The sequence below is a fragment of the Capricornis sumatraensis genome, chromosome 4 (genome assembly GCF_032405125.1).
Source record: "Capricornis sumatraensis isolate serow.1 chromosome 4, serow.2, whole genome shotgun sequence".
Classification (NCBI taxonomy): Eukaryota; Metazoa; Chordata; class Mammalia; order Artiodactyla; family Bovidae; genus Capricornis; species Capricornis sumatraensis.
This window is the reverse complement of record NC_091072.1, coordinates 18156235-18277087: the sequence shown is the minus strand read 5'-3', so window position 1 is coordinate 18277087 and position 120853 is coordinate 18156235. Positions and strand designations below refer to the sequence as shown.

At 37.3% G+C, this 120853-nt stretch overlaps 1 protein-coding gene across 1 annotated transcript; it reads left to right on the top strand.

Annotated features, from left to right (window-relative positions):
- Nucleotides 1–17667: 17667 nt before the first annotated feature.
- Nucleotides 17668–113278, top strand: WRN (WRN RecQ like helicase). The gene is given in 33 exon segments (XM_068971373.1): nt 17668–17757; nt 18414–18526; nt 22872–23017; nt 23548–23696; nt 24458–24607; nt 26625–26694; nt 33303–33417; nt 35464–35884; nt 37921–38032; nt 40399–40629; nt 42915–42990; nt 44752–44819; nt 45095–45203; nt 45788–45856; nt 50296–50378; nt 55159–55265; nt 61075–61262; nt 66614–66788; nt 71451–71632; nt 76658–76759; nt 77040–77132; nt 84757–84898; nt 89838–90008; nt 90087–90181; nt 91257–91329; nt 92115–92191; nt 98425–98500; nt 98732–98844; nt 101992–102106; nt 103028–103159; nt 105755–105917; nt 109315–109529; nt 112679–113278. Coding segments are annotated over 33 exon segments (4341 nt in total). The 3' UTR covers nt 112799–113278.
- Nucleotides 113279–120853: the final 7575 nt, after the last annotated feature.

The window sequence follows — 120853 nt, the reverse complement described above, 5'->3', positions numbered from 1 at the left end:
TTGGGGGCAGGAGGAGAAGGGGACAACAGGATGAGATGGCTGGATGGCATCACGGACTCGATGGACGTGAGTGTGAGTGAACTCCGGGAGTTGGTGATGGACAGGGAGGCCTGGCGTGCTGCGATTCATGGGGTCACAAAGTCGGACACAACTGAGCGACTGAACTGAACTGAATGCCGTTTTTCTAGATTCCACATATATGCGTTAATATATGATATTTGTTTTTCTCTTTCTGACTTACTTCACTCTTTGTTAGTGTTAGTTGCACAGTCGTGTCCGACTCTTTGTGACCCCACGGACTGTGGCCTGCCAGGCCCCTCTGTCCATGGGATTCTCCAGGCAAGAATACTGGAGTGGGTAGCCATTCCCTTCTCCAAGGGATCTTCCTTACCCAGGGATCAAACCCAGGTCTCCTGCATTGCAGGAGGATTCTTCATCCTCTTTGCCCTCTGGGTAATTTTTGAGTAAAGAGCTGAAGGAAGTGAGAGAGCTAGTTTTGTGGCTCTCTGAGGTAAACGAAAGTGCAAAGGCCCTGAGGGAGCCTGCTTGGTGTATTTGACGAGCAGAACTCTATATAACTGGTTAATTAAACAACAACTTTCCATTGCCCTTCTGTCCAGCCCCAGGTAACCTCTCATATGCTCACTGTCTATGAATTTGCTTATTCTAGATAGTATATACAAGTGGAATCATATTTGTTTTTTTGCATCTGACTTATTTCACTTGTCATAATGTTCTCAAGGTTCATCCACGTCGTACCATGTATTAGAACTTAATTTCTTTTTATGGCTGAATGTGTTTCCGTTGTGTGTACATACTATATTTTGTTTATCCATTCATCTGTTGACAGACAGTTGGGTTTTCCCCCCTTTTGGTTATTGTGAATAATGGTGTGCTGAACATTGGCTTATAAGGATCTACCTGAGTCCCTGTGTCCAGTTCCTGTTTCTTTTGGGTCTGTACCTAGGAGTGGACTTGCTGGATCATATGATAATTATGTGTTTAGCTTTTTGAGGAACTGTTTTCTTTAGTGGCAGAACCATTTTACCTATGAATTTTTTTTTTTTTTTTTTGGCTCTGCTTGGTGACTCGCAAGATTTTAGTTCCCTGACCAGGGATTCAGTCTGGGCCACAGCAGTTAAAGAGATGAGCCCTAATCACTGCTACCAGGGAACTCTCAATTCCATATGAATTTGAGGATTACCTTTTCCATTTCTGCAAAAAAAGGCCTTTGGAATTTTGATAGAGATTGTGTTGAATCTGTAGATAGAAAGTCTTTCTTTCCATGAACACAGGTGGCATTCCATTTGTTGTGGTGGAACTTGTCTTCTTTGTGAATGAAATGTCTTCTTTAATTGGCAGCAATGTTTTATAGGTTTTGATGTACATGTTTTTCATTTCACCTCCTGGGTATTTTATTTTTTTAGATGCTATTGTAAACAAGATTGCTTTTTAAGTTTCCTCTTAGATTGCTCATTGCTGTTGTCTAGAAATTCAGCTGATTTTTGTGTCTTGATCATGTACCCTGTATCTTTGCTGAATTTGCTTATTAGATTTAGTAGGTTTCTTTGGGATTTTTTTTTTATAGACACAGTCATGTCATCTGTGAATAGAGTTTTACTTCTTTCCAATTTATTGCCTTTTATTTCTTATTTATATCTAATTTCTGGGGCTAGAAATTTCAGTACTCTGTTCAATAGCATTGGTGGAAGGAGTATCTTTGTCTTGAACTTGGTTTTAGGGGAAAAGATCTTCAGTCTTTTACTGTTGAGTATGATGTTAACTGCGTTTCTCATAAGTGCCATTTATTGTGTGGAGGAAATTCCCTTCTCTCCCTAGTTTTCTGACTTTATATCATGAAAGAGTATTTGATTTTGTCAAATGCCCATGTCAGTTGAGATGGTCAGGTGTATTTCCTTCATTCTGTAAAAGTTACATATTACATTGATTGATTCTCTTATATTGAGCCATCTTTACATTCCTGGGATAAATCTCACTTGGTTATGGTATATAATTCTTTAAATTGAAACATTTTTTAACAGAATCACTCTGACTTCTGTTTTGAGAAGACAGTGGAGGTGACGGAAGTAAGAGGTAATGTGGCTTGAACCAGGGTTTTTCTGTGCAGGTGGTCAAAGATAAGAAATGCCTCCTTTATCTTATGTCAAGTTTCTATATTTACATGGCTCTGTTTCTGAACATGATATATTTTGTTCCATTGATTTATATCTATTTTTATACCAAGTCCACACTATTTTAATTTCTGTTTTTGTGTACTGCTTATGTTTAATAGAGGAATTCCCTGGGGCTTCCTTTGTGGCTCAGCTGGTAAAGAATCCGCCTGCAATGTGGGAGACCTGGATTTGATACCTGGGTTGAGAAGGTCCCCTGGAGAAGGGAAAGGCTCCCCACACCAGTATTCTGGCCTGGAGAATTCCATGGACTATACAGCCCATGGGGTTGCAAAGAACTGGACAGGACTGAGTGACTTTCCCTTTCCCTGGTGGCTCAGACTGGAAAGAGTCTGCCTGCAATGTGGGAGACCCAGGTTCGATCCCTGGGTTGGGAAGATCCCCTGGAGAAGGAAATGGCAACCCACTCCAGTATTCTTGCCTGGAAAATCCCATGGATGGAGGAGCCTGATGGGCTACAGTCCACAGGGTCTCAAAGAGTTGGAGACGACTGAGCGACTTCACTTTAGGAGTTCTCAAACTTTTTTTTTTATGTTTAATAGAGTGAATTTTTCTTTATTGGTCTTATTTTCTCAAAAAAAACACATTTTTTTGAACGCTCTTGACTATTTTCTTCTCTTAGTGACTTTAATATAAGCTTGTGTGGTTTGATGAAAAATCCTGCTGACACCTTTTCTTGCTGTTGCTTCTGGAGTGTATTGATTTAATTAAAGTTTTGAGTGTTAACTGTCCAGGAACTCGGTATGTCTTCTCTAGACCTTTTTTGATGTTTTACTAAGCTTGCCTAGTTGTCTTTAAAATGGGTCTTAGATAGTTTACTTTAAGTTTATTCCTTGGCAGATTGTCATTTTTGCTGTTATTGAGTTTAGATATAAATTATACTTTTTAATTGATTCTTGCTCATATATAGATAAGTCCCTTCATTTGGATATGCCTATCTTGAATCTGGTCATCTCTGGAGTATTTCAGTCTTTTAATCAAATCGATAAAGTTTTATAAAATCAAATTACCTCAAAGTGGTACTGGGGGACAAGTATTTCAGAGACTTTAGCTCTTTGATAGGAGTTAAGCTTACCTCTTGTGAAAACTGGTTAGTAATAGCAGTCAGGTGCTTACCCCTGCCTCTCGCCTTAAAATGATCATCATCAGCATTATCATCAACACCATCATTCTTCTGCACTACTTCCCTTAGGGATCATATAGGTTTACCCTGTATCCTCCTTCACCTGCAGAGCAGTCAGCTTCTTCTAAAGGTGATTTGCTTTCTTTTTTGATAAATGTTTTATATATGGGAGGATTAAAAAAGAGAATGATTTTGGAATAATTTCTTCACTGGGAAATAAGTGATTAGAATAATTTCACATTATCTCCCGATAAGTGGAACCAGTGACCTTCCCTTCCTTCCCTTCAAGCCTTTGCTTCTTTCAAACTCCAGTGTCTTGTCTGAATTTTATGATCTTCCACCTTTAGTCTGATAGGCTAGCTTTTTGGGGCAGGGCAGAGATTCACCCACTCTTTACGTCTCTCTGAGGCCAAGAAGGTAGAGGTGTGAAATCTCCCTAGTGTATTGTAGGAATAGTAGAAGCCATTAGGAAAAATATCAAAGGTTTGTTGCGTCGTCTTATTTTGATCTGTAGCGTGAGACATCACCTGTGGGCACATGATCTGCTTTAGCTATTCATTTTTGAAGTGAGGGCACCGGAGTGCAGGGGAAAGATCACTGGACTAGAAGATAACTTTTGCCTTCTGTACCATCCCAGAATTGCTTGTTTTTCCTTTTACTCATTTTATATAAACTTTCCCTGTGTGAAGAAGTTAATCTGAAGTTCTTGGCATTGGATAAACTTATGGTTGCTTTCAGAATTTTATATTAATTTTCCAATTTCTTTTTTACTCTGTCTCTATTTTTACCTTTTGTTCTTCCTTCCACACTTAAATTGGTCTTATTGTAAAATACTGCATTTTTCTTTCTATCTGAAAATCCTGCATTTCAGCCCAATGCAGAGCTGTGCATCCTAAAGTTCAATATCACCCCCATTTATTTAAGTTCTAATTTTCTGTTAATTGCTTTTTAATGTTATTTTAACTCTTATTTTGATTTAAAGAAGATATGAAGCTCTGTTTATGAAATTTTGAAACTTTTGGTACTGTATACTTTGTGTGGCTAATATATATGTGTGTTTGTCTGGGGCTGGTATTTTTGTCCTTATATTTTATTTTTATTTAAGATAAGGGTTTAAAGAAAAGAATTTGCCACATACTCTTATTTTCAATTATGTTTGTGTGTTAGTTACAACCCAAGCACAGAAAACTTGATTCAAACAGGCTTAACAAATCAGGAAACTTATTTTTAAAATGAACCTTGAAGGCTAGGGGAGGACTGACTTGAAGACTAGTTTAGTGCATTGACTGTAGCTTCATTTCTCATCTTTTCCATCGCCTGTGTGTTGGCTGCATCCTCCCGCTAATTTCCATCACCGTGGCAAATTGGCTGTTGAAGGTCCAGGCTTCCCATTCTCAAACAAGACATCTCTGTGGTACTTTCATATAAGAAAAAAAAAAAAATTATTCTCAGAAGCCCCATAAACATCTCTTGTATCTCATTGGTCTCTCGTAGGTTGCAGTTTTTATTCTTAACCCAAAGCTAGGAGAATGCCTTGGGTTCAGGCCTGAGTTTCTGAATCATTGTAACTAGGGGAATGGGATTTATTTTAGATCAGTTGGATTTTCCATGGGAGCTGGCAGTTGGGGGCAGCTTCCTTGAAGCACATTGGCTTTGCAAATAACTGGTCATTATCTGAATTAAATTTACAGCACTGTGCAAAAGGTGCAGGGTGGAATGGATGCTGGGTAGCCAACCGTCAATGTCCTTTTGATAATGAGTCTTATAAAATTTCATCTCAGCCCATATGAAGTGACAGGGAAAAATAAAAAGAAAAAATAGGCAGCCTAAGAAAGTTTTAAATTGACTTACCTGAAAACTTTCTCTGCAGTTTCCCAGTTTATAGTGGCTGATTTTAGCTGACTGGCTATAGCTACTTACAGAACAGAGGAAATTCATTAAAAATAATGAATTATTCAGTTGGATAGTGAAATTCAGTTATAAAGCACTTGGCTGTGCCATGGACTCAGTTCAGGTCAAGTCATGTTCCTGGTTTATGGGCAGTGCGGCTTCTCACAATGACACAGCATTATTCTTTTTCCCCTGTTGCTAGCATTTTAATGACATTTTATTGTATTTATTTGGTTTTATTTATACTTTATTTCAATTGACTTTATTAACACAAATTTTAACTTACACTTTAAAAATATAAATTATATATTACATAGTGTTTGACAGTTATGAATATTTAGTAGATACCTATAAAGAAATAGGTCTCTCAAAAGAAAAAATTAAAATTGCTGTGATTTACTGTAGCTGAAGGAAATACTAATGGTGGTTTTATTTACATTTGTAGTTTGTTTGCCTGGATTATTTGGAGGGAAATTAAGATTCAATCGATTAATGAAAGCCTCTTTGATTAGGGAATTTAATGAGGGCTTTTTCATGGATTCCATGGTTCTTTTTCCTTTGCCCCTTCCTATTCTTATTAGTGCACTGAAAAGTAGAAAAGAATTCTCAAAAACAATACAGAAAGATACCTTATAAGTTATATCCTCTCTGGTAATTATAGATCGTGCATGCTTGTGTAGAAATATGTGTGTACATGTGTCTCTATGGGGACTTCCCAGGTGGCTCAGTGGTAAAGAATGTGCCTGCCAATGCAGGAGACGCAGGTTCATTCCCGGGATCGGCAAGATTCCCTGGAGAAGGAAATGGCAACCAACTTCTGTATTCTTGCCTGGGAAACTCCATAGACAGAGGAGCCTGGCAGGCTACAGTCCTTGGGGTTGCAAAAGAGTTGGACACGACTAAAACAACAGTGTGTCTCTATATGTATCTGTGTGTCTATATATATATATATATAATTTATTATTGTTAGTCTCTGTCATGTCTGACTCAAAGTGTCTAACCAAAATTTGGACATTGATAACCAGAGCGAATTGCTGAATCATTTAAGCTGCTTTGGTTTTATATTATATATAACAAGGATGACTGTACTTGTATATAAATCTTTCTGGAGAATGCTGGTTATTTTTGTAAGATTAATTTTTAAAAATGTAACTGTAGGTAAAATGGTGTGAGAAGTAGAGAAGTATTCTGAGCAGAAATCTTAGTATTGTGTGAAGAAATTTCCTTGGCCTGCCTTCATGAAGATGGCTTATTTTTCATTTACCCTAGGCTCTATTTAGACATTCATTTTCACACTAGACCATCAAACTAGTCCTTTTAATGATTTGACTATTGAAGCATTTGATTGATGCTGATAGTTAATGGCCTGGAAGAACTGAGCTCGTGCCCCCTCTGGGTTCATTGTTTTCAGTCCCAGTTTTACAGATGAGAAGGTAAATGACGGGCTCTGTGGGTGCTGCTCGAGTCATTGTGGAATCCATAGGGTGAAGTAATGCACCAGGCCTGTGTGAGTTGGCAAAGACTCAGAAATGGGGAGAAAAGGAGACTTGCTCCAGTCTTCGGATAACTTCCCTCCTACTCTACCCTGATTAAGTACGTGTCCCAGACTACAACCCTCTCTCCTGTTTTGGCATATTCCTACTGCTTCTCAACTACTCATTCTGTAGTGTACCTCCAAAAATGTACCCAAGTATTTCACTCAAAGAATGTTTCATAAAGGGATACTGACTCTTAACATTGCGAGAGATACTCACACCAGCTCTGGTATTGATTTGTCTACAGCCGAGGTTAGAATTAAGAGGCCTACAGGAAACTGGGTCTTGGAAATTGGTATCAAATGGGAGATTGAGTAGCACATCCATTTCTTTTGGAAAATTGGAAGGTCTGGCAAAACTGGGAGCATACTGACCATTGGCAAGAGTTAGCTGAAGCAAGGTTAGTGCCTTCCAGTTTGTGCTGCAGCATAATGATATGGGTTATGGGTAATGCACGATTTTGATGGTTGCATATTTTTTATAATTTTCAAACATAGAAGCTTTTTATAAGGCAAACATTCAAAGATTTGCAATAGGTTCAATTATGTTTGAGCATTCTTTATGTAGATCGCTTTGTAAACTACTTGAGATCTATAACGTGTATAGTTATGCACAGTAAACTTGGTTGAAAAGGGCTGTGTTGTGGCTGTATCCTTCTGTCTTAACTGTTAAATAATTTCCTATCTGTTAATCACTTTAATTGGGTATGTGTATGTTATTTACTCATTGGGAAAGTTATATGTGTTCTTTGAATTTTCTTTCCTAATTCTCATAGTTTTACTGGAAACATAGAAAAGAGCATTAGTTATTATTACTATTATTAATTGATTGAACATATGCAACTCAATTGATTCAATAAAATATGTCTTTGTATCTTCAGAAACTCATTTAAAAATATATTTGATTACCCTGAAGTATTTTTTGTTTACTTTAAAATTTTTTAATTATTAAAATAAATGAAAATAAGTATTTCAGTACACTTAGTTTTTGTTTAATCTCCTTAATTAAAAAAAATTGTTTTTTTGGATAGGACTTGTTTAGAAATGTTCATAAGAATACAGACAGGCTAAACAACAGAAAACTTTTCCTGAGGAATTAAAGACCTGTAGTATTTTAAGTACTTTTTATGCAAATAGATTTAATTTCCTTAGTTACTTACTTTCCCAGTTTTGATGTGTAAGACTGATTAAAGCTGGAATGTCATCCAGTTTATGAGTTGAACATAATAGTAAATATTTATTAATCAATAACTAAGTAGTAAAGGATTATCTCAGAATTGGATTTGGTATTCCCAGAATTCTTCACTTTTCAGCCTAAATCAAATGGAGTAGGGGTGTCAGGCAGAATATTCTGATACCTTTTCATAAAGCATATATTTTACTAAACAAAAGATCTGAACGTTTGAAAGTGTCTATGAGCAAAAAATAAGAACAAATTTAAGAGACTGATAAAAGAAATAATCAGATTGAACTCAAGAAGCTAGTTACAGGATTGAACAGTTAATAGAGCCCAGATTACCTCACTAGTTTGCTAAATCTGCTTTTTTCCCCCCTGCCTATATGGAATACTATGTTTGGGACCAGTGAGGCAAAGGAAGTAGAAAAGTTGCCATTTTTCAGTTATCTTTTAGAAGATATGTTGAAGGTTTATGCTGAAGACAACATTAGAAGAAGATTAATGACAAAAGTGTTCATTGCAGTTATGAATTCGTAAATACTGGCAGTGGTCTTCAGCAGGCTTTATAGAATCTTTGAAAAATGCCTGGAAGGACATTATTTGCTTGGCACAGAAGTTCCAGAACCAACTGGAGATGAAAAATGAAGTGAAAAATGAATATTTTGAAACATATGAGAAATTATAGAAACTGGAAATGTGGGGCTGGTAACAATAGGAACATAGAAAGGGTTTATGTTAAGTTCAACGTAAAAAACCTGATATTCCTAGTTATATGTTGTTTTATTCACAGAGAATCTCTTGTATATTAAAATTTACCTGTAGTTCTGAATTCTGCATTAAATGATGTCATAAGAACGGTGAATCTACTGAAATCCAAGTGGCTACAATGCCATCCTTTCAGCTTTAGGTGAAGAAATCTGATTAGCTATTTCATTACTGAAATAGGTTGACAGTCCAAAGGAAGATTTATAAGCTAATGGGAAAAATTTCAAATTATTCTGTGTGAATGACTCTTACTTTGCAGATTTTTTGAAGTCTAATTACTGGCTTCAAAAAATGGTATCCTTAACTGACATTTTGAGCACTTGAATTAACTTAATCATCACTATAGTGATCATGTGGAAAATATATTAATGTGTACTGACAAAATTTATGGATTCAGAGTAGAAATTAAGGTTTGGCGGAGTGAAGTTAAAATAACTTTTAGAAGTGATTGTTTAATTGGTGTTATTTGAATCTTAAAGAAGGATTAATATTATTAGAGAAAAGCCAGTGTGTGCCTGATAGAACTTTAGCATTGAAATTCTTGATATAGAAACATTCATTTGTATTTGAAGCTGATTTAACATCATCAGAAGAAATTAACATATTTCTCAGTAGAGAAACAGGAGAAGCATTAAAGACTTCCACCAGGCTTGAAGTTCAGTTTAAGGAGATCGAATTGTTGGAGTGCTGGTTAACAGTGAAAAAGGAGATTTCAGTATGTCAGAGCAAAGCTTCCCCTTTTGTCATTTGCTGCTGCCATTGGTGCTAACAAAGCTTGTTTATGATGGTTGCTCTACAGAGTATTAAGAATATGTTGTTTAAAGATCTAAATCAAGAATTTTGTGTAACCATGCTAAACATAAAACCTAATATACAGCAGTTATTTCTTCTAAATAATTTCAAGCTTGTTATTTTAAAAGTTTGAAAATTTTAATTTTATAAAGAAGGTAGAAGTTTCACAGTATATTCACATTCCCAGATCCCATTCCCAGCATGCCATGAAAAGTTTCATTTTCTGAATGTGCCATGAACTTGAAAATGTTGTCCACTTCTGATGTAGAACTTCATTTATAAATGAATCAGACAACTGAGAGTCATCATGTATTTGAATAAAATCAACAGATATCACATCACTTAGCTGAATAGTTGACCCTTGATAAAAAAAGAATTTTCACACAAAAAATAACTTAGAGTCCTTGTAGAAATGGATTCAGTGGATTCAATAGAAAATGTATTAAAGAACTGGAAATGGTGTAAAAGGAATATTGGAGGTTAGGAGAGGAATTAAAACATTGTTTCCTAATTAAAGTACTCGTTAGAATTACTGTGGTAAAACCAATGTGGCTGAAAATTAAATTGGTATTGAATGTACTGAAGAACCAATTGGACTTAGGAAGCCTACTTGATATTTCCCGTCTTACAGGACTTAGAGGAGTTGCGCTGGTGGGTTCTATGTGCTGGTGAGCTAGAGCTTGAGATTACAGCTCTGGATACCTGTGAACCAAGGTATCCAGACTATATTAAGAAGACTTCATATAGTCTCTTGGTGCTCATTTTGCAGCTTTCTGATGGACCCTAAGAGCTGAGACTGCTGATGGTAAATAGAGTTACACGGGTAAAGTAAAATAACATTTTACCCAAGGAATTCAGCATGAGGAACATCCAGAATAGGAAACTCCTGTTGAAACAGGTCTTTGAAATAATTAAATCATAACTTTTAATAAAGAAAGAAATTACAAGCACATTTGGGGAGACTCAACTAGAGTGCAAAGGAACTTTCTGAAATTAATAGTCCAAATCTTAACATTGTAAAAGTTTAGTAATGCAAATTGTCAAAGGACTTTGAAATGAAAGGGAGAATATTGAGAAGGAAATTAGCATCTTGGAGATCAAGTAGAAGAGATGTCTTGTAACACTGAACAAAGTTAAGGACGTCATCATCAGGTAAAAAAAAATAGACATTAACAGAAGAAATTCAGGCACGTTTTCACTGGAATTGAATAAGTGGTATAGAAGGAAAAAAAAGAATAGGTTATAGCAATTAATAACTAAACCAGTAATAGGAGTGTATTAGTTTGTTATAGCTGCCGTGATTAAGTACCACAAACTGGAAGACTCAACAGAAATTTAATATTCTGCAGTTTTGGAAGCTAGAAGTTCAAAATCACGTTGTTGGCAGAGTTGTTTTTTTTTTTTTTCTCCCTGAGGGCTGTGAGGGAAAGGTTTGCTTCTGGCCTGCCTTTGTGGCTTGTAGATGACTTTTTCCCTACACAATGTGTTTTTTCACATCGTCTTCTATGTATGTATGTCTTGTCTCTGTGTCCAGATTTGCCCTTTTTTATAAAGACATCACTCATTTTGGATTAAGGACGGCTCTAATAACTTTATTTAAATTTGGTTACCTCTGTAATGACCCTGTTTCCAAACAAAGTGGCATTCTGAGGTACTTGGAGATTAGGACCCCAACCTGTCTTATACTGGAGAGGCATACAGTTCAGTCATACATACAAATCATGTCCGACTCTTTGCGACCCCATGAATCGCAGCACGCCAGGCCTCCCTGTCCATCACCAACTCCCGGAGTTCACTCAGACTCACGTCCATCGAGTCAGTGATGCCATCCAGCCATCTCATCCTCTGTTGTCCCCTTCTCCTCCTGCCCCCAATCCCTCCCAGCATCAGAGTCTTTTACAATGAGTCAACTCTTCTCATGAGGTGGCCAGAGTACTGGAGTTCAGCTTTAGCATCATTCCTTCCAAAGAAATCCCAGGGCTGATCTCCTTCAGAATGGACTGGTTGGATCTCCTTGCAGTCCAAGGGACTCTCAAGAGTCTTCTCCAACACCACAGTTCAAAAGCATCAATTCTTCGGCACTCAGCCTTCTTCACAGTCCAACTCTCACATCCATACATGACCACAGGAAAAACCATAGCCTTGACTAGACAGACCTTAGTCGGCAAAGTAATGTTCTGCTTTTGAATATGTTCATCCTATAACAAGAGGCAAATTTTCTTAAGACTTGGAATCCTTTCCACGGACTCTCTGATCCCAGGAAGAATAGAGTGGAGCGCTTTAAAATATAAAAATCCTGTAAAGTGTCTAAGGCTCCCAGATGGGAAAAATGTTACTCATAATTGAAGAAAGCAGCAGAAAAGCAATGGACTTCTTACTTGTGATGTTAAATGGCAGAAGACTGTAAGAGAACATCTACAAACTGCTGAGAGACTGTTAGATGCTCCGTCAACACATCATTCTCTTATCTATCTGAAAAAAAGGTTTTTATATATGCAAGGGATCAGCGCTTATCCCCTACATATTCTACCTGAGGAAAGCAATTGAAAAGAACCTCTGAGCAAACAACTGAATTCAGAACAGAGATCCAGGATAGGGCAGGATGAATTGAAAAGGAAACCATAGTAAGCAATATAAACACTTACATATCCTGGTGGCTCAGAGGTTAAAGTGTCTGCCTGCAATGCGGGAGACCTGGGTTCGATCCCTGGATCGGGAAGATCCCCTGGAGAAGGAAATGGCAACCCACCCCAGTATTCTTGCTTGGAGAATCTCATGGATGGAGGAGCCTGGTGCGCTACAGTCCACAGGGTTGCAAAGAGTTGGACCTGACTGAGCAACTTCAGTTCAGTTCAAACATTAAAATGGATGATGAAATTTGTAACAAAAATGTTCAGAAAACAGTAAGGATTCTTGAAATAGAAAAGTAGTACTAGAAAGCCAACAGGCTGTAGTAGCCAAAACTGTATCAGCAAAAGACAGTGGTTAAGGGTGGGGAAGTCAAAACATTCTAAGAGTTTTCCCTTACTGGATGGAGAGACAGTGTAAATGTCAGGTCTTGATGGGGAAGGGATATAGTTTTATTATTTTGCCCAGAGAGTGGAGTAATAGTAGGATGTGTAAAAAGTGAAGTTTTAACACTGACAATGGTAAAAAAGAATATGAATGGTAACTTCACCCAGTTGGGAAAAATGGACCAAGAGTAAGAGGAAACCGAAGAGAGGAAGATAAATGTTAATCAAAAATGAAAGGGAAAGCACAAGTTCTTATACTAACTGTGAATGAGATGAATCTCTTATTGAAAGACAGCATGTTCAAGTTGGCGCTATTAAAAGCCAGAACCAGAAAAGTAAACCACAACAAAAATCCCAGGTGTATGTTGTTTAAAGCCAACCTTTAAAAAAGTGATAAAGGTGAAAAGTGGTAGATAGTGGTGGATAGATAGGTGAGATTATTCTAGAAAAATCCAAACCAAAGCAAATCAAAATACATTATTGATTTTAAAGAGGAACTTGGGATCCTTTAATGGCTCAAATAAGAAATGATAAGATTTGATTTTGGAAAAAGATGTGTGAACATTGTTCATACTCAACAAGGTAACAGCTCAATATATAGTTTAAAAATTCTATTATTCAATGACTTAGATCCTTTCCAAGAATAAGCTTTATCTGATCAATGATTAAAAGCCGCATGTATGCAGAAGAATTTCTCTACTGTGAATTATTCTCCAACTTTCCTTTTCTGTGTGCTTTTTATCTGGCCCAAGATATAAGTATGAATAAGTTTGATAAAAATGTTAGGTTTGTAAACACGTTTATTTTCAAATTCTTAACCTGGAGGCATCTAGACAGAATTTTCTGTGCAAAAAAGAGTATGTACATCTAAAGATTAGACATTTTAAATTAAAATGATCTCAGTCATATAGCTGGCTATAGGGAAGAGTTACTGAGGTTTATTTCTGTTCTGGCAGTATGAATAATTACTTACAGAATTACAAGATTTTATAGCTGTTTTAATAGAGTTGTTTATTATTTGCAGAAAACAATTTTCTGGCAGTACTGCAAATGATCTACTCTGTATATAGCAAAACTTGTTTTCCAGTTTAATAAAAATGTTTTTAAGATTACGAATAGACTATTTTCCTATGTGTGTTGTGTGTATATACACATACTTTGGGATTAGCTTTCGACTTTCCTGTTAAGGGCTTTGGTTTTGTGGCAGATCAGTTCGGTTCAATCACTCAGTTGTTTCCGACTCTTTGTGTCCCCATGGACTGCAGCATGCCAGGCTTCCCTGTCCATCACCAACTCCTGGAGCCTACTCAAACTCATGTCCATTGAGTCAGTGATGCCATCCAACTGTCTCATCCTCTGTCATCCCCTTCTCCCACCTTCAATCTTTCCCAGCATCAGGGTCTTTTCCGATGAGTCAGCTCTTTGCATCCGGTGGCCAAAGTATTGGAGTTTCAGCTTCAGCATCAGTCCTTCCAATAAGTATTCCGGACTGACTTCCTTTAAGATTGACTGGTTGGATCTCCTTGCAGTCCAAGGGACTCTCAAGAGTCTTCTCCAACACCACAGTTCAAAAGCATCAATTCTTCAGTGCTGAGCTTTCTTTATAGTCCAACTCTCACCTCCATACATGACCACTGGAAAAACTGTAGCTTTGACTCGACGGACTTTTGATGGCAAAGTAATGTCTCTGGTTTTTAATATGCTGTCTAGGTTGGTCATAACATTTCTTCCAAGGAGCAAGTGTCTTTTAACTTCATGGCTGCAGTCGCCATCTGCAGTGATTTTGGAGTCCTCCCCCCCCAAATAAAGTCTGTCACTGTTTCCATTGTTTTCCCCTTTATTTGCCATGAAGTGATGAGACCAGATGCCATGGCTTAATTTTTTGAATATTGGGTTTAAAGCCAGCCTTTTCACACTCCTTTCATTTTTATCAAGAGGCTCTTTAGTTCTTCTTCGCTTTCTGCCATGAGGGTGGTGTCATCTGCATATCTGAGATTATTGATATTTCTCCCTGCAATCTTGATTCCATCTTGTGCTTGATCCAGCCTGGCATTTCGCATGATGTACTCTGCATATAAGTTAAATGAGCAGGGTGACAATATACAGTGTTGATGTGCTCCTTTCCCAATTTGGAACCATTCTGTTCTGTGTCCAGTTCTAACTGTTGCTTCTACACTTGCATACAGATTTCTCAGGAGGCAGGTAAGGTGGGCTGGTATTCCCATCTCTTGAAGAATTTTCCAGTTTGTTGTGATCCACACAGTCAAAGGGTTTGACGTAGTCAATAAAGCAGAAGTAGATGTTTTTCTGGAACTCTTTTTCTTTTTCAGTGATACAATGGATGTTGGCAATTTGATCTCAGGTTCCTCTGCCTTTTCTAAATCCAGCTGGAACATCTTGAAGTTCTCGGTTCACATACTGTTGAAGCTTCACTTGAAGAATTTTGAGCATTATTTTACTAGCATGTGAGATGAGTGCAATTGTGCGGTAGTTTGAACATTCTTTGGCATTGCCTTTCTTTGGGGTTGGAATGTAAACTGAACTTTTACAGTCCTGTGGCCCCTGCTGAGTTTTCCAAATTTGCTGGCATATTGAGTACAGCACTTTCACAGCATCATCTTTTAGGATTTGAAATAAATATAAGCTTATTAATAACCATTAACATTTATAAATTGCCTTGCAATGTGTCAGTCTGTCAGTTCACCTCACTCACTCAGTCGTGTCCGACCCTTTGTGACCCCATGGACTGCAGCACTCCAGGCCTCCCTGTCCATCACCAACTCCCGGAGTTTACTCAAACTCATGCCTATTGAGTCAGTGATGCCATCCAACCATCTCATCCTCTGTCGTCCCCTTCTCCCACCTTCAATCTTTCCCAGCATCGGGGTCTTTTCCAGTGAGTCAGTTCTTTGCAACAGGTAGCCAGAGTATTGGAGTTTCAGCTTCAGCATCAGTCCTTCCAATGAGTATTTAGGACTGATTTCCTTTAGGATTGACTGGTTGGAGCTCCTTGCAGTCCAAGGGACTCTCAAGAGTCTTCTTCCACACCACAGTTAAAAAGCATCAATTCTTCAGTGCTGAGCTTTCTTTATAGACCAACTCTCACAGCCATACATGACCACTGGAAAAACTGTAGCTTTGACTCGATGGACTTTTGATGGCAAAGTAATGTCTCTGGTTTTTAATATGCTGTCTAGGTTGGTCATAACTTTTCTTTCAAGGAGCAAGCCTCTTTTCATTTCATGGCTGCAGTCACCATCTGCAGTGATTTTGGAGCTCCAAAAAATAGTCTGTCACTGTTTCCATCGTTTTAGCATCTATTTGCCGTGAAGTGATTAGACCGGATGCCATGATCTTAGTTTTTTGAATGTTGAGCTTTAAGCCAACTTTTTGACTCTCCTCTTTCACTTTCATCAGGAGGCTCTTTATTTCTTCTTCACTCTCTGCCATAAGAGTGGTGTCATCTGCATATCTGAGGTTATTGATATTTCTCCCGTCAATCTTGATTCCAGCTTGTGTTTCATCCAGTATGTATTTTATCTTACGACATATAATACAGGTGGTAGTGCTAACATTCGAGTTGTTAGTTGATTGACTGAATCATAGGTCTTCCCCAATGCCAGACTTCACTAATGACTCAAAGAGTACAGGCAAGCATGAAGTGCAGATGGAATATTATTTTTTTTTTTGTTTTTTGGAGGATCCCCAAACTCTCACACACAGATTCCAAAAATGTCCTTTTCTTCTGCATTAGTACATGTTATGGTTTTGGATTAGCAGAATAGTTTTGAGCAGTTTAAAAAAAATTGCACAAAGGAAGTTGTCTTCATTTTGGAACTCTTCTGTTTTATATTAGCTTAATTGTACAGCTTGCTGACTACCTCCCATTTTCCAGACATGAATTAATAAATCCATCATTCCAAGCTTATTTGTGAGAAGCAATCTAGATAGGTTAGTTATAGCTGGCTAACAACATTTTCTAGATAGATGCTCTTTGGTATTTTTTGGCTGGTAGATACCATTGATAGGTGAGCCCTGGTGGCTGAGTGATTGAGGTCTTTCATTCCCACTTCCTCAGTAGAGTGAGTGAGTTACCTTCTACTACTGTTAACTGTTTCCTTCTCAAGGTAGAAGAGTGAGTTTGTTCTGTATGACAGATTTGTTTGCCAAAGTAATCTTTAAAATTTTTCTTTCATACATTATTAGTGTTATCAGTTTTGGGGGTTTATGCTTGGGAAAATGAGAACTTAATGGATACTTGCTGGATGCTGTTTAATTTCAGCGTTTATAATATCAGTAGGGATGACAAGTTAACCCATAATCATAAATAGTTGCTTTGATTATTTTATGTTAATATCATCTTTCATCATAAGAATCTTCAGGTATATATTAAAATCTGCTGTGCATTTACTAGAAATTTGAGATGTCAGGAAGTAAGGTTGGGGTTTGAAGAGCTTTATTAAGAACTTAAGGCCACTTCAGTTTATTGTGTAAAGTGACATGAGGAGATGGCTCTGTTTTACCTTTAACAGAGTATGTCATAGTGTTTCTAGTCTTTGTATTTCTGTAACCATTCTTGAAGTGCAGTTTACGTTGAGGAGAGCCCTCAAAGCTCATAACAGATTTTTTAAAAAATACTCCCAACGAAACTAGAGAGACTAGTTCACTTGATAGGTCAAGAGTGTAATAAAAACCCTTAATATAGAAAAGCTTTTCTGTCTTTTCAGGTAGATTTGTGAACAATTTAACAGTTTTGTGAGTTTACTTAGATCTTAGGAAATATGATAAGAAAATTCAAGTTATCAGAAATGTATAGAAATTTATATACCCAGAGATTCTCATTGTGAATGAGATACAGATTATTTTTTGAAGTGCTCAAAGTCAGAGAATAATAGACTTTTGAAACTGCTAGAAGCTTAGAATTTAGAACTCTATTAAACTGCCTCATTTTTTTTTTTAAAGAAGAAATACTAAATGAATGGCTTGTCGAGCTAGCATGTTGTTCTTTTGCGATTCTGGTTCTTACATCCTGTATTTGGGTCCAGATGCCATAGCTTACTTTAAATGTGTGTGTTTGGCTCCTCAGTCATGTTGATTGGTCTGTCTGGATTTTCTTACAATGACTGAATTTATTCACAGAATAATTGTTCTTTGGGTTTTGCAACTAGGACCTTTTAAAGATGAGTGAACAAACATTGGAAAGAGGACAGCAGCGGAAACTTCCTGAATGGATGTCTATGCAGAAGAGCTATACAGTAAAAGAAAAAAAGGTATGCAGTTCATCAGTAATTCTTTCAGATGGAAAATTTAATGTATATTTGACTGTAAACTGAGTTCATTCTCACACTTATAAACTTCAAGCCATTATTTACTTTTAGAGTTGTTGTGAATGAACCAGAATCTAGTCATTGAATGGATGAGTGGGATTAAATTTTAATTGGATTTACAGTATAAGAATTCTTATTCTGTTTTCTCTTTTTATCTAGTTCACATGGCTGGCCTTGCCAGTTTGTTCCATTTCAGATTGTAATTTAGACAGTATTTATTTTTGTGAATTTTTTTTATGGTCAAGTGAATTTTAAGCCCTGATAGATTTAAGCTTCACCAACCAACCAGTCTTCAGCATTTTAAGGCAACATTATTGCATCTAGAATACTAATCTAATGGCAGAAAAGCATTAACAAAATAAATGCTTTTATGAAAATAGGGTAGAAGTTTGCAAGTAAATTTGTTAGAAAAATAATTTTACAGTAGATAGCTTCATCTTTGTTAAATTGTCCATATGACTCATTAGTCTATGAAGCTTTAGTTGATAAAACTTAGAGCTATAATTTGCCATATTTCAGTGAATTTTATTATTTCAATGAACATTTATTACTTAATGTGACTTTTATTTGTGCCTTTTTGGAATTTTGTTTAACTCAAGGCATCTGTTCAGAAGAGTGTTTTGGAAGATCACCTGCCCTTCTTAGAATTCACTGGATCCATTGTGTACAGTTATGAAGCTAATGATTGTTCTTTGCTCTCAGAAGATATTAGGTAAAGATTTAAATTTCCAACTTTCATTTGAATTTGGACCCTTAGACTATAAGCCTTATAGTAGTATTTGTAAGTGTACTGAGTTTTATAGAGGAGGTGTGTTTAGTACATAGTTATACATGTAAAACATCACTAATTCTACTTTTTAAATAAAAACTTAAAATTTCTGAATTAAATATGTAATGCCCCTGTTTGTTCATTCATAAACCTTTGTATTACTTTAGCTAATTTTTAATCTTTTCAATACTTAAGATATTATATATAGAATACTGAACACACCAGTTTAGGAAAAACATGCAAAAGTTATTCAACCTCTAAAACGTCCCTTTCTATTTCTTTAAAAATACCAAATTGTAATATTGAATAGTGACTGTGACCATCTCTGTTGCATTTAATTAGCAACAATTATAGCAAATGATCCTTTAAGAGAACTTTAAAAATGATTATTCATATTTTTTAGTTTGCCAAATTAGTTTTCCGTAATAATCCAGTCTAAGGCTCTTCAAGCATTTTTCAAGGAGAAGTAGTAGGAGATCCATTCAAATCTTTGATGTTACTGTACTTGTCCTTTTTTTTTTTTTTTAAATTACTGTTTACACATTGGACCTTCCTGGTGTCTCAGATGGTAAAGAATCTACCCGTAATGTGGGAGACCTGGGTTCAATCCCTGGGTTGGAAAGATCCCCTGGAGAAGGGAATGGCTTCCCACTCCAGTATTCTTGCCTGGAGAAGCCCCATGGACAGTGGAGCCTGGTGGACTACAATCCATGGGGTTGCAGAGTCAGACATGACTGAGTTTAGGACTTGAGTGATAGCACACATTGGCTTGAAAGAAGCAGAAGTAAGTTAAGCTGTTTATTAATGGTCTCCTGGTAGATATATTATAGAAAGAGCTGTCAGTTGAGCTCACTTCCACTGTAGTTCATTGGCTTTTTTTGGGTCTCTTCAAATAGAACTGTTTGTCTTACAGAGAAAAGAAAATCTGTTGTTTATGTATTAACTCTACCATCTTACCTTTAACAATGTGACAATATGTCCTATCTGAAGGTAATAAGCCTAAGTGTCTTGAAGGGTGTAGTTCTGATGAATTGTGTTTTATGGAAGGTAAGCAAGTAGTTTGGGTTTGGTTTTTTTTTTTTTTTGGTCACCTCATTTCAGGTTTTCAGCAATTTGATTATGATGTGCCTTTGTGTAGTGTGGTTTGTGTTTGTCTTGCTTGGGTGTACAGTGAGCTTTTTGGATCTGTAGATTTATAGTTTCATCATGTTTGAATAATTTCTTCAAATGTGTTTTCTCTCACATCCTGTTTTTCTCTTCTGCCACTCTGTATGTGTGTAGGTTACATTGCTTAATTCAGCAACTGTGTTGTTGGTCATGAGGCTCTTTGTCTTGAAAATTTTTGATTCTTTTTATTCTCAGTGCTTGGGCTCTGTCTGTAAGTTCCCTTGTTTTTTTATTCTGTAGTATCTGATCAGCTATTATGCCATCCTGTGAATTTAAAATCTTGTATTTTTCATGTCTGGAAGCTCTATTTGTTTCTTTTTAAAAATACCTTCTGTTTTGGCTCTTACCATATTCGTATTCATAAAAAGCAGAGACATTACTTTGCCAGCAAAGGTCCATCTAGTCCAGGCTATGATTTTTCCAGTAGTCATGTGTGGAGGTGAGAGTTGGACTATAAAGAAAGCTGAGCACTGAAGAATTGATGCTTTTGAACTGTGGTGTTGGGGAGAAGACTCTTGAGAGTCCTTTGGACTGCAAAGAGATCCAACCAGTCCTTCCTAAAGGAGATCAGTCCTGAGTGTTCATTGGAAGGACTGATGTTGAAGCTGAAACTCCAATACTTTGGCCACCTGATGCGAAGAGCTGATTCACTGGAAAAAACCCTGATGCTGGGAAAGAATGAGTGCAGGAGAAGAAGAGGACAGAGGATGAGGTGGTTGGATGGCATCACCGACTCAATGGACATGAGTTTGGGTAAACTCCGGGAGTTGGTGATGGACAGGGAGGCCTGGTGTGCTGTGGTCCATGGGGTCGCAAAGAGTTGGACACGACTGAGCAACTGAACTGAACTGATATTCATATTTTCTTTTAAATCTTTGAACATATTCAGCATATTTATAATAGCTGTGTTAATATACTCTTCTGTTAATTCCATTATACTAATTATTTTTCTATTAAATGACTGTTATCCTGCTTATAAGTCATGTTTTCCTGTTTCTTTTCTCATGACTGACAATTTTTGATTAGATGTTATGATCTTACCTGGTTGAATGTTAGATTTTGTTGTCTTCCTTCAAAGAAAGGAGCTTTGCTGTGTTGGGCAGTAAAGTCACCTGAAAATCAGTTTTACACTTTGAGGCTTAGTTTTAACTTTTTTTGGCCAGATGTCAGTAGCCTTTATTCTGGGCATGATTTGGTCAGTAATGGGTGTGACCTTTCTGGAGTCTTTGCTGACTGCACCAGGTGATCAAAACGAATCTCTCTACTCCAGTTTTGCAGAACTCAATGCCTCTTACCTCTGTGTAAGCCGTAGGAGTTGTCCAGATTGCAGTTCCCTGGTTTTTCTTTGTCCAGCCTCATAGTTTCTCTCTGTGCTTGCATGTCCTTTCCTGCCTAGCTCCCTCCTCCCCAGGACTCTGCCCACACCTTCCAGCTGCTTCCCCTCTCTGGCTCTGAACTCTGTCCTCCCAATTCAGTGCTCTGCTTTGGACTCTCCTTCCTCTTCTGTTGTCCAGAATGTTCCAGGCGGAAACCTGGGGCAGCTTTTGGGCTTACTCTTGATTTCCTCCCCTCAGAGAGCACAGTCCTGTAGTGCCTGTTGTCCAGTGTCTGGAAACTCTTATTTGTGCATTTTGTTTAATCTTCTCTATTTGTTCATGGGAGAAAGTTATGACTGATCAGTGTTATTTCATCTTAGCCCAAAACAGAGATTGAGTTTTTTAAAATTTATGAAATAGGTTTTTCACTTTTAAAAACTATGAAGCAGGCAAATATAAGCAATAATTTAACACTCACCCATAGTCTTCCACTAACTTTGTCAAACTTTAATCTTCCTTTTCTTCAAATCTTTATTAAGAGAAAACAATAAAATATAGCTGAAGCCTCGTGTGTGCTCTTTCTGATTCTCTTTTGCAGTCCTCTGAGCTAACGTCTATTGTGAGTTCAGTGTTTAGTATTCCCTCACATATTTTCTATAATTTTCATAATTTAGTGTCCCCCTCAATATCATATACTATTACTTGCCCATTAAGAAACTTTAAAAATAATGCTATCAAACTCTGTGTATTCTTCCACTTGTCTTTTTCACTCAACATTTTATATTCTTGTGAATTTTTCTTTTTGGTTTGGTATGTGAAGTTCTATTTAAACTTTTATATAGTATTACATTGTCTCAGTATATCATAATTTATTCACTCTCTTGTTGATGGAAATGTAGTGCTTCCATTTTTGCTAGTCAGAATAGTATTGCAATGAACATTCTTAAATATTTCTAATTATGCACATGTAAGTTTCATATATTTATGAGAAAATCTTGTCAGGTCATACAGTTCATACATCTTTAGCTAGATATCGTCAGAGTTTTTTCCAAGAGGATTATCAGTTTAAAAATTCACCAGTATGTTAGTGGTCCCACTGGCAGTTTTCTTTATCAGCATTCAGTATTGTGGAGCTTTAATTTTTGTTAGTCAGATAGATGTGAAATTGTAAAGGTTCAATTTACACTTCTCTGACTTCAGAGGAGATCTTGTATCTTCATATATATATTTGAATGTATTAGCCATTTGGATTTCCTTTGGGGAATTATGTGCTCAGTCGGTCAGTCATGTCTGACTCTCTATGACCCCATGGACAGTAGCCACCAGGCTACTCTGTCTATGGAATTTTCCAGGCCAGAATAGTGGAGCAGGTTGCTGTTTGCTACTCCAGGGGATGATCTTCCCAACCCAGGGATTGAACCCCCATCTCTCGCATTTCCTACATTGGCAGTCAGATTCTTTTCCGCTGGACCACCTGGGAAACCCTCCTTTGGGGAATTACCTGTTCATATTCCCCCCCCCCTTTTGAAAACTGGATTATTAATCTTTTTGTATTGACTTTTCAAGGAATTTTTTAGTATTGGGTTGGTGAAAAAGTTCATTTGGGTTTTTCTGTAACATCTTGTGGAAAAACCAGAATGAACTGTTTGGCTAACCCAATATTTTCTGACTATTCATTATCAGTTGTATGTATTACAATATTCTCTGCAGTCTGTGGCATGTATTTTAACATGTTGAATGATGTCTTCAATGATGCAGAAATTAGAATTTTAATTAAATAATTTATTTTATTTGCCGCCCTTTAGCATGAGTCTCTCTGATGGAGATGTGGTAGGATTTGACATCGAGTGGCCACCAGTGTACAAGAAAGGGACACTGGGCAGAGTGGCCCTCATTCAGCTGTGTGTGTCAGAGAGCAAGTGCTACTTGTTTCATATTTCTTCTATGTTAGGTTGGTATCTCTTGTATCTGTTTCATTTTTATATGGTAGATAATTGTATTATGTCAACTTTGTCCACATGAAATTAAGCTCTTGAATTAATGGGTGCCTCTCTCATCACCTTATATTTAAGTATTTATATTTTAATTTATATTTTATATTTATATTTTATTCACTCATATCCCTGTTTTATTTAATTTTCATGTCATATCTGTCAGTCAATGATATTATTATTCCTGTTTCACAGGGTAGAGGACTGAAGTGTAGAGGGGCTAAATGTTAGTGATAATACAGTTATTAGCATGTAAATTAGCTGTTTTTCTTATCATTTATCTATCAGTCAGGACTTCTTGCTTTAGGTGAAAAAAAAAAGCTCTCAAAAACAGTCAAGGTAAGTGTTGGTTTCTGAATTTAAGCTTAAACACAAATTTAAATATAAACAGAATGTGTATGAAGTAGAACATAAATCTGTCATGTTTGATAGAACCTATGGAAATAAATATTATATATTATTATATAAATATTAATATAAAAAATTATAGTTTTCCCTCAGGGACTAAAAATGTTGCTTGAAAATGAAGCAATTAAAAAGGCAGGTGTGGGAATTGAACAAGATCAGTGGAAACTTCTACGTGACTTTGATGTCAAGTTGAAGAGTATTGTGGAGCTGACAGATGTTGCCAATGAAAAGGTAGATATAATACATATATTATTTTCAGAATAAAAACAAAATAAATTTGTGTTTTACAGAATGTCGCTTCTGAGTGTTAGATTTTTTTTTTTGAGAGAATATTTTAAGCTACGTAATGTTTTTATAAAAAAAGAAGTCCCTAATGTATGTCTCATAATGAAAACTTTCAGTTCTAATCAGTTGCCGTAGCGGATAGTTTCTTTAAGCAGGCACCCTCTCCCATATTTGGTACTGTGTTATTTTGTTTTATATATTTGTGAATTTAATTATTATATTTAAAGTTTCTCTCTTTAACCCATCTGTATCAATATCCCCCTTGTTTTTTTTTTTGACATGAACATAATGCAGCTCTTGTGGTATGATCCTCTTAGTGGAAGTTTGACCATCATTTCCATGGCCCATATTTCACATATTTTGTTAATGTAGTCATTTAAGTTACATTCTCACATTAGCCAAGTGTTCATTTGGCTGAGAAGTAGGAAAATCACCAACTTATTCAACTTTTGTGCGTGAATGATACTTTGACAGTCCAAGAATTTTAATACCTACCTTGAGGAAATGATAGAATTACATTCTTGTAAGGTAGACTGCGAATGAGGTTTTTAGTGACTGGAAATCTACTAAGGACTATCTCTGCCTTATATTTTGGTGTAACATTTTCAACTTTATGTGTGACATGGTCGTTTGGTATCAGTTAGAAATATCTAAGAATAAAAGGAAAGAAAGAGCTTTTGCTGAGATGATTTTTCCATTATTTTTAGCTGAAATGTATAGAGACCTGGAGCCTCAATGGTTTGGTTAAATACCTCTTTGATAAACAGCTTCTGAAAGACCGGTCTATCCGCTGTAGCAACTGGAGTAAGTTTCCCCTCACTGAGGACCAGAAAGTGTATGCAGCCACTGATGCTTATGTATGTACCAAAGATCTTTTTCAAAAATTAATTTTTATTAGAATATAGTTGCTTTACAATGTTGTGTTAGTTTCTACTGTATAGCAAATGAATCAGCCATACATATACACATATCCCCTCTTTTTTGGATTTCCCTCCCATTTAGGTCATCACAGAGCACTGAGTAGAGTTTCCGGTGCTATACAGTAGGCTCTCATTAGTCATCTGTTTTATACATAGTAACCATGAAATTAAAAGATGTGTGCTCTGTGGAAGAAAAGCTATGACGAACCTAGAAAGTGTATTAAAATGCAGAGATATCACTTTGCCAACAAAGGTTCATGTAGTCAAGGCTATGGTTTTTCCAAAATAGTCATGTATGGATGTGAGAGTTGGACCATAAAGAAGGCTGAGCACTGAAGAATTGATGCTTTTGAACTGTGGTGCTGGAGAAGACTCTTGAGAGTCTCTTGGATAGTGAGGAGATGAACCCAGTCAGTCCTAAAGGAAATCAATCCTGAATATTTATTGGAAGGACTGATGCTGAAGCTGAAGCTCTAGTACATTGGCAACCTGATGCAAACAGCCGACTTGCTGGAAAAGGCCCTGATGCTGGGAAAGATTGAGGGTAGGAGGAGAAGGGGACGACAGTCGGCAAGATGGTTGGATGGCATCACTGACTCAATGGACATGAGTTTGAACAAACTCTGGAAGATAGGGAAGCCTGGCATGCTGTAGTCCACGGGGTCACAAACAGTCAGACACGACTTAGCAACTGAGCAACAACAAATCAATACTGTATATGTGTCAGTCCAAATCGTTCCAATTCATCCCATCCCCCTCCTAAGATCTTTAGACTACAATCTATTTTCTAAACTTTATAATAAATTACTTTATAGAATTTTTATTGTGTAAACTAAAATGTTTTAAGTCAGTTGGGCATTAAAAATGCTTAGGTAGAAATTTAGTGAAACTGTTAATTCTAAATATTATTAGTAAGTATCAATAGATTGTAATGCTAGTTATTTTTATCATCATGAAGCAAAAATAAGGTCCAATTTTTATGTGAAAAAAAATGAGTTCTTTGAAAACATGAGAGGACAGTAAGCTCAGACTGAACAAGCACAAATGGTGTTGATGATGTATTTGATATAAGCCACTTCAGAATAAAAATAACTACAATGCAGTTTCTGTATCGAAACTGGCCTTATTTCTTATGTTTATATTTAAAATGTGGTAAAAATTTAGAAAATTGGCTCCATAATTAGCTCACCACTGCTGTTAGTCAGATGACTTTTATAGTTACCTATTTGTACATAGTGAAATTAGGGCTTATCTATCTATCTATACATACATATGTATATATAGCACTCTTTTCTTTTTCCAAAAAGTCTTATTTTATGTCCTAATAGACTTTTTCCCCCCCAGCTTGTACTTTTATCTGTAGATTAGGATCTTGTTTCTTTTCTTTGTATCTTTTTTTAGAAATGGGAGCTTATTTTATTTATAACCAGAAGAAAATTCATCTGTGTGGGGAAATAAAAAGATAATTTTCCTTTATGTTTTGTTTAAAATAGAAACCTTGTTGAGAACTAATCCAAGTCCTGTAGCATTTTTTAGTCATGAGAAATCTCTATGACTTGATTGTTCCTATTTACAGCAGCTAGCTGGAGGACTGTCTATATACTGACTAACAGCTAATAATGAGATGATGGCAAATGGATATCTGTAGCATACAGTTTTCTCTTACTTGATTATATTTTGTTAGATTCCATTTATAAGGTGTTTGATTTTAATACTTGGTCATAATATTGGCTGTTAAAATGGGAAAGTTTTTATTTTAAAGGTGTGCCACTTTCTCCATTCTCACGATGGGTGTGGTGAATAAATGAAGACAGATCTGTGTTCAACTTAAAGGGTTGCATTCAGCTTCTTGGGTGCTTTGGGAATCATTGTTTTTGATTTTTGTAAAGGTGAGGCATCGGATTTTATTCTGGTGATTTTAGCCTACTGTTTTCACCTTTCTGTTTTCCTACAGGCTGGTTTCATCATTTATCAAAAATTAGCAAATTTGAGGGATCCTGTACAAATATTTGTCAAGAGTAAAGGTATGTGATGGTCTGAAAATAAAAGGTAAAATTTGAATTTGCTCATTTGTGAGTTAAGCTCCAAAAGCACAAATTTTCACACATGTGTATTTAGCATTATTACCGTGTGTTGGTTGTCTGAGAATTAGGATGAGGTCTACTTGGCCAAAGCTTAGTGTTTCAAGCTTGTTACTGTGTCAAAGCAGGACTTACTACTTATCCTTTGTGGCATTGCTGTTCACTAGGGTTCTAGAGTTGGAGCTTGGAGAACATCAGTGATACAAACAGCCGCCTCGCAGCCTGGAGATTATACATCTTTGCTATAAATATTTGGACTCCGTGGGTGGCACAGTTGGTAAAGATCTGCCTGCCCATGCAGGAGATGGGTTATTCGATCCCTTGGTTGAGAAGATACCCTCGAGAGACGGCAGTGGCAGAAGGAAATGGCAACACACTCTAGAATTCTTGTCTGGAAGATTCCATGGACAGAGGAGTCTGGTGGGCTACAGTCTGTGGGGTCACAGAGAATCAGACGTGACTGAGTGACTGAGCACAGAGTACCCTGGTTTAAATTTCTAAGTTTTCCCCAGGATGCGATAATTCTGCTGTTTTTCTACTAAAAGAATGGCCACTTGCAGCTTTCAAGTTCAGCTCTCAGATCTCTTGCTAGGTCAGTGATGGCAGATCTGCGTATAGTGTCACGTAGGCCGGTGGTGGAATCCCAGCCATGTGACCTGGAATTTACTTGTTTCCTGTGTTTGGGAAGTGAGTGATGGTGTAATACCTGTTTCATAGAGTAGCTGTTGAACTCATGATATACTGAGCACCCATACTGGTCTCTGTATAGTTGTTATTCTTGTAGCTTCCTTTTAGAGATTTTAAATAATTGTGTTTGTTAAGGTGTTAGTTAAGGTGATTTTGCCAAATTTTTTAAAATATGGCATGACCTCCTTATAAAAAATTATATAATATCCTTTATAGCTGTTATTGAGAAGGAATCCATACCCTCTGTGGGTGATCCTCCTTTACACGTTAAGGGAGATTTCTTATACTTTGTCTCATTGGAAGGCCACATCTGTTGAGTGCCTGCTGGCTCTCTGTTGGCAATCATATGGTGGCTGGAAATTACCTTGATAACTGAGGCAGATGATATGTTTTTGAAGCTGGTGTGGAGAACAATATATAAGAGCTTATTTAACTCAGAATTCAACAGAGGGCTTCGTGATTTTTTGATTTTGTGGTTTACAAAATTCCTTGTAGGTTATACTTGCTATTTTGTCTCTGATGAAAGTGCTTCTGAGGGCTGTAAGATATTTCTCAAGTAAAGTAGCATATGTTTTATAAGTTTTTATGCAAGTCCTGATACCTGTCATTGCAATATTGCATTCTTTGACCCTCACTTTTATTCTCTGTTATGTTATTTGTTTAAGTGTGTTGTGACATCTGAAGGGAAATAACTTGACTAGGATTCCAGTGAATTGTAACTAACATTACCATTCCTTTTTTTTCTACCTCCTTTCATCCCTCCTTCTCTCTTTCCTTTCTTCCTCCCTCCCTTCCTCCCTCCCTCCTTCTCTTCTTGTTACTAAACCAGCAGTGTCAACCTCACCTTTCTCAAATATAGATGTATATATAGATGACGTTTTCAAATGATATTTTCAAAGCTTTTGGTTTTTATTACATTTGTTTTTTTTTCTTTTACTAAAAAATAAAAGAAGATTAGAACGTAGTATTATTCAGCCCACTATAAATGGAGAGCCAGCAGTGAACAAGACAGGCATGATCTGTCTTCTGAGGGGGGAAACCTACAGCTTTATGGGGGATATAGGTGAATATCAGAAAAACAGGGCACTGTAGGAAGATGAGGCTTATGATGTGGGGGGAGAAAGGTGTTATGGCCAGCATATAGAGGCACCCAGTGAATATTTGGAGGTGTTAGAGAATGTTTTCTGGAAAAAGTGCTGTTTATGGCAAGATCTTAAATATGAGCAGGAGTTAGTTGGTGGAAGAGTAGAGGAAGAGTGTCAAAAGGCACAGGCAATGGCAGGTGCCCAGTTCCAGAAGGAAGAGGTGTCTACAGGCAGTTGAAAGCGGTTTGGTATAGTCAGCTGTTGAACATGACAGGGTAAGGGATAGAGAAGAGGCAGGGGTTTTCATTTCCTCCTAAGAGCTGTTGAGAGTTTTAAACAAGAATGACATACGTTACATTAAAAAAAGTAGAACTTGGGCTGTTGAGCAGAATATTGATTCTGGAGGGCAAGGGTCACAGTGTGAGATCTGTTGGGGTGATGTGCCCACAATCCAAGTGAAAGGTGATGGTGACCTGGCTTGGCTGGTTGCATTGTGAGAGGAGAGAAGTGGATAATGCAAAGTACATTTAACAGAGCAGTAGAATCCACAAGATTTAATGTGACGGTGTGAGCCATGTGCACGGATCAGTCCTGTGTTGTCAGTGTGAGCAGCAGGGATGAGAGACATTGAGGGTAAGGAGCCAGATTTGGGGTCAAGGGGCTGTACAGTTGATTCTAGACATGTTAATGGAAGGAAGCCTGCAAGATAGCAAAGTGGAGGTGGTGGCCAGTAGGCTCTTAGATATACAGCCTGTTAACTCAGGGGATGATTGGAGTTAAAGAATTAGGGATTCTAGGTAAAGAACTGGGGCTAAGAGTCTCAAGGAACTCTTAGTATTCCATGTTTGCGTGGGGAGGGGACCCTAGAGGAGTTGCTGTGGGCTTGGAGGGAAATGAGGAGGTAGACATGCGACAGGTCAAGTGAAGGACACGTGTTACAGAGGAGGGCGTTACCCACTGTTTAAATTTTCTTGCAAGTTTGAGAAACTGAGGACTTAGAGTTAGTTCTTGGGTTTGGCAATGTGGCAGTCGTTGGTAACCTTTTACTACAGCCGCTTTGGTAGACTGGGTGATAAAAGACTGTTTTGAGGGGACAGTGGTCATTGGGACACAAAAACAGGGTTGCAGGCTTGGGTACCGTGCAGGTCCCATAACCGGAGCCAGAATAGAGTAGTGGAAGGCGTGGGTGTAAATCGCATTAGCGTGAATAGAGGCCTGAGATCTAAGGAAAGTGAGAAAGCACCTGTAAACATTTTTTTTTTTTTTGGTGAAGAAGCTTGGTTCAGAAAGGGACTATTTATTCATTTATTCATCTAACAGAATTGTTGGGGGTTTACTAGGCATCAGGCACTGTACCTCTTGCTGAGGAAAGTGCACTGAACCAAACCGACCAAACCGCGACTTTGTTTATCTGAGTGATGGAATGAGCCACACGGATGCCCGAAGGGAGAACATAGAAGGCGTGAGGGGAAGAGAGAGCAAAGCTGTGAGGGACAGTGAGTGTAACCGAGATGAAATGAACAAGGGTGAGAGGAGTCGGAAATGAGGCCAGAAAGGTAGCTTGGGCCAGATCATTTGGGGCTTATAGGCTGTGAATCTGACTTCATATTTTATTAATTAAATACAAGGATGAGTGATGGGAAATACTTAGGATTTGGAGTAGCAGCATGATGTGATTAAATATTTATCTCAAAAGGATTTTTCTGGCTGCTACAGGAGGGTAAGTATTAAGGCAGGGAAATCGATTTGGAGGCTATTGTAATAATCCAAGCAAGAGCTGATTGGATTGAGCTGGTGGCAGCAGAGGGGGTGAGAAGCGGTAGATATGTATATATTTGCTGATGAATTCTCTGTGGGGAGTGAGATGTAGAGGTGTTTTGGTTGGATCCACTGAGTGAATGCAAGGGTCAGTCACAGTGAAAGATAATGAGAAGAGCAGGTTTGGGTAAGAAAAATCTGGATTCCAGTTTTGGTCACTTCCCAGATGGCTCAGCAGTAAAAGAAACCCGCAATGCAGGAGATGCCGGTTCGACCCCTGGGTCGGGAAGATCCCCTGGAGGGGAAAATGGCAACCAGATCTCATGGACAGAGGAGCCTGACGGGCTATGGTCCATGAGGTCGCAAAGAGTTGGACATGACTGAGAGACTGAGAACACATGCATGCTAAGTTTTAGATGTTTATTGTCATCCAAGGAGATATCTTACGTGGGAATGTAATTCTGGAGTTTGGAGGGAAGACAGGTTGGAGCTGTAACTTTGAGGGTTGTCAGTATACAGATAGTAGTTAAGCTTAAGAAGATAAAATAGAAGATAAAATAGGAAGTAAGTGGAATAAAGAATAGATGAGGCCCACATATTGACGTCAAGGGCACACCAGCCTCTATAGGTCAGGAAGACATGGAGTGTATAGTGAAGAGGCCTGTGAAGGGGCAGTGATAAAGGAGGAAGAATAGCAGGGGTGGTGTTCAGAAGCCAGCCAATGTTGTGAGCTGGAGCAAGTTATCAACTATTTTAAATGCCTCTGAGAGTTTGAGATGTTGTTGTTCAGTCACTCAAGTTGTGTCCAACTCTTTTCAACCCCATGGACTTCAGCATGCCAGGCTTCCCTGTCCTTCACTATCTCCTGGAGTTTGCTCAAACTCAAGTCCATTGAGAAGGTGATGCTATCCAACCATCTCATCCTCTGTCATCCCCTTCTCTTGCCCTCAGTCTTTCCCGTCATCAGGGTCTTTTCCAGTGAGTCGGCTGTTCACATCAGGAGGCTAAAGTATTGGAGCTTCAGCTTCAGCATCAGTCCTTCCAGTGAATATTCCAATGAAAGAGTGAGATGAACAACTTGGATGAACAGATTTGGCTATGTGAAGGCCATTGGTAGCCTTTCCACAAACAGCTTTTGGAAAAAGCTCAGTGGCAGGCAGTCAGCTTAGGAGAAATTGGCACTAGAAAGTTGAAGACAGTGAGTGTGGACAGCTCTTTCTTTCAAGGAATTTTGCTGTAAATGGGAGTTGTGATATGAATTAGCAATTAGCAGATTGGTGGCAGGAAGATAAGATAGTTCTCTTTTTGTTTCTGTTTCCTTAGTGAAGTAGGAGATGAAGTTGTTCTCTGATTAAGGAGGGACAAGTGTTGGAAGTGTTGGAAGCATGAAGAGAAAGAAAGAAGTATGGTATAGTCCTCTTGAGAGTCAGAGAGTGGGAAATGTAGAATAATAATGAGCAGTCATTACTGAGGGTTCATGGGGTGTGTGCATGAATTGAAAGCAAAATATCACCCTTATAATTGTGTTTTATTTTCGACTGTAGTCAACTGCTTGGGTATAGGCATCCAGTATGTGCCATGGAAGAAGGAAGGAACAAAAGAGTTGAGTCCACAGGAGAGAAGGATTAATATGGGTAAGGGAGGAGAGTAAGGCATGGGGGTATGGGGAGCGGTGAGAAGAGTAATGGGTAAGGAAAAGGCAGGAGGTCAGTGGGCTTGGTTCTGAAAGTGTGCAAGAATGCTTGTATTGCAGAAGTCATGCTGGTGTTCAGAGGATGGCATGCTTGCAGTTGGCGTTTGGAAGTGACGACTTTATTGACAATTTTAAGATCAAGGGTATGGTTATGGGCTTCCCTGGTAGCTCAGATGAGATATAAAGAATCCACCTGCAATGTAGGAGACCCTGGTTTGATTCCTGGGTCGGAAGATCCTCTGGAGGAGGGCAGGACAACCCACTCCAGTATTCTTGAGCTTCCTTGGTGGCTCAGATGGTAAAGCATTTGCCTGCAATGCAGGAGACCTGGGTTCGATCCCTGGGTTGGGAAGATCCCCTGGAGGAGGGCGTGGCAACCCACTCCAGTTTTCTTGCCTGGAGAGACCCTATGGGCAGAGGAGCTCGGCCGTCTACAGTCCATGGGGTTGCAAAGAGTCAGACACAACTGAGCGACTAAGCACAGCACATGGTTATGGGAAGGGTGGCTGAGATCAGTTGAGGAAAAGATGGCTGGAAATGGAGGGATTGAGGAACTGAAAAGGCCACATTCTTAGGCAGAGAGTTTCTGTGAATGTTGAAATCACTAAGAGTTATCATAGAAATAGAGGGAAGAAAGAGACAGTGAACCAAGTGCTAAAATCTTCAGTGATGTGATTTTGAGATCACAAGATAACTGCAACTAGTTGGAATAGCTGATGACGTAATCCAATGTCCAGTGCTTCAGAGGAGCTGGACTTGTTGAAGGATACAAGAAGTGGTGATGAAGAGTAGAAATTGTAAGCAGGGGAGGGGTTTGGGAAAGGTGGGCAAGTTGGGTGGTGTTGGTGGAGACACTATCAGACAGAATGAAGCTGAAAGTTCGGAAGGTGATCACTTATGAATGAGAAAGGCTTGCATTTTATTTTGTGATGACTGGTAATGAGGACAGTGAGGAGTGTCTGTCGGGTAAGGTTATGTTTACCAAGCTGTTTTAGTAAGTAGTGTCCCATATGATGTTCTGTTGGTTTCTGATGTTGAAACAGTGCAGGTGAGATCACAGTCTCATTTCTACCTTCACCTTCTGCCAAGGTTGAGAACCACTGGGTTGTAATATGTATGAATGTAGATCAGTTAGAGTTTAGTCTAAAATTTTAAAGCACAGAAATTTGGAAGGGAAATAAAGTGATTGAGGTGATTTGGGGATAGGTTAAGGAAGTCTTTTTGTTGCAGTTCATTTAAAGAAACAATGAAAATTTAAGCCCTAATAGTGTTTAAATAAATATCTCTGCTTTGTAATTTGAAAATTAGTACTGATTCTTTTATTCCAGAGGAGGAAATACTACCTAGTGATGTGAAGAAACAATTGACTTCGATCTCCAAGGAGATGATGGATTTGGCTGAGTCTCTTCCTGATACTTTCGGAAAACTGGAAAATCCACAGAGGTTAAATGTTTCTGTTTTTTTTTTTTTTTTATATAAAATCAATTCTGTTTGTTCTTATTGCATTTTTCTAAATACAGTAAAGAAGTTCATTAGGGTGGACTCAAATTTGCTTGAATACATGCACACAGACTGATGTATAAATTTAAGAAATATCTTCTAATTGTGAAATTGTGCACAAAAGTTGGAGGCTTCTCTGCTTTGTAGGATGCTTTACGAAGCAAAGCCAAATAAAACTCTTAAGTTCACTTGAACAAAACGTTGAAGATTCACAGTGTTCTTTTTCTTTCTGTTTATGGGCATTTTTCATTTAATTATCTTTATAGTTTGGTTACTTGAAATCAGTAAATAGCAACTTTTAAACCTATAGCCTCATTTTTCTCTTTATTAAGTGATTATTATATGAGAATTCTGCCTAATCAGTAGACGATCAAAACAAGAGGCATGTAGATTTTAAAGAATGTTTTATATAGCTGAAGCATTGAAAAAAAGTGAAAGTGTTAGTTGCTCAGTCATGTCCACATGGACTGTAGCCCACCATGCTCTGTCCATGGAATTCTCCAGGCAAGAATACTGAAGTGGGTTGCCATTCCCTGCTCTAGGGAGTCTTCCTGACCCAGGGATTGAACCCAGGTCTCCTGCATTTCAGGCAGATTCTTTACGGTCTGAGCCAAGCAGTAGATAACTTTTGATATTTGAATTAACAGGTATTGGACTACTGGTTGTTGTTTAGTTACTCAGTTGTGTCCGACTCTTTTGTGACTCCGTGGACTGTAGCTCCCAGTAGCTGCTTCTTGGAATCTGGCTTTGCTCTGTCCTTAATGGATGAATGACTCCCTTATAAAACCTCTAAAAACAGGAGTACTCTTGAACAGTGATTGAGTATAACATGGTAATACAATTTTGAGGCTAAAATCCTTTGTAGAAGTGTGAAGCAGTTAATTGAAATAGAATTCTGACTGAAAAAATGTAATGTTAATGTATTCTTTTTTGGATGAGGTTTGTGATATATTTTGATAGATTTCAAAGTATGAGATAGAAATTCAGCTCTTTTTCAAAGTCATTTTCCTCCTGGCAATTTGTTTTAGTAGTTGCTATGTAACTTTGAGAATATCTGAAAGAAATAACTGTCAAATGGGGAAAGGTACTAATAAAGCTATTTCATATTCATTTTTACATTTTTCTCTCCATGAAAGAAGAAAATACCATTTATATGAAAAATCACTATTCACATTTCAGGTTTTTTTCTAGGAATTAAAATAACTATTGAGTATAAATTATATGTGCTTAATACTTTGCTTTATAATATCAAAACTAAGTAGGTTTTCTTACATTTTGAGAATGGGCAACATTGGATTCATTTTTTAAGAAATTGGAATATAATTGTTTTACAATGTTGTATTAGTTTCTGCTATACAACAACATGAGTCAGCTGTATGTATACATCTATCTCTTCCCTCTTGAGCTTCTCTCCCACGTCCCTGGATGCATTTTTAATAAAGGTAGATCTTATGAACTTTTAGTGGGTCAATACAAGAACTAGTTAAGATCTTTTATTTCAGATTCTTTGTAACAAGTCTATGCTCCACTTATTTAGATATATCTCTGAACTGGGGGAGAACAAGAGATCTGTGAATAGCTAAAATACATGCCATAAGCATGAATTCACATCCACTTAACTGAAGTTCCAGTGGAGTGCATGAGGCCACATTCAGGGCATATTTGCTTTGCATTTATGACACAGTTTGACAAGCTTGGATGTATGCTTAACATGAAAATCAAGAATGGATAAGGAGTGACACCATAAACAATTAGTTTGGGGCCAAACACTTCTGACACTTAGTAAGCATGCAAGTTAGGTGTTGAGTGTAGAAGTACCTTGCTGTACTAGCGAGGAGCCCAGAAACTATAAGCATGAAGGGCATGAAGAGCGAGTGTAATCCAGTGTGTCCTTTAAGTGAAGGTCTTCTTATTAAAAAGCATTAAAACTTGTCCTTAGAGTTAACACAATTAAAGTTGAATTCACCTTTCTTAAATATTTTTTTTTAGGGTTTCCCTGCTATTGAAGGATATTTCAGAAAATCTGTATTCACTGAGGATGATGATGTTTGGCTCTACTGAGAAGGAACTGAGACCCAGCAGTGATTTTCACTTGTTACCACTGGAGGAGCCAACTGCTGGAGAAGCACAAGAGAAACAAATTAGAGCACATAACATTTTTCCTGAAGTTCAAGATGAGGCATGGGATGCCACACCTGATGATTTAATTGAACATGATGGAGAACAGGCACTTGGAAATCAAATGAAACAAGAAGATGGATTGGAAGATGCACTGGAAGGCAATAACTTGAAAGAGAATACAGAAAGAAATTGTTTCATGTCATTAGATATTACAGAAGAGGAACTCCAACTTTTGGAACAACAGGCTCAGGAAAAGGATCTTATTGATGTTACTTGCACATCTCCTGAGGTACTGACTACAGTAAAGAGCAAACAGTTTTCATTCATGAAGGTGGTTGGCTGATTTTTGCTATAGATGGGCAGATAGTAAATATTTTAAGCTTTGCAGACCGCCTGGTTTCTGCCCAGTTTTGCCAGTTTGGTTTGAAAGCAGCTGTAGACCAGCAGCCTGTCTGTATTTTAATAAAACTTTATTTACAAAAGCAAAAAAGTGGGCTAGGTTTGGCTTGTGAGTTGTTGTTTGCTACTCCTGACTTAGTATGATCAACAGTGTTTTATAGTGGAAAGATTTTTAGTGTCAGTACACATTTGTTATCATTTGCTAAGCATATAATATTTGTCCTGCTTTTTTACCTAGTATATACCTCTTCTTTTTGTAGATCCCTGTATACCTACTAGAGTTTACTTTTCCAAATGTGATTCTTAAGGGTAGTTTGGTTTCCTCATATGGGTTTTCTTTACTTGATATTCTGAGAGGGTTTCTAATAAACTCATATTTTTACTTGACACTCACCTATACTGTCATCTAGAGTCAGAAACCTCATTTTGGTCTTGATAGATTATTGTTAAACATTGTATATTTTTTCTCAACTTCATGTTTAGATTTCTAATCATGTTCTGATTTGATTAACTTATGAGATTATGTTTTTCTGTTTGCTAATAACTTAGGCATATTTTTTGAAATAGTGAAGTTGTTATTAGCAGAATTATGGTGTTTGTTTAAGATAAAAGAGACATATAGCGGTAAACTTTTTATCTCATTTGTTTTTCATTAATTAAAAAATTATCTGTATTGCCCATATTTGGCAGAATTGTATACATTTTAAAAATAATAACTGCATTTTAAGGTTTTAAAATTAGATTTGAAAGTCATTTAATAGGATTATTTCCTCAATTTTCTAAGGACAGATTCTCAGTATTTCTTTATATTTGGTAACTATACTAGTAATCACTTCTATCATTATACAAATGGATTTTAGCATTGTTTTCAAACTATTTTCATACCAACCATTTGTAAAGTGGACTCCACTTTTGGGAAATATCTTTTGCTAATTCTGTAGTACCTTCTGATTTTCTAGAAATTTCATATTATATATTCGCTTTAAATTGATAGGTTTCATATAATAATATAGAATTATCAGGATTTCATGATCTGACTCACATCTTTTACCCCATTTATTGCCATTTTTTATTGTGTAATAATTATTAGCATTTAAAAAATTCATGAGACCCCCATTTAAAAAATAAAAGTATATGACTTATTTTAAGATCTTTTTTAAAGGTTAATTTTTGTGGTTAATGAAGTCTGTACTTCCTTTTCCTATTTCCAGTTTAAATTTTAGACTTTTTTGGGGTCTTTCTGTATTTCTTTGGTGGGTTTCTTTCATACAGGTTACTATCATTGGACATTTGCTTTGAAAGGATTGCCAGATTATTGTAGTTTTGTCATATCTCCACATTGGCAATAGCTAATTAAATAACTTATCTGACACTATTTTTCACATACCTATAGGTGCTATTTGTAAAATATCAATTTATTTAAAGGTATTATTAATCATTGTAACTTTTTGTGATCTTTAAAAAATCAGTGTCTATAAGAGAACAAGTATAGTTCCTGGCTTTGTACAGAATTTCTCAATGTTGCGAAGAGGTTCCTGTATTCAAAAAGTTTGGGAACCACAGTTTGGGCTTTTTTTAAACTATAAATGAATTTGTCATTTGTATTCTCATTTAGAGAGTGTATACTATTGCAAGCTTGTTTATCTATCTTGTTTATTAGGTAAACAGGTTAGGTAGTTTTTTTATTTGCTTCTTTGTTTCTATATATTTATTCCTCCTTCTCTTTTTTTTCCTTCCTCCCATCCTCTTTCCCTTCCTTTCTATCTACTTGTCACATAAACATATAAATATATATTATAAATTTATTAGTGAAGAATAGGAGATGGTCTAAAGATATTTAATGTAAAAGAACTTTATTTTTAGAAAAGAGGGTATTGAGTCAATTATTTTGGAAACTAATGTTTGACAAACTTTTATTTTTTAAAGCATTCATCTTCCAAGGATAATGAAGAGGATCTATCTTACATAATTGAGAGTGATGAAGATTTAGAAATGGAGATGCTTAAGGTATGTTTGCCATTACGGAAAATTACTTCTAGTTCTTTACAATGGACATTAATTAAGTAAAATATTGCCTGATTCTAAATTGGTCCTACCACAGTGAGATTGCTGTCACTTATGTAGCATTAGATTTTGTTTTCCTTTTCATATTTCTTTATGTCTTTGTATGGCCTATGCATAATTTATTAGCAGTAGTGATGTAGAAGTTGTTAGGCAGTTAGTGTAGGAACTCTGAGACCTCCACCTGTTTTAATAAGTATCCCACTCCATTAAACTAAGCCTATCTCCTTTGTCCTGAATTCCTGGCTCTTAGAGGAATGTGTCCTTGGTCTGATAAATTATCATCACTCAGACCCAGGAAGGGTAGTAATTAACTTGTGTTCCATATGCCTGAGGGAAAAACAACTGGTGATCATTAATCTTTAGTGCATACATCTGGTCCATTGTAAAATGGCTGGGAGTCATGAAAAATGGTTGCGGATGGTAACTTAATGTCTAAGAAAACTAAGAATCCAAGGATCAAAAGAAGCCATAAAGATGTCAAGTCAAACGTTGTGGTCTTTAAGCTGATTGGTTAGAAACAACATATGTTAAAAGTAAGAACCAATCAAAAGTGTACAAATCATTACGAGTAAGGATATAAACTGCTGTTAAGTCCCACCTTTGTGGGAACTTTACCCCCTCTTAGTGTCTGTCCTGAGAGATTTGTACTTTTCTTTCTGAAATAAATCCTGTTTGCTTGCTACTGTGAGTGTTCTGAGTGTTCACAAAGTTCATTCTTTGGCTCTGTGAATAAGAACTCGGATTCTCATTTCCGTAGTATACTAATTAGGTCACTTTCTTTTAATCTTTTCCTGGAATGTGGGTAGTGGTTCAGCTCTCCAGTATTAAAACAGGTTTCTCTTTCCTCCCATCCATGTGTGTCCACTTTTATTTGGAAGTTCTGTTTTTATACATTCCATCTTCTTTACTTTGGTTTTATTTGCTGTGGATGTTTTCTTTTATACATAATTTTCTAATGTTTTAAGTGATTCAGTTTCCCCCATTACCAAGTTGAAAATAGTATTTTATAATTTATGTATATTCTACTTCACCTGACCTCCAGTTTCTTCATCAAATCTTATGAATCAAGGATGGACAATTAGAAAGAAAAGCCTAAACTTAGCTAAATTAAGGGAATATGAAGAAAAACATGGAAGTTCACCATTATGCATACTTTTTAGTTCTCATCTTTAGGTCGATGTGATTTTTCTTTTTATGAAATGAGATTTAAGTTCCTGATTCTTTGAATTTTGAGGCAGTGTACTGGGTAGTGATAGGAATGTGGATTCTGAATGTGAATGTGGGTTTAAAGGCTTAACTTCTCCCTTAATTAGCTGTGTGACTTTGGGCATGTTTCTTAGCTTTTTGATACTCCATTAACAGTTGTATTTATTATTAAGGTGTTACTTGTGAAGGGTTTAACTAAAGAGCCTGGCGCTTCCTAAGTGTAATAAATATTAGCTAACAGTAATAAAAGGATATAAATACTAAATCATATGCCTTTATTGATGAACCATTTCTCTGAAGAGTCTTATTAAAGTAGTGCATTTATAGGATACTTGTGGACTTCTACAAATTTATGTTATATATTGAACCTCTTAGAAGGCAACTTGGGTGCACAGGTAAAAGTACTTTTTTTTAACAAGTATATTTGTTGACTGGAATAAAAAAATATGAAAGACAATATCTTTTTTTCCCTTTTGAAGGCCTGAAATGAATACTTTTTAAAAAACCTTTTAAGTCAGACTTACTGAATAGAAGTTGTAATATAAAAAGAAAATGACAACTGTGGTTTAATAATTCTTCCTGTTATTTCTCATTACGAAATTTTTACAGATGAAACAATTCTGAAATACCTACAGATTCATTAAGCAGATAATCTTCATTTAGGGGAGGAAATCAGATACCAAGCTGACATGAAAGCATTTGTTTTGCATTTGTAATATTCCTTTCCTAAAATTATTTCAGTGTTTTTGTTGTTGCTTTGACAACTCCAGAGACACATTTATTGTTGACTTATAGTTTAAACCTTATGCTTCCTCAAAAATAATGTCGCTGACACATGATACAGAGAAACTCATTACAAGAATCACATTAAAGCCCACAGTTACCACTTGGGAATTGGAAGCATTGAAGTATGATAAAGAAAAAAATGTTTTAAATAATCTAAATGCAAAATTTATGAAAACTTCCCCTAGGGCCAGTTCATCGTATGCTATTAATGAACCCTGTTTGTGCTGGCAGTATTCCATCTTTGGCCTTATGCCTGAGAAACCATTCTTGAGCACATATTTAAGCGGGAGCACACATGTTCTTTTGTGGTATTGCTTGCGCATCTGCCAGCTTTGAACAAAATTGTAGGCTCTGTTAATAATACTCCTTTTGTGTTTGCTGAAAAAGATACAGCACTCTCAATGCTTTTGCTCTGAAAAATTCTTCTAAATGTTCAGTCTTTAGAAAACCTCAAAAGTGGCATGGTAGATCCAAATCATTCAAAATGCATAGAAATGGAAAAAAATCTGGATCTTCCTTCCGAAGAAGATGATGAAGATGAGAACGAAGCTATTGAAGAGGAAAAAGAAGTTGAGGAAGGTAAGCACTGTCGTGTGTTTGAACTGACTCGTCTCTGATACCTATCACTGATTTTAATTTAGGTTTTAATTTTAAACATTTTGGACATCAAGGATTCTGTGGCATGTAGTTAATTAGGCCCTGAAAACTTGTCATTAAATCCTACAGTGCTTTGGTCTTCATAAAGGACAGTCATACTACTTAGAAAAGTAAGTGATAAGAGTGTTGTGTCATTTGGTGAACATGGCAACGTGAAACTTTTCATCCTGAATTTTATACTTTGTCAAAAATGATAAAAAATGATTTAATAAGAAGCAGGGGCTTGCCCACTGGCTCAGCGGTAAAGAATGTACCTGCGATGATGCAGACAGAGGAGACATGGGTTCAATCCTTGGGTCAGGAAGATCCGCTGGAGGAGGAAATGGCAACCCACTCCATTACCCCAGTAATCTTGCCTGGAAAATCCCATGGACAGAGGAACCTGGTGGACTACAGTCCATAGGGTTGCCAAGAGTCAAACATGACTGAGCACAGTACAGAAATAAGAAATAATAAATTAATTACTTATATTAAACATTATTATAAATGGCATTGATAAATATCTGTTCTTCAGGTGCTTATTACTTAAAATAAGTGGCAAAGTGTCAAATAGCAAAATGGACTAATTTTCATCTTGTATGTGCAAACTCTAGTAAAGAATCTGCTAAAAGAATCTTCTATCATTTAAGTATAAGTGATGATACTCATTATGGCAAGCTGTAGGCATCTCCTCAGAGAGTAGAATGCTCTCTGGAGCTAGATTTCTTCAATGTTGTAATATGGAAAATTTAAAATACATTTCATAGATGGAAAGTATATGAAAATGTTAAAGTTTTTTCCCTTTGTTTTCTTGTATTAAAAATGGACAAATATTCATTTGTTTAGAGGTGGGTTTTCTTGACTCTTTGCTGTTCTCTTTCTTGGCAACTCATGAATCCTTCAACTTGAGGGAAAAATGAAAATCAATGGGGTGAAGTTAACATAACTCCATTCTGCTTTGCAACTGGAATTTTGATCAGAGATTTTTGGTAGAATGGTAATTAAAATGAAGGCTTTACCTATGGATTTTATTTGTGACAGTAATTAATTCCTGCTTACTGTTGACTGAAAATTGGTTACATTATAAAATTTGGATTGCTATTTTGTTGGCCATGGTTGGCTCTAAATGTTAGTTTTTAGAAGTATAACAAATTCCAAAACATTGTATTTATATGAAGCTGGCAAAAGTGTGAATCGTAGCAAAGTTCTTATCCTTAGTATTAAGAAATTAATCAAACAGTTTATCTGGAGTTGTGCCTGGTACCCAAAGGAAAAATAAGTGTCAGTTCAGTTCAGTACAGTCAGTCAGTCATGTCCGACTCTTTGCGACCCCATGAATCGCAGCACGCCAGTCCTCCCTGCCCATCACCAGCTCCCGGAATTTACCCAAACTCATGTGCCTCGAGTTGGTGATGCCATCTAGCCATCTCATCCTCTGTCGTCCCCTGCTCCTCCTGCCCCTAATCCCTTCCAGCATCAGTCTTTTCCAGGGAGTCAGCTCTTCGGATCAGGTGGCCAAGGTATTGGAGTTTCAGCTTTAGCATCATTCCTTCCAGTGAACAGCCAGGACTGATCTCCTTTAGGATGGACTGGTTGCATCTCCTTGCAGTCCAAGGGACTCTCAAGAGTCTTCTCCAACACCACAGTTCAAAAGCATCAATTCTTCAGTGCTCAGCTTTCTTCATAGTCCAACTCTCACATCCATACATGACTACTGGAAAAACCATAGCCTTGACTAGATGGACCTTTGTTGGCAAAATAATGTCTCTGCTTTTGAATATGCTATCTAGGTTGGTCATAACTTTTCTTCCAAGGAGTAAGCGTCTTTTAATTTCAAGGCTGCAGTCACCATATTCAGTGATTTTGGAGCCCAGAAAAATTAAGTCAGCCACTGTTTCCACTATTTCCCATGAAGTGATGTGACCAGATGCCATGATCTTCGTTTTCTGAACGTTGAACTTTAAGCCAACTTTTTCACTCTCCTCTTTCACTTCCATCAAGAGGCTCTTTAGTTCTTCTTCACTTTCTGCCATTGAGCAAACTCTGGGATATGGTGAAGGACAGGAAAGTCTGGAATGCTGCAGTCCTTGAGGTCGCAAAGAGTCAGACATGACTGAGTGACTGAACAACAACACAGTAACTATATTCTTTAAAAGAAGTCAATAAAATAAAACTTTCTCTCACTTTGTGTACCTTTATTTTAACATAAATGCCCATTTTATTTTAAGACTATCTGTTACCAAGACCTACTGAAAAGCAAATTAACTGCCTCAAGACCTACTTTGGCCATTCTAGTTTTAAGCCGTGAGTATAGTCTCAGTTAATTAAATTACTTATTTACTGTTTTTTTTTTTACAAACTTAGAAAGACAAATAATCCATCCATTGAACAGTAAAAGTACAACTTCGTTATAGTTTATACATGGTACACTGTAATTTTTCTAAGTGCAGAATTATTTTGAAGTAAATTTATATAAAATTCATATCTGCATATTGTTTTTATAAGTGAGGAAAATGGTTTTCCTTAAGATAGAGTTCTGAGTTTAAATACATTAATAAATTCATCTTAAGTTAATCCTGAGTTTTATTTTATTACAAAAGTATCTGTGTGCCTGTTTTGTGCATCTTACTGTCTAATGCATATTGATGTAATAGAAATTCATAAGACAGTAGTTTGAGAAACAGTGATAATCATATCTGTTTTTACATGCTGCTGCTGCTGTTTTTACATAGTCAAATGTATTTACATCCAAGGGAGCACAGTTATAAGTTTTAAAATGAGAGGAATACAAATGAGATGAAGAACAAGTGAATTTGAATAAAACTGTTGGTAATAGTTTTATTACTATAAAAATCTATACTGTTTTTTTTCCTTTCTGATCTTAAAACATTTTCTTTAGAAAATCTATACTGTTTTTTTTCCTTTCTGATCTTAAAACATTTTCTGTTTTTTTTCCTTTCTGATCTTAAAACATTTTCTTTAGATTAAACTGTGTGCTACACATAGTACACATCAATGTACCTATCTATGAATTTTCACAAACCAGACACCCTGTGTATCCAGCTTTCCGAAAAGAAAGATCAGATCATTATCAGCATACCAGAAGATCACCTTTCTAGTTGTTTTTCCCTCAAAATTTTATTAAAAGAAATTTCAAAGATACTATAGTTTTTTTTTTTTTTTTTTTTTACAATGGATACTTGTATATCTGTTAATTCACTATTAGGATTTTAATATACTTGCTTTATCACATATTGATTATCTGTCTATCCACTTTTTAATCTATTCAATTTTATTAATAGAATGCATCTCAAAGTAAATTGTAGTCATCTTTACACTCCACCCTAACTTCTTCAGCATGTAAATCATTAACATAGTTAAATATTTATTTTACTTTTTAGCTAAAATTTGCATGTAAGGAAATGGTTAAACTTAAGTGTTTAACATTGGCAAGTCTTAAGTGTACACGCACACCCACATGTAACCTAAACTCTTTAAAAAATGTTACGTTACAATCACTCCAAAAGGTTCCCTCATTTCCCTTCTTACTCAGTCCTTGCACCTAGAGCATTTCTCTTATTATTTAAATGAGTGATTCTGTTGGATATCTAGATTGAAGCTTGGAATTTATTTTATAGATATTTAATAAAATTTAATGCAAATATAAATGGAAATACTAGTTGTTCAGTCACCTTGAATGGAAAGTTGGTCAAGCAGGAGTTCTGTTTTAAAGCTCCAGAATTCATGTATTTTTACTGAAACTTGGAAATGTAAAAGGAATTCTGGAGGAAATGAAAAAATAAAATGGCTTTATCACATATCAATTATCTGTCTATCCATTTTTTAATCCATTCAATTTTTATTAATAAAGTGCATCGGCATAAATTGTAGACATCCTTACATTCCCTTCTAATTACTTCAGCAGGTAAATCATTAACTGTAGTTAAATGTTTATTTATTTTACTTTTAAGTTGAAATTTACATGTAAGGAAATGGTTAGACTTAACTTGTCTCTTCCATTTCGTATTAGTAAAACAGTGCAGCCTTTTGCTTTTCATCCTCCAGGGTTCAGTGGAAAGTGATTCATTCTGTACTGGAAGAAAGAAAAGATAATGTTGTTGTCATGGCAACTGGTAAGTTGTACTTAAGCAAATAACTTATTCTTTAAAAAATAAAGCTTCAAGATTTTGAAATACTTAATCTTTCCGTAAGGTATGTATGTATACAGATGGTGTAAATTGTAGAAGAGAATGAGTTGAGGGTAGATGCTTGAATTTTGCACGAATTAACTCTTAGGAAGGTAGCACATTAGTAGTGACTGTTCATCTCATGCAAGTACAGTGTAAGAAGAAATCAGAGTACCAACGATCTAATTTTATTTCTCTGAGTGTATTATTTTTATTTTAAGGGTATGGAAAGAGTCTGTGCTTCCAGTATCCACCTGTTTATGTAGGTGGGATTGGCCTTGTCATCTCTCCCCTTATTTCTTTGATGGAAGACCAAGTGCTTCAGCTTGAGTGAGTAAGGCTTTCAGAGCCACATTGCCACCCTCTTTTTTTTTTAACTCCTGTGAAGGAAATACTTGATTTATCATGTATGTTAAAATCTAGTTCCTATTAACACATTTCTATAAATGTTGCTTTGTTTTTACTTGTAATATATGACACTTTAGTGGAACAGCTTATCTTCTTTCTTGAGTTCTCTGTAATTTAGGGCTACCAGATGACCCCCCACCCCCAAATTTTTTTAAAAAGCAAATTTTATGCTGGTTAACACTACATATCACAAAATTCTTCTCTCTGTTGGTTACCCTTCTTCTTTAGCTTGGTATGAAGTATATACATAGAGGTGTAGTTCTCATTTATGAAAACCATTTAAATTCCTTCAACTTGTGCTTGCAGTCTTTTTGGAAAATCCACCTTAACAACCAGTCTTCTAATATAGCCATTGAAGGAGTTTATTTACCATGTTAGTGAGTTACAAAAAGAGATTGCAAAGAAGAGAAATGTACATCATAACTTTTTGTTTCTTCTCATTTAAAAATGAAGTTGATATTTGTAGTGTGCACATGCTTCCAGGATATTTGTTTTTCTTCTTACAGAATATCCAGTATTCCAGCTTGTTTTCTTGGATCAGCACAGTCAAAAAATGTTGTAGAGGATATTAAATTGTAAGTTATTTATATGATTCCTGATCATGTTGTCAAGTGTCTGTGGTGTTTTTCTCAGTGGAAAAACCTGACTGAACTTATTAGCCTACCCAATATATTGAGATTCATCCATGTTGTTACATGTACCAATAGTTCATTCTTTTTTATTAGATTACATTATGTGGATATGCCATAATTTGTTTATCTGTTCACCTGTTGATAGACATTTGGATTGTTTCCAGTTTGGCGATTTTACACATAAAGATGCTGTGAGCATTTGCATGTGGTGTTGTGTTTAGTCCTGCGACCCTGTGGACTGCAGCCTACAATGTTCCTCTGTCCATGGGATTCTCCAGGCAAGAATACTGGAGTGGGTTGCTATGCCCTACTCCAGGAGATCTTCCTGACACAGGGATCAAACCAAGGTCTCCTGCATTGCAGGAGGATTCTTTACCCACTGAGCTCCAAGGGAAGGCCTGTGCTGAATTACATAGTTATTCTCTGTTAAGTTTTTGAGAAACTGTCAGAATTTTTGAGTGGTTGTACCATTTTACATTCCTACTAGCAGTGTCTTAGAATTCTAATTTCTCCTCATCTCGGCCATCACTTGGTATGGCCAAGGTTTTAATTTTAGCCATTTTAATACGTCAGTGTTTGTTTAAAATTTTTTTAATTTAGTTTCATCTATGCTGGGTCTCTGCTGCTCTGCGGGCTTTTCTCTAGTTGCAGAAGAGGGGCTACTCTTTAGTGGCAGTGTGTTGGGTTCTCATTGCAGTAGCTTCTCTTGTTGCTGAGCACAGGCTTTATGGTGCGGGGGCTTCAGTAGTTGTGGCACGTGGGCTCAGTCATTGCTGCTGCCAGGCTCTAGAGCACAGGCTCAGTGGTTTCAGCACGTGGCATGTGGAATCCCCCAGTACCAGGTATTGAACCTGTGTTTCCAGCATTGACAGGCAAATTCTTCACCACTGAGCCACCAGGGAAGCCCCTCAATGTGTTTTTCATTTGGATTTCCCTATGAGTACGTTCGGAGAAAGCAATGGCACCCCACTCCAGTACTCTTGCCTGGAAAATCCCATGGATGGAGGAGCCTGGTAGGCTGTAGTCCATAGGGTCGCTAACAGTTGGACACGACTGAGCGGCTTCACTTTCACTTTTTACTTTCATGGATTGGAGAAGGCAATGGCAACCCACTCCAGTGTTCTTGCCTGGAGAATCCCAGGGACGGGGGAGCCTGGTGGGCTGCCGTCTATGGGGTCGCACAGAGTCGGACACGACTGAAGCGACTTAGTAGTAGTAGTAGTATGAGTACGTTAAGGCTGTTTATTGTCACCCTGCTTATTTAACTTATATGCAGAGTACATCATGTGAAATGCCAGGCTGGGTGAAGCACAAGCTGGAATCAAGATTGCCAGGAGAAATATCAATAACCTCAGATATGCAGATGACACCACTCTTATGGCAGAAAGTGAAGAAGAACTAAAGAGCCTCTTGATGAAAGTGAAAGAGGAGAGTGAAAAAGTTGGCTTAAAGCTCAGCATTCAGAAAACGAAGATCATGGGATCTGGTCCCATCACTTCATGGCAAATAGATGGCAAATAGATGGGGAAACAGTGGAAACTGAGAGACTTTATTTTGGGGGGCTCCAAAATCACTTTAGCTGATGACTGCAGCCATGAAATTAAAAGACACTTGCTCCTTGGAAGTAAAGGTATGAACAACCTAGACAGCATATTAAAAAGCAGAGACGTTACTTTGCCATCAAAGGTCTGTCTAGTCAAAGCTATGGTTTTTCCAGTAGTTACGTATGGTTGTGAGAGTTGGACCATAAAGAAAGCTGAGTGCTGGAGAATTGATGCTTTTGAACTGTGGTGTTGGAGAAGACTCTTGAGAGTCCCTTGGATTGCAAGGAGATCCAATCAGTCAATCCTAAAGGAAATCAGTCCTGGATATACATTGGAAGGACTGATGCTGAAGCTCCAACACTTTGGCCACCTGATGTGAAGAACTGACTGATTGGGAAAGACTCTGATGCTGGGAAAGATTGAAGCAGAGGAGAAGGGGACGACAGAGGATGAGATGGTTCGATCGTACCACCTACTCAATGGACATGAGTTTGAGCAAGCTCCGGAAGTTGGTGATGGACTGGCGTGCTGCAGTCTGTGGGATCACAAAGAGTCGGACGTGACTGAACTGAACTGAAAGACTAATTATGTTGAGCATCTCTTTATATACTTATTAGCTTATTAGCCATCTGTTTATGTTTTTTTTTTAATCTGTGTATCTTTGATGAAGTGCTTATATCCATCTTTTGCTTATTTTTTTCTCTTTTGAATTTTGATAGTTTATATTATACATTCTGAATATAAATCCTTCACTTGCTATGTGGTTACCAAACATTTTCTCTTAGTTTATGACTCCATTTTTCATTCTCCTAAGAGATTTGTGTGTGTGCGTTTGTGTGTGTTAAGTTTTATTTGTGGCAAAATGAGGACTGCAGCATGGGAGGCAGCATCTCAGATAGTTCTGAGAAACTGCTCCAAAGAGGCAGTGGAAGGAAGATCAACATACAAGATTTTGGTGAAGGCGGACCATTCTCCTAACAGTTAGTTTGGAAAGTATCAGGTTTTCATTTGTATAACGTCCAGTTTGTCCGTTTGTTTTTTTATGGATTTTGCTTTTGCTGTTGCTTTTGGTGCCTCACTCAAGGTCACAGAGATTTTCCTTTATATTTTCTTCAAAAAATGTTATAGTTTTATGTTTTACGTGTAGATCTATGACCCATTTTGTGTAAACCTTGTATGTTATATCAGGTATTGACTGCAGTTCCTTTTTTGTTTAATCTAGGCACATCCATTTCTTCCAGCTCCATTTGTTGGAAGGATTATCTTTTTCCACTGTGTTGCTTTTGCACCTTTGTAAAAACTAAATTGACTAAATATACATGGGTTTATTGTTACAGTGTTTAGTTTCTATTTTGTCACTCTGTCTGTCTGTCTTGATTGGTGTCTTGATTACTATAGCTTTATAATAAGTTTTGAAATCAGGTAGTACAGGTCTTCCACTTTTGTTTTCTTGTTCTTTCAAAGTAGGGGTTGTTTTTTTTTTTTTTTTCCAGTTTTTTGGGATCTATTCTAGCTCCTTTGTATTTCAATATCACCTTTTTCACTAAATTGCCAATTGGGATTTGATTAGGTTTACTTTGAATCTAGATATCTAAAGAGTCAGCTGTCTTTATAGTTCTTATCACTGTTTTACCCTGAAGAACTGATGCACATTGAAGTTAAATACTTGCCTAAGATTACTTAGCTTGTAAGAAGTAGAACTGAGATTCAAACCGAGATAGTTCTGGCATCAGAACTAATTATACAGTTCCCTGTGTTAATTAGACTTCTGGGTTAGTTTTTAATGATATGAAAAGCATAACTTTTTTTCTTAGTTGTTTTCTACCCATTCCTAGTGAAAGCACCATGCCTAGCACACAGTAGATTAAATATTTTGAAGTGGTTTCATAAAGAATATTATTTCATTTTGTTTAATTTGATTTATGTCTTCATTTGGTAGAATGGAAAAGAGACTCTACCTATTTTGCCCTAGCCCTAACCTTCATTGCAAACATTGTCTTAATTAGGATTCGGTCTGCACAGAATAGAAATCAATCAAACTAGTTTAAATGAATATGGAATTTTATAGTAAGGATACAGGAATGGCTTGTGGATCCCTATGAAAAGAAATTAGCCAGTCCTCAGGAAGAGACTGGAATCAGTATTGAAAATACAATAGGGCATTTTTTTTTTTAATCTAAATTCTCTGTGTGTCTTCCTCTTGCTTTCTCTCAGAAGGTAAGCATTCTGTGCTATTCTAGTCACCAAATAGATTGCAGGTATTTTTCATTTACATGTTACAGATCTTGCTGCTTGGAGACTGACTGGTTGTTACTTGGTTAGACCCCCAAATTTTAGGACGGAGACTGACTAACTTGACCTTAGTATGCTTTGCATCACTGGCCCAAGAAGATGTGGGCAATAGAGCAGAATATACAGGAGAAACGTGGGTGCTGCGGGTTTAATTGTGGAGATGGGATCAATTGTGTAGGGTAATGGGGTTGTCATTCTCCAAGGAAGGTGGCATGTAGGTGGATTGCTAACATATAGAAGGTTTACTGTAGGCTTGATTAGTTAACTCAAGCGCTGTGATTTGGGGGCTAGACTGTTGGAAATCAGAATCTGGCTTCTAATGGCATCTTATACTGAGTACTTTCTGACTGGTGTTGCCATGTTTGTTTTGATGAATTGAAATGAAATCAGAGAACAAATATATGTGTATATGTCCACACATATAATATGCATTTTGTTTTTATTAAGTGGTGTAATACATTATTTTAAAAAATTATACTGTGTTATGGTTTTCAGTTATATTCACTGGGTGATTGTTTTTACGTTTCCTGTTTCTTTGTTTTACAGAGGCAAATACCGGATTGTATACCTAACTCCAGAATTCTGTTCAGGTAACTTGAACCTGCTTCAGCAGCTTGAGGCTAATATTGGTAAGTGGGATGATAGAATCTTTATAAGTACTTGTTAAAGTGAGATATTCTTTAAACTTGTGGATGGATCCAGGAAATCTCTGCCTCTCCTATCCTGTCCCACAATTCCTTTTGCCCTAGAAATTAAGCTCCTGGATTATAATTGCCTGTTTGTATACTGTTTTCTTCTACTGGACTATAAACTTTTTAGGGGAAAATGCTCTTCTTATTTATTTATATTTTCTTAAATGGCTCCCCACTCCAGTACTCTTGCCTGGAAAATCCCATGGACGGAGGAGCCTGGTGGGCTCCAGTCCATGGGGTCACAAAGAGTTGGACACAACTGAGCGACTTCACTTTCACTTTTCATTCTCATGCACTGGAGAAGGAAATGGCAACCCACTCCAGTGTTCTTACCTGGAGAATCCCAGGGACAGAGGAGCCTGGTAGGCTGCTGTCTCTGGGGTCGCACAGAGTCAGACACGACTGACGCAACTTAGCACTAGCAGTAGCAGTATGTTGCTGGCACATAGTAGGCATTTAAATATGTTATTGAATAAATGTTGAATCTTGGATTCTATGATATTATAATTTCCTTTTTTTGGTATTCTGAATCTTAATCATTGTAGTGGTTCTCTGCTCTTACTGTTCAGGAGAATCACCTTTCAAACTTTAGAAAATTTCCCATCCTCCAACCTTGAAAATTATGATTTAATGCACCTGCTATGAGGTTGTGGCAGCTATACTCTTCTCACTGGTGATTCTGATGTGTGATTTTCAGGTTGGAGACCACAGTACCTTTGACTGTTTGTTGTCAATGAGTACGATTAATTTTAAAAATTACATAATATGTCTTAGCCTATTTCTTAGAAAATGTAAATAAAAAATTAGTCAAAAGCTGGTATCGTCTTTGATGTGTATGCTAAAAACATTTTGTCTTGTTTTTTCCCTTCTTGGTGGTCAGGCTCAGCTATCTAACAGCTACAATCACAGATTCTATTGCAGTTGTTCATGTTTCAAACATTAAGTTAAACCAGACAATCTTTGCTTTCTAATGTAATATGATCACACTTTATATGTTAAGATAATTCCTAGCACGTAAAGTTTTTTTAAACATTGTGGCGTCTCATTTAATGGTTACTTGCAGATAACTCTGGGAAAGCATTTAACAGTTATTCTAATAATATAATGAAAACAAGTATTTATTTTTTAATATGTGTTGCTGCTGCTAAGTCACTTCAGTCGTGTCCGACTCTGTGCAGCCCCATAGACGGCAGCCCACCAGGCTCCCCCGGCCCTGGGATTCTCTGGGCAAGAACACTGCCATTTCCTTCTCCAGTGCATGAAAGTGAAAAGTGAAAGTGAAGTCGCTCAGTCGTGTCCGACCCTCAGCGACCCCATGGACTGCAGCCTACCAGGCTCCTCCGTCCATGGGATTCTCCAGGCAAGAGTACTGGAGTGGGGTGTCATTGCCTTCTCCTTTAATATGTGTTAAGTATCAACAAAAGAATGAGGGTAGAAATTAGCATTTGATAAATATATTATCAAAACTGTTAAACTCCCTTATTGGCATGTTATATTTTTACCATTAAAACAAATTTAGTGTGTATCCTATTAGGTTGTATAAAGTTCTTATGAATATTTCAGTTCAGATTAAAATCAACAACTCTAGGTATATAAACTCCATGGTTTTATTGCAAAAGTTAGGGTCTTTGTACCTAGTGATCTGGATATGTTTTGTTCCATTTTAACATTTGCTTTGTTTCTGTGATGGATTTAATCCAATATTTACTTAGAGCCTCTTGATAGGTTGTTCTAATTCTCTATTTTAATTTTTTGTAAAGGAGTAAATTATGAACACTGCAATTATTAGAGCTGAGTATCTGCATAAGATGGATGAAAATGCTCTTTTTGGGTGGCTGTCAATGTTGAACAAAATACGATAAATTCTCTCAAGTATTTTTATTTAACTTTCATTTTTTAATGCTTGCTGCAGTGAATATACTCAGAATTTCATTGGTACAGTAGTTTTGACATTTAGCTATTCTGATTTATGATTTTTATGAAATGTTATTATTTAAGTAGTGGGGGTTTTTTAACAAAAGCAGCAAGCAGAATTTTATATAGAGACACCTTAAAGGCAAATGTACCTGTAATTGTCTTGTAAATTTGGGAATAAGGCTTTAATGACTGGTGTGCCAAAATGAAATATATCCTGGACCTGGGCAGACACTTGGACTTGCACATTTAATGGGAAAGTTGGCAGAAGCTTGCATCAGCTGGTTGTGAGGGACAAAGTTTAGCTCCATTAAAAAATAGTAGTTGTCGTTGTTTTAGTTGCTCAGTTCTGTCTGAGTCTTTCCCTATCCCTGCCTACCAGACTAATCTGTCCATGGGATCTCGCAGGCAAGAATGCTGGAGCGGGCTGCCATTTCCTCCTCCAGGGGATCTTCCTGACCCAGGCAGCGAACCTGCATCTTCCTCGTCTCCTCCATTGCAGGTGGATTCTTTACCGCTGAGCCACTGGGGAAGTGCCAAAGCTAGTTAATCAAACCTGTGATTTTAAGGAGGGTTTTAAAATGAAGGAGCTGTCATTCTTTTTTTAACCTATTTAATTTAAAATCTGGGTCATATAGTTTCGAAAGCCAAATAAGTATAGTGGTAGTATTGAATTTTTCCCACTCATCAGTTAATAGAATTTTGATGTGACTCAACCTGGATTTGCTCAGATTTAGCAGGGTTTTCTTTTTTTCTTTCCTTTTTCTTCTCCAACCCTGTTGTAATTGGTAATCTCAATGAATTGCAGTTATATGCATGTTTCTCTGTCTCTTCCTTTAGAAATGTGAGCTCCTCAAGATCATGAATTGCATTTTACTATTTTATTCCTAGGAAAGTGTCTGGAACATAGTATGCATTTCCCCAGGTGATGCTAGTGTTAAAGAACTTGCCTGCCAATATAGGAGACAGAAGAGACACAGGTTTGATTCCTGGGCTGGGAAGATCCCCTGGAGAAGGAAATGACAATGCACTCCAGTGTTCTTGTCTGAAGAACCCCATGGACAGAGAAACCTGGTGGGCTACAGTCCATGGGGTTGCAGAGAGTTGACTGAGCGACTAGCACAATAACTATAATAATAATATACATATTTTTAAATTGAGCAGTCTTTTAATGCCAGCCCCTATCTTAGCATTTTATGTGAATGATCTTAATCTTCAGAGTAACTAAAAAAATGTTAGCTACTTTTATTATCTACCTTAGGAGAAGCTGACACTTGAAAGCTTAGGTAACATGCTTAAAGTAATATAAATGGTAAGCCAAGTTATGCATCTAGGTAGTCTGACTTATGTTTTTAAATAGGCCCCAGTGGCAAAACTTCCCCTAGGCCAGGAAGATCCCCTGGAAGAGGGAATCACAATTTACTCCAGTGTTCTTGCCTGGGGGCTTCCCTGGTGGCTCAGAGGTTAAAGCATCTGCCTGCAATGCGGGAGACCAGGGTTCAATCCCTGGGTTGGGAAGATCCCCTGGAGAAGGAAATGGCAACCCACTTCAGTACTCTTGCCTGGAGAATCCCATGGAGGGAGGAGCCTGGTGGGCTACAGTCCATGGGGTTGCAAAGAGTTGGACACAACTGAGCAGCTAACACACAGTGGCAAAACATAAATATCCAGATAAACATTAAATTGCGATCATCCCCGTTGAGAGGAAAAATTATTTTTTTCTTAAATATTAATTTGGTGAAAGTGAAGTCGCTCAGTCGTGTCCAAGCGATTAATTTGGTAATCAAGGGCAAAAGCTCTGCTGTCATTACTTTGAAATATCTGAAGACATTTTCATGGATGGTTATATAGTAAAGCCCTTTTCTGAGAGACATTACTATACATTATTGATTCTGATTCAGTGTGGGGGTGGGGGGGGGCTGAGCAAAGGGGTTGCTAGGTGAAGAAGGAACAATTTGCCTTCCTTCTTACCTACTTTGTACAAAATGAGATATAGTTCTTCCCTTCCCTTTTTATATTAGAAACTGTGGATGTCATCCTGTCTTTCAGAACTGGCATTTCAGAGGAATTCTGTAGTGATCATTCATAGACAGTGATGAATGTAATCTCAGTAGAAATATGCTGACTTTTTCTCTTTGGATAGCTAATCCATGAGATAAAATTAAAAGTATTATGAATGAGAATTAGAACAGCTCTTCTTTTTAAGGTATTATCATTGCAGATGAGTGATAGCTTTGAGGACAGAGTAGTAGTAATTAATTTCTCTGAGAAATAATGATGAAAATCAAAATTGAATACATATATTATTTGAAAAATAGATATTAAATATTTCTTTCTTTTATCCATCTGCCTTTTATCCATATATCTCCCTTTGCTTGTTCTCAGTAATAATTTTTGGCGTACGTGCTAAGTCACTTCAGTCGTGTCTGACTCTTCGTGACCCCATGGACTGTAGCCCTTGAGCCCCCTTTGACCATGGGATTCTCCAGGAAAGAATGCTGGGGTGCGTTGCCATTTCCTCCTGAAGGGGATCTTCCTGACCCAGGGATCAAACCTCCGTTTCTTAGGTCTCTTGCATTGGTCTATTTGTTCTTTACCACTGGCACCACCTGGGAAGCCCAGTTTTTGGCGTTATCTGCTATTATTTATGCTTATATTTTTATATGACTCAATACTTTGAATTATTTTTCTCCTTTCTGTTATATTTACATATTCAAAGTGAAATTGGTGGTAAAACTTTAGATGAGTTTATTACTTTTTTGAGCTTTATCTTCTCCATCTACATATTTTTCTGTTTTGATAGGTATCACACTTATTGCTGTGGATGAGGCTCACTGTATTTCTGAGTGGGGACATGATTTTAGAAGTTCATTCAGGGCTTTGCATTCCCTAAAGGCAGTACTCCCACAGGTAAGCTTTGCCAAGTACAGTGTCTTGAAATGACTTGCTTAGCAAGGGAGGATCCAGGATTGGGGAATGGCCAAAAATCTGAAAATGTTTTTATGAAAGGGCAAATCATTGATTTTTAAGCAGGGGAAAGATTTTTTTACAGCATCGTGTATCTTTTACTTCTCTCAAGTCTTTGCTGAAAGAGTACTTTCTCATTTAGGCCTCCTGTCCACTGTAGTCAGATTTTCAAATTAACCCCCTTCCCACAACTCTCAGCATTCCTCATATTCCTTTGCTGTCTTTTAAATAACACTTACTTAGCAGTGTTAACGTACTTTAATATATTTTGTCTGTTGCCTGTGGGTCCCTACCAGAATATTCTTTGTGAGGAGGGATTTTTGCTGGTTTAGTTGATAAAATCTACAACAGTGCCTGTCACATAGTGAGTGTTCCATAAATAATTGGGTAAATGAATAAGTGAATTCAGATGAGAAAGCTGAGACCCTGAGAAGTAACTTTACCGCACAGGCAGTGAGTGGTAGAGCTGGGCATTGCTGCACAGTGGGATACTATATGGCTTCCAGAGTAAATGACTTGAAAGAAGTTTAAAACAGTTTCTGCCCTGAAGTAGCACAGAGTCCAGTCAAGGAGTTTAGATTCAGAATTAGCCATAAAAGTGGAAGTAGTAGTACCAAATGAAGTGCATGGAACAGTATGAATAATAGAGAAAGATTAGTAGTGTTAATAGTACCCATAATATTAATAAAAAAAGAAGATTGATATGGTGAAGTCCAGTAGGCTCAGATTCCTTGAGGACTGCTTTTCATTAATGTAGAAAGCTTTAAAGTAAGCTTTAAAGTAAGCTTTTGGAAATTAGGAAGATTGCTGTCTGTAATCCTTTCCTGGCCCTTTGATTCTAGAGGGATTGTGTTAGAGGAGTTTTAAGTGTTTTATGCAGTTCGGAAATGCTTCTCGATACTGAATTAGTCTTTTATTGTGTCAGGCTGTGGACGCCATTGGATTCTTTTCATTTCTTGGGATGATTCACTGAGCCCAGGATGTTTGACAGGCAGTGGCTGAGAAACTTTTTCCCTGGTGTTTTCATGAAATCTCTTTGTTAGCTGGTGGTGAGAAATGCCCCCTGGTGGCTGTAGGGCTCTCATTTTCCTCAGTGTTCTCAGTGCTTTTTTTTCTTGAATCGCAGTTACAGCTGACTGTCACCAGTGCTTCACACTGAACTATTTTAATAAGTTCAAAAATAGCAAAAAAAAATCACTGACTTATTCCCATTTGGAGAGAATCTGACAGAATGACTCTCCAAAGAACAACTTTGTTGTTGAAAGCTTTGTTGTTGTTATTTGCTCAGCTGTGTGTGACTCTTTGCGACTCCATGAACCGTAGCCCACCAGGCTCCTCTGTCCATGGAATTTTCCAGGCAACAATACTGAAGTGGGTAGCCATTTCCTTCTCCAGGGGATCTTCCCTACACAAGGATCAAACCTGGGTCTCCTGCAATGCAGGTGGATTCTTTACTGCTGAGTCACCAGGGAAGCCCTGGAAAGCTTTACATCAACCTTAAAGTTCTATAAAATTCAAGTAAGAGGAACTGTAAGAAATGAGACATTTTGGATCCCAGCCCTTTTACAAAGATCAGCACATTGTAGACAGTAACTATTTGGAGTAAGTGAGTGAATGAATGAATGAAGCATATTATGGAGTATATAGATTAACTGCACCACCCAATGGAGAAGGCAGTGGCACCCCACTCCAGTACCCTTGCCTGGAAACTGCCATGGACGAGGAGCCTGGTAAGGCTGCAGTCCATGGGGTCGCTAAGTGTTGGACACGACTGAGCGACTTCACTTGCACTTTTCACTTTCATGTATTGGAGAAGGAAATGGCAACCCACTCCAGTGTTCTTGCCTGGAGAATCCCAGGGACAGTGGAGCCTGGTGGGCTGCCGTCTATGGGGTCGCATAGAGTCGGACACGACTGAAGCGACTTAGCAGCAGCAGCAGGAGCAGCACCACCCAAATTCAGAGGCAAATGGAATAGTAACAGTTCTTGGAATTTGTAGTGGTAGCACCATTGAAGTATATGTCTAAGGCATTCCTAGGTTTATAGTCACAAGATTAATTTACATTTTATTGCTTTTTTCACCAAAACTTTGTACTTATTACCAAAGAAACCAAGATTTGCCAATTTAAAGAACAAGTTTCATGAGTTGTGAACTTGATAAAACTGAGTGACAAGGTAATTTATCAACCATACTAGTTTGCTTTTAAAAATTAAAAGGTTGAAGCTATTAAGAACTATGCTGTAATATAAAGAACAGACTTTGGACTCTGGGAGAAGGCAAAGGTGAGATGATTTGAGAGAATAGCATTGAAACATGTATATTACCATATGTGAAACAGATCACTAGTCCAAGTTCGATGCTTGAAACAGGGCACTCAAAGCTGGTGTACTGGAATGACCCAGAGGGATGGGATGGGGAGGGAGGTTCAGGATGGTGGACACATGTACACCCATGGCTGATTCATGTCAATGTATGGCGAAAACCACTACAATGTTGTTAAGTAATTAGCCTCCAATTAAAAAAAAAGAACTAAGCTGTGATGACCAGATAAACTGAGAGCTTCCTAGTAAACCAGGATGTATGGACACACTGTTCTCCTAGCCAACCTGAGTGTTATTTCTAAGCTTTACCCTAGTTTACATCTTTTAAATATCATAAAGCACCAGACTTTCTAAGCAGAAATATTCTGTTCATTTCTGAAGTGAGAGTAAACATTGTTCCTTTAAATTTAATGCATTCCATTACTTTACTGTGTTTTCTAAGTTACGGAAGCAACATTCTTAACTGTGACTTTCTAGGATATCTGCAAAGGAATGAATCATTTATAGTGATTTTCTCTGTTAGCTAGTCACAAGAATAAGGAGTTCCTCGTGGCAAAGTGGGAATTTTTAAGTTAGAAGAGAGGTTAACATCCAGTAGCCCTCTCCATCTCATATTTTGATGAAAAAACAGAGGCCGAGAGAAGTTAGCTCTTGCCAAAGTGAATGGCAAATCTGAGAGAAGTGGCTGTGTCTCTGGAGTTCTTGTGTAGAATTCTTTTCAGATGTTGCCTTAATAATATCAGTAATAGCTGACACTTCTCACGTGCTTTCTGTGTACTGTGCCATTATATTCGGCATAGTAGACCTTTTATCCCATTTGCTCTTCACGGTGACTTTCTGAGGTTGTTGCTGTTATTGTAGCCATCTTATAGATGAGGAAACCAAAGTTTAGAATATGAAGTAAATAACTCATGGGAATTCCCAGGCAATTCAGCGGTTAAGACTCTGCACTTCCACTTCGAGGGGCATGGGTTCGATTGTTGTACATTGCAGCCAATATATCTAAAATAAGCAGCTCAGAATCTCACGTCTCGTTAGTGGCGAAAGCTGGCTTTGAACTGAGGCAGCTGTTTGTAAGCCAGATTTTTATACTACTGTGCTGCTGTTTTGCCTGATTTTTCTACTAACGTCTTCAAAATGTGTCAGGTTCATGCTTATTTCCTTTTTTTCACAAAGGCATTGGTTTTCTACTCTTACATGATACTGCATAGAAACAAACGAGGCCCTCTTTTCTTATAGTTGCCATCCTGAAAACGTCTGTCTTTATATGTTCAGTTCAGTTCAGTTCAGTCGCTCAGTTGTGTCCGACTCTTTGCGACCCCGTGAATCGCAGCACGCCAGGACTCCCTGTCCATCACCAGCTCCCGGAGTTCACTCAGACTCACGTCCATCGAGTCAGTGATGCCATCCAGCCATCTCATCCTCTCTCGTCCCCTTCTCCTCCTGCCCCCAATCCCTCCCAGCATCAGAGTCTTTTCCAATGAGTCAACTCTTTGCATGAGGTGGCCAAAGTACTGGAGTTTCAGCTTTAGCATCATTCCTTCCAAAGAAATCCCAGGGCTGATCTCCTCCAGAATGGACTGGTTCGATCTCCTTGCAGTCCAAGGGACTCTCAAGAGTCTTCCCCAACACCACAGTTCAAAAGCATCAATTCTTCGACGCTCAGCCTTCTTCACAGTCCAACTCTCACATCCATACATGACCACTGGAAAAACCATAGCCTTGACTAGATGGACCTTTGTTGGCAAGTAACGTCTCTGCTTTTGAATCTGCTGTCTAGGTTGGTCATAACTTTTCTTCCAAGGAGTAAGCGTCTTTTAATTTCATGGCTGCAGTCACCATCTGTGCTGATTTTGGAGCCCTCCAAAATAAAGTCTGACACTGTTCCCACTGTTTCCCCATCTATTTCCCATGAAGTGATGGGACCGGATGCCATGATCTTCGTTTTCTTAATGTTGAGCTTTAAGCCAACTTTTTCTCTCTCCTCTTTCACTTTCATCAAGAGGCTCTTTAGTTCCTCTTCACTTTCTGCCATAAGGGTGGTGTCATCTGCATATCTGAGGTTATTGATATTTCTCCCAGCAATCTTGATTCCAGCTTGTGTTTCTTCCAGTCCAGAGTTTCTCATGATGTACTCTGCATAGAAGTTAAGTAAGCAGGGTGACAATATACAGCCTTGACATACTCCTTTTCCTATTTGGAACCAGTCTGTTGTTCCGTGTCCAGTTCTAACTGTTGCTTCCTGACCTGCATACAGATTTCTCAAGAGGCAGGTTAGGTGGTCTGGTATTCCCATCTCTCTCAGAATTTTCCACAGTTTATTGTGATCCACACAGAATTTATGGATAGAGAATATCAAAATGTCAGTTAACTGGTCACATTGATTTTGGTGTCATTTTTTTTTCTATTTAAAAACTGCTCCCAGACTTAATTGATTTTTCTTTGCATGAACTTTGAGATAGTTTTTAGTTCAGTAAAGCTATATTGATTATAAAAATAGTTTACAGTTTTTAATAAATTGTATCTTTTTTCAAATTCTGTATTTGATTTTTTACAGATTACACTTAAATTTTCACTTATGTACAGTAATTGCTTCAACTGATTTGCAGGGCAAATGTGTTGCATCTGAAGAGCTGTGTTATGAGCATATTATTTACCATATTTTATAATAAGCCAAAATGTATTCAGAAAGTTGTAATTTTGGATATCAAGCAGCTAATTATATAGGAACAATTTTTCTGATTATGAGATGATTGCATAGTTGATTAATACTCCCAATGATAATAGTGATAAAAAAATTAAATCTAGAAGTCTACTGTACTGAAAATAGAACATGACTTGGTTGCTCAAAGAATCAGTTAATACTAGATGTCTTATTTTCTGCACTTTTCTTTTATATTGAATGCTACAATTAACCATGTAAAACTGTTGATAGGTTCTCCAGGTAATTGAGAGCTGTTATTTTAGATCTGAAAAGCCATATACCAATGTATTTAATATAGGAGTAAAAAAAGGGCCATGGTTGGGCTTTGTATGGCTAAATTTTCAGTGAGTGCAGGGTTTATAATTTGTGAATTATAGATTATCAAAGATAAGACATAACTTACCCCTCATTCGTTCCAGCACTGTTATAAATGTATAAATAATAAATGGAGAGGTAGATAGCTAATAAGTGAATTTAACTTAAGACAGGAATTGCATTTAGAAATCTTGTGAGTTTAGTGTTTGAATGATTTCTTAGAAGGCTGAGAAACAAGTAAGAAGAAAGTGTTTTTCTTCTTCTTTGAAAGAATAATTTTAATGTTTCATTTTTATCACTGTTCTCTACTCTTCCTGTAATTGTCTTCCAGTGTCTTTCTAAGAAGGCAGTAGAAATGTTGGGAATTAACGACCTCTCTCCTTTGTTAAAAATCGCTTTTACTTATTTCAGGTTCCAATTGTTGCAGTGACTGCTACGGCAGGTTCTTCGATCCGAGAAGACATTGTACGTTGCTTAAAACTGAAGGATCCTCAGATAACCTGTACTGGTTTTGATCGACCAAACTTGTATTTAGAAGTTGGACGAAAAACAGGAAGCATCCTGGAGGATCTGAAGCAGTTTCTCGTCTGTAAGTCAAGGTGAGTCAAGGCCTGGAATGCTGCGGTCCATGGGGTCACAAAGAGTCAGACGCGACTGAGCGTGTGACTGAAGTGACCCCAGGATGAAAAAGCTAATCCCACCACTGAGATATCTCATAGGTGGGACTTCCAGTCACCCAGGATCAGGGAGAATGTGTCCTCCCACGCAAGTGGCAAATGGCAAAACACAGTCAGAGTGTGCATGCCCTCTCTTTAACTGATTCAGCAGAGTGCAAACAAAGACTGGGCCAGTTTTCTGAAAACCCTAGTAGGTTTACTGAAGGATTTCAGGCCCTAACCCTGGCATTTGATTTAGCCTGGAAGGACGTCCAACTAATACTACCTGCGAGGAGAAGCAGAGGGTTTGGACAGCAGCCTCGGGGCACACTGAGCAGCTTGCTGGGGCCCAGACTAGCGCTTATGATACTGTGGGGATGCAGAATCCTGCTTGGGATAATAATTTCCTGGTGGGCATGAGGGCCAGGAACCACATGATTCAGGAATACATTAGAAAACCAGTCAGCTATGAAAGGGTCAAGGAAGTGACCCAAGAGAAAGAAGAAAATCCAGCCCTCTTTTGGGGACAACTTGTGGAGGCTTATAGAATGTTTACTAACATAGACACCTCCACTCCTGAGGGTCAGTCCCTACTGGGACTATGTTTTATCCTTCAGTTTGCCTCTATGACATTAGGCGAAAACTTCAAATGTTACAATCAGGGCCACAAACACTGATGCCCCACCTGCTAGAGGTGGCTTTTGGGGTAAAAAAAATCAAGCTGAGGATAAGGAAAGAATAAGCTCAGCTGATAACAGTTGCTGTCGGACATGCTTTGCAACTTCAGGGCCACCGAGAGGGGACAGCAGGTGCCAACATCAGTCCAGAGGTAAGACAAACAAGGGGGAATGCTTCAAAGGCAAGTCAACTGACCACTGGGCCCATGAATGCTGGAAGGAGCCTCCCAGCCCATGCCTAGTCTGTAGACAGACTGATCATTGGAGATGGGACTACTCTTGGTCCTGAAGAGGAAGAGGGACTCCTGCTTCTGAGATGACCATGCTAGGCTCCTGAGGTGTCCCAGCAGCTTCCCCCACACCCACCCTGAGATGTCTATGTCCATCAAGGAGCCCCGGGTCATCTCTGATGTGGCAGAAAGAAGATCGATTTTTAAATTGATACAGAAGCCACTGTCTGTGGCCTGACTTCTTACTCTGGACCTTTTTTCTCTAAAAGCTGCACAGTGACAGGTGTCAGTGAAAAGCCTCACACCTGTTACTTCACTAGAATCACACTTGCCAGTTTGAACAGTGTTTGGTCTCATCATTTCACATGGTAGCAAAGAAATGCTTAAAATTCTCCAAGTGAGGCTTCAACTAAACATGAACAGAGAACTTCTAGATGTTCAAACTGGATTTAGAAAAGGCAGAGAAACCAGAGATCAAATTGCCAGCATCTGTTGGATCATAGAAAAAGCAGGAAAGTTCCAGCAAAACATGTACTTCTGCTTTAAAGACTATGCCAAAGCTTTTGACTGTGTGGATCACAACAAACGGTGGAAAATTCTTCAAGAGATAGGAATACCAGACCACCTGACCTGCCTCCTGAAAAATCTGTATGCAGGTCAGGAACCAACAGTTAGAACCAGACATGAAACAACTGACTGGTTCCAAATTGGGAAAGGAGTACATCAAGGCTGTATATTATCACCCTGCTTAATTAACTTATATGCAGAGTACATCATGAGAAATGCCAGACTGGATGAAGCACAAGCTGGAATCAAGATTGCTGGGAGAAATATCAATAACCTCAGATATGCAGATGACACAACCCTTATGGCAGAAAGTGAAGAGGAACTAAAGAGCCTCTTGATGAAAATGAAAGAGGAGAGTGAAAAAGTTGGCTTAAAGCTCAATATTCAGAAAACGAAGATCATGGGATCTGGTCCCATCACTTCATGGCAAATAAATGGGGAAACAATGGAAACAGTGTGAGACTTTATTTTCTTGGGCTCCAAAATCACTTCTGATGGTGACTGCAGTCATGAAATCAAAAGTCACTTGCTCCTTGGAAGAAAAGCCATGAATAACCTAGACAGCATATTAAAAAGCAGAGACATTACTTTACCATCAAAGGTCTGTATAGTCAAAGCTATGGTTTTTCCAGTAGTCATGTATGGACATGAGAGTTGGATCATAAAGAAGGCTGAGCGTCAAAGAATTGATGCTTTTGAACTGTGGTGTTGGCGAAGACTCTTGAGAGTCCCTTGGAGTGATCAAGGAGATCCAACCAGTCCATCCTAAAGGAAATCAGTCTTTAATACTCATTGGAAGGACTGATGCTGAAGCCGAAGCTCCAATACGTTGGCCACCTGATGCGAAGAGCTAACTCATTAGAAAAGACCCTGATGCTGGGAAAGATTGAAGGCAGGAGAAGAAGGGGACAACAGAGAATGAGATGGTTGGATGGCATCACTGACTCAATATACCTGGACAGTGTTGCCTTAGGGGTTTTGAGAGAGCCCACACTTGCTCGCCCAGGCCCTAGGAAAAGAACTACAGGAAATATGCCTAAAAGAAGGGCCTGTTCTACAGTATATAGATATATTAATATGTAGCCCCTCCATGGAGGCCTCAGATCAGAACACCATTGAAATTCTTAATTTCCTTGGGACTTGAGGTTATAGGGTCTTCCAGAAAAAGGCACAGATCTCAAATCAACAAGTTAAATACATGGAATACATTATAAATCCTGGAAGTAGACAGCTACCTCCAGATAGAAAATAAGTTGTATTAGGCCTAGATACTTCAAAGACAAAAAGACATCTCTATACCTTGGGCTTCCTAGGTGGCGCTAGTAATAAAGAACCCACCTGCCAATGTAGGAGACAGAAGAGATGCAGGCTCGATCCCTGGGCTGGGGAGATCCGTCAGAGCTCCTGCTCTGAGTCTTCCCAGTTGACAAAAGCTGTGCATCTGGTATGTTAAGTTTCTTTCTTTGAGGTAGCAGCAGTTCCATGTCAAGATAATGGTGATGCAGGGATCGTAGCCACTCCCTGAGACAGATTCTTCTGGACCAACAGCAGAGGTCTCCCTGGGGCTCCGCGGCAAGGCAGGATGAGAATTCTGTGGCCCCAGTTAGGTAGGGTCCACGAGCCCAGTGCCAGCCGGAAGGAGCCACAGAAGGTGGACCTCTGCCCTGCACCCTCCCAATAAAAGTTCCCTGGGGTCCAGGAACCTCAGAGGGGATGTGAGGTAGGCAATAGACGGGCCCCAGGCTGAGCTGCTGCAGTCTCTTGTTGACACTTTGAGAGAAGATGCCATCAGGAGCACTCGGCCCTGAGACCACAATTTCCTCTTGCTGTGGTCAAGGGGATTTCTCATCCTGACGTGTGCAGAGAATGTCCTCAGTTGTCCTCTAAGAAATTCTGCATAATGCAACTCTAGGGGAGGGGAAAAGAAAGGAAGAGATGCCAGCCCATAATATGTCCTGCCAACCTCCCAGAAACCTTCAAGCTGACCAAGGAAGAACCCTGAGACAGGCCAAATATGGGAACAAGCAAGATGACTGGCCAGACATAACCTGGAAGAGTGCCCTCATATAAGCAATCTAAGCCATCCCTATTGGGTGCAGCTCACTCCACGAGTTTGCCTTTGTTTTCTTCCACATGTGCTTTGCCTCCAATAAATGCTGTGTCTGCTGGTCTCCTATGAATACTTTTGGCAGAGAAGACAAAGACCAAGGCCCTTCTTCTAGTCATTTCACTGCCATAGTCAATAGGAATGTTCACTGCTTTGATTTTTTTGGTTCTATAAATTCAAATTTTTATATTTTCTACTTTTTTAAATGTAAAAAATGATCCATATTGTTAGTGTCATTTTGAACAGTACAGATGCATGTAAACTGAAGAGTACTTAGATTTCTCTAATCCCATTCCTCAGTTTTCATTGTTGATATTTTGCATTTAGCTTTATAGGCTTCTGTTCTTTGTCTTAGACTGTGCAAATATGTGCTCTCCATTGTTTTTGTTGTTGTTAGCTTGCCACAGAAATGGTGTTGTAGTATGTCCATTTTGTCTGCAATTTTCTTCTTTTTTGTGTCTCTGTTATCTTTCTGTATATTGTGTTTTCTTAAATTAGGCCTTAATGTTTTAAGATGTTACAGTATTCACGTTTTGGTGCACAGTTCTTCCTTCTTTGAAAAATATTTTTTTTTAATGAGATTCTTGTACATTAAAAAGATGATTTGCATTTTTCTTCACTCCATGGAGTTATCTACTATGAAATTTTGACATGGAAGCCCCTTGGGTCACTCTCAAAAATTACTTTGGGTAGATTATTTAGTAAGACTCTTAGAGTAAAATTGCTGCATTATTTTTCTAAGTTTTCTATGATTTTTACCGTAGTCCTTAAAGGTTTTTATACATTTACTTTTTAAACAGTTGATTCACTTTCATAGTATGTGTATGATCATGAATATTTAGATAATTTTTCATTATCATAGTTTTGCCATGAATATTTGTATGTATCTTTTGGCTGATCTTTAAGTATATTTGTAAAATAGATTCCTAAAATTAAAATGGTGTCACAGGTTATTTGCATTAAAAATTAAATAAAATAACTTTCTAAATCTAAGTGGTACATTCTTTTTATATTCGTTGGGTCAGCATAAATGAATGTATTTATGTAAATGAATATATTGAGGAATTAAATATTCTACGAAATCGTCATTTAAACTTTTAATAAGTGCAGGTTTCTAAAATAGACTTTTAACATGTTATTTTCTATAACATAGCCTTAAGATTACCAATAAATGCTTCTTTGAACTATATAAATGATCTTTTATTATTACATGAAAGTTCTTGCTTTTTTGGTAAATATATAGATATTCAATTTTACAATCATAAGAGAGATAAGAATAATGTAAAAAATTTTATTCTCCTATGTAAATATTACATTTTTTGTATAAATGAAGAGTAATTGTTAAACTAGTGTTCTATATTTCCAAAAGGATGGTAATTGTATTTCCATTAGTTTGTTGGTTTTTAGCAAGGCTTCTGCATCAATAAATAAACCTGTCTCTGGTTTTAATTTGAACAAAAAAATGAAGTCAGTGGTGTTTGTGCTTAACATAATTTATTTCCACATCTGAGTGTCCAAAATGTTTTAGATTTTTGTTAAATATATCAGTTTTTTATATGCTTTCTCCTTTCAGTTTTTTACTAAAAGGAAAATGTAAATTAAAATATAAAAATGAAATGAAATTAAAAATTTTAAAAGAAGGGGAAATTAAATCACATAAAACTCAAACATATATATATATGTATTTGTCCTTTTGCTCTTCTTTTTCTTTAGTTCTGCTTGGGAATTTGAAGGTCCAACTATCATCTATTGTCCTTCCAGGAAAAAGACAGAGCAAGTTACAGCTGAACTTAAAAAACTGAATTTAGCCTGTGGAACATACCATGCGGGACTGAGTATTAACTTAAGGAAACAAGTTCATCATAGGTTCATGAGAGATGAAATTCAGGTGTGAAGATGGATCATCATTACTGTCTTTTCCCCATACTGGAAACACATATTTCTATAATAGCTATTTATGAAGTCTTTATTGAATATCTTCTTTGTGTTCCCTAACTTCCTTGCCCCCGCCTCCCCAGGGAGGGATAATGTTTTTTGTTTTCTAATTTAAATTGTTTTTTTCATTTTTAAAGTATATCTTATAGTTGATTTACAATGTTTTGTTAATTTCAGGTATACATACTCTATATAAAATAGGAACTAACAGGAAACTATGGTACAGCACAAGTAACTATTTAGTACTCTGTAATGACCTAGATGGGAATGGAATCTGAAAAAGAGTGGATGTATGCATTCCTGATTCACTTTGCTGTACAGCAGAAACTAATACATTGTAAAAAAACATTGTAAGTCAACTATATTAAAAATTAAACAAAAATTTCATTAAAGTTGGAATTGAACTTCATAATTTCATCCTGAAATATTATTTGTTTAAAATTGCAGTGGTAAAGAATCCCCCTGCCGATGCAGGAGACGTAAGAGATGTGGGTTCGATCCCTGGGTTGGGAAGATCCCCTGGAGTAGGAAATGGCAATCCACTCCAGTATTGTTGCCTGGAAGATTCCATGGACAGAGGAGCCTGGTGGGCTACAGTCCATGGGGTCGAGTTCGACATGACTGAGCACGAGCACAAAAATGGAAGAACAGCAATGTATATTAAAAAATTTTAGGTGTACATCCAGGTGATTCATTCATGCATATACATTTGAGTACCGTTTTGATGAACATAAAGCAGTCACTCTGATAGAATCAGTGTAGAATATGGGAGATAGACGGGTAAGAAAACTGTTGCAGGCTAGTATAAATGGCAGCCTAGACATAGAATGGTGTTTAGGTTCACAGAGGAGGGAACACTAGCTGTTAAGGTAGATTGTCAAATGGAGTTGTACACCCAGGAATAAGCAGTTTGAGTAGAATCTAAACAAGTGAATAGAAGTTCATCAGGTATGCATGGCTGGGGGTGATGAAGGATAAGGAATTGATTATAGAAAAGGACGGATGTGTGCAAGGCACTTTGATATAAGAGAGCATACTGGGTTCAAGGAATTGTGAGTAGTTTGCAATGGTTGGAGAAAAGGGAAGTTTGGAGTAGGAGGGACACAAAGTACAGGTAAAACGGCAGGAAGTGGTGGAGACTTAGAAGAGAGTTGAATTGGTTGGTTGGCCAGGTTATAGAGGATCTTAAAACTTGCAGAGAGGCAAGCTGGAGTTGGTGTGAAGTTCCCTTATTTTTTCCAGACAAGCTGTAGGACTTTTTATTTAAATGACATTCCATCTAACAGGTAAAGCAGATTAAAGTAGAAATGGCCTTGTTGAAGTTGATGTGACGGAGAACCAAGTCCAGGAACGTCCCTGTCTCCATGTCAGTGTCTTGGGGGTTAGAATCTTAGAATCTTCAGAATTCTGCAAAACAGAACTTGGAAACCACTGTGACAGACTGCTCTGTGAGCAAGATAATAGTATTATAGAAACATTAGACTGGGAGCACTAAGTAGGATTGATCTGAAGGAGAGAAGAAAGGTATTGATGAAGTTCACAAGAGGTGCTGCAGCTGAGATTCTTATGGTTAGGATCCTGGTTCAGTGGGTGTCACACGGATTATTTTGGAGGATTTCAATTCAAACATGTAAGTAGGTTTAAATCAACACTATCAACATATCCACCCTCTGTCAATATATGCCTGGAATAGTCCTCATCTCAAATTGAGAGGAACTTAACTCCGTTTTGCATTTTCTGTCCAACAGATCATCCATTTCCTGTATATCTAGAACTCTGCATATGCAGCTCACTGTACATTGTCATGCTGCAGTGCATATCTGCCTGAAGGGCATCTGTTCTCTTTCTTCGTCTTCTTTCCAAAGGCAAGAACAGCTGCCTGGAATAGAGGTTTTATCCAAATTCTTAAATGCCTGTATGTTTATTCTGTTATCTCTGAAGCTTGAAAATGATCAGATAAAGTTCATTAGCTGCTGCTTACTAAATCTTAACAATTAATCTTTGAGTCAATAATTGATCATTGGTTTCTTCTGTCTTGTTGTATGATTACTAATTATTTATTTAGATAGAAACATCTCCCAGAGACATGAGGAAGACTAAGAATTTTTTCTTTCCTATTTTTCATGATGAAATCTAACCACATTTGGTTGTAGATTTGTGTTTTGAATCTGTGATCAGTCTTTTAATCCTAACTTTTAATTTTATGCCCTTTGTATTTTATTTGCCTTTTCAAGATGGCCTGAATTCCTTTCCTTTTTGGGATGAGGTTATGAGTAAATTATTTGATAAAGTATTTTCATTTACACCTGAGAGGTTATAATGATGTTTTGAAAATCATATCTGTAGAATAGGTTGATCTCTTTTAAAGACAATATCATGAAAAAAATAGATCTTAAAAATTTTCATCATACAAACACACAGACACATACATATACACAGAGTAATCATGTGAGGTGATGGAGGTATTAACCTTACTGAGGTTATCGATCATGTCACAGTATATATCAAATCATGTTATATATGGTAAACTTACACAATGTTATAATTCAGTTATATCAATAAAGTTGGAAAAATTAAGAAATAACATTTAAAAAATAAATATTGGAATTATTATTAAATTGCTTTTTTTAGTCAAATATAGCAAAGCTGACTAGTTGTATTCACACAAAGCTTTTTTCTTAATATTGTTTCCATTCCTATGTTAATTTTTCTCTCATATTTCTCATACTTCCATTTATTTGTCCTTCCTTCCTTTCTTTTTTTTTCTATTCTTGGTACATCTTAACACGTGTTTTGTTTCAAGTGGCACTTTAGTATTTACCACTTATACACACACATAGTTTAACAAACTAAAATAGTTCTCCGGTGCTTAAAATGAAACGCGTAAGCCATCATTCCTTCCTGCTTCTTTTTCCTACTCTCAGCTTTTTTAGCTTATTCCTTTGGTGTTTGCCACTGTATCTTGCAATAATTTTCTTGTACTGCTACTACTTAGTTAACTTATTATTTGCCTGTTAGATTTAGGCATTATCTCTCAATTCCCCACTATGAAAGGTGAACACATAGCTCTTTGACATCCCTCCTGCCCTTCTCTGTCTAGAAGTTTCTACCCCCTCTTTTCCCAATATATTAATATCATAATTTTGATTAGATCAATATACTCAAATATTATGTTTATATATTCTTTATAAATGCTTTTTATATGTAAGGCATGTAGTATATTTAGAGTTACTTATACATTTTTTTGTATTCTAATTAATACCTTTCAAGAAATGTGGTTAGCTTTTTTTGGCAATTATCACTAATTTTCCCCTAAAATTTCCCCTAGTCATGTAAATCTCACCTCTGTGTATTCATTCCTGTTATACCAATTTTATCCTTTTAAATTTTCAGAGAGAAATTCATATTTCATTCTATCTCTTTAATGAGCAGCTTCCTTCTACCTTTGGGCTTCCCTGGTGGCTCAGATGGTAAAGAATCCTCCTGTTATGCAGGAGACCCAGGGTTCGACCCCTGGGTTGGGAAGCTTCTCTGGAGGAGGGAATGGTTACCTGTTCCAGGATCGTTGCCTGAAGAATCCTATAGACAGAGAAGCCTGGTGGGCTACAGTCATGGGGTCACAAAGAATCGGACACAACTGAGCATGCCCCACACCTGTCTTTCTACCTTAGAATACTGCTAGAAAAATTAAGATGCAGTCTTGAAACTTCAGAATAACCCAAAGGCTCGTTTAATATAATAAATATTTTAAGAGTCTCTTTTGTGTCCTATATTTATATGCATTTAGAAGAACCATGATATTTGCTCCTTTTTGTAGAGAGGGAACAAATCCTATTTGATGGTCACCAGTCCTAAATCTGTAAATTGGGCAGATAATCTCTTAAGCTGTAAGTGATTTGTCAAAATTATATTAAATTCCCTGGTGGTTCAGACCGTAAAGAGTCTGCCTGCAATGCAGGAGACCCAGGTTTGATCCCTGGGTCAGGAAGACCCTCTGGAGAAGGAAATGGCAACCCACTCCAGTATTCTTGCCTAGAAAATCCCATGGATGGAGGAGCCTGGTGGGCTGTAGTCCATGGGGTTGTAAAGAGTCGGACACGACTGAGTGACTCACTTCCACTTTCTTTTTTTTTTTTTTCAGTTTTATTTATTTATTTATTTTCTTTACAGTGTTGTAGTGGTTTTTGTCATACATTTGAATCTGCCACGGGTGTACATGTGTTCCCCATCCTGAACCCCCCTCCCACCTCCTTCCCCATCCCATCCCTCTGGGTCATCCCAGTGCACCAGCCCCAAGCACCCTGTATCTTGCATCGAAACTGGACTGGCGATTCGTTTCACATATGGTAGTTTACATGTTTCAGTGCCATTCTCCCACATCATCCCACCCTTGCCCTCTCCCATAGAGTCCAAAAGACTGTTCTATACATCTGTGTCTCTTTTGCTGTCTCGCATACAGGGTTATTGTTACCATCTTTCTAAATTCACTTTCATATTAAATTCAGTAGCATGCCAGGGACTGTAATGAATGAACTAATTGTACTTACCAAAGGGAAACATGTAAGGTTTTAATTCTGCTAAATGTTTGTCAAACTCTGTTGTTATTTATTCTCAGTGTGTCATAGCTACCGTAGCTTTTGGAATGGGCATTAATAAAGCTGACATTCGCCAAGTCATTCATTATGGTGCTCCTAAGGAAATGGAATCCTATTACCAGGAGATTGGTAGAGCTGGCCGAGATGGACTTCAAAGTTCTTGTCATGTTCTCTGGGCTCCAGCAGACATGAACCTAAATAGGTAAAAATATTCATTGCTTTCACCCTTACAGATTTCTTTCTTTCCATATAAACTTCAAAAGTATTTGAGGCAACATTCAAAATTTAAACTAATATGTGTAAGTGCATTTAAAACCAAAAGAAAACCCAAGACATTCTTAAGATTTGTGGTGAGTTGCCACCCAGAGGAGATGAACTAATTTCATCTATACTTCTTTTAGTGTGAAGATTTAACTAAACCAGCACTACACTGGGAATGTAACGTAGATCTTGTGGAATACTTTCAAAGTATCATTTGTTGATGATTTGTTTTTTCTCTCCAGTTCTCAAGTTTTGATATGTCTTCAGCCATAGTTACTTTAGAATCCATTTATTTTGTTTTTGTTTTTTTCTTCTCATGCTGCCATGGTGCTTATTCCAAATGACTTCTGTCAATTCCAGTTTGGCTCTAATTACCACTTTTGTTTCTTTTGTTTGTTCTGTGAGAGCATGTCCTCTCTCCTTGCCCGTCTGAGTGATCATGTTGCTCTGTACTGACTGACTGCCATGGAAAAATATTGTGCTTAGTGTTTAGAGGCAGGAAAGCCTTACTACTTAAATACTAAACAGGTGTTTTGTTGGCACTTATGTCCTGTGAGATTGATGTCGAAAGGAAAACTTCATCTTGCAGAATTTTAGTGGTAGGATTTACCAATTTATCCCTTCACCCATAGGGAAAAAAAGTTAAGAAACGTGTATGTGGTGGACCTACTAGCTCATTTTATTAAAATGGTGAGAGTGCCTATCTAATACAGTTTTTATTTTTATTTATTACTCAGCAATTTTTTTTTTAACACTGTGTCCCAAGCATTATGCTCTGTGCTGAGTATCCAGTGGTAAATAAAAGCAGATATAAATAGTACCTGTTTTTTATAGAGTTTACTATATAATGGGAATGACAGATCTTAATCACAGAATCGGACAACTGTGGGTACATAGGGTTCATTTTACTGCTCTCTTTGTGTTTGACAATTTCAGTAACCAGAGGTTATTTTGGAAAGGATCATGCAAATACGTGTAATGGTATAGCTATTACATGCTATGAAGGAAATTTGCCTTGAGTAGCCAGTGTAATATTGGGTGTGTGTTTACCCATTTATAAAGATCAGATAAGGCTTCCCTTGAGGAACTAATGAGTTAACTTGAGGTATGAGAGAAGAATAGGGATTAATTAGATAAGAATGTTTGCTATAAATTTTAAGCTTCTCCTTTTAGGAGGAGTCAGTAGCTTTTGTTTCTTCTTCTTATGCTTTTGACACTAGTGTCTTTGTAAAGCTTTTTATAAACTAATTTAAAATAATTGGGGTAGAACACAGCTTTGTATACCACTATTAAATTTGGGGTTGTTAAAAACATTTGGGATTGTATCAAACATAAGTTGATTCCTATCAGTTCTGATTTTATTTGTGCATTGTGTTAAAGATGCTGAAGACTTAACAACTTAAGTTTTGTATTGTGGCTTGGCGGGTTCATCAGTGGATATAGTTTCTGTTTATCTGAGTCTCAAAGATATTTTAAATGGTTATCTCATAAAGATTTAACAGAGGTTAACAGTGAGTAGTAATCAAATAGTGTTGCCAGAAAACCCATACTTGAATCTTTAATACAGACAGGTTGTTCTTTGTATCCATACTAAAGGAAATAAAACTACAGGGTTAATCAGCATAAAAAAATATTTCAGCAATGGTTGAGGCCCAAATCTGTGCTATCCTATGACAAACCTCTTCTATTAGAGAAAAGAGAGTTTTAGAATAAATGGAATAGCTGATTTTCAAATGAAAAGATCACTGTAATTCATGAAATGTTTAGAGTCTGTCTTATGCTAGAATCCTGTGACTAAGAGAAGAAACTTGTCTGGTCATCAGTGTAAATATGCAACTAAAATTTTTTTTATCGTAGAAGCCGTACCATTGGCAAAGTCTCAGTGTCTACAGTTGCTAGTCATTATTTGAAACAGTCAAAACCCAGATAGTTACTGTAATCTTTGTTTAAAGGGAATAATTTGCAAATTAATCTCAGTTTAATAAGTCTTCCACTGGCTCCAACTGATTTCTAGTTAGGGTATTGCTTTCAGAATATTTATTCTTTTTCAACTTCTTTTTATTCTGTGGAATGTTATACTTTAACTATTTTGATGGTCCCAGAAGAAGAACAAATATTCATTTGATATGTTGTTAGAAACTTGTTATTTTATTTCCTTCAATTTGTTAGCAAAACTGATGTGTTAAATATTGGTCATTGGAACCAAAAATAAGGGATCTTGTTCCCAGAGTGTGGGCATTTGCTTCCTTTGCTCTTTCTGAGGAAAAGGAGGTGACTTAAACAAACAAATCATTGCAAAATAGGGACCGAATTTTTAGCCCAGGAGCTAGGAATGAGATTGGATGGCTGAACTAGGAACTAGAGTCAGTTGTTGGAAGAGACTTTTTAGAGAAATTACGTGGAAGGGCACGGTGGTTGGTGGTGTCAAAGGATAAGAATGTTTTTGAATCAGAGGTCATTTATGTGTTCAGACTTTCCAGAACTCTCTTAACTGGATTCCCTCTTGGTATCATCCTTAAGAATTGTACTTCTATCAGTACTTTTATCAGTCAGAAGGTTGTATAGTCAAAATATGAGTGAGTCAGTTCCCTTTTGATGAGAAGTATTGTCACCTAGATCTTGTAGGTTGTGTTGTTTTCTTTTGAAGTATTTGTAACCTGTTTAACTTAGACTTCTATTTATTCTTGGAAAGATATACAAAGACTATTTGGGAGATTCTCATCATCTAATATGTGATAGTCATGGAATTTCTTCACAGAAGAGTAAATTAAGAGAGTCAGCATAAGGTATAGCAACAGTACTTTATTTTATTATTATTTTTTTTACATGTGTTCCCAAACATGAACCCCCCTCCCACCTCCCTCCCCATAACATCTCAGTGGGTCATCCCCATGCACCAACCCCAAGCATGCTGTATCCTGCGTCAGACATAGACTGGCGATTCAATTCTTACATGATAGTATACATGATAGAATGCCATTCTCCAAAATCATCCCACCCTCTCCCTCTCCCTCTGAGTCCAAAAGTCCGTTATACACAGCTGTGTCTTTTTTCCTGTCTTGCATACAGGGTCGTCATTGCCATCTTTCTAGATTCCATATATATGTGTTAGTATACTGTATTGGTGTTTTTCTTTCTGGCTTACTTCACTCTGTATAATTGGCTCCAGTTTCATCCATCTCATCAGAACTGATTCAAATGAATTCTTTTTAACGGCTGAGTAATACCCCATTGTGTATATGTACCACAGCTTTCTTATCCATTCATCTGCTGATGGACATCTAGGTTGTTTCCATGTCCTGGCTATTATAAACAGTGCTGCGATGAACATTGGGGTACATGTGTCTCTTTCAATTCTGGTTAGCAACAGTACTTTAAAAAAAAGTCTTTTGTGTTATTTTAAAAGTTTATATAAATTGAGCATTATGGGGAAAGAAGTTTGAGGAAGGAACTTAATTTTGATAATTTTCTGATGTCTGGTCATTCAGTTCAGTTCAGTGGCTCAGTCTTGTCCAACTCTTTACAACCCTATGGACTGCAGCATGCCAGGCTTCCCTGTCCATCACCAACTCCTGGAGCCTACTCAAATGCATGTCCATCGAGTCGGTGATGCCATCCTACCATCTCATTTTCTGTCATCCCCTTCTCCTTCCATCTTCAATCTTTCCCAGCATCAGGGTCATTTCCAAAGAGTCACTTCTTTGCATCAGGTGGCCAAAGTTTTGGAGTTTCAGCTTCAGCATCAGTCCTTCCAGTGAGTATTCAGGACTGATTTCCTTTAGGATTGACTGGTTGGATCTCCTTGCTATCCATAGGACTCTCAAGAGTCTTCTCCAACACCACTGTTCAAAAGCATCAATTCTTTGGCGCTCAGCTTTCTTTATGGTCCAACTCTCACATCCATACATGACTACTGGAGAAACCATAGCTTTGACTAGACGGACCTTTGTCGGCAAAGTAATGAATGTCTCTGCTTTTTAATATGCTGTCTAGGTTGGTCATAGCTTTTCTTCCAAGGAGCAAATGTCTTTTAATTTCATGGCTGCAGTCACCATCTGTAGTGATTTTGGAGCCCCCAAAAATAAAGTCTGTCACTGTTTCCACTGTTTCCCCATCTGTTTGTCATGAAGTGACGGGACCGGATGCCATGATCTTAGTTTTTTAAATGTTGAGTTTTAAGTCAAATTTTTCACTCTCCTCTTTCACTTTCATCAAGAGGCTTGTTAGTTCTTCTTTGCTTTCTGCCGTAAGGGTGGTGTCATCTGCGTATAAGGTTATTGATATTTCTCCTGGCAATCTTGATTCCAGCTGTGCTTCATCCAGCCCAGCATTTCACATGATGTACTCTGCATTTAAGTTAAATAAGCAGGGTGACAGTATACAGCCTTGATGTACTCCTTTCCGAATTTGAAACCAGTCTGTTGTTCCATGTGCAGTGATGTCTGGTAAAACCCCATAATACAAAGGGGAAGTTTTTAGAAGGCTGAGAAGTTTTCTGAAGAGCTGAAGTGGTGAAGGCTCATATTTGGATCATGAGTGTTTTCAGTATTCCTTATATAGATTAGATGCCTTAGTTTCTCATGTAAAATAACTTTAAGAATAATCTTTTACTGGAAAAATGTAAAAATTCATGAACAGTAGAATGATTGCCAAAAACGGAAGTAGCATATAAGCTAAAATGAAAAACTTAAGAGTGTTAATCAGTTTTTAGTAGGCAATGAAGCAGTTGATATTCGGACATAGGTGGCATTCTTTTAAAGGCAGTTTTCATAAAAATCAGAAAAAAACCTAGCTTTTGTAGGGGCATTGACTGGAAAGGGATCCAATAACTTTCTGAGATGATAGAAATATTCTTTATTTTGTTAGTGGTGTGGATATTTTAGGTTACAAAAATTAAGCAGTAATAAGTAAATGAAATAAACTGCTAATACAATTTTAATATTACTGTGATATTTTTAATTGACAGGCACCTCCTTGGTGAAATACGCAATAAAGAGTTTCGATTATACAAATTAAAGATGTTGGCGAAGATGGAAAAATATCTTTATTCCAGCAAGTGTAGGCGACAGTAAGTATTGTTTATTTTATATCGTTTAATAACAAGGATATATAGATGATACTTTTAAGAAAAATGTTTTACAGAATAATTAGAAATACTTAGAAAATATTTGCTGGTGTTATATATGTGCTGAATTTTTAAGGCAACTTTCTTTGTGCCTCAATAAAGTAAAGCCAAATAATGAGATCCCAGCTGAGTCAGTTAGTGTTGATTTCTCATTATTTTCAACAATGAATTTAACATATATGTTTTTGTGCTTTTATTTAACTTTCAATTTTCTCGTGGGTAGAATCATCTTGTCTCATTTTGAAGATAAACAACTACGAAAGGCCTCCATAGGAATTATGGGAACTGAAAACTGCTGTGATAATTGCAAGTCCAGGTACCTTTTTCTTCTAGATGGACATTCTAAAAATCTTCCTTTGTTTCTTTCTTTTCCTTTTCAAATGATTTTAAATGGATTTTTTATTGAGGGATATGTATTACAGTTTAAAAAAAAATAAGTAATGAATTTATTTATTTAAAAAGAGGACAAAGCAAGCAGTATTACAACAGCTTACTTTTATAAAGAGGTAAACCAATAAGATGGTAGACCTAAATCTAAACATATCAATAGTTACATTAAATGTAAATGGTCTAAAAACTCCATTTAAAGAAATTGTTAGAATTGGTTTAAAAATATGACCCAACCATATGCAGTCCACAAAAAATTCATTACAGATATAATTATATAAGTTGATGAAAAAAAAAGGATATATACATTGTAAAGCAGTTAAACTCCAATTAAAAAATCAATAAGAATTAAAAAAAAAGAAAAAACTGTGTACCATGAAGATATGAATCAAAAGAAAGCTGGAGTTATTTTTAATGTCAGATAATGAAGATTTTGGAGAAAAAATATTACCAGGGTTATAGAAAGATGTTACATGATGATAAAATGGTCAGTTTACGAATGTGTCTGTCAGGGTTCTCCAGAGAAACACATCACATTTGTGTACACACAGATACTCACACATATACACAGAGAATGAGAATAAATGAGAGAGAGAGGTTGATTTTAAGGAATTGGCTCATGCTGTTTGTAAGGATTAACAGGTCTGAAATCTAGATCTAATTGACTTTTATAGACCATTTGTCAACAGGAACTACACATCCTTTTCAGGTGCAAGTGTAATTTTCATGAAAACAGACTGTATTTTGGGTCATAAAACCAGTATTAACACATTTAAAAGATTTGTATTTATACAGAATATATTTTCTAACTAAAATAGAATGAAACTACAAATCAATAGAAAGATAAGAGGCAAGTCTCCAAATACTTGGAAATTAAGCAACACACTACTAAATAATCTATTAGTCAAAGAGAAAGTCACAAGATAAGTCGGGAAATATTTTGAACTGAATGAAATGAAAATGCAAAATGTATGGGATAGAACTAAAGTGATAATGAAATGGAAAATAAGAGTATTAAATACTTACAATAGAAGAAAGATTTCAAATTAGTAATTAAGCTTCTACCTTAAGAAACTAGCAAATAGGGGTAAAGTAAGCTTAAAGGAAACAAAAAAAGGTGGGGGGAGAGTAAAGATAAGGGACTAAATCAGTGAAATAGAAAACAGGAAAACAATTGAGAAAAGAACTGAACTCAAAAGCTCTTTCTTTGAAAAGGTCAATAAAATTGATAGAGACTCCCAAAAAGGGGCGGGGGGGGAAGAGACAGATTACCAATATCTGGAATGAAAGAAGAATTTCACAGACATTGAAAGGGTAACGAGAAAACACTATGAATAATTCAGTAATTTAGATGAAATGGACCAGTTCCTTGAAAATTCTTATTGGCACCTTTAACAAGAAAACCCCTACAAATATGTAAAGCACCCAACTGACATAATAGCTGGAAAAAAATCAACAAATTTACCATCAAAGTAGGAGTTTAGTTCAGATCAGTTTAGTCACTCCGTCATGTGCGACTCTGCGACCCCGTGGACTGCAGCACGCCAGGATTCCCTGTCCATCACTAACTCCCGGAGCTTGCTCAGAATCATGCCCATTGAATCGGTGATGCCATCCAACCATCTCATCCTCTGTTGTCCCCTTCTCCTCCTGCCTTCAATCTTTCCCAGCATCAGAGTGTTTTCCAGTGAGTTAGTTCTTTGCATCAGCTGGCTACAGTATTGGAACTTCAACTTCAGCATCAGGCCTTCCAGTGAATATTCAGGACTGATTTCCTTTAGGATTTGATCTCCTTACAGTCCAAGGGACTCTCAAGAGTCTTTTCCAGCACCACAGTTCAAAACCATCAATTCTTCAGTGCTTAGCTTTCCTTATGGTCCAACTCTCACATCCATATATAACTACTGGAAGAATCATAGCTTTGACTAGATGAACATTTATCGGCAAATTAACGTCTCTGCTTTTGAATATGCTGTCTAGGTTGGTCATAACTTTTCTTCCAAGGAGCAAGTGTCTTTTAATTTCATGGCTACAGTCACCATCTGCAGTGATTTTGGAGCCCCCCCAAAATAAAGTCTGTCACTGTTTCCACTGTTTCCCCATCTGTTTGCCATGAAGTGATGGGACCAGATGCCATGATCTTAGTTTTTTGAATGTTGAGTTTTAAGCCAGCTTTTTCTTTTCTTTTCTTTTTTTTTTAAGCCAGCTTTTTTACTCTCCTCTTTATTTTAATCAAGTGGTTCTTGAGTTCTTCACTTTCTGCCATAAGGGTGGTGTCATCTGCATATCTGAGGTTATCGATATTTTTGCCAGCAATCTTGATTCTAGCTGTGCTTCATCCAGCCCAGCATTTCGCATGATGTACTCTGCATATAAGTTAAATAAACAGGATGACAATATACAGCCTTGATGTACTCCAGTCTGTTGATCCATGTCTGGTTCTAACTGTTGCTTCTTGACCAGCATACAGATTTCTCAGGAGGCAGGTCAGGTAATCTGGTATTCCCATCTTTTTTAAGAATTTTCCAGTTTGTTGTGATCCACACAGTCAAAGGCTTTTGCATAGTCAATGAAGCAGAAGTAGATGTTTTGGTGGAATTCTCTTGTTTTTTTCCTGCAGTCCAACGGATGATGGCAATTTGATCTATGGTTCCTCTGCGTTTTCTAAATCCAGCTTGAATATCTGGACGTTCTCAGTTCATGTACTCTTGAAGCCTAGTTTGGAGAATTTTGAGCATTACTTTGCTAGCGTGTGAGATGAGTGCAATTGTGCAGTAGTTTGAGCATTCTCTGGCATTTCGTTTCTTTGGGATTGGAATGAAAACTCACCTTTTCCCATCCTGTGACCACTGTGGAGTTTTCCAAATTTGTTGGCATATTGAGTGCAGCACTTTCACAGCATCATCTTTCAGGATTTGAAATAGCTCAGGGGGAATTCCATCACTTCCCCTAACTTTGTTCATAGTGATGTTTCCTAAGGCTCGCTTATGCTATCTTTGGAACTCTGCATTCAGATGTATATATATTTCCTTTTCTCCTTTGCTTTTCACTTCTCTTCTTTTCTCAGCTATTTGTAAAGCCTCCTCAGATAACCATTTTGCCTTTTGCATTTCTTTTTCTTGGGGATGTTCTTGATCACTCTCTCCTATACAGCATCACAGACCTCTGTCCATAGTTCTTCAGGCACTCAGTCAGCTCTAATCCCTTGAATCTATTTGCCACGTCCACTGGTATAATTGTAAAGGATTTGGTTTAGGTTATACTTGAATGGTTTTCCCTACCAGTTAAAGTCTGAATTTTACATTAAGGAGCTCATGATCAGAGCCATGGTCAGCTCCCAGTGTTGTTTTTGCTGACTGTATATAGCTTCTCCGTCTTCGACTGTGAAGAATGTAATCAATCTGATTTCAGCATTGACTATCTGGTGATGTCCATGTGTAGAGTCTTCTCTTGTGTTGTTGGAAGAGGGTGTTTGCTATGACCAGTGTGTCCTCTTGGCAAAATTCTATTAGCCTTTGCCCTGTTTCATTCTGTACTCCAAGGCCAAACTTGCCTGTTACTCCAGATATCTCTTGACTTCCTACTTTTGCATTCCAGTCCCTTGGGATGAAAAGGACATCTTTTTTTGGTATTAATTTTAGAAGGTCTTATAGTGGAGGTAATGGAATTCCAGTTGAGCTATTTCAAATCCTGAAAGATGATGCTGTGAAAGTGCTGTACTCAATATGCCAACAAATTTAGAAAACTCAGCAGTGGCCACAGGACTGGAAAAGGTCAGTTTTCATTCCAATCCCAAAGAAAGGCAATGCCAAAGAATGCTCAAACTACCACACAATTGCACTCATCTCACATGCTAGTAAAGTAATGCTCAAAATTCTCCAAGCCAGGCTTCAGCAATATGTGAACCGTGAACTTCCAGATGTTCAAGCTGGTTTTAGAAAAGGCAGAGGAACCAGAGATCAAATTGCCAACATCTGCTGGATCATGGAAAAAGCAAGAAAGTTCCAGAAAAACATCTACTTCTGCTTTATTGACTATGCCAAAGCCTTTGACTGTGTGGATCACAATAAACTGTGGGAAATTCTGAAAGAGATGGGAATACCAGACCACCTGACCTGCCTCTTGAGAAATCCATATGCAGGTCAGGAAGCAACAGTTCGAACTGGACATGGAGCAACAGACTGGTTCCAAATAGGAAAAGGAATATGTCAAGGCTGTATATTGTCACCCTGCTTATTTAACTTATATGCAGAGTGCATCATGAGAAACGCTGGAGTGGAAGAAACACAAGCTGGAATCAAGATTGCTAGGAGAAATATCAATAACCTCAGATATACAGATGACACCACCCTTATGGCAGAAAGTGAAGAAGAACTAAAAAGCCTCTTGATGAAAGTGAAAGAGGAGAGCGAAAAAGTTGGCTTAAAGCTCAACATTCAGAAAACGAAAATCATGGCATCCGATCCCATCACTTCATGGGAAATAGATGGGGAAACAGTGGAAACAGTGTCAGACTTTATTTTTCTGGGCTCCAAAATCACTGCAGATGGTGACTGCAGCCATGAAATTAAAAGATGCTTACTCCTTGGAAGAAAAGTTATGACCAACCTAGATAGCAGATTCAAAAGCAAAGACATTACTTTGCCAACTAAGGTCCATCTAGTCAAGGCTATGGTTTTTTCAGTAGTCATGTATGGATGTGAGAGTTGGACTGTGAAGAAGGCTGAGCGCCAAAGAATTGATGCTTTTGAACTGTGGTGTTGGAGAAGACTCTTGAGAGTCCCTTGGACTGCAAGGAGATCCAACCAGTCCATTCTGAAGGAGATCAGCCCTGGGATTTCTTTGGAAGGAATGATGCTAAAGCTGAAACTCCAATACTTTGGCCACCTCATGCAAAGAGTTGACTCATTGGAAAAGACTTTGATGCTGGGAGGGATTGGGGGCAGGAGGAGAAGGGGACGACAGAGGATGAGATGGCTGGATGGCATCACTGACTCGATGGACATGAATCTGAGTGAACTCCAGGAGTTGGTGATGGACAGGGGGGCCTGGCGTGCTGCGATTCATGGGGTTGCAAAGAGTCAGACACGACTGAGCGACTGAACTGGACTGAACTGATAGGTCTTCGTAGAACCATTCAACTTCACCTTCTTCAGCATTTGTGGTTGGTGTATATACTTGGATTACACAGAAAACTAACCAGATTCATCACATGGATCACAGCCTTCTCTAACTGAATACAACTATGAGCCCTGCTGTGTAGGGCCATCTAAGACGAATGGGTCATGGTGGAGAGTTCTGACAAAATGTGGTCCACTGGAGAAGGGAATGGCAAACCACTTTCGTATTCTTGCCTTGAGAGCCCCATGAGCAGTATGAAAAGAGCAAAAGATAATGACTCTGAAAGATGAACTCCCCAGGTCAATAGAGCCCAATATGCTACTGGAAAAGAGTAGAGAAACAGCTCCAGAAAGACTGAAGAGGCTGAGCCAAAGCAAAAACAACCCTCAGTTGTGGCTGTGACTGATGATGGAAGTAAAGTCCAATGCTGTAAAGAACATTGTTGCATAGGTACCTGGAATGTTAGGTCCATGAGTCAAGGTAAATTGGAAGTGGTCAAGTAGATGGCAAGAGTGAACTTTGACATTTTAGGAATCAGTGAACTAAAATGGACCGGAATGGGCGAATTTAATTCAGATGACCGTTACGTCTACTACTGTGGGCAAGAATCCCTTAGAAGAAATGGAGTAGCCCTCATAGTCAATGAAAGAGTTCAAAATGCAGTACTTTGCAGTCTCAAAAATGACAGAATGATCTCTGTTCTTCTCCAAAGCAAACCACTCAATATCACGATAATCCAAGTCTATGCCCCAAAGTAGGAGAGGTTGATGTAATTTTTAGTTTTTGGTAGGCTAAGAAATAAAAAAGTAGGAAGCAGTAGGTAATCTGGTCAATACAGTAAGAAGTTTGATTTATCGATTTGTGGTATATAGAGAAGCTTGTATTAAGCAGTTAGAGTAATGTGTCTCAGACATTTTTACTTCATGACCCACATAGTTAATGATAATACTTATATCGCACATGAGGCTACTTGAGTCTAGATTGTGTTCAGAACCCTACGGTCAGAAGGGATTAGCCTTCAGCACAGCTATAATCCATTTGCAACATCATTGCTGGGGAGCACTGAATTAGAGACTACTTCTCAAACATAGGTAGCATATTTATAAGCAGTGGTTGGCAAGCTGTGGCCCCTGGACCAAGTGTACTTGCAGCCGGTTTTCATAAATAAAGTTTTCTTGGAACACAGATGTGTACTTTTATTTATGTGTTATCTGTGACTGTTTTGCAAAGTTGAGCTAAGTAGTTGCGACACAGAGCTCATATGGTTCACAAAGCCTAAGCTATTGACTGTCTGACCATTTATAGGAAAAGTTTTCTGACCTTTGTGTTAGACTCTTTCAAATTTTTAGTGTCTTGATATAAAACACACTACATTTTCTGGCCAGAATGCCACTGAATTAGAAGTAAACAGAGGGCAAGCAGAAAAATTCTCATTCATTTGGAAATTTAAAATACTGTTTTACAGTAACTCATCAATCAAGGGAAAACTCAAACTGGAAATTAAAACATTTTTAGAGCTTAGTGATCATTACAGTAATATACACTACAACTTGTATGCTGCAGCATAGGTGATACTTTATGGAAATTTGATAACTTTAAATACTCATAACAGAAAAGAAAATTAATGAGCTAAGTATCTTGCTAAAATAGTTATTGTAGAGAATAAACCTAAGCATAGCCTTTTTCCCTCAAATATATCTAGAATACTGACTATATTCTTCTTGTTATTTCAAAGATATTTATTATAAAGAAAGCAACTGAATTAGATAGTTGAGCCGTGTTAGATTTTTTCTTAAGTTCTTTTGTTCTCAATGTGCTCTAAAGAATTTTCATTTGTATTAATGATAATTTCAAATCTGCTTGAAGGATGGCTTAAGAATTTAACTTCTAAATGGTCTTAAATGAACAGTTTATCATCTTTGGTCATATTTTACAGTGGTTAGATTTTAAACTAATGATTGATAGCACAGGAGATTTGTTTGTTCAGTTCAAAACGTTTTGGGGGAGTGAGGGCAATAACCCTTTTTCTTCCACCAAAACCTAACACAAAAATCCAGCGTTTATACAATCGATCAAGTGAAGTGCTTCAAGTGATAACCCTACATTTCTGCCTGCTTGAACCTTTTTCTCTTCTGTTTTTGGGCTGAAGTGCCTCCTGTCAAACTTGGGTTCTGGGGCGCTAGGGTTTGAGAAACATCAACATGACATAGCTGTGATGCTGTATTACAGCTTATATTTCATGTTCTACATACTTCACATGCTCTTTGCTGTGTTGAATTTTATTTGTAGTTTCTGAAGCAGTTGGCACATTTGAAATATTTTTTACTGGAATTTTTTTTTTTCAATTTACTTATTTAATTATTATACTAACTCTTTAATTTCTAAAGGTACATGGCTTGACTAAACTTTCTTAACATATTGTTTTTATTTAGATTGGATCACTGCTTTTCCCTTGAAGACTCAGATGATGTGTTACAGGACTTTGGTCCGCAAGCATTCCAGCTCTTATCTGCTGTGACCATCTTAGGAGGAAGGTTTGGCATTGGGATCCCAGTTTTGTTTCTCCGAGGATCTGTAAGTCTTCTTTCACTCCCATTGTACTTTTCTTCAGAGGTTTGCTGTTTTGTGATTATAGCTTTGGCTTTAGTTATCAGAAACTCAGAGTCATATTAAGTTCCAGGGCAGCACTGCATTAATTACTTTTGACAAAACCTGGGTGTATCATTAAGAATGCTTCCAGGCTGTCTGTCTTAGTTTATTACATTGCAGTCGGATGAATCCCTAGGCTGGTCTTTTTTTGGGATAATTAAGAATAAGTTAACTTTCATTGTGTCAAGGGACAAGTAGAACAAATTTGTGTTTTTTGGTGCCCTGAAAAGTAGTAAAATTTTTGAGCATAACTTAAAATTTTAGTGATCTTTTGTAAATGTCTCAGTTCAGTTATAATATTTGGTTATATGGTTTTTCTTTCCTTCTGCTTTTTTTTTATAAGAAGCATTTAAAATTCCTAGAAAGTTTTCTGTTTCTTAACTAATGAAAAAAATAGTTAATTCAGCTACTTGTTTTCTTTTGAGTGATTAGCGTGCCAGCATTATGCTAACAGCTGCAGGTACAAATATGAGTAGGTCATGACCCTTATAGCCAAGGAGCTTTTTCTGTAGTCCTTTTGTTTATGTGATTTTATTCCTGATTTACAAGTCTGTAAAGTTAAGTTTTATATATTGATATTGGTTGAAAAAAAAAATAAGTGGGAGATAGAATCCTTTGCAACTGTGTATAATTATTAAAAATATACTAAGAGTAGAGATTAAAATTCTCACTTTGTATGTAGAATTCTGAAAATAATTTAGGTCAGCATTTATTTGTTAAATTCTTAAATACCTCATGTAAATATTTACTTTCTGAGTTTTTGTTCTGTTTGGAAAGAGAATTTTGAAGGTAGTCAGTTGTAAAATATTTTTAATGAAAGATTGAAAGCATGTTACCTTCAGGTACTGATATTTTTAGATTCTGAATGGAGTTTAAAATTTGATTTGATTTGATTTGATTTGAAATCTCATGGTAGAAGTGTTGCCTGAGGAGCTTGGACTAGCAACTATGAGTGCTGCAGTATTTTTTTATATAAAAGAATTCAAGTTGCAAGGAACAGATTAAATATAATTGAGATCTATGAAAATTTTTTGTCTCTGTCATCCTCAAATCCTGTGTATCCCAGCTGAATGTATAATTTATAAAAATTAGCCTTGTTTTAATTTGGTATAACCCAGCAGTATCCAGTATCAACAGATAAATGGAAGTGGGCTCCTAGACAAACTTGAACTGGTCACAAGAGGGATCAGATTTCACCTATTATTTAAAAACCAAGTCAGACCACTTATACTGACGGTCTCTTCTGGGAGTCTACAAATTAAGAAGTTTATTCTTTGTGAAATTTTATATTACCCTTGCTAGATAAAGGTGTAAAACTTTTTCAAAAGTACCACTTAACGAAAATTTGTACACATTAACTACAGTGAAAATAAGGCAAGTTTTTTTTCTCTCTTATTTCAGAGATCTTGGCATCTACTGGGATATTATTTTAAAAATTATAATTGTATCTCCTTTGAGAATTTAGTGAATTGTCCACCTTACCTAATTTAGGAAAAATTGATATCTTTATAGATAATTTTTATCTCTGTGATAATTAAATACCTTAAAATTGAAACTCTTTGAGTTTATTTAAAGAGATATTTGTACACGTAAAACAAGTATTTCAGCTATACATGATTTTCCTCCGTTACATAAGATGTTTACAAATAGTATAAATGATTTTTCGGGCCATCCAGGTGTTTGTGAATAGTTTGAAATTTTTTAAATTTATTTATTTATTCTAATTGGAGGCTAATTACTTTACAGTACTGTAGTGGTTTTTGCCATACATTGACATGAATCAGCCATGGTTGTACATGTGTCCCCCATCCTGAACCCCACTCCCACCTCCCTCCCCATCCCATCCTTTAGTGTTGTCCCAGTGCAATGGGAAATTTTGTTTTTAAAGCATAAGTTTTGTTGGAAAATAAATAGTAGAAATGTTGCCTAAGGAAATTTGTTTTAGAGGTCTAGCTCACCACATAAAGAGATTTCCAAAAATCTTTAAACACCTTTGTGAATAGTATTAAGATATGCAGTTATCTTAATTTTACAGATTAGAAAACAGATACAGTGATTAATTTGCATAATTAGGAGATTAAGTGAAACCTCTTTCCTATTAAAGTGCTGAACCATATCATGGCTCCAGAATTAGAGAACACTTCATAAAAGATGCTTTGACTATATGCAGCCATTGAAAAACTATTGGTAGTTTTAATCACCCTTTTTAATTTTCAAGCTTTCTAGCAGGAGAGGGTTATCCATTTAATTTTCTGGACAGGTTATTTTATCAGATTGATATATATGCCTAGAGATAATTATCTTTATATTTTGGCTTGATTATTCACATAGAATAGCAGTTCCAGAAGTGACTTTTTTAAGACCTGAAATGGTAGCTGTGAACTTTGACTTGAAGGGACTGGAAAAGAAGCAAAAGGAAAAAATTAGTTAATATAGACAGAGACTATGAACTTTGTACTTTAAGAACACAGGAAATTAAAACCTCAGGAGTGAAGAGTTTATAATTTTTTTTTCTGCTAGTTATTAAACATTTTCGGTGTGTGTGTGAGTGTGTCTCTGTGTGTGTGTGTGGCTGTGCCTCAGGGGCATGAGAGATCTTAGTTCCTCAACCAGGGATTGAACCTGTGCCCCAGGCAACACAAGTGCGGAGTCCTAGCCACTGGACCGTCATGGAAGAACCTAAACATCTATTTTTGTGTGAGGCACTGTACTCTGTTTTGTGGGGAATTCAAAGTGAAATTAGATGAAACTTATCATCCAGTATGGAAGATGTTACTTGAGAAGAAATAAGTATATTGCAGCATAGAAAGAGATGAGGAGCAAAGGAATAGGTTAAAGTATTATTCAGATTCTGAAGAGAGAGTGGTTGTTCATAGCTGCAAAACTAGAGTAGTTTTTCCATTTTGTGGACGCTAAGAGTAGATTGGTGTGCTCAGAGATGGATCAGGGGAAGAAGGCATGGAGGGGAATGTGGCATTCCTAGCAAGAAGAACCTCCACCAACAAGCAACTGTGATTTTTTTAAAAGACGTTTATTCAGAGAAGTGGCAAGTTTGTTTTCTGTATCATGATAGCATGTGTGTGTGTTCAGTTACTCAGTCGTGTCTGACTCTTTATGACCCCATGGACTATGGCCCACCAGGCTCTTCTGTCCATGGGATTTCTCAGGCGAGAATACGGGAGTGGTTTGACATTTTCTCCTCCAGGGGATCTTCCCAACCCAGCGGTCGAAAACTGTGTCTTCTGAGTCTCCTTTCATTGGCAGGTGGATCCTTTATCACTGAGCCACTTGGGAAGCCTGATAGTGGTTTAAAGATTGGGGATATGATTCTCTTTATTCTAACACACATCCCTCTGTTAGTAGGTTTCCACATTCCTTGATGCATCATTTGGTACCCTGATTTTTCCAACCTGCTTTTTAAAGGGAAAGAATGGGTTGATAATTTCCATTTTTGAGATGTTGCCCCATAGACGTAAAGACTCTTATTAGAGAGAAACGATTGTTTAACTCTACCACCTTTTACACAATGGCTGATACAAAATCCCAGAAGGTAAATGAGCTGCCTCAGGTCTGCTTTGTATCAGAAGCAGGATGAATGACAGCTTTCCTAACTCCTGTTCTAGGGCTGTTTCTGTTTTATTATGCTGTTCACCTGCAGTTTTAAATTTGTATTTTTAAGTTGAATGATCTAGAGGTACTGGAAGAAAGGTTTATGATTGGTTAGAATGTGTGTGTAAAATTGTGTGCTCTGTAAAAATCAGTGCCCAAGTCCCCATGTCCTCTATAGCAACTTTCTCATCCTTAGCAGTTTCCTTTGTCTGTGGGTTAACCTGGAAAATTAAGTTAACTGGAACATATACGTAATAAATGGAAGATGCCTCGCACAGAGGAAAAAATTGTTAGACATTTGTTGCTGAAAAGTATTCTGACTTTTCAAAAATGTTACTTGGGTAAGTTTGGATTTCTAGTTGAGAAAGGAATATGGTTCCTTTAAGACAAAATGCTCCGTGTGGAAGAGCAGAAATATTTTCTGTGTGGGGATTGCCATGGAAACAAGGCAGTGTAAATTTATTCCCACCACACACAGTATTCACAGTGATTATTGCTCATGAAAGGGGAAGAGACAGTTACCCCTACTGATGAGAAGAGCATCTTCTTACTTCATACTAGTAAATGTGTTCATTCACTTCACGTGTTCTGCTTATGAAAGGGAAGACTAGAGGAATGATTTTTAGAGTCCAGATTGCTAATAAGTACTAGTCAGGCAACTTAATACCTTTGGTGTTATTAGTTTGCAAGCAATAGAGTCTCCTACTAGAAAAGTAAGCCCCCAGCAAGTGTAGAATGCCATTACAAGTGTTCCAGGAAAACTGACTAGATACTGAGTCAGGGCTTTTACTTTTATGTTAAGGAATGAAGGTTAAGTTAAAGGATCAGCTGTTAGCTCATAAAAAGAAAGTTAGTATTATGGAGCCAGGCTCTGTCCTGTCCTGGTTACTGACTTAATCTTCACAACATCCCCAAGAGATTGGAATTATTATTATATAGCAGCCAAGGAAATAGAAACACAGATAAGTAACCAACTTGCCCCATATCAAAAAGCTAGTAAGTACCTATGCATTGGGAAATGCTTGTGATTTTTATATGAAATTTCCTGCCATTTTCTTTTAAAGTAGAAAAGGAACACTATTTGAAGTGTTTTTTTTGTGAGTTAGGTATTCAGAGCAAGCAGGATGGGTATAAAAATTCGTGGGTTTTTAAAGCTGAAACTTAAGTATTAAAGCCAAAGAATCAGTATATGGTTTTGTGTTTTACTTCTCCTGTTTAATTAAATAAACACTTTAAGTTTTATTCCCAATTTCAGAATTCCCAGCGTCTTGAAGATAGATACCGCAGTCACAGTGTCTTTGGTACGGGCAAGGACCACACAGAGAATTGGTGGAAGGCTCTTTCCCGTCAACTCATCATTGAGGGATTCTTGGCAGAAGTTCCTGGGCATAGCAAATACGTAAAGATTTGCACCCTTACAGAAAAGGTAAACCATGCAGAAGTCTGCCTGATTTGATTTCATGTTCTCACTGTGCATTAAAAAGAGTCTTCTTGTGTTCAATAGGGTAGAAACTGGTTTGCTAAAGCCAAAACAGAATCTCCTCAGAGGCTTTTACTTCAAGCCAATGAACAATTGTGTCCAAGGACATTTCTACCAAGGTTCATTTTTCATTTTTTCTTTTAAACTTTCAGGTTTTTATGATTCATTTTATGCCAATTTGCAGGCACCACACGGGGTAAAATGAATAAAGAGAATCATTTTTGCATGCCTCTTTTAGTCAGTTTGGAGGTGGCCGTCAGTAGGGAGAATAAATCATAGAACACTCAGAAGGTATTCTTAGTGTATAGGAAGTAGTTGACTATGGTATTTAGAAAGCTGCTTTCCTATTGATTAAGGAAGTATATATCAAAGGGAATTATATTTGATATCTTGTAATAAACTGTAATGGTAAAGAATCAGGAAAGAAAAAGAATGTAGACATATACACACACACACACACACACATATATATATATATGTATGTATGTATAAAAGAATCACTTCACTTTACACCTGAAACTAACACAGTCTGGTAAATCAACTGTAATTAAAAATAAATAAAATAAAGAAACAGCATTGAGATCAGTACGAAAGAATCCATATCCCTTATTGCCTTCTTCTATATAGAAGATGGGAAAGGAATACATGTGTTTTTGCCTACTTACTTTTATACATTATTTATACGTTTTTATAATTTTTATACATTATTGATCATACTTTTATACATTATATACTTTTATACATTATTGATCATTTTTCAGTTTTTTTTCCTTTTTTTAAAGAAATGAGATATAATTGACATGTAACACTGTGTAAGTTTGAGGTGTACAAGTATTGGTTTGATACATTTACATATTACACTATGATTATGGCAATAGTACATAACTCATTACTTGAATATAAATTTTCTGTGTAGAGAGCAAGTAAGATTTAGTCTCTTAGTGACTCTGAAGTTTATAATACAGTATTACTGACTAATCACAATGTAATACATTAGATTATCAGTTTTACTTTTAAAACTTAAAAAATTTAAAAAGCTTAAGCTCTCTTGGGGTGGCGGGGAATTGATTTAAAGAAATCATCAGTCCTAAAAGAGTAATATAATCTCATCTGCCTCTCTAAGAGTAGAGGTGTGATGATTCATGTATTAAATAATTACATTTTAACATTTGAGAAAATTTTATTACTTTTCAGTTCTAAAGCTGTATCTTCAGGCACTGAGGAACATGTCTCTGATCAAGTACCAGTTGAATTAACTTCAGAGAAGGTTTGTTTTTGTTAAAGAGATGGTTCTTATTTATTTCATTCTTCATTGGTGCAATTTCTATTTTAATTTTTATTTCCATTTTATTTCCACTCAAAGAGGAAAACACCATATAGAGTAAGAGATAAAATTTGGAGAGAGAAATTATATGAACAGAATAAAATATGTAATATATGATTTCTGGAATTAATAGAACAGAAGTATTTGAGCAAGTAACTTTCTTTTTCTTTTATGCCTACTTCATAACTCATTTGGTTTGGAGTCTTTTTTTTCTTAACGATTATGATACTTTTAGTTGATCGAAAAACAAGCTTGATTCCTGAATGTTCTCATTAAAGTTACACACACACATTTTCTTGCTTTGTTTTGGATCTTAGGTAACTATTACAGATTAAATACTTATCCACAGGCAGACTTCCACTAATTGGAATACTAGGGTGATGGGGTGATGGACAAATGAATTAAATTTTCTGGTGAATTTTTTCTGCTTTCTTAAAGTATGCAGAATGTAATTAGATCATTTTTATGACTTTGGCTCTTTCTATGTCTCTAAGAATTCTTTAGATCACATATTCTCTAGATTTGGAAGGAATGGGATATTACACTGTATTCCAACTGCCTTTAGAACATTAGAAATTAATCATTCATGAGCTTATTTTCAGCTGATTTCTTTGATGAGATGTTTAGTCAGAGGAAAAATTATCATTGTAATATTTTGTATTTTATTTTCTGCATATTTAAAAGATTTTTGAAACTTTTTTTTTAATGGATCTTCATATGTTTAAAAGCAGTTTAACTTGGATCAGATGTATTCTTACAAAGCACATGATAAAATTTCTTCTGGGAGAAACAGTCCTAAAAACAGGTACAGAATTCACATTTTTATTCTCTATAATCACTGTGTTAGCACTTTTTCTTTTCGAGAGAGAAAGCTCTATCAGATGTTGGGTTATTTCACTGGCAGAAGGAAGTTTAAACATAAGCCTCCAGTAATACAATTATTAAGGCAGACTTATAAAATTATAGTTTTAACATTAAGAGCTAACACTTCTGGATATTATTGTTTGCCAGGCTTGTGCTAAATGCTAGTCTTTATAGAAGTAATATCTCATTTAATGCCTACAACAACCTATGAGTTAGCTACTATTATTTGTCCCTATTTTACAGTTGAAGAGACTTAAGGGTTAAGTTAACTAACTTGTCAGGAGCATAAATTAATAACAGAGGTGACTTTCAAATCTATATTTGTTAACCTTTAGCATCTATACACTATTTAATTATAATTTGTATGAAATATATATATTCCCACTTCATTTTCAAGAAAGATCTTATGGCAACATACAATGGTGGATATTAAGGTGATACACCTACTGTGCTTTCAAGCTTAATATTTGTCTTTCTGACTTAATGAAAGTATGGAGAATGTACCGAATTGTAGAAGGTCTGAAAATAGAGAATTTAAAAACTTGTGAGGACATACGCACCAGTTAAGTGGACTACATTTGCATACATATTAAGTGAAAGAAAATGGTTTGTTCTCTAAATGGTGTGCTCACTTCAATAATATTGCTTTGGAGCCTATAGAAACATTTACTATATATAATACCAGTCTTCCACACCAAATGATTTCTTTTTGATTGGATATATGTCCTATGTGATTACTGTGTTTCATGTAAGCAAAAGGTTTAAGGAGTGTGCAGAACAATAAACCTATTCAGTATGCTGAAGCATTTCTTTACTTAAACATTCCCTGTGACTTCTTGGTGCCACGGACTACCTTAGGCACTGGGATTGGGTGGAGATTAATACAGACATAGTCGCTGGCCCTCTCAGAGTTTGTATTCTAGTGGGATATACAGATGAGGGAACAGAAAATTACAATCCAGAGCTGTGGCACTTTGGAAACACACTTTGGAAGTGACACTTGAGGCTTAAGTAGAAGTTAGGTGAAATGAGGAAATGCTTTCTAAGCAGTAGAATGGCTCACACATTAAAACCTGAAAGCAGGAGAGGATGACATGATTGAGGAGCTCAGTAGTTTGCTAGTAGTTCCCTGGGAGAGGGAAGCAAGGGAGTGGTGACATTTAAGACTGGAAAATTGAACAGGGTCTCGAGTATCTGGTGGGCTTCCCAGGTGGCACAGTGGTGAAAATATCTGCCTGCCTATCAGGAGATGCGGGCTCGATCCCTGGGTCCGGAAGATCCCCTGGAGGAGGAAATGTCAACCTCCTCCAGTATTTTTGCCTGGAAAAGCCCTGGTAGGCTACAGTCAGTGGGGTTGAATAGATTTGGACACAACTGAGCGACTAAACTGGAGAAGGCGATGACACCCCACTCCAGTGTTCTTGCCTGGAGAATCCCAGGGACGGGGGAGCCCGGTGGGCTGCCGTCTATGGGGTCACACAGAGTCGGACACGACTGAAGCGACTTAGCAGCAGCTTAGCAGCAGAGCGACTAACAACAATAACAACAAGAATATCCAGTTCCTTTCAAGCACTCCATTTGATCATAAAGGCAGTTGGAGCCAAGGAAGAGTTTTAAGCAGGACAGTGACATAATCAAATTTATGACTGAGAACAGGTGTTGACAAACATTTTCTATGAAGGATCAGATAAGAAGTATTTTAGGCTTTGAAGGCCAGGTGGGCTTCCCTGGTAGCTCAGCTGGTAAAGAATTTGCCTGCAATGCAAGAGACCCTGGTTTGATTCCTGAGTGGGGAAGAGCCCCTGGAGAAGGGATAGGCTACCCACTCCAGTATTCTTGGGCTTCCCTGGTGGCTCAGCTGGTAAAGAATCTCCCTGGAATGTGGGAGACCTGGGTTCGATCCCTGCATTGGAAAGATCCCCTGGAGAAGGAAAAGGCTACCTACTCCAGTATTCTGGCCTGGAGAATTCCATGGACTGTATAGTGCATGGGGCTGCAAAGAGTCGGACACGATTGAGTGACTTTAACTTTTCACTTGGTCTCCATCTCAACTATACAACTTTGCCATTATGGCCTCAAAGCAGCCATGGATGATATGAAAATGAGTGAGCAGGGCTCTTTTCCAATAAAACTTTATTTAGGGACACCGAAATTTGAATTTCATTTAATTTTCACATGTCACAAAATGTTCTTCTTTTGATTTTTTTTTTTTAACCTTTAAAAAAATGTACAGAAGCCATTCTTAGCTACAAACTTGGCCAGAACAGACAGATTTGGCCTGAGCACCCTAGCGTGTCGACCTGTGGTTGATGACTCTGGCTGTGGATGGTATGGATTGCAGGAGGAGCAGCATTGTAGAGACTAGTAGAAAGCCTGTTGGTGTGCCATTTGCAGGAGGTGATGGTAGATTAGTCGAGGGAAGTGGCAGTAGGCGTGGAGAGAAGAGATCTGTGAGATAGTTAGGAGATGGAATTGTTAGGACTCAGCGACTGAAGATACGGGTTGATAAAATGGAGGACTTGACTCTGACGCTTGGATTTCTGTCTTTGAGAGTAGGGTAAGTGCTGCCATTGCCTTCACTGAGCCTTGTAGGAGGAAGCCCTTCATGTGACATGAAGGGTTGTATGTTAGGGGATGAGGTTAACTTAGGAGTTTTAGTGATAGACAAACCCAACTTTGAGATACCTGTGGAGTGGTCCAGTAGTTAATTTTAATGGACAGGCTTAGTGTACAGAATAACTATTATTTTAAATTTCATTTGAATTTTCATTAAAATAATACATGTGAATTTTTAAAAAGTCAATTGGCACTTAAAGACATATAACAAAGCATAAGTTCACACCCTTCTCAAACCCATGTTCTGTTTTATAGAAGCAATTGGCCTCCATATTTCTTTTTTTAAAAAAATGCCTTTTCAACATATGTTTTATTTTTATTGTACATTTCTCTTTGAAAGGCTGAAAAAGTGGGGAAAAGGCTAAGAGAGGGGGCTATTGTTTTCAATCACTCATCTTTCCTTTTTTATAAAATGGATGTATTGTTGATTTGCAATATAATTTGGAGAATTCCATGGACTGTATAATCCATGGGGTCCCAAAGAGTCGGATACGGCTAAGCGACTTTCACTTTCACTTCCTTCAGGTGTACAGCATAGTGATTCTGTATTTTTACTGATTATATTCCATTAAAGTTATTACAAGATAATGGCTACAATTCCTTGTGCTTTACAATATATCCTTGTTGCTTATTTATTTTTAAACATAGTAGTTTGTAACTTTTAATCCCATTCTCCTAAATTAGCCCCTCCCCGCCTCCCTCTTCCCTTTGGTACAAAACGTGTGACTTTTCCATATACATTCATTTTGTTAGTTTTTAGATTCCACATATAAGTGATATCATGGCTTCCCAGGTGGCACTAGTGGTGAAGAACCCACCTGCCAATGCAGGGGACGTAAGAGACATGGGTTCAATTCCTGGGTTGGGAAGATTCCCTGGAGGAGAAAATGGCAACCCATTCCAGAGAATCCCATGGACAGAGGAGCCTGGCAAGCTTAGCACATAAGTGATATCATCCAGTATTTGCCTTTCTCTTCCTGACTTAACTTCACTACAGATACTATTCTCTAGGTCCATCCATGTTGTTGCAGATAGCAGAATTTCCTTCTTTTTATGGCTGAGTAATAGTCCATTGTATATCTGTACACCACATCTTTTTTATCCATTCATCTGTTGATGAGCACTTGGGTTGCTTCCATATCTTGGCTGTTATAAATAGTGAACACTGGCATCTATGTAGCTTCGAATTAGTGTGTTTGCTTTTTTCTGGCTGTGTACCTAGTTGTGGAATTGCTGGATCATATGGCAACTCTTAAGTTTTTTGAGTGACCTCCATACAGTTTTCTGTAGTGGCTGCACCAGTTTACATTCTTACCAGCATTGTACAAGGATTTCCTTTTCTCTGCATCCCCTTCAACATGTGTTATTCATAGACTTTTGATGATAGCCATTCTGACAGGTGTGAGGTTGCCTGCATGTTTCTGACATGCTTAGATGACTGTTTTTTGACTTAATTAATTTTAGAAATTTTCTGTTTATATTCTGTAATGGTAAACTAAAGGCTTGTTTCCCATATCCACTTCCCTCATTTCCTTACTTTCAATCCCTTTGCCTCCCTGGAACAAAATTATATTTCAAGTTTGGGTCATATAAATAATTTGTTTTTATTATATATTCTCAAATACTGTATAGTAAGGCAAACTGTGTTATTATGACCACCGCTCCCTTAATTATCTTCTTTGTTTTCTTGATTTTTAATGTTCCTATTACTAATTTTTAATTTCTCCTATTTTCAGCCTGTTTTCATTTGTTTATTTTCTTGGAGAGTCCCTCGCCTTTGTATCCCCTCCCATCTAATGAGAAGCTTCTCTGTTGGGTCATTTGGTAAAGAATCTGCCTGCAATGTGGGAGACCTGGGTTTGATTTCTGGGTGGGAAGATCCCCTAGAGAAGGGAAAGGCTGCCCATTCCAGTATTCTTGCCTTTGGAGAATCCCATGGACAAAGGAGCCTGGTGGACTGCAGTCCCTGGGCTCATAAAGAGTCAGACACGACTGAGCAACTAACGCATCTAGTGAGATTTTAGTCTTAGTTATCAAAATTCTAATTTCTAAGAACTATTTTTCATTCTCTGTCTTCTTTGTCAATCCATGTGTAGCAGTCCTTTCTTGATTCACGGGTATAGGATCTTCAGTTACCTCTTTGATGATATTCATCATATATTTTGAATTTTCTTCTGTGCACTTTCTTTTTCTGATTTTATTAACTTTTGGCTGTGCTAGGTCTTTGTTGCTGCAGAGGCTTTTCTTTAGTTGTGGTGAGTGGGGGCTCCTCTCTAGTTGTGGTGTGCGAGCTCCTCGTTGCAGAACGTGGGCTCTACACTAGAGCACGGGCCCAATAGCTGTGGCACATGGGCTTAGTTGCTCCACGTCATATGAGACCTTCTCAGACCAGGGATCAAACCCATGACAGCTGCCTTGGCAGGCGGATTCTTTACCACTGAGCCACCAGGGAAGCCCTTCTGTACACTTGTTATAGCATTCATAGGGAAAATGTCTTCTATCAAACATTTTCCACATGTATTTCTGCTTCCGGGGTATATTAGCCAGAATTTTGCCAGTATATATGATAATAACATTTTTCTGAGAACTATTTTAAAGTAACAGTTTGCAAATAGTCCATTAGTATAAAGATTTCCGTAAATACTAAGATAAAAGTAAATATATTACTTCAAACAAATTTATAATTGTCTTGAGTAATCTGATATGACTAATTCTTTGAACTGGAGTTGTCTTTCCTCATGTTCAAATCTGTTTTAGTGATAGGATCTGATAATTATAAAATTGAAGTCTTCACACTGTAGATGTTGAGCCCTTGCAACTGGGAAATGTATAAGCATTTCTTAAATATCAAGCGTGTTCTTCTCTTTCACCCCTAAAAGCAGAAATTTATTTAACTTTGACATCTTTTACGTATGCTAGTCTATACAATTTCATTTTTATAACTTTTCCTCTTTATAAGTAATTTATCAGCGAGAAATGCCTCTTGTAGAAGTTGGTGTTCTGTCTAATGTGCTGCCTAACACCTTTCATTGCTAATTGGGTGTTTTGAAGTCTTCTTTTAAGGAGTCAAAGGCAAAATTACACCTTCTGGCTTATTTTTGTTAGTTTGATTTTGAAGAAATTGTCAATAATTAAATCCATGCTAATTTTCCTCAGCAACCAAAAATTATTATAATTTATTAACAGTGCTATCACAAGAAGGATTATAGATTGTATTCCTCTTGGTTTAAAAACATCTTGTTTTACTTCGGTGTAGATAAGGAGTATTTTCTTTCAAAGAATTTGATTGAGGAGGAGGAGGAGGCAAATGCTATTCTTAATTATACCAATTTTGTGATGAACTCAGATTACAGTTTTAACTTTACCTTTATAATGTATGTATTTGATCCAGGATGTTTAAAATCTAGGCTGTCATTCAAGTAACAGTCACTTTACTGGTATTACGACATACAAGTGTTAATATTGAGTTGGAAAGATATTCTCATTTGGAAGGCAGAATAGAAAGTGAACTTGGAGAAAGAAAACCTTTTGTTATTAATTTTCTTTTCATTGTTTTAGCACCATAGTGTCATCACCAGGAAAATATTACAAGTCCTCAGAACCTGTTATTTCCACTCAAGAGCAGGAGACTCAGGTATGGCTTTTGTAGAGAGGCAGTTAGTTTTTGAGAAGATAGTTATGAATCTAAGCATGCTTAAAAGTCTCTTGCCAGTATCCTAAAAATTGTTCTTTAACAAAGAGGCTAAGATACAGTTCAGTTTATTTTTCATCCTAGGAGGAAATGTAATATCTGAAACTCTGAAATAAGGGCCTGGATATTTCTAAGCACATTTAAACAGATGTTGTTTATTTGCTTTTTGTTCAGACTGCATTATATGGCGAATTGGTAGCAGCTAGGCAGAAACATGCCAATACAATGGACGTTCCTCCGGCTATTCTGGCAACAAATAAAATACTGGTGGATATGGCCAAAATCAGGTAAACTATCTACATATTTTAACTCATTTTCTTCTAACATAATAGATTTGTAAAATATATCATTAAGTGATATCATGACTATGGCTCCAGCAGTCACACCTGAGAAGTGGTTCCCAAATCTCCCATGTTGATACCAGAGATCTCTTCACTGAGCTTTAGTCCTACATTTCTACATGAAACCAGCTGTTTTCAGCAATCAGATCCAAGATATATTATAAAATCTTAACACATTACCCACCAACCCCTCATATGTATATGCATTTCATGCAAATACCAGAACTCTACTTTCTGAATTCCTTAATTTTGTTAGTCATACTATCATGTTCCTCATCACGCCTCTTTAATACCTCTGATATTACTTTTACTCTTCTAATATATAGCCCCGTCTTTTATTATATAGTATTTAGACTTTTTCGCTTAATTGTTCCTTGTGTAATCCGTTTATGCTTTTCTTCATTTTTTTCAGTGACAGCATGGTAGTTCAGACCGTTACACTTGTACTATTGCAAAAGCCTCTAATTAGTTTCTCTTTCATCAGTCTCTCTCTCTCTCTATCTCATCTGATATATGAATAACAAATTAATCTTTCTTTACCATGCTTTACTTTTGTTTAACTAGTTTCTCAGTCTTAACTTAAAAGAAAGTGAAAGTGAAGTTGCTCAGTCGTGTCTGACTCTTTGCGACCCCATGGACTGTAGCCCGCCAGGCTTCTCCGTCCATGGGATTTTCTAGGCAAGAATACTGGACTGGGTTGCCATTTCCTTCTCCAGGGGGTCTTCCCGACCCAGGATCGAACCCAGGTCTCCCGCATTGCAGGCATACTCTTTACCATCAGAGCCACCAGGGGAATTTAATATAATTTCAACAAATCACTTACAGCTTAAAAGATTATCTGCCCAATATACAGATTTAGGATTGGTGACCATCAAGTAGGATTTGTTCCCTCTCTACAAAAAAGAAGCAAATATCATGGTTCTTCTGAAAGCATATAAATACATTTCACAAAAGAGGCTCTTAAAATTTACTGTATTAAATGAGCCTTTGGGTTATTTTGAAGTTTCAAGGCTGCATCTTAACTTATTTAGCTCACAATTCAAAGCCTTTCATTTATAGACTTAAACCTACTTTTCTGTCTGAGTCACAGAATTTTGATGCTTTAACTTACCTAGGTTGTTCAGCATTTGTTTAAGTCTCCTTTTCAGCTTCCATATACTTATTTACAGTGTTGCTTCTGCTTTGTAGTTCCCTTGATTCCCCGAAACTCCTTTTAGGAAATCCTTTAAGATCTGACTTTATTATTTGTTCCATGAAGTCCTCTATGTTCTTATCATCAAAGTGATTCTTCTCTCTGGAATTCATAAAGGACTTTTAAATGTAAATTTAAAAGATGATTCTGTGGCACTTACTATATCATGCTTTATTTATGGTTTTGTTTTTATTGGTATTCATGTATTGTATCCTCTAGATTTTAAACTCTGATAAAGATGTTGCATTCTTCATCTTTTTGTGTTTTCCAAAGCACCTAGTGCCATGCTTAATAATTAGGTGGTCAATAAATGTTTAGAAGAAATTATTTCCAAAGAATCTCGTTGCTTGGTAATTGTACTCATCTTTTATTCTTCCTTTTCAAAAATTGTTTCTGTTGCTAAATTTCTTCCAAGAGATGTTACTTTAGGGAAGAATTTTCTAATAATATTACATAGTGCATGTATTATATAATAATTATTTCATTAAAAATACATATTCAAAGACCACATTGTAATATTCAGTGAGGATATTTAAAGGAAAAATAGTAATCATTAGATTGGCAGATTTTTAGAAAGAAGACATCAGACAGTTTCTTCATATTGGACACAATACGAAATATTGAAAGCCTGAAGTAGTTAGCAAGTTTATTGCTACAGGTAGAAACTTTGGAAATAATGAATGAAATTTTCTTCTGAGTTTCTTAGCCTTTTCAGTTCAGTTCAGTTCAATTCAGTCCCTCAGTCGTGTCCGACTCTTTGTGACCCCGTGAATCGCAGCATGCCAGGCCTCCCTGTCCATCACCAACTCCCGGAGTTTACCCAAACTCATGTCCATCGAGTTGGTGATGCCATCCAGCCATCTCATTCTCTGTCGTCCCCTTCTCCTCCGGCCCCCAATTCCTCCCAGCATCAGAGTCTTTTCCAATGAGCCAGCTCTTCGCATGAGGTGGCCAAAGTACTGGAGTTTCAGCTTTAACATCATTCCTTCCAAAGAACACCCAGGACTGATCTTTAGAATGGACTGGGTGGATCTCCATGCAGTCCAAGGGACTCTCAAGAGTCTTCTCCAACACCACAGTTCAAAAGCATCAATTCTTCGGCACTCAGCTTTCTTCACAGTCCAACTCTCACATCCATACATGACTACTGGAAAACCATAGCCTTGACTAGATGGACCTTTGTTGGCAAAGTAATGTCTCTGCTTTTGAATATGCTGTCTAGGTTGGTCATAACTTTTCTTCCAAGGAGTAAGCGTCTTTTAATTTCATGGCCGCAATCACCATCTGCAGTGATTTTGGAGCCCCCAAAAATAAAGTCTGACACTGTTTCCACTGTTTCCCCATCTATTTCCCATGAAGTGATGGGACCAGATGCCATGATCTTAGTTTTCTGAATGTTGAGCTTTAAGCCAACTTTTTCACTCTCCACTTTCACTTTCATCAAGAGGCTTTTTAGTTCCTCTTCACTTTCTGCCATAAGGGTGGTGTCATCTGCATATCTGAGGTTATTGATATTTCTCCCGGCAATCTTGATTCCTTCCAGCCCAGCATTTCTCATGATGTACTCTGCATATAAGTTAATAAGCAGGGTGACAATATACAGCCTTGACATACTCCTTTTCCTATTTGGAACCAGTCTGTTGTTCCATGTCCAGTTCTAACTGTTACTTCCTGACCTGCATATAGGTTTCTCAAGAGGCAGGTCAGGTGGTCTTAGCCTTTTAGTTGTCCTCTAAGACTCAAAACCTGATTACTTGTTTTATACATAGTTTTTGGTTTCTGGAACAAACATTAATACATGTTTAATGAATGTCAGTATGAAGCTAAATATCTATCAGCTTTGTTGTTGGAGTAGTAATGTTTCAGTGGTTTCTTGACTTTTTAATTTTTTAAAATGATAGACCTACTACAATTGAAAATGTGAAAAGGATTGATGGTGTTTCTGAAGGCAAAGCTGTGATGTTGGCCCCTCTGTTGGAAGTCATCAGACGTTTCTGTCAAATAAATAGTGTTCAGGTAAAATACTGTGGTTTACTGGAGCTCTGAGAGAGTAAACTTTTTTTTGATGATTTCAAAACATGCTTTAAAAGCAGCATTTTCTCCCTTCATTTTAATTTCTGTGCTGGACACTTAGAAAATGAATTTGGAGAGTTTCTTTATTAAATCAGTTATAAAAACATATTAGTTACCAGTTTTTAAAAATTAAGTATAGTTGACTTACAGTATTATATTAGTTTCATATATACAACATAGTGATTCAATATTTTTATATATGATACTCCAAAGTTATAAAATACTGGCTATTTGCCCTGTGCTGTATGTTACATCCTTGTAACTTATTTTATCCCCAGTACTTTGTGCCTCTTAATCCCCTTTCCCTATCATGCCCCTTCCCCCATCCCTCTCCCCACTGATAACCACTAGTTACATAATTAAGATACTAAAGTAGTTGTCAAGGCTGCTAGTGTCTGTTTATTTTGTTGAGAGGTTTTGTTTTAAAACTTGAATAAATACTGTATTTTAGATTAATAAATTATCTTACTTTCAAATGTAGATAGAAATTAAAGCTTCATTTATTCACTATTCACTTTCAGGGGATTAGGGGACTAATTTAGAAGCAGAGTGGTCAACATTACAGTTCATCTGTATTCTCTCCTTTTGGCTTAAGGAGAAGACTAGGAATTTTTAGTTCTGTAACCATGTTTGCTATTATGAATACTTTATTCAAAATTTATTCACTGTAGCCTATTTTACTTTTAAAAATCAATATGTAAAAAAAGAAAAGTTCTTTTTTGAGCTTCTCATAAAAAGAGAATTTGGGGCTGTTCCTTGAAGTTTATGTTGTTTTTTTTCCTTAATAGTTAATGATCATGTTTATATTCTATCATTATATTGACATTATTTTTGATTATTTGTGCTACGTTTAAAACTGTGTAGACAGACCTCTTTCCAAGCACAGAACTACAAGAGGAACAGAAGAAAAGTTTGGTGCTGGAAAATAAACCAAACTCACTTTCACCATCTGTGGCCATCACGTATTCTTTTTTCCAAGAAAAGAAAATGTCTTTGGTAAGTGTTACTTTCAAGTTAGAGGGAATTTTTAAATTTATCTAAACGTATTTTATCCACTTTTCAGTATTAAATTGGGATAAATTTCTTATAATCCTACAGTGTTTCACATTGGTTCATTTTATAATTAATTTTAGAACAAGGTCGTTTTCTTTTTCTAAGCCTACTTCTAGTAAAATCAGCAAGTATAGTTTGAGCATGATTATCTTACAGAGGTTGTATCAGAGGTACTGATTAACACATTTATAGCTTAGGGATGTTGAAGCAGCCATATTTTGAAGCTATTTTTTTTAATGGGTTTAATAGTTAAAAAACTATTACAGTATGTACTGATAATAGATAATCTCTAAGATACATTGTTAAGTAGAAAAAGGAAGGTGCCTAGTGGTGTGAAAAATTTACATAAATGTGTGTATATATATATATGTATTTGCATGCTTTTATATTTATAAATGGGTTTCCCTGGTGGCTCAGATGGTAAAGAATCTGTGTGCAGTGCAGGAAATGGGGGTTCAGTCCCTGGATCAGGAAGATCCCCTGGAGAAGAAAATGGCAACCCGCTCCAGTATTCTTGCCTGGGAAATCGTATAGACAGAGGAGCCTGGTGGGCTACAGTCCATGGGGATGCCAAGAGTCGGACATGACTGAGTAATTCTTTCTTTCACTTTTACACATATTCATATATGTGTATGTATATGTATATAAAAGTGTAGGTATATACAGGTGCATAAATATCTCTGGAAGGATGTCCAAGAAGCTAGAAATAAGTTTTAAAAAAGCAACAAACTTGCTTTTCACTCTCTCCTCGAGTGTCGTGTTCTTTTTTTTTTTTCCTTAACCGTATCTACTTGCTGCTCTTTGAAAGAAATCTGACTGCTGTGAAAAATGGCCATACTTCCTGTTTCTTCATCATTGTGGCAGAGTCTTTAAGGTTGTGGAGATTTTTTAAATACACAAAATGAAGAGGGTATCTTAGTGGCAGAAGGGCAGAATGAGGCTTCCCCGTGAGTTTCACTGATTTGCATTCCTGTCCTCTCTGGTGTTAAATTGATTTAGATCAGGCTGTATGGTGCAGGGCCTCTTTTTCCTGTTCTCTGTGGCTCATGCTTTAGGCTCCATTACACACTTTCTATTCTGTTTAAGATTCAGTACAAATAAGAATAAACAGTCCTTAGCTTGTCTTAGTCATTAATAGATGTTCTACTCAGATAGCCAAACTCCTTAATTAAAAGTTTGAAAGCCATTACACAAAGAACCAAATAATTCCACTGTACTCTTTTTGAAACGAATTACATGATAAAGAGGAATTTTAAGTTCAGTCTCTTATTTAAACAGTTACTTACATATACATGTTAAACATGCTTGTATATATATAATTGGACCAAATATGTATGGCAAAACTATGTAATTACTAAGAAAATATGGAATAGCCTCTAAATTTTTTGAATAAATTATATTCTCATACTCAGCCAGGATATGAAGTTTCATATATTACATATTCATGGTTAAAAATATGAGGAGTGGTATATCTTCATTTGGGTCTTTTGCTATTATTTGGTTGTATATTATTGTGAAAAACTGTAGTGTAATTATCTGTGCCTCCTGGGAGCCTGAGGGGGGTCTTGCTAGTTAAGCACAAAATTAAACATGCCTAAGGACTAATTAATCAGGAGTTATAATACAATTAGTTTTCAGTAATATGATGCCTGGTATCAAATAACCCTGATATTAGGCAGACATGGCAGTAACTAAAAACCTTCCTTTGAGTGATGAAGAATATTGCTTTACATGCCCTGTTCTGTGAAAATATCAGCATTCATACAAATAAAGTCCAAATTTAGACTTTCAAGGTGTGTTAAAGAGTATCAAGAAATAATTTAGAGCTGAGTGATTGAACTTCCTGAATGTTGAGAAGAATATTTTATCTAACAGACACCTTAACTGGATTTGGAGCTGCATTTGTTTAAAAGCTACATAAATACGTAGCAATGTCCTTAACAATTCATGTTAAGTTTAGTAGTAGGCAAATGATGACAGCCACTTGTAAATTATGTTTGTTCTTATTTTATGAATAAAGTCCACTTAAAGCACTTTTTTAAGTCTTTTTGAGAACCTTTTATAGAATACATTCAGAACCTGATTTTATCACTAAGCATTTTAGCATTTGTCTTCCTGGAAGTTTATGTAACTGAAATGCCATGTGTTATATCAAGTGTACAGTTTATTGAGTTTTAGTTTACTGTATTTTTAAAAGGTCGTGGCAGCTATTAGACTTATGTAGAATGACTGTTCTCTGTTACTAATGGGTTTTTAAGGTGAATAATTGCAGAAGGATGAGTACTGATCTCTTAGCTAAAGCTGGGTGATTTTGCTTCATTCAGTATAGTAAGTATACAAAGCAGCAGCACCTGTGGAGTTCTAGCATGTGAGTCATTTTGAAGAATTAGTTAAAACGAGAAATTTAAATGAAGGTTCAGTCTACTGTTCTATTTCTCAGTGAACACTTACTACCTGAAGGTTTTGGACCTTGTGTTTCTATACAGCACGGTGGAAGCTTAAAAAATCTCACTGGTTGTTTCGCTGCCTTTGCTCTAGAAGGATACAGCTGAGAAGAGGACTCTGCCTCTCACAACAGTTGGCATGCACTTATCCCAAGCAATGAAAGCTGGCTACCCAGTCGACACAGAGCGCGCAGGCCTGACTCCAGAGATTCGAAAGGTTATTGCTGATGTTATCCGAAACCCTCCCATCAACTCAGGTGATAACCGTGACCCTTGTCTGCAGCCTTAATGACTTGAGTCATTGAACCCAGATGAAGTAAACAAGCAATCTGCTGATATTTCCCACTCTGATCACATTAACCCTTTATGCTACTATGAAAACTTCACTTTTCGAATGCTTTGTCTTGTTTTAGAAATACAATCTTTCTTCCCATCGTCACTCAAAGGAAAGTCTGAATCAGAGAAATTCTTTTTTTGTTTGTTTGTTTCAGCTTCTGATTACGCCTTCCACACCCATCTCCAAAACAGAGCTCTTTCATCCTTCTCTGATTTCCAGTTCATCAGTTGGAAAAAAACATCCTTCCCCATAGCTTACTGACTCTTAGTTTCTTCCTACATCTTTCTGATTCCCTATTGGTTTCACTGAACTAGCCTTTCTCGTCCAGGCAGTCGTGTCAGGCACTGTGAAATTGAAGGGATGGACTTAGGTCTCTTGGGCCCTTTGTTGGAAGGGTTTTCTCCTGTCATTATGCTGTGGAACCTCACCTGTGGTCAAGCCCCTTTGTCTGCCTTACAGAAAATGTTAAAATCTGCCTATTTTAAAATTATGATCCCTTTCTTACAGAAGTAAAGACGAAGTACATTAGAAGGGTTTTCCTACTCTAAATGTACAAACGTAAACTAGATGTATCATAATAATCCGGTAAATCTGATGAATTTTTTTGGGCTGTTAGGACAGAGCAGAGGACATAGCAAAAACCTCATCTCCCGAGCTGCAGTGCAAATAGTTAATTAAGCTTTTTACTTAAAAAATGTCAGACTGTTTCCCACTCAGGAATAAGGATACAGTTCTCCCCCCAAGGTTAGAAATAAGGTGAAAAAGATCACAATTAATACTATACTTAATTGACAAGAACAAAAGTATTTAAGTTACCTTCAATGGCAGCCTTCATTCTAGGCCTGAAGAAGACTTGACTGAAGAACACCTCCATCTCTTCCCCTGCTGATCAACCTAAGAGGCCAGGAGAGGGACAAACACAGGTTTGAGCAGGGAAACCTGCTCAAGGTTAGTTCCAGGGAACCTGTTTCCCTCTTTAGGGAACCTAAGTTAGTTCCAGGGAACCTGTTTCCCTCTTTAGGGTTAGGGTTAGGGTTGTTCTGCCAACTTTTATTTAAAGGAAAGACATACGCAATTTCTAATCCTGGTTGATGAGACCTTCAAGTATTTTAAGGGTTTGTTGATAAATTATGTCAAGATCTTATTGGAGGGAGGGGACACCTTAACAACTAATTCTGCTTCTATGTCACAGCTTTCTGGTTATGTTTTGATGTCCCATTTAGGGCAGTCTCTATAGGGAAAATATGTGCTAGGCTTGCTAATCTATATAATAGTTGTCAGTTCATAACTGGAAATTAATGAATTGGCATTGTGTGAACTTGGTTTCTCTGTTAAGGTTAATACTGGTTTGTAAATCTGAAAACCTGAGGGCCAAATCCTGTCCTGTGATAAAATATCCAAGGTCACTTAGCTGTGAGTATGTTGTGAGGAAGCTAGCCATCTCAGCCGGTCACCCTCCAGTCTTTCTCACTTCAGCTGCCATTTTACTAGAAGTTAAGGCAGAGAAAGGACAATGATAATTACTTGTGGGGTTAGAATCATGATTGTATAACATCTTTCTTTCTTCAGTGCAGAAGGAAATAGTATTTCAGAGAAAGTCAAATGCCTTCTTGCTCAGATGCCTGCTTGATATTAACACCCTAGAATTACTTTTTTCCTTATATATGTATTGTCTCTTAGGATTTAGAGAAAGATGTGTCTCTGATAAGCTGTTTGATAGTACACAATATCATCTGAAAGAGCTTGTGCAGTTTTTCCCTCCCTTTTCCTATTTTCTTTACTACTACATATTGAGTATAGCAAATTTTCATTCAGAGTTAAATATTAAATTGAAATTAATATTTCAATTGAATTGATAAATTCAATAAATTGAATTAATAAAGATATTAGCATAAATTGAAATTCCAAAGAACAATGAAATTTAAATTATGCTTATTAAACACTTCATCTTTCTGTCCAAACATTATATATACATTATACAGATAATATGAAAATATATATTATTGTAGTTTACTTCCAAAGCCAAAATTGAGAACGTTAAGATTCATGTGCTCTATCTAAACTTTATTTCTTTCGATTGTACATTTATAGTCTGTACTATGTCATTTATTGATGTGACATTTTATTTTTGAATTCTTATTTTTCCATAATAAAATACTGTTTGTTATCTCACTGGAGGAAACATTGTTGAGTTATAAACTATAAGAAGAAATGAAGATATCCATGTCACACTAATGATTCAGATAGGTTTTTTCATCTTTTACTTAGCTGTAGCCATATCACATAATTTGGTGTTTTAATGAACCAGTTTGTTGGCATTTAAATTCTGCACAATCTTGAATTGATAATTTTCTATATTTTATTATGGCATAATCTTATACTTAAACATAAGAGTACTTGAGAACTTAGAAATTATGTCTTATTATTTTCATGCTTATTTACTAAATAAATTTTGTCCCTGTAACTTAATATTTTAAGGAATTCTGCACTTTTTTATTCTTTTAGTTTTTTTTCATGTTTACATAATTTTAAGCTGCTTCTTTTATGGAGTTGAAATTGTAACTATGCCTACTAATAAATAAAGCAATGTATTTAATGATGTACCTGGATAATATTTTGAAGAATTTTGTTCTTTCATTCTTAATGTACATGTCCCTGGAAAATTAAGGGTGGCTTCCAAGGGACATGCCACAAAAATAAGGGTAATATGATCTCTTTAACCACTGAAGGAGTATAGGCAGTATTCATTGTTTCACTTGATTTTTCAGTAGATATTTTCAGCCCTTATTTGTGTGGAAAGTTAGGGCAAATAAGATCTTAAAATAAAATCTATCTTTCTCAGAAAACATATTAAATTAATAGACATTTTAAATAGTTGATACGTTTTGTTATGCTTCAATATCCACTGAAAGAATCCTTTTTATTAGCATCTTATTTACAAGTATGATTAGCTTCTATTTTAAGAATAAATTATTTTCAAAAAATTAGCTTATAATTGATATTTGGGATTTGAAGCATAATTCCTTTAGAAACAATTCTATGGATGGTGGTTTTGATTCTCAGTTTGAAACAGAAGTTCTGCAGAGTGGATAAGCTGACCTGATTCTGGCTCTTAGAGGCAGGGGTGCAGGAGTGAGGGGGGCGTGTGCTTACTCCGTTTCCGATCTGTGAGGGGGTAGGCATTTGCAAGAGGAACATCTTCTCTGACCACCTTCCTCCTTCCTCTCTACAAGATATTTCATTATTTCCAGCTCATAGATTTTTCTGTAATGATCTATGTAATTTACTTTTAAATCTTTTAAAAAATTCTTTTACAGATACAAATAAAATTAACCTAATTAGAATATATGTTCCTGAAAACATTGACACGTACCTTATCCACATGGCAATCAAGATCCTGGAAAAAGATGGTGACCACAGAATGCGATGCCACTCTTCATGTGATCCCATCAAAAAGCGATGTTTCCCCAACCCTGAAGAGAGCTCTTCAAATTCTAAGAGAAGCAAGGAAGAAGTAGACACCAAGACCAAGGTGTTAATTATGTGTAGAATTTTCATATACTGTCAGTGTTCAATTTCCATATCCTAATACCAGAATGTTGTATTTTTTGATGTGTTATAAATTCTGATAGGTTACTTTTTTTAAAAAAATCTCTGGGCTATGTTTCCTTTGGTTTCATAAATCTGATCTAAGAGATTTTTTTTTTAATGACAAAAAAGTGAAGTGAAGTGAATTGAAGTCGCTCAGTCGTGTCTGACTCTTTGTGACCCCATGGACTGTAGCCTACCAGGCTCCTCTGTCCATGGGATTTTCCAGGCAGTAGTACTGGAGTGGATTGCCGTTTAGAATATAATCCCATCTATTCTAGTTTATTGTGTGGGAATGTCAGCTTAAATTTTACATCTACCTTATAATGACTGTATAACCTGGAAATTCCCTTTCTTTCAGGGACTTCCCTAAAATTTGGGAGTCCAATGGTTAAGACTCTGTTCTTCCAATGCAGGGGGCACAGAGTCAGTTCTTGTTCAGAGAACTAAGATCCCACATGCCTTGTAGCATGGTCAAAAAACAAAACCCAACTTTTGTTATAAATACCTCTTTAGATACTGGAATTTGTCTATCATTCTGTTACTCTTCATGCTCTGTTCCTGTTACACTGAATCTCTCAGGTACAAGGGTAGTTGTTTCTCATGGTCCTGGGCATATCCCAGTGCACTTTTGCATGATCAGAGAACAACCATGAGTTTAGTAGTATTTTACATGGTATATTTTATTAAAATCACATGCTTTGAAAATTATTGTTCTATGATTTATCTGAGATAAATTGTAATTAGAGAATAACTATTCTTTGACACTGTGACTCTACCAAATGATTACAAAGACTTGAAAATTTGACATTTAATTTCTTCTGGGCCTGAAGTTTGTGAAAATCATAATTAACTCATAAATTACTTTAGTTCCTGGATGATAAATTCAGCATAGCGGTAGGTGGTTGCTACTATTTATATTAGAGAATTAGGAACTTTATTTCAGTTGTAATCTTTACAAGATTTCCAACAGTTAAACTCTTTTTCTCTCAATAGCTTAAAAATAAGAGGGACTGGTTTTTTAAAACTGTCCTTCAGTTAGGTGTGTATATATTCATGTCCCTGATAACCTAATGAAATTTGTTTACCTGGAATTCTTTACATTATTTTGGCAATTGATTAGCTATAAGAAGGACATTGAAGAAGATATATGTTGGGCAGTGGTAGTGAAATTTGGCTGCTATTCCCAGCTTTTTATTTCTGAAATCTGTATACCGAGTGCCTAAGACCTAATTTTTTTCCCAGCTGTGTCTGTCAATACAGGAAAAAGTGTAACTTGTCATTTTTCCTGAATATTGAAGCACATTGAGAGTGAAATATTGTTTCAACCACACATTAACATTTTTGCTTCCCTCCTGTTCCAATATCATATTCTGACAACAGAGTGGAGGTGTTTTTTTTAATCGGGACATAGCTGCTTTGTGGTATTGTGTTAGTTTCTGCTGTGCAACATGAATCAACCGCATGTGTATATGTAGAATGGGGCTATTGTGGAGAGGGTGAGTAAGTGGGTGGAAGTCATACTCAGCTTACTGCATTTAGCCTTTTCTTTTTCCCCATTTAGGGGAACAAGAATATTGAGGCTGGGAAGTAGATTATGAGATGAGTGAGCCAGCCAGACTGTTTTTCTTCCATCCGCCTTCCAGTATAGAAAGCTACTCTGAGCGCTGTAGAGTCTGTTGGAGGCCAGGTTTCAAGATCCTTCATGTGTTAACATTCGTCTTCTCTACCGCCCTGGGTTGTATTCCTTAGTCTCTTTCATTTTACGATTATGAGGCTTCTAATAAGAGCTAATGTCAAAACAAATTCTCTGTATTAGCTGATGCACCATTAGGTTCACATCTGTTGTGACTGCTGTTTACTGGAGGAAGATTATGTCTTGATAATGGTAGTTCTGATTAATATACTAAGGCACACAGTAGATTCTTCAAATATGTTTTTTTCTTTCAGATAAGTTTTTTTCAAATAAGATTCTTCAAATAAGTTTTTTAAAAATTGATGGCAAGTTTTCGTAAATTGAAGCTTTAAAATTTTTGTTTATTTCAGGATGTTTAAAAAATTTTTGCCTTTTACTATTTTTGTCCCATTGCTTTTTTTTTCCCATTGCTTTTTATTTCTTCTTAAGGGAGAAGAAATTTCTGCTCTCTGTTGGATCTGCTTGTGCAAATCATATAGTAGGCAACCACTGCCTCTGGGTTTAATTTTTTCCCCTAAAAGTTAGAGACTTTTACCTTAGAATTCTGAGGCTTCATTCGGTGCGCAGGACGCCCTAGAATTAGACAGAATATTGTGCCTGTGTACATTTGTCTTTTTTTCCTAAGTGGATCCCTAGTTTCAGCAGATCCTCAAAAGAGTCTACAAAACAAAGATCGTTTTTTTCCCCGTTTACGGAGCAAATATTTTTTGAGTACGTGTGATGTCTCAGCAATTCTGCAAGGTCCTGATGATGCCTGGACTACTCCAAGTTTGTCCACCAGTATAGATGTACACGTACCCTTTTTTAATCGCTAATATAACTCTGTGTGTGTGTGTGTGTGTGTACACATGCTCAAGCAGATGCCTTCCTCCGAACATTAAATTCACCATTTTGGCATACCCAAAGTTAATATGGATCTGAAATAATATCCAGTTCTTTCCTTCCCAAATGAGAGTCTTTTAGACACTTGAGTGTCTAAAAATACATAACAGGGTGGCAGGTAATTGCCTAAACAAATGATATAGTGATTTTGTCTCTTATGTGTTTACTTTTGAATCAGAAATAAACTCTATAGATATCATTATTTTGTTTTATTGAAAAGGGAATGATGATGGGTATATATTTAGTAACTTAATGCAGGAGATATAAGAGATGTGGGTTCGATCCCTGGGTTGGGAAGATCCCCTGGAGGAGGGCATGGCATCCCACTCCAGTATTCTTGTCTGGGAAATCCCATGAACAGAGGATCTTGGTGGGCTACAGTCCATGGGATCTCAAAGAGCCGGACATGACTGAAATGACTTAGCACACGGCACAGCACGTTACTTGCCAGCAGTACAAATATATATATACATATATATAATATAGATACTTTTTTTGTTGTTTCTTTCCTATAGACTTCGTCTGAAACCTCCAAGAGAAAATTACCTGGGTGGTTTGCCAGAGGAAATGAGACCTTACCTGATAGCAGCAAGAAATCAGTGGCCAAAACCAAAACGAAGGGTCTTTTTAGTTAAACTGGCAGCTGTCAGAGGAGTTATGTGTCCTGCTGTATTATGAGAAGGAAGCTGTATATCATTTCTGAAAAGAGTAGGCAGTGTTTGTTTAAAAATTATTCTAATTTTGAAGTAAAACTCACTTATTTATTGAACAGCTGGCATTTTAAAACAGCCTTGGGCAAGCCACGTAAAGTTGAGTCTCCTGAGAGTCTGAGTGAGTACGTCCTAGGACAGAATCTTAAGTTACCTTCCTATGAGATTGCTTTAAGAAATCATGTCATTGCCTGTTTTCTAATCTCTTCACTTATTTCCATAGTATGTTTGGAATATGTAATGTGCAATGATTTAATACAGGTAACACATTAGGAGTTGTACAGTGATATGTGTGTGATATGAAATATTCCTGTATTACCAAAATTATGTCTTATATATGAAGAATGCGTAGTTATTTTACAATTTTTTTTTAGAAGAAACTTGTACGCATTTTAAAATGGTGCTAGTGGGCCAGACCAGTGAAAATGAAACATTTAGGGTTCTGTGTAAATAGAGAAAAGAATAGAATAAAGGAGACCAAATGCACTAGGCAGCTATGCACTTTGTATCTTACATATGATTTCTATTATTTTTCAAATAATAATAAAAAGTCTTTCCTACTGAAAATTATAAAGGTATGTATTTTCTTAAACTTTCATTTATTTAATTTTATCACCGTGAACAAAGCTAGTGGAGGTGATGGAATTCCAGTTGAGCTATTTCAGATCCTAAAAGATGATGCTGTGAAAGTGCTGCACTCAACACACCAGCAAATTGGAAAACTCAACAGTGGTCACCAGACGGGAAAAGGTCGGTTTTCATTCCAATCCCAAAGATGGGCAATGCCAAAGAATGTTCAAACTACCACATAATTGTACTCATCTCACACGCTAGCAAAGTAATGCTCAAAATTCTCCAAGCGAGGCTTCAACAGTACGTGAACTGTGAACTTCCAGATGTTCAAGCTGGATTTAGAAAAGGTGGAGAAACCAGAGATCAAATTGCCAACATCCATTGTATCATAGAAAAAGCAAGAGAATTCCAGAAAAACATCTCCTGTTTTATTGATTATGGCAAAGCCTTCGACTGTGTAGATCATAACAAAGTGATCACTGTGATCAATTTTCAACAAAGTGGAAAGTTCTCCAAGAGTTGGGAATACTAGACCACCTGACCTGCCTCCTGAGAAATCTGTATGCAGGTCAAGAAGCAACTGGACATGGAACAACAGACTGGTTCCAAATTGGGAAAGGATTACATCAAGGCTGTATATTGTCACCCTGCTTATTTAACTTAAATGCAGAGTACATCATGAGAAATGCTGGGCTGGAGGAAGCACAAGATGGAATCAGGATTGCTGGGAGACATGTCAGTAGACTCAAATACGCAGATGACACCACCCTTATGGCAGAAAGTGAAGAGGAACTACAGAGACTCTTGGTGAAAGTGAAAGACGAGAGTGAGAAAACTGGCTTAAAACTCAACATTCAAAAAACGAAGATCATGGCATCTAGTCCCATCACTTCATGGCAAATAGATGGGGAAACAATGGAAACAGTGAGAGACTTTATTTTGGGGCCTCCAAAATCACTGCCGATGGTGACTGCAGCCATGAAATTAAAAGACGCTTGCTCCTTGGAAGAAAAGCTATGACCAACCTAGACAGTAGATTAAAAAGCAGAGATATTACTTTGCTGACAAAGGTCTGTCTAGTCAAGGCTATGGCTTTTCCATTAGTCATGTATGGATGTGAGTTGAACTATAAAGAAACTTGAGTGCTGAAGAATTGGTGCTTTTGAGCTGTGGTGTTGGAGAAGACTCTTGACTGCAAGGAGATCCAGCCAGTTCATCCTAAAGGAATCAGTCCTGAATATTCATTGGAAGGACTGATGTTGAAGCTGAAACTCCAGTAGGTTAATCTACCATTAATCTAGGGTTGTTAACCCTTTTCATATATCTGGCCAAGTCGTTTTATATTCACTTCTTTTCTTCATTACATAAATCATACATGAATGAATATTCTTTGTGAAACATTCAAGCTACACTTAAAACATGAAAGTCCCCATATTCCCTTTTCCCTGCATCCCAGTACCAGCCCTTTTCCAGGTAACCCCTATCGAATATGTGACATATAGTCTCCATAATCATTTCTTCTGCACTATGTGCTTCTGCTACAATGGCAACCCACTCCAGTGTTCTTGCCTGGAGAATCCCAGGGACAGGGGAGCCTGGTGGGCTGCCATCTATGGGGTCGCACAGAGTCGGACACAACTGAAGCGACTTAGCAGTACCAGCTTAGCAGCAGCTACATATGTACCAGACAAGTGTAGCTACACATACATTCTTGTTTTTTCACTTTTATTTTTACACTGAAGTACAGTTGACTTAAAATTTATATTTGTTTCAGGTGTATAAAATAGTGATGCAATAGTTTTATAGATTATATTCCATTTACAGTTATTGTAAAATGTTGACTATATTCCCTGTGCTGTACAATATGTTCTTGCAGCTCATTTATTTTATATATAATAGTTTGTACCTCTTAATTCCCTAGTCCTATCTCACCCCTCCCCATCACTCTACAATTTTCTGCAACAAAGAGTTTTTTTACTTGGTTTATTGTGAAGATCTTTGTATGTCAGTATATGTATCAATCTTATTTTTTTTACAGCTATATACTATGTTATTTGGTGAATATACTATTATTTATGTAATCACTGCCTATTAGTGATTTTGTTATTTTTTTCTATTTCAGATTATTTCAAGAAGCATAATTAGTATCAAATACAAACATGCTCTTTATTATATTTCACTTGGTGTAATATGAACATGTTTTTCCATGTCGTTAAATAGTCTTCCACACAGTCTTTTTTGGGGCCTTCTACAGTGCGGTGATTCTCAAAGTGTGGTCTGCAGACCATTAGGAGTCCCTGAGACCCTTCTGGGGATCTGCAGAAGGAAAACTATTTTTATAATACCAAGAGGTTTTTCACCTTTTGTAGTATGTTGATATTTGTATTGAGGGTGCATAGCCATGTGAGTAAAATCACTGGTACTTTACTGCAAATCAAGGCAATGGCAGCAAATTACTGGTCTGATTAATTCTCATTTCTTGAACACATTTTTTTCCAATATTCTGTGTGATAAAAAGGCAAATTCACACCTAGCACCTGTGCTGTATACCAAGGTATGATGATTGATTTCCAGGAAAGCCCCCGTTTGGTTGTTTAGTTGTGGATTAGCTGCTTTTCTTCTGTGGGATATCGTTTTTACTGAAAAGAAGGACCAAGAGAAAACACCATTGGTTACTGCTCCTAGGCGGAGGCATAGGAGTTCCTAGATCCGCCAGTTCTCCGCTTTCTGTGAGTACCTTCTGGGTTCGTTTCTTTTGTTTTGTTTCGTTTTAAATCCTCCCTGCCTCCCTCCTCCTGTCTCCTGACTCCTTGCCCAGAGTGTGTTTTGGAAGCCATCCCATACATATCTGCCTCATCACCACGTATGAATAACTGGTTCAAAATGACCCTAGCACATTACAAAGTCTTTACCACAAGAACAGATGGACTGAACTGTAATTTCCTGGATGAAACATCTTTCTTCAGCAGGCTCAGGCCTGAAGTTGGCCTTAGGTTCATTCTTAGAAACAGGGAATTTCTATTCTTTATTTATTTACTTCTTTTTCGGCCATGTTCTGGGACTTGTGGGATCTTAGTTCCCCGACCAGGGGTTGAAGCTGGGCCGTGGCAGTGGAAGTGCCGAGTCACAAACACTGGCCTTCCAGGGATGTCCCTGAGGAATTTCTTCTAGAATTCTGTTATGCTATCTCCCCCCAAAACATGAATTGCTTTTTCTTCTGTGTTCTTTGTCACTGGACCTTAGGACTGTGATAACAGAGTCAAGTAATTCACTGACAGTTATTTAGAATTCAACAGAGCTGTGGTCTAGATAAAAGGAGGAAAGAATAGAGAATTCTTCCTATTCAAATGGGTTGCTTTAGAATCAACTGAGAGCATGAAAGATTCAATGGAATGACCTTAAAGTCGTTGTAGAGTTATCATTTATCTTATGAGAAGCAAAGAAATGCAAAGCCATCAAAAACACTGAAGAAAGTCAGCTAGTCTTGACGGCAGCTGTGAACCGTGGCCATCTCAGCTGTCTGAGAAGACATTCCCATCATTCTGCTTGGAACGGCAGTCTAAGAATTACTTGGGATAATGTATTAACTTCCTTACTGGTTACATGTGCTTAAACCCTGGAAAAGGTGAGAAATAAGTAGAATGCAGAGTAAATTAAACCTTTGGTTATATTAAAGTTAATAAGTGCATATTTGATATCATAAGCATTTGTAATACTTGAGATATTTTCTTATTAAAATAATAGATTATTCTTATAAGTCAAAATCCTACCAAGTCAAAACATTATTGGATTATTTAATAAGTCCTTAAGTTTGTTATTGCTTAGAAATAGTATCATCAACAAATTTCCTTTATATGAGTAGAAAAAAATCTAATATTATGCTTAGTATTAATATTAAGGTTAATACTAATATCTGTTCATTAAACCCAAAGCTTTCATTGTTTTTTATAAAAATTAATAAAACTTCAGCCTCACATCCAGCTTCATTTTCTAACTCAACTTAAAAGGATTACTGAGAAGTACGTACTTATTATGTCTTCATTCAATAAACATTTGCATCTATAGTTTCCAAGACCATTTGCTGACTTCATAAGAGATGGAACAAAAAGGAGAAGAAAAAGCAACATGGATCCCATGCTTCCAAGATGGGAAGGTTTACTCTGTAGAGAGTTAATAGAAGAGAACATCTCACAAAAGTATTTTCTTAAAGGAAACACAACAGTTTTAGGAAAATATTTACTTCGCATGCTCAGTAAGATGTAAGAGAAGAGTGTATGAAAGACATTTTCCTCTGTGAAGGAAAAAAGGAGCTCCTATGAAGGGATCATAGTGATAGCATTCATAACTAATAATTTACCAGGCATTTGCGATGTGTCACAGCGTGTACATTAACCTTTGGGATAACCTGTAGAGCTGGAGTCATGTACTGGCCTTTCGTATACGTAGAATATACAAACTGGGAAGGAGATCACAGTCTGTGGGTAAGTTACCAGGTAGGTTAGAGACCGAGTGGGTCTTTCCCTTTTTTCAGATGGAACTTTCCTTTCCCCCCAACCCCTACCCCCTGACTTTTGACTCAACCTAGAACTGATAACAGTTCAGTTCAGTCGCTCAGTTGTGTCCAACTCTTTGTGACCCCATGAATCACAGCACGCCAGGCCTCCCTGTCCAGCACCAACTCCCGGAGTTCACTCAGACTCATGTCCATCGAGTTGGTGATGCCATCATCTCATCCTCAGTCGTCCCCTTCTCCTCCTGCCCCCAATCCCTCCCAGCATCAGAGTCTTTTCCAGTGAGTCAACTCTTCCCATGAGGTGGCCAAAGGATTGGAGTTTCAGCTTTAGCATCATTCCTTCCAATGAATAACCAGGACTAATCTCCTTTAGAATGGACTGGTTGGATCTCCTTGCAGTCCAAGGGACTCTCAAGAGTCTTCTCCAGCACCACGTTTCAAAAGCATCAATTCTTCGGCGCTCAGCCTTCTTCACAGTCCAACTCACATCCATACATGACCACTGGAAAAACCATAGCCTTGACTAGACGGACCTTAGTCGGCAAAGTAATGTCTCTGCTTTTGAATATGCTATCTAGGTTGGTCATAACTTTTCTTCCAAGGAGTAAGCGTCTTTTAATTTCATGGCTATAGTCACCATCTGCAGTGATTTTGGAGCCCCCAAAAATAAAGTCTGACACTGTTCCCACTGTTTCCCCATCTATTTCCCATGAAGTGATGGGACCAGATGCCATGATCTTCGTTTTCTGAATGTTGAGCTTTAAGCCAACTTTTTCACTCTCCTCTTTCACTTTCACCAAGAGGCTTTTTAGTTCCTCTTCACTTTCTGCCATAAGGGTGGTGTCATCTGAGGTTATTGATATTTCTCCCGGCAATCTTGATTCCAGCTTGTGCCTCATCCAGCCCAGCATTTCACATGATGTACTCTGCATAGAAGTTACATAAGCAGGGTGACAGTATGCAACCTTGACGCACTCCTTTCCCAATTTGGAACCAGTCTGTTGTTCCATGTCCAGTTCTAACAAAGGTACTAAAGATAAAGGTACTAAATTCTAAATTCAAGCAGTAGAATTCTAGCTGTTCAAGTGATAGTGTCTTTTTAGCAAAAATGGCCCCACTGTTTCTCTCTCATCGCTGCTTTGAGAAAGAGGAGTATTGGGTGAGAGAGAGAACTTGCTTTGCAAAGGGACATGGAGAGCAAGACACCTTCCAACTTTCCTTTATTGTGAGGAAGGAAGCTTTTCACTTGGACCTCCATCCTCATTTCTGGAAGACTGAAGGCATTGGAACTGGGCACTATATTGAGTGTGATGGTCTCTGAAAGTTCTGACCTGCTAGTCTAGCAGAGGACCTGATGTTCCTGGAGCTTGTAAATACCTGGGGCTGAGAGTCCAGATGGAGCCCGCCCTCCACCATGCAATAACAGCAAGAATGTGTGTTTCCCGAGGGTGGAGTGGACCCCTTGGAGGGAGCTGGGTTTAAAGGCCATCCCTCTGGTACCCTCAGAAGAAGGCAACCTGAGCAGTGAGGGCAACCGAGCAGCAAGAACACACTTGGCAGGAGATAGAGAGGTGAACCCCCTTGAGTCCCTGGAGGGACCAACTAGCAAACCCCGAAGAGAGCCAACGTTCAGGTGATCGGCCAACAGACTGAGCAGCCGCTAGTCAACTAGCCAGAGAGGCAGCCCCAGCCAGAAGACGGAATAAACCATCCTGCTGGGCAGTGACATGCTCTTGCTTTTCCCTGTCTCCCCAACTTTGAACTCCAGGGAGGGGGTGTGAAAGAGACAGCTGGAACCGTCGGTCTAGTGGGAGGTAGATGTGAGGAGAGCTGGGAATCAGACACACGACTGCAGACTCAAATCCTGAACGGACATTGTTCAGACATCCCGAAATGATACAAAACTCTGAGATTGGACTGAATAAGCAAAGGGAGCCACCACCCAAGGGGGATGGGCGATTTGATACTTGGTAGAAGTTAGAAGAAGTACAAGTTTATACCCCAATACGTGCACTTGTTATATGTTTGGAGGAGCAAAAACAAGCTGTGGACTGAAGCGCTCCTCATTACCGAGTCAGTGGCCGGGTGTCCAGAGGCGGCAGTCTACCTCCCTAGACAATATTTGGTGGATGCTGCTTGAACTCACTGTGGTCCTGCGTATGTTCCTTACTGTGTTTGCTCAGAAATCTGGGTGTCAACACCTCATAGTGTCTCCTCCTCTCAGTGGCAGATTCAGCTTCTCATCCAAGTTAACAGAGATGGAAGTAAATATTCAACAAAGATTTACTGAGAGCTGGCTATGTGCCACAGTCCTAGATGCTGAGGGTACGACAATGGCCAAGAAAAAAGATGTTCTGTCCTGAAGGTGGCAAGGGGGTGGAGAGCAGAGCAGCTGGGAAGGGGTAGAGGGTTGATTCACATGGGGTCAGGTGGTTTCACAGCCCTGGTGAGCTCTGGAATTAGCCTGAGTGACAGTTTGTCACAGCAACCTTGAGCAGATCAGTCCCGTCTGAGCCTCATTTATCAACGTTGTTGTATAGAAGAGGAAACAGGCTTAGAGTGTTTGTGGAATTAAATGAAGCACAGCCTTTTTCATAGTTCTTGGCACGTGGTAGGAATAATAAACGTTAGCTCTTCTCATTCGTTGCCTCTGGGAAAGCTATAGTGGAATCCCCATTAGATATAATCAGAAGCTGCTTAGTGGTTTGGTCAAAGAAAGGGGAGTTAGGTGATTTTAATATTTAAGGACACCGGATAGAGGGTACCAAAGTAAGTATTTGTGATTTGTTAAATGTTAGTCGCTCAGTTGTGCCCGACTTTGTGACCCCATGGACTGCAGCCCACCAGGCTCCTGTGTCCATGAGGTTTCCAGACAAGGATACTGGAGTGGGTAG